The sequence below is a fragment of the Pelodiscus sinensis genome, chromosome 12 (assembly GCF_052426305.1).
Source record: "Pelodiscus sinensis isolate ZL-2025 chromosome 12, ASM5242630v1, whole genome shotgun sequence".
Lineage (NCBI taxonomy): Eukaryota > Metazoa > Chordata > Testudines > Trionychidae > Pelodiscus > Pelodiscus sinensis.
In genome coordinates this window covers 45,304,979-45,447,173 of record NC_143063.1, presented here as the reverse complement: position 1 = coordinate 45,447,173, position 142,195 = coordinate 45,304,979, and the positions used below count along the sequence as shown (strand labels likewise).

General features: G+C 48.9%; 3 protein-coding genes and 1 non-coding gene across 8 annotated transcripts in view; 2 read left to right on the top strand and 2 right to left on the bottom strand.

Moving 5' to 3' along the window:
• LOC106732983 (uncharacterized) overlaps positions 1-33,003 on the bottom strand; it is a 50,413-nt gene extending 17,410 nt beyond the window's left edge. The window contains exons 1-2 of the transcript XR_012906637.2: positions 32,758-33,003; positions 20,256-20,361 (exon numbers count right to left, since the gene is read on the bottom strand). This is a non-coding gene — a transcript (uncharacterized LOC106732983). The remainder of the gene's footprint in view (positions 1-20,255; positions 20,362-32,757) is intronic.
• Positions 33,004-46,241: 13,238 nt separating this feature from the next.
• On the bottom strand, positions 46,242-68,069 carry EMC8 (ER membrane protein complex subunit 8). Its single transcript, XM_075939952.2, has 5 exons — positions 67,691-68,069; positions 57,834-57,910; positions 49,096-49,165; positions 48,461-48,555; positions 46,242-47,672 (listed from the first exon to the last, which is right to left on the bottom strand). Exons 1-5 carry the CDS (start codon positions 67,895-67,897, stop codon positions 47,513-47,515), a joined length of 609 nt encoding a protein of 202 aa, XP_075796067.1. The 5' UTR covers positions 67,898-68,069; the 3' UTR covers positions 46,242-47,512.
• Positions 68,070-68,106: 37 nt separating this feature from the next.
• COX4I1 (cytochrome c oxidase subunit 4I1) lies at positions 68,107-74,963 on the top strand. Its single transcript, XM_075939954.2, has 5 exons — positions 68,107-68,246; positions 70,168-70,241; positions 71,496-71,660; positions 73,479-73,610; positions 74,687-74,963. The coding sequence occupies exons 2-5, from the start codon at positions 70,169-70,171 to the stop codon at positions 74,821-74,823; spliced, it is 507 nt and encodes a 168-aa protein (XP_075796069.1). The 5' UTR covers positions 68,107-68,246; position 70,168; the 3' UTR covers positions 74,824-74,963.
• Positions 74,964-78,359: 3,396 nt separating this feature from the next.
• On the top strand, positions 78,360-138,800 carry LOC102456181 (dual specificity protein phosphatase 22-A-like). 5 transcript variants are annotated; one of them, XM_006137364.5, is made up of 8 exons: positions 78,366-78,785; positions 78,932-78,998; positions 90,601-90,634; positions 99,292-99,374; positions 109,385-109,434; positions 126,953-127,027; positions 127,918-128,089; positions 138,566-138,800. In XM_006137364.5, exons 2-8 carry the CDS (start codon positions 78,978-78,980, stop codon positions 138,770-138,772), a joined length of 642 nt encoding a protein of 213 aa, XP_006137426.3. In that variant the 5' UTR covers positions 78,366-78,785; positions 78,932-78,977; the 3' UTR covers positions 138,773-138,800. The 5 variants fall into 5 exon arrangements, with proteins under 5 accessions (XP_025034400.3, XP_075796065.2, XP_006137426.3 ...); XM_025178615.3 differs by lacking the exon at positions 99,292-99,374 and having other exon boundaries at positions 78,360-78,785; XM_075939950.2 differs by lacking the exon at positions 126,953-127,027 and having other exon boundaries at positions 78,362-78,785.
• Positions 138,801-142,195: the final 3,395 nt, after the last annotated feature.

The following is a 142,195-nucleotide window of genomic DNA, read 5'->3' as shown; positions in this document are numbered from 1 at the left end:
TGGACTTCAATTGCAGCAAGAGATGTTTAGGTTGGACATTAAGAAAAAATTCCTAACTATCAGGGTGGTTAAACACTGGAATAAGTTGCCTAGGGAAGATGTGGAATGTCCATCACTGGAGATATTTAAGAGCAGGTTGGACAGACATCTATCAGGGCTGATCTAGACAGTCCTTGGTCCTGCCATGAGGGCAGGAGACTGGACTTGATGATCTGTCGAGGTCCCTTCCAGTCCTAGTGTTCTATGCTTCTCTGGTCTGGCAAATCCCCTTGTTCAGGACCAGTTAGGTCCCAAGGGTGCCAAACCAGCGAGTTTGTAAATTGCTTTTTGAGGTGGGGGACTGGGGAATCATCTGTAACTAAAGCTACTCCTTAGGCGGCGCATTGGGTACTCCCGATCCTGCACCCTATCTACAGCAAGATGAGACTTCGCCAGCCAATAGAATAGAGGGGTTAATTGCTTCTCCAGGATACAATACAGCATAGACGTGATGTGGACATAAAGAGTCAGGGGCTGGCAGCCCTAGACCCCTTGGGACAGGGGTGCATTGGCCTCTGAACTCCCAGCACTCTGCTTAGTCTGTTCTCTTCATGGTTTCCCAGCGAAAAAAACTGCCCAGCTCCCAGGCCCTGCCCCCCAGCCAGGTGGCCGTCTCTGCCTCCCATCCTTTGTCTCTCCCTCTGGGAAGAGCCTTGTTAACTGCTCAGGCTGGGACTAGGTGTCTGGGCTAATACACTTGTGGGCGAGTCAGTGGGAATCACACATCACAGTGCAGGGGAACCCTGGGTTACAGAGCAGACAGCCCCCCACTACGTCACCACTCCTTCCAGCACTTCTCCCTCCCTTCCAAACTTTAACTCATCCTTACCCAAAAGGCAGAGGGAATTTGGCCTTGCTCCATTTGCACCATTCTAAATTCCAGCCAAAGAGCAACTGGACCGAATTCTTATCCGAGCACACCTATGTCCCTCCTTCCACAGGCAGAGAGGACAGCAGCCTGTAAATCACACCGGCCTTGGTGGCTGTTTCCTTTGCAATACGTTGTTATGACAGGAGTCAGCAGAGGGAGCTGTTACAGCATCATCCCAATTGCTTTTCTCCTTGTGCAAGCAGGGCAGAGGTTTTGAAGACACCCAGGATTGTTTTAGAGGGGTGATGCTGCTTCGTTGGGGGAGGCTGTGTTGCCTGCCTTGGCTCAGTCCTTGGAGCAGCACAGTTTGCTGCAAAGAGGTCTATGGTGTTTGGACCCAGAGGTGTGACCAAAAGCACTGTTTGCAGGCTGTATGTGACCAGCACTGGTCCAGAGCCAGTATATGCAATGCAGACCATCCGGAGATGATAGGAAAGTTTTCCTGCCCGACCAAACTAGGCAGTCGCCTAGGGCACCAAGTTAAATGGGGCGCCAAATGGTAGCGCAATATCATTGAGGGGTTTGGAGGTGGGGGGTGCCGATTGCATGGTTTGCCTAGGGTGCCAGTTGCTGGCAGCTAGTCTAGGGCCACCCCTGGCCCCATGTCATGCGATTTCAACTCGAACAGGAAAGCCGCTTGCTGGATTTGCTACCAGTTGGCAGACACATTTTCCCACTACAAGCATTTGATAAGTAGATGGCTCTAGTTCCTAGTAGGGATGTAATAATGTAGCCAATTAACCGATAAGCAAAAGCTTATAGGTTAACGCTATAGACTACATGCATTCCCACCCCCCTCCCTTTGCCAATAAATGTTTTAGTGGGCTAGCCAGCAGCCCAGCTCGGTCCTGGCTCACGCTGGGTCCGGGACCTACCCCCACTGCAGGTCTGCATTTAAAATGTATTAGGAACCAGACAGGCAGGCAGCCTGGCTCAGTTCTGACTCATGCCGGGTCCAGCAGCTCAGGCCCCTGCTCCCAGACAGGGGCTGCTATCACCCCATGCTGCTGCCTCTGTATCAGAGGCAGCAGCACAGGGCGACAGGCAGCTGGTCTGCAAGGGGAGCTGGGTTTTAAACTGGCTCTACTTGCGGCCCAGCTCCCACCTGGCACTCCATGCTGCCTCTGATACAGAGGCAGCAGTGCAGAATGGCAGGGAGCTCCTCAGGAGTGGAGCTGGAGTGCACTGGCTGCCCTTCCTCCCCCCAGGACTATAGATTAGTCGACTAACCGAGAAGAATTCATGAGGTTAATCGACTATTCAATGAACCGAAACTTAACATCCCTAGTTCTTCGGGATGTTTTTAACAGAGGACACCTCTGACCAGAGGATCCCAAAGGGAATTGCTAGTCCAGGGATGAGCCTCGGAGGCAGAATGCCCTGGGAAAGAAAGCACAGGGTTTGGGGAGGGAACCCACCGCAAATGGCGCCAGGGGACATGGAGCAAAAAGGTGGAGGGACCGACCGGCAAGGATTGGGAAGTTATGGAGGCTTGGTAGGAGTTTGGAGAGGGTTCTCCCTTCCATACAACCAGCTCACCTGGGGTGTGTCTAGACTACATGCCTCCTTCGACGGAGGCATGTAGATTAGCCAGATCGGAAGAGGGAAATGAAGCCGCGATTAAAATAATCGCGGCTTCATTTAAATTTAAATGGCTGCCCCGATCTGCCGATCAGCTGTTTGTCGGCAGATCGGGGCAGTCTGGGCGCGATGCGCCGACAAAGAAGCCTTTCTTCATCGGCACAGGTAAACCTGGTTTCACGAGGCTTACCTGTGCCGATGAAGAAAGGCTTCTTTGTCGGCGCGTCGCGTCCAGACTGCCCCGATCTGCCGACAAACAGCTGATCGGCAGATCGGGGCAGCCATTTAAATTTAAATGAAGCCGCGATTATTTTAATCGCGGCTTCATTTCTCTCTTCCGATCTGGCTAATCTACATGCCTCCGTCGAAGGAGGCATGTAGTCTAGACACACCCCTGGGGAAAAATCTGCTCACCAGCTGCCCCCGTCCCTACCCCAGAGATAACCAGGCCAGACTTTAGCAGCATTCACGTCTGCTGGGGTTCTCGGTTCATGTCTTGCTCGAGACACAAATGCAGCTAAGCTGGATGATCTGTCTCACCCCTAGCGAGCACCTGCCCCCATCAGAGAGGTCCTCCAACCCCCGATGGTGCCACAGGAGGGGCAACATGAGCATCCTGCAGCTCACGATGGCAGGACCCAGGGAGGAGCGTGCATGGCTTCAGCGACCAGCCAGCAATGGGCTGCAGGAGCTAGAGAGGACCTGCGGGGAAGGGGCACTGTGTCTGCAGAGCAGCATGAGACCCCGTGCAGGCATCTGGGCCTGGATGTCTATGGAGGGCGGAGGGCCGGCAGCTCCTTGGGGTGCTAAGAATTGCCAGCAGTTGTGAGCAGACGAGCCCCAAGTGCACGCCCTGAAGCAGGAGGAGGCAGAAGGGAGGAGCACTGCGTGGCAGCAGACTCACTTCATCTCAGCCCCCCCGGAGAAGCACCCCTTCAAAGCCAACCCAGCTGCTTCGGAGGCTGGGAAGGGGGAATGAAGACAGGTCGGCCAGTGGGGGAGGGGAAGAGCGGATGAATTGGACCCAGGCCTGCCCTGTAAAAGCCTGCCCCAGAGCAACTAAACCACAAACTCATCACAGGTGTGCAGAGCCCTTGCGCAAACCCAAAGTGACTAAAGCTAGCAGAAGTGCCTGTCTTAGGGGCATGCACCAGGTAGCCAGGCGGAGTTAAGCAGGGCCAGTTTCTAACACAGGCAAGGCCATTGCAAACCCCTGCTCCTTATCTCTAGCCAGAGGGCAAAACTCCAGACAACACAGCGTGGGCCTACCCCTGCTCTTACTGGAATCCCACCTCTTCCAACAGTCTTTTGCTAACAAGCACCCTGAGGGAGCAACCCCTCCCTCTGTCCTCTTGCGTGGCTCTGTCACCCCCAGGGACGAGTCTGTGAGCAAAATCATAGGCTTTGGGCCTGGCTGCTGCCTCAGTTTCCCCTCACATCTTTCACCCCAGGCTCACAGTCCTTTATCAGAACTTCCCATCCAGCAGGTGCCTCTGCCTGAGAGCTTCCCAGCAAGCTCAGGCCGCAAATAGCAGCTGTCTCAGCTGATGTCCCAGGCCCCCATCTGCCCAGGAGTTAGGGAAAGACCCTCCTTGCCCCCCTGGCCACCTTTATAATTCCCCAACAGGTGGGGTCCAGTCACAGGCTCCTCCCTGTCACATGACCCCCAGCTGTCCTCCTTACCTGAGCACAGGTGAGTCCCAGCCCTCACCCTCTTAAAGGGCCAGCTCACTCAGGGGCAGTAACACCCGAGACGGGGAGGCCCCTGGCCCTGAGTTCAGATGGGCTTAATCTCTTCGTTTTAATCAAGGGAAAAGCATGGCTTTGCCGGCGGGGCGGGGAGGGAGCGAGAGCGAGACAAACTGATTTCAACCTTCCTGAAGCAGGAAGGCAGTCACTGATATTTTTAATCTCTTTTTAATTAAGGATAAAGCCCCGTCTTACGTAAGAGATGGGCTGTTTTTTTTTTTTTCTAAAGCTTGAAAGCTCATCTGAGGGAAAATGAGAGAAGCCATTCAAAGAGGAAGAGAGCGGGCTGGGCTTTATAGCCGCCATTTTGTCTGCTGCTGGGCGTCCAGGGAGGGAGCAGCATGTGGGAAAAGGGCCTCCCACTGCCGGTCCTTTGTGGCGGGCCCCACAGCGCGCACCCGCTATTCCAGGCTGAATTGCTCCCGCATGCCCCCTCCCCGTTCCTCTGGGTGGCCCTCCCTGCACCTACTCCCCTCGCAGGCACCGGTTGCTATGCCCACGGCTGTCCCGAGCTGGCCTCATGGGCTTGTGGACCGGCGTGAGCCTGGCACCCAAGAGAGCAGTGTTCAGTTCTCAGCCACACGACTGACTAACTAGTTCCCCAGCCGGCACTTCTCTGCCTTGGGGCGTGTGTGAGTGTGATACTCCAGCAGAGCAGCACCGGTCAGTCACTAGGTTCCTTTGCTTATATATTATCCACCCGCCCAGCCCCGAATCTGTGCCTGCTTGTGTCCTCAGCAGGGTCAGAGCAGGCCTGGGGGAAAATGGCACCCTGGGCCAACTTGTGTTTTGGTGCCCCGACCCTTGTGGGCATAGCACCCTCTATTTTCCCTGGGCTCCGCAACCCCAAGTGTCCCCATGCTGTACCCCCTTTACCATTAACCCTGCATTGTGCCCCCTTCATCCCAACCTTGGCACCTTCCTCCCACCAGTACCCTCAGTCCCAGCCCTGCTTTTCCAGCATGCTCTGTCCCCCTGTCCAGCAACACCCATGCCCAGTTGTCCCTCATCCTCTGGCTACAGCAACATGGGCATAGGTCCATGTTGCCCGGCCCTGCCAGGATCATCTCTTTTCCGAGTCTGGGAAGCAGCCAATGCAATGAGGATCCATAAATATTTACCCCAGCTAACGATAGCGAGAAGCACGCTCCTAAACCACTGTGCTATCTACAGACAGTGGGTGACATCCACAGCTAAGTCTACTGCTGTAAGCCAGAGAAAACCTCTGCAAAAGAGGTGGGGTGGGGCACATGCCCCAAAAGAGAGGGTTAAATAGACCAGAAAATAAATCTTCAGACAGGCGCACACAGAGGGGCTATTAAATCCACAGCAGTGAAAGCAGCTCTTTTGCCGTCATCAATATTTAAGACATTTTTGGAAAAATTTCCTCCAAGGACCAAGGAAAGCTCTTACATTAGTCGTGTCCAGAGTCAGGGACCTTTCCTGCTTAGTAGCTGAAACCCCTGCTGTTCTGCTTGGTATTTCAGATAATTGATGATCCGGTATTTACTGCCGCCCTTGACTAAGTACAGAGCAGTTATGGTTACAGGTCCGACGGATTTGGCACACATGACTTCTAGAGCATTTTTCTAAATCCCCACAGAAACCACTGCAAGAAGAGCAAAGCATTGTGCTATTTTTTGTCCAGTCTTTATGGGGGTTTTCAAGTGGTCACACGTGTTTGGCATGTGCTGACGCATGTCTTCATGTATGTACAGCACTGTCACAGCGGGCCCTGAGCCCTGCTTGTGTGGTCAATCTGTGGTTATGTGTGTGTCTGTCCGTGTTCATCCTCATTCATTTGTATCTGGTGTGCATGTTGGGGTCTTCGTTCATGTGTGTCTGCGCATGCGGTATTCCCCATGACTCTGGGGGGAGAGTGGGGGTTTCATTCTCATATTCAAGGGGATGGTGCCTTCTCAGAGGTATGGTCACTTGTTGGTTTACTCCCTGCTTCTGGTCACCAGATTGATGGGGATGGTTGAATTCCCACAAGGAGAGAGGCAATCCTTGATTTAGTCCTAGGTGGAGCGCAGGATCTGATCCAAGTGGTAAATATAACTAGTCCGTTTGGGAATAGTGACCATTATGTAATAAAATTTAATATCCCTGTGGTGGGAAAAACCACAGCAACCAACACTATGGCATTTAATTTCTGAAAGGGGAACTCTACAAAAATGAGGAGGTTAATTAAACAGAAATTAAAAGGTACAGTGCCAAAAGTAAAATCCCTGCAAGCTGCATGGAAACTTTTCAAAGACATCATAATAGAGACCCAACTTAAATGTATACTCCAAATTAAAAAACAAACACAGTAAGAGAATAAAAGAAGTGCCACCATGGCTTAACCACCCAGTAAAAGAAGCAGTGACAGATAAAAATACATAATTTAAGAAGTGGAAGTTAAATGCCAGTGAGGACAATAGCAAGGAACATAAACTCTGTCAAATTTATTGTAAAACTATAATAAAAGCCAAAAAGGAGTTTGAAGAACAGCTAGCCAAAAACTCAGAAAGTAATAGTAAAATGTTTTCTAAGTACATCAGAAGCAGGAAGCTTGCTAAACAACCAGTGGGGTCCCTGGACGATTGAGATGCCAAAGGACCACTCAAAGACATTCAGGTCATTGTGGAGAAACTAAGGCTACATCTACACTGCAGGCTTTTTGCACAAGAATTCTTGCACAAAAGGTCTTGCACAAGAGTGCATCCACACTGCCATGTGCTTTTGCGCAAGAGATGTGCTTTTGCAAGAGCGTCCATGGCAGTATGGACGCTCTCTTTTGCAAGAAAGCTCTGATGGTCATTTTAGGCATAGGGGTTTCTTCTGCAAGAAACCCCTGTTGCCTGTCCACACTGACTTCTTGCACAAGAAGGCTTATTCTTCATGGGAAGAGGAATAACTCTTGCGCAAGAAGCCCTCTGCTCCGATGCCTTACTGTAAATTTACTTCGCAAGAACACATGTGCAGTGTAGACATGGCCGTTCTTGCACAAAAAGCCTGCAGTGTAAACGTAGCCTCAATTAATTCTTTGCTTCGGACTTTGTGGCTGAGGATGGTAGGGAGATTCCCAAACCTGAGCCGTTCTTTTTAGGTGACAAATCTGAGGAATTGTCTCAGATTGAGGTGTCATTAGAGGTGGTTTTAGAACAAATTGATATATTTCACAGAATCAAGTCATTCAACCAAGAGTTCTGAAAGAACTCAATTGTGAAATTGCGGAACTATAAACTGTGGTTTGTAACCTATCTTTTAAACCAGCTTCTGTACTTAATAACTGGAAGATAGCTAATGTGACACCAATATTTAAAAAAGGACTCTATCCTGGCAATTACAGACTGATAAGTCAAATGTCAATACCGGGCAAATGAGTTGAAACTATAGTAAAGAATAACAATGTCAGGCACATAGATGAACATAATTTGTTGGGGGAAAGTCAACATGATTTCTGTAAAGGGAAATCATGCCTTAGTAATCTACTAGGGTGCGTCTAGACTGGGAGGATTTTTGCTTTTGCGCAAAAAATTTGCCAGCTGTCTACAGTGGCCGCTTGAATTTGCGCAAGAGCACTGACATTCTAATGTAAGAATTCAGTGCTTCTTGAGCAAATATGTTGATGCTCCCGCTCAGGGATAAGCCCTCTTGTGCAGGAATACTTGCGCAAGAGGGCCAGTGTAGACAGGCACCTTAATTTTTTGCGCAAGAAAACCCAATGGCTAAAATGGCCATCAGAGCTTTCCTGCGCAAAAGTGCGTCTATACTGGGCACAGATGCTTTTGCTCAAAAGCACTTTTTGTGCAAAAGCATCCGTGCCAATCTAGACGCGCTTTTGCAGAAATACTTTTAATGGAAAAACTTTTCCGTTAAAAGTATTTCTGCAAAATCATGCCAGTCTAGATGCAGCCCTGGAGTCTTTGTGGATAGTTCTCTGAAAACATCCACGCAGTGTGCAGCAGCAGTCAAAAAAAACCCAACAGGATGTTAGGTCTCATTAGAAAGGGGTAGAGAATAGACAGACAACATCTTATTGCCCCTATATAACACCATGGTACGCCCACATCTTGAATACTGCGTAGAGCTGTGGTTGCCTCATCTCACAGCTATATTGAGATAGGAAAAGGTTTAGAAAAGGGCAACACAAACAATGAGGGGTTTGGAACGGGTCTCATGTGAAGAGAGATGAAAAAGACTTGGACTTTCCAGCTTAGAAAAGAGGAGACTCTGGGAAGGTCTTCACTCAGGCCCCTCGCCCTGGGACACCTTCTTGGGTCATAAACCAAACGGAGACCCTTTCTGGTGCAGTCACCTGTGCCTTTTATTGTCAGTGCGTTACCCACCACCTTCTATTGACAGCATTTTGGTTTTCTAGCAGCAAACTCAGCCCACCTCTCCTTCTGCCTGGGAAATACACTCTCCCTCCACTCCTCTGGTTGTCTTATATAGCCCTCTGGCTAATGAGAACCACAGCTGCTTCCATTAGCCCTTTAGGCCCGGGCTTGCTCAGCTGGCTGTAATTGGCCTTTTTAGCCAGGTGGTAGTGGCAGAGCTCTGGCTTAGCCAGCAGTCTGTCACAAGACTAAGGGGGAATAGAATAGAGGTCTATAAAATCATGACTGGTGTGGAAAAAGTGAATAAGGAAAAGTTATTTCCTTATTCCCACAATATAAGAACGAGGGGTCACCAAATGAAATCAATAGGCAGCAGGTTTAAAACAAACCAAAGGAAGTTTTTCTTCACGCAGCGCAATCAACCTGTGGAACTCCTTGCCCAGGGGCAGATGACCGTTTTGCGGGGCCCCGGGCAGCATAATTCCGCGGGGCCCCCCCTTTGCCACGGCGCATGCGCGGAGCTTTCTGAAGCGTGGGGCCCGGGGTGGCCGCCCCGTTCGCCCTGCCCTATATCTGCCCCTGTCCTTGCCAGAGAATGTTGTGAAAACCAGGACTTTAACAGGGTTCAAGAAAGAGCTAAATAAATTCATGGAGGATAGGATCCATCAATGGCAATTAGCCAGGATGGATAGGAATGGTATCCCTAGCCTCTGTCAGAAGCTGGGAATGGGTGATACGAGTGGGATTGCTTGAAGATTCCCTGTTCTGTTTCTCTCCCTCTGGGGCATCTGGCATTGGCCACTGTGGGCAGACAGGATACAGGCAGTCCCCGGGTTACATGGATCCGACTTATATCAGATCCCTACTTACAAACGGGGTGAGGCAACACTGCACTAGCTGCTTCCCCCCACCAGACCAGGGAGACGCGAAGCTAGCGCCCCCCCCCAGCAGACCAGGGAGACGTGGAGCGGCTTTTCTCAGCAGACACCTCAGCTTGAGAATAAAGGACCGAGGGAAGTGAGGTGTGGGAGAATAAAACTGAGCTCTGGAGAAATGTTTGGCTAGAGTTTCCCCTACAATATGTACCAGTTCCGACTTACATACAAATTCAACTTAAGAACAAACCTACAGTCCCTATCTTGTACGTAACCCGGGGACTGCCTGTACTGGGCTAGATGGACCTTTGGTCTGGCCCAGTATGGTTGTTCTTATATTCTAAATCTCAGCCCAGAGATGGGTCTTTCAAGGCCAGACCTTGAGGCTGCGTCTAGATTGGCATGATTTTCCGGAAATGCTTTTAACGGAAAAGTTTTTGGCCCTTTTGTGCAAAAGCTTTGTGCAAAAGGGACTTTTGCCTGAATGGGAGGACTGTGTCTAGACTGGCAAGTTTTTCTGGAAAATCAGCCCCTTTTCCGGAAAAACTTGCCAGCTGTCTACACTGGCCGCTTGAATTTCCGGAAAAGCACGGATGATCTCATGTAAGATCGTCAGTGCTTTTCCGGAAATACTATGCTGCTCCTGTTTGGGCAAAAGTCTTTTTCCGACAGACTTTTGCGCAAAAGGACCAGTGTAGACAGCACAGTACTGTTTTCCGCCAAAAAGCCCCGATCGCGAAAATGGCGATCGGGGCTTTTTTGCGGAAAAGCGCGTCTAGATTGGCCACGGATGCTTTTCTGCAAAAAGTGCTTTTGTGGAAAAGCATCCTGCCAATCTAGACGCGCTTTTCCCAAAATGCTTTTAACAGAAAAGTTTTCCGTCTAAATTGGCATGGACGGAAAAGTTTTCCGTTACAAGCATTTCTGGAAAATCATGCCAGTGTGGACGTAGCCGAGCAGAATAGTATTTCCGCAAGAAGCACTGATTTCTTACAGTAGGAAGTCAGTGCTTTTGCGGAAATTCAAAGGGCCTGGGTAGAGAGGTGGCAAGTTTTTCTGGAAAAGTGGCTGATTTTCCAGAAAAACTGGCCAATCTAGACACAACCTGAGTGTTACTTGAGTATCCCTTTCGTCTCTAATGGCAGCACTGGAGTTAGCTAGGTTATGCCCGTGTCTACCTAGCACAGAGGTTTAAAAAAAAAAAATTCTGATGACTCAGTTGAAGAAAATTGACCCATGACCCAATGTAATTGGACTAGAGTGGGGGCTCCAGGGTGGGGCTGAGGATCAGAGCTTTGGGGTGTAGGAGGGGCTCAGGCTTTGGTTTGTCAGGGCTGGGGCAGAAGGGGCTTATTTCAAGCGGCTCCGGGTCAGCGGTGCAGCAGGGGGGCTAAGGCTGCTTCCTGCCTCTCCTGGCCATGCAGACCATGCCTCCCCCAGAAGCAGCCAGCAGCCAGTTCCCAGCCAATGGGAGTGCAGAGAGGGGCATTACATGGAGCTCTGCGTGCTCTCCTCCTCGCCCTCCTCTCCAATCTAGGAACTGGGCCTGCTGTGCAGTTGGTGGCGCCAGGACAGGGTGGGAGCTACCTTAGTGCCCTGACTGGTTACCTGATCCCCCTACAGCCACGCGTCCCAGTGCCCGACGGTCCACCCCCCAGCCCTGGGTCGCGACCCATCTGAAAACCCCCTGATCTAGCAACACAAGTCCTGACTCCTCGCAGACCCTGCCTTACTCGGTAGCCACTAAACAGCCTCTTGGGGGTTAAAAAGAAAAGAAAAGAGCTCAAACCCACGCCTCTCCACAGCACACCCCATGCACCTCACTCCCTGACCCACAACAAGCACCGCAGGGTGCACACGGCCAGCTCCTGCAGCCCCGTGGGAAGGGCTGCTAAGGTCTCTCCACCACACTGTGAAGTTTTCTGCTACCTGGGGTTCCTCTAGAAAGCGAGACCTTGGAGCTTAGTGGGTGGAGGCAACCGCAGATTGCACAATCACCCAGAGCAGAGAGCAAAACCTTTGCTGCTTCAGCAGCTTGCCTAGAGGTGTGGGAGGGAGCAGGCGGGGGGCTTGGTCTCCAGCCAGTGCCTGCAGACAGTTGGACTCGGAGAAGCTGGGAGAAAGGCCCCCAGGGGTAAGGCCGCACTCCTGGTCTTGCTGAAGGCAAGGGATGTTTTGTGACTGAGTCTGCCCCCCTTGGAACAGAGCATTTGTCCTAAGAGCTGGAGAAGAAGGGCGGGTGAAAGGTACAGGTGGAACCTCCATGGTCTGGGACTCTCTGGTCCAGCAACAGACCAGAGAGCCCCAGACAGCGGGGCAGTGGAGTCCGGCAGTCCGGGGGCTGACCATGGAGCCCTTGAGGTCCCGGGGCAATGAAGCCTCAGCAGTCCCAGGGCTGGCCATGGACCTGAGAGCCCAGAGTCCATCAGCAGAGGGGCTGACCTCCTCCGGTCCGGCAAACTCCCTCCTTCGGGACCGGTCAGGTCCCAAGGGTGCCGGACCAGGGAGGTCCAACCTGTATGAGTGGGGAAACGGCGAAGCTATTAAACTGGAACAGTGCCCCGGGAGGGGGTGGAAATCCCCCAGCAGAGACAATGCACTGCACAGGGCTGGGGAACCTTTTTTGGGTCGGGGGCCGCTGACCCACAGATGGGGGCTGCACACAAGTGAGAAGCAAAAAAGCCCTCGCTGGTGTGGCCCCCGAGTGAGGAGAAAGACGCTCCCCACCTTCCCCTCCCGCACCAGAGCCTAGAGGGGCCCAGCCTAGTAGATTTTGGTGTGCTCCAGTCCTGCGGTGGAGTAGCAGGGGGCTGGAGAACCAGCACAGGCTCCCCAATGCTGGGGGGGCTCTGAGCTCAGAGGCCGGATCCAGGCCAGCCAGCCCCCGGGCCTGAGGTCCCCCACCCCTGTACTAGAGGATGTTCGCTGCAGCCGGTCCTGAGCTGGAGGAGGTGGGCTTGATGTTCCAAGGGGCTTGAGTTTCTAGGGTTCCCTGGACGTGGGGGCAGCTTCTCCCGGGGTTTGCGCAAGGGAGGTGGGAATTCTGCCAGGAGCGGCCCCCGCTGGGAATGCAGGGAGTGAGCACGTGCCCTGGATCCATCGCTTGAGAGCGCCGAGCGCGTCGCAGCCGAGAGAGGGACGCCGTGGCATGGAAGATCCGACTCTTGGGCTCCAGGCCCAGCTCAGGGAGTGCTGGTCCCTTCGGCTCCGGGTCATTCTCCGGTGCTCTGCCCTGCCCCACTTTAAAGGGCTCAAAGCAAGGGGGTTTCCATTGTCTCTCGGCCTTCGCGAGCGCAGCGAGGTGGACGGCGAGTTGTTCTGGCTTCTGGCTACACGGGTTTCATCCCACAGCTTCTATGTCGGTCCCAATCCTGGGAGCTGCTGAGCACCCTCAAATCCCAGGGAAGCCCTAATACCTTTGGGCTCCCTCTAACCAGCTCCTTGGCACCGCGGGTTCATTGATGACGGATGGTCACTATTTCTAGGGCAATCACCTCCCTGCAGCCCATCTGCATAGAAGGACCGGGCTCCAATTCTAGTCCCACCTATGTAAACGCAGCATCACTCCCGCGGGTGGTGGTCAAGGAGACCAGAATCTGGTGCCCAACGCCAAACCCTGACCCCCCAGCCCAGGCCCCTCCCCGCTGCCCTGCCTTGGCAAAGCACCAGCTTCTAGCTCAGCTACTCGCACGTCACCAGCCACAGGAAGTTTCCCTTTCAGTGCCGGGAGCTGGTTTCACTTCAGCTTTTCTCCGTGCACAGTCACATGCCTGGCTGGGCTGAGCTGAAGGCAAGCCGCTCAAAGAGGGGCTTGCGCACCTACCCTCTCCCCTTCGGTAGTCACGTGCCCGGCTGTGAAAGCTGAGAGGATGTGACAGAGCAGCCAGGTGGGAGCCATCGCACGTAGGCCGGCCGCAGGGCCCACGGGCACGGATGCTGCGCAGGATCTAGCTGTTGGGAGGTGCGGCTGTACCAGGGTTCTCTCTGGGTTGTCGTGCTCCTTCTGGGCAGGCGATGCCCTGCCCCACAAGTGCCCCGCCTGAGCCCTGGGGTTGAGAGGATGTGTCCGAAGGGGTATCGGAATTGAGGCATGGCTGCTCTGTCTGCACGGGAGAAGCCCAGCTCTGTGCTGTGGTAGGGGCTTTGACACACATTTCCAATGACATGGAGCCGTGTTCCCTGTAAGCTGAGCATTTGGTTGGCCACTCAGGAAATGCTGCTCTGCTGATTAGCCGATTGCCCACAACCTGGCAGCTTGAGTGTCTATGGAGGGTGCACATCTGCACCTGCCTTGGTGCATGTGACAAAATTTATTCTACACACGGCTGGAAATAAGTAGAGCCTGTCTACACTAGGATATTATCACAGAATCACAACACTAGAACTGGAAGGGATCTCGAGAGGTCACCGAGTCCAGTCCCCTGCCTGTACGGCAGGACCTGAAACAACAAAATCAAATTAATGTGTCCACACTACAGGGGAGCCTTGAAATGAGTCCGAGGCGGGCTCTATTGTTGTGGACGCGCTACCTCAATGTAGAGCCCCAGGACGCACTGGGCAGTAATTACTTCGAATGTCTCTGGGGAGTCGTTATTTCAGAATAGCAGCAGTGGAGTATCCACACGGCTGCTATTTCAAAGTAACGGGCGCAGTAGCATGGACGCGCCACTTACTGTTACGAAATAACTCCCTTGTGCAGACCAGGGCTTAGAAGGGACATGGCACAGGGGGCTTGTTTTGAAAGGAGCCGTTATGACGCTCGTGCAGATTGGAGGCAAGAGGAATACGAAGATGCTATTCCTAAGATAACCCGGTAGAAAGAACAGGAACGGGGGGAGCCAGACAGCTTCTGCCCCACGCCGCATCCCTTCAGGGCAGGGTTGGGGTATGTTACATGGTAGTGGCTCTCCTCGGAGGCCAGATCTGATGCCTTCTGAAGTCAACAGCCGTCTTTCCACAGGTGCTCAGGAGCCTGGGAAGGAGAGGAGAGCATCTGCCTCCGGCGTTACCACGGCGACACCTTCCAGCCACACCAAAACCACAAGCCACCCAAGGGGAAAGCTAAAGCAGGATGCGACCCACACAGCCTCTGGGTGTGAGTCACTGGCCCATCCGGTGGCACTGAGACCAGCGTGAAGTACAGACTTAACGACCAGGCTTCCAGCTCGCGAGGTAGCGGCTCTTGTCCCTTCCCCGCCCCCCACGGGGCTAGCAGCTAGAGCCTTGCGCAGGGTAGGAGCCGGCTGCATGCCAGATTTCATGGGGAGGTCAGATTTCATGGTCTGTGATGTGTTCTTCATGGCTGTGAATTTGCTAGGATGGTCTTGCATCGGTCCCCACATCGACTCCTCTCTGGCCCCTCCCCAAGGGGTCTCCGTCTTTCCTATCCAGCCTCCTCTGACAGTAGCTTGGTCTGTCCCTGGCTCACTGTTGCGGCAAGCACCCTCTGTCTGCCTGATTCCGCCTCTCTTTCCTTTAGGGACCCTTCTTCTCTGCCCCCGTCTTTGTCTTGCCAAACTCGGGGGGCCCCAAGGCACAAGGTGGGATCTGAGCGGAGAGGAACAGCCCGGAGCAGAGGCTTGGCACGGAGGTGGGACTACAGCATGTGTAGACACACCCGAGCTGGCTTTGCTTAGTTTCATAGCCTGTAGTAATGAAGCGACCCCAGCCTGGACTTCAGAGGCTACAAACCCGGGGTCCCAGGTGGCTAGAACAGGCCAGGCTGAAACCTGTGTTGCTGCAGCTTCCCTGCTGTTATACCTGAGCTAGCTGGATTAAAGGGGGCGCGGGTGTCTTTGCAACATAGACGTCCCCTTAGCCAGGGACCAGCTGCAATGCCCAGCGCTGAATCTCAGCTCAGATTCCAACCCCCTGTGGGATTTCTGGGCTAGGAATTAGGACTGTATTTCAAACGTCCCTCCTGCTGGGCTTAACGCCAGAGCGGTGGGACCCAGACTTCCCCAAAGAATGGGGAAATGGGACTCCAGGTTGGTGAGTGTCTGGGGAAACGGCGAACCGCTGACCCACAGAAAAATCAGATGGGGGCTGCACACAAGTGAGAAGCAAAAAAGCCCTCGCTGGTGTGGCCCCCGAGTGAGGAGAAAGACGCTCCTCACATTCCCCTCCCACACCAGAGCCTAGAGGGGCCCAGCCTAGTAGATTTTGGTGTGCTCCAGTCCTGCGGTGGAGTAGCGGGGGGCTGGAGAACCAGCACAGGCTCCCCAATCCTGGGGGGGCTCTGAGCTCAGAGGCCGGATCTAGGCAAGCCAGCCCCCGGGACTGAGGTCTCCCACCCCTGTACTAGATGATGTTCACTGCAGCCGGTCCTGAGCTGGAGGAGGTGGGCTTGATGTTCCAAGGGGCTTGAGTTTCTAGGGTTCCCTGGATGTGAGGGCAGCTTCTCCCTGGGTTTGCGCAAGGGAGGTGGGAATTCTGCCAGGAGCGGCCCCCGCTGGGAATGCAGGGAGTGAGCGCGTGCCCTGGATCCATCGCTTGAGAGCGCCGAGCGCGTCGCAGCCGAGAGAGGGACGCCGTGGCAGGATGCTTAGTCTGTAGCTGTGCGATCAGGGCCCAGCTCTGTAAAAAGCCTCATGGAAAAACCACACGGAAACCCTGCAAATGCTGGGATCGTTCCAAGCTGGCTCCGACTCCACATCTGGGCTCTGTGACCTTGCGCCGTGGGCACGTTCAGCATTTGCTGGGTTCAGGACTGGCTGGCCCCGGGGCAAAAGGGCGAGAGGGGGTTACGCTGCACAGGTGCAGGATGCTGGCTCACGCAGGGCAGCCGGGAGATTCGCCAGCAGCCTTGCTAGCCTGACAGTGGCTCCGAAGACAGGAGAAATCATCCGTGCGTTCGGTGCGGCGTGGGACGGGTTTTCCCTGCTTTTTCCTGGGAGACTATGTGCAGTGGTCTAGCACACACCAGCTGTGCACGGAGCTCTCCTGGGCCCGCGATGCGGCAGCTTTCCAGGCCTCAGCTCCCAGGCTCTGCATTAGCTCTGACAGCATTCCCTGGCACTGGGCGAGTCCCCGGGCCAAGCTGCCGTAAAAGCTAATGGGCGATGCAATATTCAGCACGCACTCATGGAGACATGGGAGTGCATTAGAGTGCTCCCTGCTGCTTTGCAAACAAGCTTGCCCAGCAGAAAGGGGTTCAGGCCTTCCCCAGCACAGCCCCCGTGCAGCTGCTGGTTCAGAGACAGTGGGGAGAGAGTCTCTCCCCAAGTTCTGTTCCTGCATCTTGGTGACCAGCTCTTGGCCCAAGAAGGACTATATGGGTCTGTCTGAGCCTCGGAGCGCTGCTCCAACCGCTGGCCAGTAGGGGTCGCTGCTGAGCACCATCCACTGCCACGGAACATTCCCCCAGTGGTATGCTGCCCCCACCCGGAGCCATCAGCCACTCCGGGGGTCCCGAGAGACGCTTCCTCCGGTGGCCCGGGGCTCGGGTCATGGCTGCTGTGGCCGTCTCCGAGGTGCTGCCCGAACAAACCCTCACCCCATGTTCCACGTGGGTGCTGGGAGCTGGTGGGAAGTGCAGACACGGGGTGCACTGGGCGAGGGGCACAGCCACCCTGAGAGCCCCCGTTTGTACAGAGGGTGGGAAGCCCAGCCGGGGCAGGGGCTGCGCAGAGGGGTCCGAGAGGGATCGGCAGGGAGTCGTGCAGGTGGGCAGGTGCCCTAGCAGCGGGATCAGCCCGGCGGGGAACATTGTCCTGGGGAGGTGGTGGAAGCCCCGTTGATCAGTCACTCGGCAACATTAAAGCTTTCCCTGCAGGCACCAGTGTGGGGCTGGCTAGGGCTGACCTCCCTGGCCCTTTCCATCTGCCAGGGCTGCAGCGAGTCACCATCTTTCCTGGGAAGCCATGGGGAGGGGCCCTTTGCAGCCCTAGGCTGAGCTTATCGGGGGGAGGGAGGGGAGGGCCATTTGCAAAAGCAGCAGTGTGTGTGCATCAGCCCTGCCAAGCACCAACACACCCCACCACGGCTATGGGAGCGCCCTGTGCCCTCCCCAGGAAATCCACCCGCCTCTCAGCTAGGAAAGGGGGGCACCGAGCCAGTCTGCGCATCAGCGCCTGGCCTCTCCGCTTGGCTCCCAGCTCCCCAGGACATGCGACAAGCCCGGCGGCCTCTTGCCAGCTGTGGTTTTAGCGAGATGGGCACATAAATCCACTAGCTGCCTCCAGCTTCCTTCAGCCTCCTACGCCCCCGGGTTCCTGCAGTCATAAAACTCACCAGCCGGACAGCTTTATGAACACCAGGCATCTGCTGCCTGCAGTTAGGGCTGGGCCTCTGCCCCCCGTTACAGCTGGCCACCTCCAGCATCGCCAACACGGAGTGGCCAAAAATCACCAGGCTGCCCCAGAAATCCCGAGATTGGCTTAACGATCATGAGATTCTAAAGTGATGCAGCAGAAGGCTTGAAGGGGAGGGGGGAAGGGGGCTTTGAACATCCCTGGCTCACATTTTCAAGCCAGCAGGTTGAAAGTTGTTCATTATTTGTGTTGTAGTAACTCCAAGGAGCCCTCGGCGTGGCCCAGGGCCCCATTGTGCCAGGCACAGACACAGACAAAATGGCTCCCTGCTCCCAAACAGCTGGGACTTGCTGCTTTTTTATCATTTGAAAGCTCAGACCCTTCCCTAATCACGGGACTCCAGGAACTGAGACATGCACCAAAAGCTCCAAGTGGGACATCCCACGGCCCGGGTGATCTGAGCACAGAGCTGGGAAATTCTGGGTTCGAATCCCCCGGTGGCCGCTGACTCCCGCTATGACCCCCATAGAATCCTAGCGCTGGACGAGACCTCAGGAGGTCATTGAGTCCAGCCCACTGCCCAAGGCAGGACCAACCCCAACTAAATCAACCCAGCCAGGGCTCTGTCAAGCTGGGACTTAAACACCTCTAGGGGTGGAGATTCCATCCCCTCCCTAGGGAACCCATCCCAGTGCTTCCCCACCCTCCTAGGGAAAGAGTTTTTCCTAATATCCAACCTAGATCTCTCCCACTGTAACCTGAGACCATTGCTCCTTGTTCTGCCACCTGTCACGACTGTGAACAGCCTCTCTCCATTCTCTTTGGAACCCCCCTTCAGGAAGTTGAAGGCTGCTCTCAAATCCCCCCTCACTCTTCGCTTTTGCAGACTAAACAAACCCCAAATCCTCAGTCTCTCCTCCTAAGTCATGCGCTCCAGCCCGCTAATCTGTTTGGTTGCCCTACGCTGGACCCTCTCCAATGCATCCACATCCTTCCTGTAATTGGGGGACCCAGAACTGGACACAATACTCCAGATGTGGCCTCACCAGAGCGGAATAAAGGGGAATAATCACTGCTCTAGATCTGCTGGCGATGCTCTTCCTAATGCAACCTCATATGCCATTAGCCCTCTTGGCTACAAGGGCGCCCTGTTGACTCCTATCCAGCTTCTCATCCACTGTAATCCCCAGGTCCTTTTCTGCAGAACTGCTACTTAGCCAGTTGGTCCCCAGCCTGTAACAATGCTTGGGATTCTTCCGTCCCAAGTGCAGGACTCGACACTTGTCCTTGTTGAACCTCATCAGATTTCTTTTGGCCCAATCCTCTAATCTGTCCAGCTCACTCTGGACCCTACCTCTGCCCTCCAGCGTATCTACCTCTCCACCCTGTGAACTTGCTGCGAACGTGTAAACAGTGAACTTCTCGACCTCAGCTCCCCGCTTCCTCTCCGATGAGAGACATGCCATATGCCCTTTCTGCCTCCGGAAAGAGCGCTGAGTATGCTAATCGCCGCAGAAAGAGGCAGGGAGGTGGTTCCAAGGGCAGCTCTGGGTAAGCCCCGTTGCTGCTCGGTTTGCAGCCAGGAGGAGGCAAGCTTGGGGATGCTCTTTTGCTGGGAAGGAAACTGAGGCATGGGGCAATTCCCAATCAGAGACACACAGAGGTTTGTTTGCTTGGGATGACAGCAACTCTGTAGACCCTTTTCAGCAGCATGCTGTGAGGCAGCTGTCATCTGAGGGTCCCACCCCAGCATTCAGTCTCTCTGGGGGAAAAAGGGGCGAGTGGGATGTTTGCTCCTTCTTCATGAGACCTGCTATCTGTACAGAACTGCCCAGCCGGTTTGGGAAGCTGGCATGAGTGGATCATTATTCTCCCTGTCACAACAGCACCTGGAAGCTCCAGCAGAGACCTGCCATCTCATTGTGCTCGGTGCTGTACGAAAACTTAGTAAGAGCCAGGCCTGGCCGCAAAGGACTCCCCATCTAAACAGGCTAGTGTCGGGTTGTTACTCCCATTTTACAGAGGGGAAACCGAGGCAGCTGAGTGCCACCAGATCACGCCTCCTCTCCGACGGGAGCGATGGAAAAGATGGAGGATCGGAGCCGGCGTGATGGGTGTTCTGGGAAGAGGCAGAGTCGTGGGAACTCAGGAAGGGCAAATTGAAGGCTACCGATTGTCCACTGCTACCACCGTCCTCTGCGACTGCACTGGCTGTCCCCAGAGCGACCCCGCATGTGGACTCTTGTCCCCCATGTAAATTACACCCCATTACATATTTTGAGGTTGCTGGAGATTTTTCCAGCCCAGGGGGGAAAGACCCCAGGGAAACAGGGAAGTGCCATGCAGAGATGAAAGTAAGCAGATGGCAAGAGCTGGTGGAGATGCGGCCAGAGCCAGCAGGGAGCTATTTAAAAAGCCGGCAGGGACCGGGGTTGCGCCGGTGAGAAATTGTAAGTGACTTTCCCCGCTGGCTATATTACACACTCACTCTACCCGACACAGCAAGCGGAGAGGGCGCTGCCGGCTACGCAGACATGCACCGGCTGACGTTCAGGCTTACCTTTCAGGCAGGATATCTTAAGTCCCATGTTTTCATCCTTTTAGCATGAAGTGGCTCAGCGCTCAAACCCCCCGGCACGCCGGTCTGCTCCTCGGCTTTGCTCCGGCTGCAACGAGGCAGATATTTCAGAAAGCGCCCTGATGGGAAGCAGTGCGAGCAGGCGTCCCTTGTTTTTCTTTCAAAAGGTTCTGTAAGGTGGCTGGGCCTGGCGGGGTGTCTATAGACACCCGTTCATGTGCAGTATCGAACTGGAGAACAACAGGAAGCCGTGGTATTCACAACAGTAAAACCACCGACTGATGTCATGGCACCTGATGACTCAGTCTGGTTTGTTTAGGTTAAAGTAGAACTTTTTAAGCTGGGGGTGGGGAGGGAAACTTTCACACAGAGGGGGCTAGCGTCAGCGTGAATCTCTGTGCACAGTCGCTTTGGCATCCCTGGTGAATCATGGTTAGCAAAGACTCTGCCATGCCCCTCCGCCTGTTGTGGGATCGGAAAGAGCCCAGCCCTGTACGTATGGAGTCACCCTGGCTTCCAGAGCAACAGACGACGAGACGGTGATGGGAGGAATACGACTGTTGTTTAGGGAACACACTGGAAATAAAGATGGGCCCAAAGCTGCACAGTTTGGGGTTAGGGTTTTCGTTCAGGTCCCTCTCTAAGAGGAACACTTTCTCCCCATGGAGGCAATCTTAAGAACCCCATTTTGCCCTAGGTGAATGGCTCCCAATCTTTTTGAGCATATGGACACTTTTTCAATCTATTACAATTTTACAGACCCCCCTAACCCAGTGTTTCCCAATTTTATTTGGCCACGGAACCCTTTTCAGCTTAAAAGAATTTCAAGGAACCCTTAGGGTTGCCAGGGTAAAATTTGTCAAGCAAAAAAAAAAAAAAAGACCAACCAGAATTTGTCGCGCAAAATAAAAAAAATAAATAAATAAGGGAAACACTGCTCTAGGCCAACTAAATCCTTCTCGCCACTCTAATAGCTTTTGAACAGTTAGAGCGGGGTGTTGTATTCACGTCACATGCTCACGGGACTAAATAGTTAATATATATTTATAATTACACAATATTCGAAGATTTATTAATTAAATACATAAGTGTTTGTATACGCTCCACACTTAGGGCTGCCAGATGGTTGAACCAAAAATACCGAACACCCTCCCCCACAAAAAAATAACACCGGGGAAAAAATTCTGCTGAGGAGACCAAAGTTGTTGAGCAAAAAAAAGGACTCCGAGACTTATTAAGCAAAATAAATAAATAAACAAATAATAAAACAGCATTAAAACAGCATGGCCCCTTTCAGAGTGAGTGCAGAGTTAGAATAGGGATAGGAACAGGGGAGTGGTTGAGCACTAAGACCCAGGGAAGGCGTTGCTTCCCCTTGGTCTTTAGGCTTTTTGCCAGTGGCCATTTGGTTTTATTGATCAAGCCAGAACACAGCTTCCCTGCAGAACCAGGTAAGTAGCGGGGTTGGGGGTGTCAGGACCCAGGCGGGCCAGGGGCTGGGTTCAGTTGCTGAGTGTGTCGTAGAGTTGCCAGGTGTCCAGTATTTTCACCTCCTGGCCGGGGGGAAAATATCAGAAAATACTGGACATTTTAGGTGTTCGGTATTTTCTGAATTTTTTTTACCAGATAGGAGGCGAAAATACCAGACTGTCTGGGTCAATACTGGACACCTGGCTACCCTATGCACACTTACTTTAATTTCTATTTTAAACTCTCTGCGGACCCCCTGCAGTACCGTGGCGGACTACTGGGGCTCTGCGGACCACAGGTTGGGAACCACTGCCCTAGGTGATGGGTGCATACCTCCCTCTGACTGATCGCTACACAAGTGCCTTGTTTGGAGCTCCACTAGGTTGACTCTTGGGCCCAGAGAAATCAGAGAAGTGGAGGATTGGAAGGGACTTCGGAAGTCACCAAGTCCTGTTCTGAAGAGGGGCCAGTAAGCCTAGACCCTCTCTGACAAGTGTTTGTTCAACCTATTTCCAAAATCCTCCAATGATGGGGACTCCCCAACCTTCCCCCTCCCCCACAGCAGAAAGCCACAGGGAGCAGCCAGCTGCTTAAAGCAGAGTGGGGCTCCTTGGAAGCAGCTGGCTGCTCTGTGTCTGAGGGTCCCGGCAGGGTGGATCCTGTGGACTGGATCAGGCCGCCTGCAGGCTGGATCTAGTGGCTTGGTGGACCGGCTCTGGCCCGCGGGGCCGTATCTTGCCCACCCCTGCCCTAGAATGAAATGGAGCCCTGTTAATATCAATGAGGCTCTTATAGCACGTGCCTGGGTCCGCCCGCCCAGAGCACGGAGCAGGATTGGGGCTGTGGCTGAGTGCAAAGCAAAGGACTGAGGTGTGAGTGTGGGGGCCAGAGAGAAGCAGGGGCAGTGGGGCTACGAGCCAGGCATGATTTGTAAGGAGAGAGGTGAAGGAAGGGGCTTGAAGAGGGGTCACTCAGGGCCTATGAGGTAGGAGGCAGTGCAGAGCATAGGGAAGAGATATAGAGTGAGAGAGGTGAGAGATATAGTTGGAAGGTAGTTCCTGGGCCTGCTTCTGAGCTCAGCAGCACTAGGGTAACACCCACTCAAGTTTGCTAATTTCAGACGAGCTCCTCCTGATTTCAGGTTCAGACTCAGGCTGCTTTGGGCTGGGAGGGGCGGAGATACTTGCCAAACACCCGATGTTTTACTAGCAGCAAAGGGAACACGGGGCCCCCTGGCCATGCCCATTTCCTTGTGCAGACCGGTTCCTGTCCCAGCTGTACTGCTTGGAAATCCCCCTTGGCCACTACCTAGTCTAATACCCAGTTCATCTCCTAGCGTGCACCCAGTCTACACAGTGCATTGACTCAGCCATCCAGCCCCAACTTTCCATCTCCATTGGCTATGATCCTAGATCTCAAAGGAGCTGGATTCTGATCTCTAAGTCCGGGGTAGCTCTGCTGAAGTTGGTGTAAATCTGTATCTAGTTGAGAGAATGTGTCTGTCTGTTTGATCAAGAACTCCTCCTAAACAGTAAGAGCTAGGACCACCATATTTGGTAGGCAGCTTCCTATTCTCCTAACTTACGGCAAGGTCAAGGGTTGGGTTGTGCCAGGACAAGGGGATGTGCCTGGAATGGGATTGCGTCTCATAAAACCAGACAGAAAAGAGACAGACTCACCCGGCAGGTGAAAGGGACTGGCTAGGGGCTGATGCAATGAGTCCCCCACCCCTGTCCGGGACTGCCCCAACCCCGAGCCTCCCATCCCCCAGGTGCTTTTTAAGGAGGGAGGGGCTGAAGTCCCCCTACCTGATTCATACTGGCTGTTCCCCTGCATCAGGGAGCGAGGGGAAAGTGCACTGTTTGCTGCATTCCTCACTCTGGCTGAGGCACGGAGGGCAGAAGAACCTGGACCGGCCCCAGCTGGTTGGCATGCGCCCCTCCCCTGGCTGTGCCCGCTGGAGCTGCAGCAGTCATGGAGAGGTGCTTCTCACCTGGCCCCAAGCTGCTGCAGTGAGAGACGTCTGGGGAAGTCCTCTCTCCACAGGGCAAGCTGCCTACTGAACCCCTCGGCCACAACCCTATCCCGGAGCAATGATTTCAATGAAGAAAAACGATTTGTGTAATGGACCCAGTCAACGCCGGGTAACTCTTCTAGTCTACGATTTGGGAGAGTTTGTGCCTCTGTCCGTCCTTGAATCCGTTCATTCAGGAACTCCTCCTAAACAAATAAACTTAAAAAACAACAATGAAGAGTCTTGCAGCACTTCAGAGACTAACCAAAAATGTCGATGGTATCATGAGCTTTCATGGGCACAGACGACTTACTCAGTTGAAACAGTACGAGCTAGGACCACCAAATTTGGGATGCAGCTTCCTCTTATCATAACTTAAAGCAAGGTCGGGGTTTGGCTGTGCCAGGACAAGAGGATGTGCCTGGAATGGGATTGTTTCTCATCAAACGGAAAAGGAGGGATGTGATAGCAGGGACAGTTATATCCCAGATAGACCCCAGGGAGCAGCCACTGGCCAATAGCATGGCCCCTGCCATTCCAGCCTAATTACCCAGCATTGCCTGGGTTCATGTCTGGCCTGGGGCAGTGGAGGAGGAGGTCATGGGGGCTGTGTGGCCTGGTTGGCAGCTGCAGCCATGTGGCATGGTGCCTGGTGGTTGCAGGGGCTGCATGGTAGCTGGCAGCTGCTCTCTGGGGCAGGCCAGTGTGGCGGAGTCTGTGCTGCTGGCCAGTGGCTGCTCCCTGAGGCTGGGGGGGGGGGGGGGGGGGGGGGGTGTTGCTGCCCCCTTGTGGTCATTTGTGAGTATAACTGTCCCTGCTATCGCACCGCTCCCTTTCTGTTTGATGTGAAACAATCCCATTCCACCCATATTGCCCTGTAAGTTATGATAAGAGGCAGCTGCCCACCAAATGTGTGTGTGTGGGGGGGTCCTAGCTGTTTCAGAGGAGGAGTTCTTGAACAAACGGACACTGGGACAGACACACAGAGCCACACAAATGCTCTCAAATATATAGTAGCTATGGCCCAAGACTTGTCAATAGCCATGGTAAGTGTACATATGGCTGACGAGTGCTGCATTTAATCATTAACTTCTGCCTAGCACCGCAGGGCTGCCGTTCGGGCACAGCGACTAGTAAAACAGTAATTTCCCTTTCTCAGCAGCCAGATTTTCTGGCCTTAGAAGTGGCCACATGGAGGCTGTTCTGGGCAGACAGCACTTTAGAATCCCAGGCCAGAGCTCACCCCTGTGCATCAGCCGTCTCCCTTCTCCGCCCCCCGGTGCATAAAGCCAGAGGGAAATGCAGTTTGCACAACCCCTAAGCCACCGGAGTGCTATAGTGTAGACGGTGCCTATTATGGGTGGCTGGTAATGAAGGCAAAGGAAGGCACAGCCTACCTATACAGACATAGGTGGCCCCGCCCACGCTCCGCCCCAGGGCAGGTCCCCCCCTACCTGCATGCAGCAGGCTTCTCTTGGCCCGGCACTGGGGCTGGCAGCTGGAGGGGGAGGGGCAGTGTGGCCCATGCTTCATAACCCCCTAGCATCCACAGGTTTGGCTGCTTCGGCCACCACTCCGTGGCCCCATGGCTGCCCAGCCAACTAGCCAGTCACACAGCTGCCTGGTGGGGGTTGTGGTGTCCGGCAACCTAATGTTCCAGGGGGGGAGTGTGAGCCTTGCCCTGAGCCACAATGAGGGGCTCTGGGGGAGCGGGGCGGGAGCCAGTGGCTGCAATGGGGGCTGGGAGGGATCCCGTGAGCATGGAAGGGGTGGGCTGGGGGGCTTGCCTCCGCAAACCAGCCATTCACCCGCTGCTCACGCTTCCTGCCTCGACGGCTCCGTCCATCAATGTAGCTCATCCCCCTCTCCGAGAGTGGGGGGCAAGGTCGAAGGGAGAACCCTTCCATTCACCTCGCTGAGTCTTCAGGGCGGGTTCACACGACCTAACGACACTGCTCAGGGCAGAACAGCTACACAGCCCCGAGTGACGTGGCTAAGTGGGTCTAGTTTTTAGGCACAGGCCAGGTCTTAGCGAAGCGAGATGTAGAATCATAGAATCCTAGAGCTGGAAGAGACCTCAGGAGTCATCAAGTCCCACCCCTTGCCCAAAGCAGGACCAATCCCAACTCAATCAACCCGGTCAGGGCTTTGTCAAGCCGAGACTTAAACACCTCTAGGGATGGAGAGTCCACCCCCTCCCTAGGGAACCCATCCCACGTGGGTTGACCGTGGTGGCGGTTCTCTGCCTGGCGCACGGTAACTTTGGAATGCCGCATCCGAGCAATCCCAACATTCCAGGGAATGGGCTAGACCTCGGCAGGCAGAATTCTATGGACCTGGGGGGAACCGTCAACCCAAAAGGGGGGAGCTGAGGACGCACAAAGCCCTGAGGCATCTGATCCCTCCACCCATCAGCTGTAACTGTCTGTAGAGCAAAGATCTCTTTGATGGTAGCTATTAACCCCCTCCAGCATGGTAACACCCCCCTCGGGGCCCTGCCCAACCCCCCAATGGCATTTAAAATGGGAACCCCTGAAGGGCGTATCTCAGACAGAAAAGAAACAACTTGAATTACAAAATGTGCTGGGGGGGGGGCATTTTAGGGGAGGGGGAGTCAAGCTTGGCCAACAGAAGCAACGACATGTGTGACCCTCTGGATATGGACAAGTTAAAAGAGGAGCAGTTTCAAGGGGAATAGGAAACATTTGGAAGCCCTGCAGAGCCCTTAGCATTGGGGAAAAGGGGTACCCAGAATCCCAGGAAAGAGGAAGACAGTAGGGGGGTTGCAGGGAACCCCCAAAATACAAGGGCATGTGAGAGTGAGAGACACACAGTGTTGGGAGAGGGGGAGGAATAAAGAAGATAAGAAGCCCCTCTTGTGTGCAATGCAGGCCGCTTCAGAAGCAATGAATTATGTGACTCTTCAGTAACATCTTGACAAACTAGACACACTCAAGTCCATGGATCCGGATTTAATGCATCCGAGGGTACTGAGGGAGTTGGGAAATGTCACTGCAGATCCTTTGGCCATTATCTTTGAAAACTTGTGGAGATCAGGAGAGATCCTGGATGATTGGAAAAAGGCAAATGTAGTGCCCATCTTTGAAAAAGGGAAGAAGGACGATCCAGGGAATTACAGATCCGTCAACCTTACTTCAATCCCCGGAAAAATCATGGAAGGGCTCCTCAGGGAATTCATTTTGAAGCACTTGGAAGAAGGGAAAGTGATCAGGAATAGTCAACATGGATTCACCAAGGGCACGTCATGCCTGACCAATCTGATTAGCTTCTATGATGAGGTAACTGGCTCTGTGGATATGGGAAAGTTGGTGGATGTGATAGACCTTGACTTCAGCAAAGCTTTTGATATGGTCTCCCACAACATTCTTGCCAGCAAGTTATGGAACTATGGATTGGATAAATGGACTGTAAGATGGCTAGACAGCTGGCTAGACTGTCAGGCCAAACGGATAGTGATTAACGGCTCGATGTCAGGTTGGCGGTCGGTTTCTAACAGAGTGCCCCAAGATTGTTTCTAGGACTGATTTTGTTCAACATCTTTATTAATGACCTGGATGAGGGGATGGATTGCACCCTCAGCAAGTTTGCAGATGACACTAAGCTAGGGGGAGAGGTAGATATGTTGCAGGGCAGGGATAGGGTCCAGAGTGACCTAGACAAACTAGAGGGTTGGGCCAAAAGAAATCTGATGAGGTTCGACAAGGACAAGTGCAGAGTCCTGCCCTTGGGATGGAAGAGTCCCAAACATTGTTACAGGCTGGGGACTGACTGGCTAAGTAGCAGTTCTGCAGAAAAGGACCTGGGGATTACAGTGGATGAGAAGCTGGATAGGAGTCAACTGTGTGCCCTTGGAGCCAAGAAGCCTAATGGCATGTTAGGGTGCATTAAGAGGAGCATTGCCAGCAGATCCAGAGAAGTGATTATTCCCCTTTATTCAGCTCTGGTGAGGCCACATCTGGAGTATTGTGTCCAGTTCTGGGCCCCCCACTATAGAAAGGATGTGGACGCAATGGAGAGGGTCCAGCGGAGGGCGACCAAAATGATGAGGGGGCTGGAGCACAGGACCTGTGAGGAGAGGCTGAGGAATTTGGGCTTATTTAGTCTGCAGAAGAGAAGAGTGAGGGGGGATTTGAGAGCAGCCTTCAACTTCCTGAAGGGGAGTTCCAAAGAGGATGGAGAGAGGCTGTTCTCAGTAGTGACGGATGGCAGAACAAGGAGCAATGGTCTCAAGTTGCAGTGAGGGAGGTCTAGGTTGGATATTAGGAAAAACTCTTTCCCTAGAAGGGTGGTGAAGCGCTGGGACGGGTTCCCTAGGGAGATGGTGGACTCTCCATTCCTAGAGGTTTTTAAGTCCCAGCTTGACAGAGCCCTGGCTGAGTTGATTTAGTTGGGGTTGGTCCTGCCTTGGGCAGGGGGCTGGACTTGATGACCTCCTGAGGTCTCCTCCAGCCCTAGAATTCTATGATTCTATGATAAACAAAGCTGGATTTTTCATTGCCAGGAAATGGATGTTCTTGCTATGAAATGACATGGGCCCCTTGTAAACAGCATCTCTGGGTATTTATCGACATTAGGTGATGATGCATTAACTTACTACAACTCTTATGCTTTTCTGTAATGCCTGTCATCAAGAGAACTGTCAGAGCCCATAAACAGAAATTGCTCAGCACTGAAAGGCAGCTAGCTCTGGGGTGGAACGTAGCAGCTTTTTTCCAGGGTAGAGTAGCATTACACAACGAGTTAGAGAAGGTGGCAAGAAATGCGAGGCAGCGTCTTGCTTTCTGCCAATGCAAGGATGAAATACACTTCATGTTGCATTGGTGAGGCTGCATATTATTGAAATATTTATTTGCTGCTCTCTTTAAAGCTTGTGTCTGCACTAGGAAAGTTTTGCTGGAAGAGTTACGTCAACATACACTCAGGCCAGGCCTACTCTAGACCTGGAAACTCGGCTTAAGGGATGCAACTCCAGCAATGTAGACTATGTAGCTGGAGTCGGCTTACCTTAAGACGAGGTTGGCGCCATCCCCATTGTGGGAGAGGCTTCCCTTACTCCTTACAACTGTCAGGAATATAGACACTGAGTGGAGCTGCCTTCAGCATTCGATTGATGGGTCTGTAGTAGACCTGCTCAATCAAATGCCAGAACATGGATCTCCGTCGTGGTGAATGAAGACGTGCCCTCAGTGGAGATGCAGTTTGCTCCTTATACCCAGTGCCGACTTAACCATTAGGCACAGTAGGCACAGTGCCTAGGGCCCACGAAAATGTTTTAATTTCTTTTAAAATTAGAAGAAAAAAATGAATTTTTAGGGTAGAAGAAAATGTTTTAATTTTTTTCTCACATCAGAAAAAAATGAAACTTTTAGGGCTCACGAAAATCTATGCAATTTTGTCAAAAACATAAAATGTTGAAGTATTAAAAGTTATATCAAAAATAATTTTTAATATTTTTTTTTTATGGAGGATGGGGCTCACGAAGGCAAAAGTGTCTAGGGCCCACGAAATAATGCAGCCCTGTTATACCTGCTCCCCAAGGGACATAAACTGTGCTGGAGAAAGCCCCTATATGCTCCTATGCGTGTGTCCACACTAGAGTTTATACTGGCCCAGCTGCAAAAGCCTCACCAGCTGGCAATGGAGGTAACCTTGGCGGAGTTATTCCCATTTCCACCATCGTGTCCTAGCTCCCTCTGGTGGCAGGGAGAGGCTGTGCATTGCGTGTTCCTGCTCCCCTTTCAAAGCTAGACCTGCCACCATCCCAAGCCCCATGTGCTCCTCGTCTTGCCAGGGTTCCCGCCGTGGATAAGCCAGTGTGTGGCTTGCTACCTGGGAGAGAGCTGTCTGGCAGCAAGACCTATGCGAGACCGGAGGCTGGTACAGCGAGGCACGGCCACGTGGAAAGTACCGAGTCGGTTGTGAGTCGACCCTGCCCTCCCCCGGAGATGTCTAGTGGAACCTTTCAGCCCTCAGCACAGGAAACGTGCAGTTCCTTTGGGGTTGCCCTCAACTCTCTTGCACAAACACTCCAATCCACCTCTCGGGTCCCACCAGAGCTTACATCCAGCCGGGGCTGCGCTCCAGAAAATATTTTCCAACTCACAGGGCAGAAACCCCCAGGCCCCAGCACCCTCCCATGGGGCAGAAGCCTTGAAGCCTGGTGTCCCGCCATCCCTGTGGGGAAATAGCTCTCACCTCAGTGCCCCCCACCCCTCCTACACAGCAGAAGCCCTGCACCCCAGTGCATCCCCCCAACCATGGGGCAGAAGCCTTGAGCCTCGGTACCCTGCAGCTGAAGCCCAGAGCTCAAAATGGGGGCAGACGTGTGGGAAATACTTTGAGAAGTTCACCCCAAGGGGAGCAGCCATCCCCCTCCCCTCACACCTCTGGTCCCACCACCTGTGATCCCCACAACATCAGATCCTCCCGCCCAGCTCTGGAGGCCGGGCAGGGCTGTTACCCACATTGTACACATGGGGAATTGGGGTACAGAGAGTTGAAAGGACTTTGCCCCGGTCTCCACTCCACATGCACCACAACCCCTGGCCGCGAGCACCGTCGCTAGCGCGGCCGAACCTGCCGGGTCGCCAGCACGAGTCGGTGGGAGAACTCTCCACCACTGAGCTACTGGTTCTTGGGGAGCTGGTGTAACTCCACTGTGGGGACTAGCTCTCCTGCTGGGGTCGGTAGAGCCTTCACGACGCATGACAGCGGCGCCCCCTGCAGCGCTGTAAGTGCATACAAAGGAGCTGGGTCTGCTGCGTCCCACCCAAACCACTAGACCACACTGCCTCTCTTGAGGGGCTGTTTCAGACGTGGAGGAAGGGACTTCGAAGCATGGGCGGACCCTGGCCTAGGAGAGGGAGGGCTTTGCCTTCCCAAACCGCCCAGCATGGCCCTGCCTAAACTCTGCCCCCAGGCCGCCATCTGTAGGTGTTCTGGGGGCAGTGTTGCTCCAGGGCGGGGAGGCTGGAGACATGCACCCTCCTCCCTCCCTGGTGGTCGGGGCTGGGAGGTTGGGGCGTGCACGCTCTTCACCTCCGCTCTCTTCCCCTTCCCGAGGTGGGGGGCGGGGCCTCAGCAGAAGGGGCGGAGCTGTAGGTGGGGCAAGGGCCTGCCTCCCCCCACCCTAGCTGCAGATGTCCCCTGGTTCCAAGGGATGAGGACCAGACAGAGCCTGCCGGACAGCTACCCCCACCTCTCTGACCCCCCTGGGACTCCACCTCCGGCTCCTTTGCGGACTGCACTTAAGCCTCGCCTTGGGAGAGCCACATTAACTGAGGGGGGATGGTGAACACACCCGCCCTCCAGCTGACATCACTAATCCAAAACCCCCCTCCCTAGTGTAGACGCAGCTTTGCAGGCAGGGGCGTTCGCTTTGGTCTATGCGGGAAGGGAGGGTCCCTTCCCGGCAAAACACTGCACCTGTAGGTGCATGCCAGGGAGCTACGCTGGCACAGGCTCCGTAATGTAGACACAGCCTAGGTAGGTCCTTGGGCCATTTGTAATCAACGGAGCTACTCGCGAATGTAACACGGTTCCCTGTGAGTAAGTGCGTCCCAGCCTGCAGCTGCGAGTCTCCTGCGCACCCAACATGCTCCTTAAAACTAGCGCTGACATGGCTGGTGCCCCCGTGTCGGTCCCAGGAGCCAGAGAGACAAGGCAGGGCAGGGAACAGCTGGAAAAGAAGAGTTTTGCCTGGAAGCGCCTCTCTTTCAGCAGAGGAAGCTGAGCCAATAAAACCCACCTTACAATTTGGGGTTTGGAAACAGCTGCCGTACGACGAGAGATTAAAAGGTCTGGGACTTTTAAAGGCCTGGGGGGATAGGATAAAGGTCTATAAAACCATGACCGGTGTGGGGAAAAGTGAATAGGGAAAAGTTATTGACTTATTCCCATAACACAAGAACTAAGGGGTCACGAAATGAAATTAATAGGTAGCAGGTTTAAAACAAACAAAAGGAAGTTTTCCTTCAGGCAGTGCACTGTCAACCTGTGGAACTCCTTGCCAGAGGATGCTGTGAAGGCTGGGACTTTTAACAGGGTTCAAAAAGGAACTAAATACATTCATGGAGGTTAGGTCCATCAATGGCTATTAGCCAGGATGGGTAGGAATGGTGTCCCTAGCCTCTGTTTGTCAGAGGCTGGATACCAGTGACAGGAGAGGGATCACTTGATGATTCCCTGATCTGCTCATTCCTTCTCGGACTCTGTTGGAAGAGGACACTGGGCTAGAAGGATCTTTGGTCTGACCCAGTCTGGCCCTTCTTATGTTCTTAATTCAGGTGACTCTAACTGGAGGATTTTGCAGGAATTCAGGGCTCCTGGGGAAGAGGCGCTGCCAGGGTCCCATGCTGTTATCTGGGGCTGCCCCAGTCCTCCCGGGCCTAGATCGGAAGCTTTTGGAGGCAGTGGCCACCTGTTGGCCTGGGTTTGTACAGCCCCGTGCACCAGCCCTCCCAGAACAAGGTGCTGCGGGAGCCGGGCAGCACAGGCACTGAAGTGAAGGGTGGGTGGGGACCTCTCCCATGGGTGTTTATTTACAAGAGAGAGCAGGAAATTCCCTCCAGCGTTGGGAGCTCGGATTTTAACCCCCCGACAGCGTGGTCGGGGCTTCCTGGGCAGGGGCAGAGCCCCGGGGGGCTGGCGCCGCGGGGAGCGAGGCAGAGCCAATGGCAAGTTGCGGGGCCCGGGGAAGCCGAGCCGCAGGGCACCACCCTGCTGCGCCCCGCGCAGCGCTGAAAATCCCGCGCGGCAGCACAGGCCGGGCGACCCGCACGGGGCTGCGCTTTCCGACCGCGCCCAGCGGCTCCCACCCGAGGGGCCAAGCTGGGGACCGGCCCTGCCGGGGTTTCCAGGGGCCAGCGCGACCCCCCTGCCCTGCCCGGCGGCGGGGATTTGGGGCAAGAGAAAGTTCCCCCGGGGGCTGCGCAGGGCGGGGGAGGAGGTCGCGCAGGGGCCGGGGCAGGAGAAACTTACCAGCGCTCCGGTCTCGGTCCCTCCGCCCAGCTCCGCCTTCCCCCGCAGCCCCCAGCGAGCCGCAGGCAGCAGCTGGGCGAGGGCGATTTGCATAGCCCTGCCTGGTCCCACCTTCCCGAGTCAGCAGGGGCGGTGGGGACGGTCCCCCCCCGTCACAGCTGGGCTCTGCCGCCGCCTCCCTCCGCCCGGCCGAGCGGGGGGCTGCACGGACGCAGCGGGTGGCTTCCACTAATGGGAGGGAGGGAGGGAGACTGGACACACCCCCAGGCAAAGCGGGGGAAGCGCCTGGCAGACCAGGCGGGGGCAGGGGCAGGTTGCCAGCTGCGTCCAATCCCTCCCACGTAGTAAAGCTGGGACCCTCTCCCAGCCCGGAGGTTTGGGCAGGGGTGGCACCAACGTCCCCAGCGGAGACAACATCTCCCAACCCCACCCAAGCAGCAGGGCAGGCACAGCTGTCTGAAGCCAGCCTGGCTCAGCAGAAGGGGCAGGCCAAAGGTCCATGGAGCCCAGCATCCAGTCTCCTGCCAGTGGCCAACGCCAGGCGCCGCAGAAGGTGTGAACAGAGCAATCCCATCATGCAATTCATCCCCTGCTTCTGACCAACATTTAAATTGTCTCGGTCCCTCGGTGGCCAGGGCCAGCACACATGGGTTTCTATTTCTGGCAGGCAGGAGAAACAGCCAGATTGGCCCCCAAAGAGACCAACGCTTAGGTCTGTGTTTTGTCCTGTTGTAAAGGCTCCATCCATGAATTTGCTGGTGCCAAGCTAGAGCTATGACATTAGAGTCCCCATTAAAAGCTCCTCTCCCCCCCCCCCATCCCTCTGCAGCCTGGTAAATGCAATCTGGGATCTGCCTCAAACAGCTCTTTCCGTAGGCCCCCTTCTGCAACACACCTGTGCAAGCGCCATTGTGTGCCTGCGCAACTGAGGGTAGGATTTAGCCTTGGGACAGGAACGTAATTAATCACTTTGCTGATCCAAAGGGCCGGCACAGATTCCAGGTCACTGTGCCAGAGCTGTGGTGGATTGGGAGCCGTTAAACCCAGCAAATATTTAACCAATCCACAAATTAATTAGCCAGCCTTTTAGCAAAAGCTCCAGATCTGCAGAGAAAGAAGGGGCAAGGTTTGGAACGGTCGCTTTTCCAATCACCGGTCAAGTAGTGTTGGGGTGGTGGGTTGGGCGATAGACACATCACTGCAGCCCATTGGTGGGACGAGCACCCTTCTTTTAAGACAGCAGTCTGTCCCCCAGAAGCAAGCAGGGATGTCAAATCCTGGTTAATCAGGATTTTGCCCATGAAAGCTCATGATACTATATATGCGTTAGTCTCTAAGGTACCACTGGACTACCCGTTCTGGTTAAACAGTAGGTCAACCTAATGTTTCACCGGTTTACCACTAAGCGGACCGTTCCAGCCCAGCTGGAGCAGCCTCCAGTCCAGGGGGCTCCTGCTGCTAGCCCCATGCTGGGGCTGGCTGTCAGCTCCCAGGGCTGGAGAAGTCCCCTGCTCACCACAAGGGGTAGCTGCTCCAGCCCCCAACAGTTACCAGTTAACCCTTCAGATCCCTAGACGCAAGCACATGTCACTGCCCAAAACAAGGGGGCCGCTGAGACTTGGAACTTGAACTATGTCAGAGAGAGACTTGGCTAGGGATTATTTTGGTGGTGGTAGTAGTAGTGGTGATGGGGGGTGTGGCGAGGTGGGGGGGGGGTTATGATGTGAGCAAGAGGTAAAGAGAAGCAGAGACTAGTGAGAAGGCAGCAAGGAAGAGCCAGTCACAACTGGAACAAACACTGCAGGGCAAGGCCCTAAGAAAAGTCTAGAGCGAGAGCTTTTGGGCTGAGTGCTGCTGATAAAGGCTTGGAACTGGGGGAGGAGGGATTGTGAGCCCCAGCCAGAGAAACAACTACATGCCATGGAGTTAAGCATACGGCCTCACTTTGCTCAGCTAACACCCTCACTGTGAGGTGGTTAATGACCACATCTGAGCCAGGAGGTGGACAGTAGAATCAACCTGCCTTAGCTCATCAGTGTGAAGGAAGCTGCTGCTGCGTGAAATGCCTTATGCGAACGGGGTAAATAGGCAGAGTTGTTGACTCAAGTCCCACAACTTGAACTCGAGTCCGACTTAAATTGCCTAGGTGACTCAACTTGAGACTTGCTAATTTTGTTAAATCGACTTGGTGAAAAAATTGTCCGAAAATGCCGATATTGATGGCTTGTACAAAAGTGACTTGACATTTTTTAAATTAAGACTTGAGACTCGATTTGGGACTTGACTCGAAAGTGACTTTAGGGACTCGAGACTCGACTTGAGACTGGAACTGTAGTGACTTGAGACTCGTCTTGGACTTGACAATGACGACTTGAAGACAACACTGTAAATAGGTGATGCCTTTCCCAGAATTACTGGGAAATGGAGCTGGTCAAAAAATTTCTCAACTTTGGAACTTTATCAGTGAAAAACCAGGACAATTTTTCAGCTCAGCTCTGTTGGAAGGTCTAACGGCCCTGAGGTTCTTCTAGAAACTCAATCATTACAATGTGTCCCTTAATCCAGTGTTTCTCAATCTTTTTTTTATAAAGTACCCCTTTAAAAAAAAGTACTCCCCAGTACCTACATTTTTCAGACACACATTTTTTTCCTAATATTGCAACACATTTGTTTAAACAACTTAATTGTAGCCAGGTGGGTGATGAAATTTTTGGGTGTAAAAAGGACAAAAATAATAAAGCTCTGTAAAACTTAAAACAAAAATGCAGTTTTCTCCAACTTTCAGTTGTGTTGACATACCCTCCCCAAACGTCTCTTGAGTACCCCTAAAGGTACTCGTACCACTGGTTGAGAAACACTGCCCTAATCCAATTGCATTGTATCTAGTGTTCCTGGAGAACTGGCATGAAAGGGTATTTCCTTTGTGACAAATTATCACATGGCTGCACTCTGGGTACAAATCCTGTTTGAGCCACTAGAAATCAACCAGTAGCTGATTCTTTACTCTTTAAGGTAAATGGTATGTGAACAACTTGCCCTCTGCCACTGGAAAAAGGAATCCTTCAGGCCGCCTGGCTGGGAAAAGCAGTCTCTTTGCTATGCCACATTAGAGGCAGGGCTGGGTGTGAGCAGAAGAAAACACCCAGCGTGGTCAGGACAAAAACATTAATGGGTAAAAACTTCATTAGAGTAATTGCAGTCTGGTTTGGGGGCTGAGATGCCACCTAATTTGATCAATTATCTTATTTATGACAACAGGTGCAGCTTGTACAGTCCCGTCCATCTGAGGATCTCAAAGCACGTTTAACATGAATTCATTCACAGCCCTCTTTGCTATGCAGCTTTCATGGGGGAGACTCGTGTTTCTCAAATCAGGCGTTGCTCCACAAAAGGAAATTGCAAAAGAGTTATTTTAGGGGGGTTGCATACTGCCACCCTTGCTTCGGCACTGCCTTCAGAGCTGGGTGGCCAGATAGCAGCAGCTGTTGGTCAGACACTCAGCTCTAAAGGCAGCAGTGCCTTGCCAGCAGTAGTGCAGAAATAAGGCAACACCATACCAGGCCATCCTTACTTCTGTGCTGCTGCTGGTAGTAACTGCGCCTTTACAGCTGTCCCCACTCTCTGGACACCCAGCTCTGAAGGCAGAGCCACTGCCAGCAGCAGCAGCTTAGAGGTAAGCATAGCTGTACTGCAACTCCCTCCTATAATGTCCCAAAGACACCCTCTCCTTTTTGGGTCAGGACCCCTACAATCACACCACACTGAAATTGTTAAATAGATGAAATAACAAGACACATGATTTTTAAATTCTTATGGCTGTGAAATTGACCAAAATGGACCCTAAATTGGATCGTTTCCCCCCCCCCCCTCCCGATTTATCTAGAGCCATCCATCTTCCAGGCAGAGGCAGATCAGCAGCTAGACTCCTGGGAGGTCCTGTTTTGCCTGAGGTTGAGAGTAGCTTGATTCCCAACTCCTCTGGAGGTCCGTCTCCAGGGGAGAAGCCGCATGACTTCTGGAGGAGTGAGCAAACGTAGTTAGATTTTCCTCTGTGTGCCAGCTCAAATACACATTGTCCCTGGCAGCTCCCAGGCAAGCGCTGATAGTCCCATTCCAGAGGAGCGGGGAGGGTGCCAGCTGTGGATTGGTTTCCTGGGGGAGGCTAAGAAGGTCTGGCCCTGTTCCAAGGGGTAGTGCAAGCCCCTCACCTATTAATCACGAAGGAAAGACAGAGCTGAAATCCATAAGTACATTAGTATGAATTATGAATTCACATAAGTACAAAGTAACTGCACCTGCCAGTACTCCACACTGGGCTGCTGTAACCCAGGCAAACCATCACTTTCATTCAAGCATCCCGAGACATTTCAAACAGGAGTCTGGACAGAACTTTCCTCCTCACAGCTCTGAGGAACTAAGTCCTTCATCTTTCTGTTCTTTTCCCTGCTAAGCCACCATTTCAGTACCAGCCGCCACTCCCTGGTAGATTTCCTCCCTCCTAGGAATATCTTGCTCTCACTTCACTGCTATTAACCTGTGGTAATTACAGCTGCAGGCAGTAGTTAGCAAAGAGCGTGCTGGTTTAAGGGAGGGGTGTGTGTGTGTGGTTAATGAAAAGGGACGAGGTCATTCTTTTTGAGTGGCTGGTTCAAATGACCTGGTGCATTCATTACATCTCACAACCTTCCCGGGGCTAAATGTTAATTAAAATGGACAGTAGTGCCGGTGAGAGGTTGACAGCATGAAATCTTCTGTACGCCAGCACCTTGGAACCCACAGAAGTGGAAGTTTTCCCACTGTCCGGTCAACATGCTTCAAACCTGAGCAGAAAAAGATCACGAACAACGGTGGGTTGCAGGGGGAGGGGAAGCTCAGGACTGGATTAGAAACCAGATTGCTTGACTCCTAGTCATGACCCTTAACCACAAGATCCTGTTCACATGGTGGGGATCAGAACCAAAGAACCGGAAGGGACCTCGAGGGGTCATCGAGTCCAGTCCCCTGCCCTCATGGCAGGACCAAGCACCGTCTAGATCAGAGACGGGCAACCTAGCCTAACGAGCGGCCCTCCATCTCAGTGGGCTTGTGTGCCTAGAATTTGCAGGCTGTGCCGATTGAACTGTAGCTGCACTTTGATTGGCTGCAGAGGGAGCGCATGGCTCTCACACTCAAAGTCGTGTGCAATCAGCACGCACCCCACTCCACGTGCCTTTGCTTCAGATACGAGTCACTTTCGTAATACACCCCGCTTGCCGGCCGCGCTGTCCGGCGATCTGTGCATGCGCCAACAGAATCTGGCAACCCTGCGTGTAGACAACGTCTCATGGGCCACACACAGAACCTCGATGGCCTGCACGTTACTCTGGGAATGCAGGTTGCCCACAACTGTTCTAGACCTTCCCCAACAGGTGTCTGTCTAACCTGCTCTTAAGAACTCCAATGATGGGGATTCCACACCCTCCCTATCTTGGTCTGAGGGCAAATTAAACACTTTGGATCAGTGAGTTCAGAGGACAGCTTATTAGCTGGACTTTAGAAAATGCCACGTTTTTGTCATGGGATACTTGCTTCATCAGACCATTTGAGATGTTGCACTGTGAAAGCCTCAGGCATGCAATTAGGGTTGGCTGTGCGTACCTCCTCAGAGACTCCCAAACTCCAGTACAAAGGTTTGGGAAGCCCAGACAGGACTGTGTCTCATGAATTTTGTGGAATCGCTAGGGCACGGATGTAGACACTTAGTGAATCGCTGGGAATAGAAGCCAGTGTCTTGATGCAGGCATGTCCAAAGTCCGGCCCGCGGGCCAATTGCGGCCCGTGTTCCAGTTTAATACGGCCCCACAGGTAATTTGGCAATATCTATCTTTTATGGCCCCCAACGAATCCATATGTATTGAGATGAATACATTGTAAAATCTCAGTTAATGTCAGTTGGTCTAAATCAGTTATAAATATATTTGGACACAACATGTATACTTGGTGTTATGTTCCTGTTCATATTTTTTGAACTTAAAAGTTGACAGACAGCCTTTATTACCAATAATACGTAATGTACTTTACAATGTTCCTGACACATATTTCAGCTTCCTGGATTTTTTTTTCATCTGGCCTTCAGATATGAAAGGCAGAGTGATTTAACACCTGTTTAGATTTTTCATCCATGTGACGAAATGAAAAGTATGCCGTTTGCAATAAACTTTGCATAAAATAGTTAATTTGCGTTTAATTTTAACGGTTCAAAGAATGTCAGGCAAAATGGTCGGCCCTCACGCATGTTCACTTCATCAAATCTGGCCCTCTTTGAAAAAAGTTTGGACACCCCTGTGTTAGGGTCTCGCACCCTAGTGGGTTGGGGTATTTGCAATGGGAATGACACTGATTTCAAGGAGCTGTGACTATAATATATTTCTAGCCCACGTTTCAGCGTGTTTCAGATCTCCACAGTGTTGCCGAGATGACACAATCAGGGTTTCAGTGCACTGATTACACATTTCACATCCTGTCAGTTCCAAAAATCAAAAAGGCAGTCGCTGTGTTTCCAGAGGAATTTTAACACATACCTGTCTCCCTGGTAATCAAAGGGCTGAAGACTGATTTCAGTTGGAAAGGTCTTGTCTAGGCATGCTCTAGCTCAATTAGCCACCGCATGATTACAGCTTTCACCAACCTGTTTTACAGATGAAATGGCTTCCGCCTGCCACCTGAATCTTCTAATGGCTTTTTATTACTCCGCAATTGTCCTCCTCCAGCCTGTTACCTCGCCTCTATCCATAGCCTGACAAGGCTGGCGATATACCTAGTCCATCACTACATTTTCCAAAAGGTAAAGGCCACCATGGTCAATTGCTGCATAGCCACAGGAAAAGGTGGAACTATTTCATGTCATGCTGTCCTGATGTAGGAAACCTCAGCTGACAGCTGGTGTTCGGGCTCCATTGTTCACTATGGTTTGGCATCTGTACATTTTTTGCAGAGTCAAAAATGAAATCAAGGATAAAATGGCCAGGGCAGAATCTTTTCTGGTGAGAGCGCTCAACTCCGTTAAAATGCTGTCTGGAGGGGACAACCCTCTCAGTCAAGCCCCTAGTGGATACGTGTACATCGTGCAGCCACGATAAACGGCTGATTCAGGGAGGCTAGAAAGGCAAGGGATCTTGCAGCACAGAATTAAGATGCACAAGCAGAGCAGCAGGGGAAGGGGGGCTTCAAACTAGGTGTTATCAGAGGGTGGGCAGAGCTAGGAGAAGCAATGTGCACAGCTTCTTGTGTGCAATAGGTGGCCAGCACATTACGGTTCCCACCCTCAGCTGTCAGAGGCATGGGTCCATTAGGCTCCTCGCCAGAAGCTACATTAAAACGTACGCCAGCAGCACTGCTCACAAATGCAGGGCAAGCAGATTTTGTCTCCAGAACATTTTCCAAGTTCCAATGGGACTTAAGTTACCTTGCCCCCTATTAAAAGCTTCCTGCATTTAACATTTCACTTACTTTTTCTCCATTGATAGCCTGAGAATCTCAAACACTTTACAAACAGAGGCAGCAGCCGGTGCCTCTCTTTTCCCTTCCACTCTCTCTCTAGGTTAGTGGTTCTCAAACTTTTTGGCTCATGGCTTGCCTTGCTCAACCCAAACATTTCCATGGACCATCAACCAAGATGACAAAATGGGTGCAGGAGCAGGCTGGGAGTGGGGGGTCTGGCCAGGAGGGTGGGTGCAGGAGCAGGATGAGGGTGGAGAGTATGGAGGAAGGAAAGCTACAGGAGCAGGATGGGAGTGTCGGGTCTCAGTGGGAGAGGCACGTGTGGGGGATGAGGGTGTGGAGTCTGGGCATGAAAAGGGGAGGCGTTTACCTGGATTCGTGCCTCCTACCACTCCCAGATACCCCCCTAGCCCCGCTGTTCCCACTGGCCATGATTCTGGGCAATGAGATCAGTGGGAAAGCCTCCAGGCAAGCAGTCTCCCCCCGCCCCAGCTGGGAAAGGGGACCAGCAGTGTACAGAGTCACTTCCCTCCCCCACAAGCCGGATCTGGCCCCTTCCCCACAGCTTGATGCCAGTGCTGGTGCTCCAACCTTGCGGGAGGAGGGGGAGGAGATGGAGCTGGAGCATCAGTGCAGGCACCCTGCTGTGGGGGGGGGGGGGAGGGGAGAACCGGAGCCTGCGGGTCACCTGCAAGATGGACCACACTTTGAGAACCATTGCTGTGTCTTCTCCAGTTAGACAGACTGCAACCTGTCAGGGCCATGCACAGTCTCAGTATGGGTTTGTACAGCACCCAGTCTCAGTGGGACCTGCCTCTCCACATTACTCCCAGACCCCGCCCCCAAATATTTGCAAGTTAAGCCTCACCGCGCACTGTTGTCCTCACTGTATAGATGGGGGAAGAGAAGGAATTTGGCAGCCCGGTTTTCAGAAGAGCTGAGCAACCGCTGGAACCCGTGGAAGCTGTAGGGTATCAACACCTTTGAAAAGAGGCTCTAGCACCCAGATCCTCCAAAGCCTGAAGGCTTAAATCAAAGGTGTACAGGCCCCTAACTCCAATTGAGGATCTGAGCCCAAGAGATTGGTTCAAGATCGCACAAAGTTTGTGACGAAACGGGAAAAGAATCCAGTCTCTGGCATCCCACTCTGTTTATCTAGAGTCTTATCAGGCTTATGGACCCCTTAATAGCGGATAGCCAAGTCCTGTGTTTTAGCAGCATGTTTCTCTCTATATAAACATTTGCTGTACAAAGAGCATCCTGATTAAAGCTGGCAACAGGCAGCCTGCAAGCCTGGAATTACGAAGAAGAGACGTGGGTCAAAAATGCTCCAATTTGCTTAAGCTAAAAGAACACCGACAAAGCACTCAGCCTCTCACTTCAGCTGCACGGTCACAGGAAAGGAGAAAAGCTTCCTCGTTACTTACAGCACAGCAAACTGCATCATATAGAATTAAATATCCCCTGTAGCCAACCCTCCCTCTCCCAGTTCCTAGATATTAGCCATCCCTTTAACCATCACTTAGCCCAGCCATCCCAGTGTACACCAGTTCTTGCAGTCCCATGTTCTACTGATTATCAGCACCCTATAGGAGCGATAGGTATGTATATATCCCTACCGAGTGAAGCTTTCACTTCACACGCCGACAAAGCAAGTTGCAGCCCACAACAGCTTATGTGCTAATAAACGTGTTCAAGTCTTTAAAGGTGCCACCGGATTCCTTGTTTTTTGCTGAAACAGAGAAAGGGTGCGTCTAGACAGCACCCTAAACTTGAAATCGGATACGCAATTTGCACTATGCAAATTGAGTATCTTATTTCGACTGAATTTTGAAATAGGCTATTTCGGAATCTGGCGTGCCTACCCAGCACCAAATTTCAAAATAACATGCTATTTTGAGACATTCATAACCCACATGGAATGAGGCTTACCGGAATGCTGAAATAGCGCTCCCGTTATTTCAAAAATATATTTTCAAATAAACGGGTGGCTTGTGAAGATGGGGGTGGGGGGTAGCTATTTCAATAGCTGTGCAGTGTAGCTGTACCCTAACATGGCTACCCCCGTCATACCAGCCAAGAGTGTCTAGTCATTCTAGATGCCTCTGGTTTTTGGTGTCCAACTGAAAATACCTTTCGAGAGTTCAGATTTCCAGAGGGCAGGAACTTGAGTGTTTCTGAAGGAGAGGCCCCCTCTGAAGCGTGTTTTTTGGAAATCTTGGCCATGGTGCCTAGTGATTAGACGAACCAAGGGTGAGAAGAGCTAGAGATATGGGAGCTGCATGCTGTGTGTCCTTCAGCATGTCACCTAGCCTCCTTAGGTTGCAAGTTAATTTAGACAGCTGCTTGGGAAGAAAGCAGGATTTAATTCAAAACAACATGCTGCACTGTGCCAGCTTCCCCTCTTCACCCTAAAAGGAGCTATCATGGACACTGATTCCAGAGTCTGTCATGAAGCTGGAGCCTGCAACGGGGCAAAGAGCACATGAAAAAAAACCCACCACCAACCACTTTACACTCCAAGTCATTCAGAATGCCCTCACTTTTGGCACCGATTGCCTGTATTTATTCAAAAACATTTTTGAGCTGCTAGGTTTTTTTATTCATTTGTTATTTGTTAGAACCGTTCACCACAAATCTTTCAAACACAAATATAGATGAGAAATAGCCTCCTAGCCATACCAATAACTAGGAGGCCTCTCCGTCTGTTCAAGTGCTCATACAATAGCAATGGCGATAATAGAGAACCCAAATGCAGTCAGACATGACAGAAAGGCTAGTGTTTGGTATCTGATCAAAGCACCTTGGGCTGGCAAAGCCAGAGAAACTGTCCAAGCAGGAACATAAGACATTTGTCAGCAAGAGGAAGAGAGAGGAGACCACTGCATAGCCTTCCTTGATGGCCTGTTGGGGCTGATTAAAGAGGGATATGCTTGGAAAATAGTCTTCCCAGCCAGAACAATGGTGGTTATGACACTGAAGTAGAGGGGGGGAAAAATCAGAGTTCTCATAGGAATGCAGACTTTCGCCTCCCCCCAGCTTTCTTCCCTGAAAGTGAAAAAAAAGTTACCTTGCGTTTCTTTAATTCATCCAGCTGCTGCCCAAGCCAAGAAAAATACAGCTGCTCACACAGTGATCTAGACTGGCAGCAAGATCAACAGGCAGGCAGAGATCCATCCTCCCAGAGATTGCCCCCTGCTTCCTCTCTCTTCCTTTTCCAGTTTACCAACAAGAACAAGCTTGGTCTTTATAACACTGTTGTTTTTTGTCCAGCCTTCTATGCAAATGAGGGGGGTGGGGTAAGTCTCATTGGTTGCTGCTGAACCTGCTTTGTGTGTATTTGTTTAAAACCAGCCTCTGGCTTTATTGGTGGGCAAATGTCCATTGGACCTCATCAGAAACATACAAGCAAACAAGGGAAAGATGGGAGGGGAGGACACCATATGGTGCTTCTTTCCAATCCTTTCCAGCAGTCTCTTTAATGTTTAACACCACACTGCTGCTTCTCAGTCAGCAAAAGCAGTGATCGTTTCTATCAGAGTAGAGCCCCCAATGATACATATTTTGTTTTGAGTTAATTTTATTTTACAGCTAAAAAAATTTGTTCTTTACTAGGGCTGTAAATTAACACCCCTTAATGCCGGTGATAATTGTGCTCTGCGTTTAACACATTTTTTTAACGTGTTAAGTGCAGGCGTTTCTACAGCGCTGCTCCCTTTGAAATGTTGCCAGGGAGTTTCAAAGGGGCAGTGCAGTAGGAGCCTGGGATCAGCTGGAGTCCCCAGCTGACCCTGGGCTGTAGGCAGCACTGCCCCTTTGAAATGCAGCAGCCCTGGCATTTCAAAGGGGCAGCACCTGGGGTCAGCTGTGCAGCACTGCCCCTTTGAAGCACCACCCTGGCGTTTCAAAGGGGCAGCACATGCAATTAATTGCACAATCGTTTGACAGCCCTAATTTACGAAGCATTTAGCATTTTGGAAAGCCTTATCTGGATAAAAGCTGAGTATATGCCAAAACAAATTAGCATGTCAAAAGCTTGATTATGTGATCTCTAGTTGAGAAGAATGAGAAACAGTACCTATAGCGTAACAGAAATATCAGTTTGTATTTTGAGGCTATTTAATGACTGTTCATGCAACCACATCAAATCCCAGTGCCTTGTTAAGATAATGCTATTAAGCTAAGTGAAACTTTGTTATGTTCAGTTACAACCTCTAAACTGATCTCTGAACAAGTGAGTCCCCTGTTTAAGTCAGGTGTGAGACACAGTTATGAGGCCACTCTTAAAGTGAAGTCTAACAGGATCAGCACCACATGGGTAGATTGCTTGACTAGATAGGGTGACCCTACGTGTACTGGCAGGAGATCACACACACAAATTGAGGACAGACTGAGATGGACTAAAGAAGCAGCTAAAAGTATGTGGCTGGACCCAGAGAACTTTTTTGAGAATCAGGAGGGCAGGGTGAAAAGATTGCTCTTGGAGTGGTGAGCAAAAGAAGCTAGTTTCCTGTTATCTGATGCCACCAGCATTCAGACACAGCACTTTGTACATCAGAGATCTGCAATAAGCTGACCACAGGCCAAATGCGGTTCACCAGGGTTAGCCTCTGGCAGGCTGCCAGATACTTTATTTACCTGGGCCTTTGCAGATATGGCTGCTCACAGCTCCTAGTGGCCCCAGTTAACCGTTCCCTACCAATGGGAGCTGCGGGAAGCAGTGCAGGCCAGGCCATCGCGTCCCACAGGTCTCGTTGGCCAAGAATGACAAACAGTGGTCATAAAGAATAGTGATAGAAATGTAGCCATGTTAGTCTGGTGTAGCTGAAACAAAATACAGGACTATGTAGCACTTTAAAGACTAACAAGATAGTTTATTATAATATTTATAATAAACCATTTTGTTAGTCTTTAAAGTGCTACGTAGTCCTGTATAGTGTTCATAAAGAGCTGCAAGGGGCCGTACCTACAGACATGCAGATAAATAAAGCATATCGCAGCACGGCAGGGGCTCACCCAGGTGAACCACATCCGGCCCGTGGTCTGCTTATTGCCCACCTCTTTAGACACTCTTTGTAAATAAAGAAAACCACATCAAAGAAACACCCAACTATCATCAAGTTCTGCTCCCATGTGGATCGATTACAGGGCCACAAACTTTGACTTAACCATGCGGGTCAAAAAGGAGCAAACAACATCTTCTGTTCCGGAAAGAACAGGCTAAGCTTTGCCTTATGTTCTGCAAACATCTTGAAAAGTTCTGTTTATACAATATGCATGATTGGAAATGTTTCTTCTGTATGTGTACTGCTGGGAACTTCCCACTGGTGAGTACATTTAGATCTGTGGGAGTGCAGCACCTGAAATACGTTTCGCAGGTTGTCAACTGGATTACAGTCTCACCTGTTCAGCAATGACCCATTCAGCATTTTACTTCCCCAATTGTCTGCTTCATCCTTCTCTAAAGTACTTTATTACTCTGAAATAAAGGGAGCACTAATTTCTGTAAGCCTCATTCACAACTATTACTTTAGAGTGGGATTTTGGTCTTAATTCTGATCCCATTGAAAACAATGGTAAAACTCCCAGTGACTTACATAGGAGCACAGCTAGGTCAACTTAAGAGTGGTTTTGAAAAATCTCATCCCTTACTTTTTGGGCACGTTTCAAAACCAGATCAGGCTTCAATAAATAAAAAAAAAAAATACAGCATCTGAATCATTGTGAAAGGGTTTTTTTTTTTTTGGCAGGGAACCTAGGAAAAGACTTTGAACAAACTATGCTGCAACTTATGTGTGTACTAAATACCTATTATGAACAAAACACCAAATTCTCTTCATTTCTGATCTAATTAAGACTTGAATTCAGGTCTTTCAAGGTCAGACAAATTTATGCTCTAACCTTACTATGCAGCCAATGACAATCTACTTATCTTGTGTTCCCCTCTCCTCCCTACCTCCTCTCTCCTCACCCAACCCCACCAAAGATGCCACAAAATATCTGACTGACATTCCCCACATCATCAAGTTTATTTTCAAGTGGTGGGGGACAAGCTACAATAGCAGTTGGTCAGCTAAAGCATTGTCCTTCCATTTGCTGTTACTGTTAGAAAGTGTTGAATGATATAAAATTAATCCTTTCATTAGGTACACCAGGTTAAGTTGTTACAAGTTCTATAGTAACATAGTTAAAAGAAAAACAGAAAGTAAGGTATAATGCCTTTGGGATACCTGGTACAAAATAATACATATAAAAATGACAAAGGAAATTCTGCTATAAAGGGTCCCCATCAACTGGTGAACTTTTGTTAGAAACAGATACTAATTAGAAAGATAGATTTAAGACAAACTAGAGTGTTTCAAGGTTTCTTTGATCCATATGCTAAAGACTGATCAGTTGCTTTTAATTTACATTTCAGGACTATCTGAATGGACAGTGTGCGAATCAGCTCAGAATTATGAGCATCTGTTTAAATAATCAAGATGGCATTTTACTCTTTGTTTTTTCAACTCTTACAGAGCCTTGCCGTTGAGTCAAAACCATTAATGTGCTCTAAATCCTTTTCACAGACCATAGAGTTAAGATTTGTTTTAAACTGTGGCTAGAACTATTTCTTAGGCAACAACTGAGGTTGTAGTTCCAGCATGGTTGGGAATCTCTGCAGCATTTGGGAATATTGCTTTCGGGATTTATTATTCTGCAGCTATGATATGCTAAACTTCTGCAGAACAAATACAATATGTGCACAGTGTATAATCTTTAGTAGTTAGCATTATTCTACTGCATCAATATAATGCCAGTTAAGAACTAGGTCAAAACACCAGTAACCACTGGATTTTGTTTACACACACACGTCTTAATGAATTTAAAAACCATCTCATCTAAGGACAAGATTCATTTTTGAAAGATGTGTCATAAATCTTTAAAAATTATTCTCTCTAAAGATTATAAAAGGTTAGTCAAAACTTTTTAATATGAACAATTTGGACAAACAGAAGCAGTTCTGGTTTTAAAGGTTATAGCAATAATCACTACAATTGGGAAGGAATCCACAAGGATGGCTGTTAACTGACAGTTTGTATTTCTTCTAAGGATTCTCATTAAAAAGATTTGACTGCTTATGGGCATGTTACCTTTTCCAAGTGACATGCCACTTTTTTAATCTGTTGGCGTTCCTCAGGTGGTTCTGAATATATTTCTATTTATAATCAAAAATATTTTTTAAAGTATCTTCAGCATAGTGGAAATGCCCATAAATCAGTCAGTAGAAGCCTCCCTAACATAGGTGTAGGACAGCTTTGTTGATCTCTGGGTTTGTCCAGTCATTCCGGATGTCATCTAGGTGATTATCGAAATCCACAAGGGTTTCATAGGATTTGCTGTCCAAGAGAGATGCAGCGATCCTCTGGGCTTCAGACCAGTCTTCACAATAATCACTAGAACATTAAAATAACAAGGTATTATTAGTCCCACAAGGAAAATAATCTCCATCAGATCTTTCAGTTAGAAAATAAGCCATTGCACGATGCAACATGGCTATAGATGAGAAGGCAGAATACTGACAAGAGTTTTGTTTTTATACGCTAAATGTTATCTGTCAACATTATGAAAAACAAAGTGTTTCCAAAGCATGGTCAATTACTGCCAGTTTTCAAAGACATTCTATATATTATGTTGTTCAAGTGTAAGATGACAATTTTGCTCCATATATAACACAAAGAAACATCTTTTGATCACAACCTAGACTAGGGATGTAATAGTATAGTTGATTAACCAATTAATTGATAAGCAAAAGCTTATAGGTTAATGCTATTGATGACACGCATTTTCCTCTCCCTTCCCTGCCCACCACTAATTTTTTTAGCAGGCTGGCCAGTAGCCCAGCTCAGTCCTGGCTCACATTGGGTCTGGGACCTACCCCTGCTGCGGCTCTGCATTTAAAGTGTATTAGGAGCCAGACAGGCAGGCAGCCTGGCTCAGTTCCAGCTCGTGCTGGGTCTGGGAGCTCAGACCCTCCATGGACAGGGGCTGCTGCCATCCCATGCTGCTGTAGACCAGCTCCTGCATGGCACCTCGTGCTGCTGCCTCGAGACAGTGGCTGCTGGCCCCACCTTTGGGGACTATAGAATAGTCGACTAACCGATAAAAGAATTCATGAGGTTACTCAACTATTCATTTAACCGATAATTAACATCCCTAGCGTAGATACAAACATATTACTCACAAATGTGGGTCTTTGCATCTCCATTTGTTTTCATGATGCTCATACACGTGAATGGCAGGTTCTATGCACTCCATCGTAAATTTTGTGTTATCCACCTAACATGCAAAAGAACAAATCATATTCTTTCCTTCAAGATCTCAAATAAAGAGGTGGTATAAAAATGATAGTGTGGTTTTGCACATAACAGCATCTTCCATTCACCTCCATTAATCCACCCACTCTTTCATCTCATTGCTGCTTTTGAAGTGCCAATTTTTAAACGCTCTAAAGTGGTTTTATTTAAACCACTAGCATTCCACTGTAGCCCATTGCTGCTGTTGCCCCACTGAGAATGTAAGCCATTATATCATGAAAGGCTTTGGAAGAATACACCTCTTTTACTCCCCCCAGCCAGACCGCAGCAAATCTTCCCATGACCGAGGAGGGCCAGAAGTAGGCTCCCCTTAGAACACAGCAACACAGTTCTGTGGGCCAAAGAGATGGCTTGAATACTCTGCAAGGAGTCCCCACAAGGCACTCTGACGACTCAGCAAGTTAATCATCACATTACTCGTAACAGAGCCAAGAAGTTAGATTTAAATGCTCATTCCAATATTGTGATTAAAATCAGAAAAGAGAGAAATGAAATTATATACCATTATGAGTGCTGGGTCATTAAAGCCCTCTGCAATCCTGGAGGCTACCTTTTCAGCAACCTGGTTTGGACTACAGAAGAAGGTCAAGTTAGTTGTACTATAGATTTCAGCTGAAACCAGCAGGAAATAGGGATGAGAAGAGACATGACAAAAACAGGGTAGTAAACAAAATATTAAACTGATACTATACTTGATCTAAGTCAGAAGGCTAAGAAAACACAAAAGTATCTCTCTTTTAGACATGATCTATATCTTAACTGTGTTCCAGCATAGACATGACATACATTGATTTTCATAAGGCTTTTGCTAGTCACATATGACATTCTCAAGAGCAAATCAGGAAAATGCAATCTAAATGAAAGCATCATAAGGTAGGTGACATAACGGGTTGGAAGACTGTACACCAATAGCAATGGTTTGCTGTCAAACTGTGAAGGTTTCTCTAGTGGAGTCCCAAATGGGTTAGTTCTGGATCTGGTTCTATTTAGTGTCTTCATTAATGACTTGGATACTAGAGTACAGAGTATGCTTAGAATGTCTGCAGGTGACACCAAACTTGGAGGGAGTCAAAGCACTTTGGAGGACAGAATTAGAATTCAAGAGAACATTGATAATTTGGAGAAATGGTCTGCATTCAATCAGATTTAATTTAATAAAGATAAGTGAAGTAGTAGCACTCAGGAAGGAAAAATCAAATGCACAACTACAAAATGAAGAATAACTGTCTACACGGCAATACTGCTGAAAAGCATGTGGGTTTATTGTGGATCATAAATGAAATATTAGTTGACAATGGGATGTAGTTGTGAAAAAGAAGTGTCCTATGCTATGTAAGACAAGGGAAGTAACTGCCCAACACTGTTCAGCACTGGTGAGGTCTTAGCTGGAGTACAGTATCCAATTCTGGGTGCTACACTTTAGGAAAGAAGTGGACAATCTGGAGATTGTCCAGAGGAGATCAATAGACATGATAAAAAGTTTTAGAAAACCTGACCTATGAGGAAACATTTAAAAATCTGAGCAAGTTTAGATTGGGGTGGGGGAGGGGCGAAGGAGGAGGAGTCTGAGGTGGACTTGATGATAGGACAACCCTTCAGATACTTAAGGGATGTTATAAAGAAGACAGGGTACGTCTACACTGCATCCCTAGTTCAGACTAGGGATGCAAATGGAGACGACCGAAGTAGTTAATGAAGCGGGGATTTAAATATCCCGCGCTTCATTAACATGATCTCGCCGGCGCGCTAGTTCGACTCACAGCTGATTCGAACCAGGAAGTGCGCGCCAGGACGCGTTAGTTTAGACTAAAGCCCTTAGTCCGAACTAATGTTACTCCTCATTTTTTGAGGAGTAATGTTAGTTTGGACTAAGGGCTTTAGTCCGAACTAACGCGTCCCGGCGTGCACTTCCTGGTTCGAATCAGCTGTGATTCGAACTAACGCGCCGGCGAGATCATGTTAATGAAGCGCGGGATATTTAAATCCCTGCTTCATTAACTACTTCGGTCGTCTCCATTTGCATCCCTAGTCCGAACTAGGGATGCAGTGTAGACGTACCCACAGGGATCAATTGTTCTACATAACCACCTAAGGCACAACAAAAAATAATGGGCTTAATCTGTAGCAAGGGAGATTTAAATATTTCTAACGATGAGGGTAGGTAAACTCTGGAATAGGCTTCCAAAGGAATCCCAAGCACTGAAGGTTTTTTAACAACAGACTAGATAAATACGTAAACTATTCTTGACTGGTGTATTTGGGCCTCTCTCAGAACATTCAGCAAGACTTGACTTCCCGAGATCTTTTCCAGCCCTACATTTCCATTTTTCTGCAGTAAATGCCTACTCAAACTTCATGTGGGTCCACCAAACTTCATGTGGATCCACCAGTTTGCATCCTCCAAACCCTCCCACCAGCTCAGGAATATCATGGCTATCTTTTGCTCCTTTTCCAAACTCTTGGAGACGGAGATTTCTAAATTTGCTCCCCCATCTATATCTCAAACTGATTCAATACCCAGGCCCACTATTCAGTGGATATCTTGATTTTTTTTACAAGATGCTAACGGTGACAGTCACTATGTGGTGCAAGGGTATTATCTTGGCCAACAAATTCATAAATTTAAAGTGAATATGTGCCTAATATTCCTCCAAATTATACAAGTGCATATAAATCACATTTTCTTGGAAGATCTAAGCCAGTGGTGGGGAACCTCAGGCTTAGGGGCCATATGTGGCCCCCAGCTTACCTGGATCTGGCCCTTTAGGCTCAGCATTGGGGAGCCTGTGCTGGTGCTCTAACCCCACCCCGCCATCCACCCATTGGGCTGGAGCACACAAAATCTACTAGCCTGGGCCCCTCTAGGCTCTGGTATGTAATGGGAATGTGGGGAGTGTCTTTCTCCTCAGTCAGGGGCTCCTCACTTGTATGTGGCCCCTGACTGATTTTTTCTGTGGGTCAGCGACCCCCAACCCAAAATAGGTTCCCCACCCTGATCTAAGTTATGTGCTCCTCTTTGTTTTGTAGAAGTCTTTAATGGATTTACTTTGTTCTAAATAATAAGCCAGGAATAGTGATCCTTAAACTTCCATTATGTGGGAAACTTCTACTACAGATCCTTTTGTATATCACCTTACCCCAGTGGTCTCCAACCTTTTTACACCCAAGATCACTTTTTAAGTGACAGACCAAGCCAAGATCTACCGCCCTTCCCCTTCCTTGAAGCCTCGCCCTCTCTATTCTCCTCCTCTCCACCACTTGCTATCCCCAATCCTTATACTGCTGCTTTTTTTTCCAATTCTTCTGTAGGAAGAGGTTTTCCCAACATTTGGCCTGTGTAGACTGGACCAAATGTCAGAAAAACCCCTTCGTTGGGACGCCCCCTTATTCCTCATGGAAAAAGGAATATAGGGGTGACCTAAAGAGCATGTTTGCTCCTCCACTAAAAAAAGTGGAAGAACAAATGCATCCCTAGATGCGGAAGAGTGTTTCTGAGATATCTCCAGAATCCTGAAAAACTCCTGCAGTCTGGCTGTACCTTCGCTGGGTTGAGACAGGATATGTAGGCTCTGGGGTGGGAATGAGGGATTTGGGTGTTGGAAGGGGTGAGAGGTGCAAGCTCTGGGAGGAAATCTGGATGCAGGAGGAGGTGGAGAAGGAGATGTTGGCTCTGGGAGGGGGCTCCAGGCCAGGCAGTGTTGGGGCACTAAGCAAGCCACAGGCTTGTGGATGTGAGGGTGCAGGAATTTGGGTTGGGGTATGTGAGGGGCTCAGGGCAGCGGGTCCCAGTGTATGATAGGCTCAGATCTAGGGTCTGGAGGAAGGGGGAGTGCAGGAGTGGTTGTGGCCAGATGGGGGCGTGGCCCCAATTGGGGGTTTGTTGGCCAGGCTTCATTTTTAAATAAAATACTATGTCAAACACAAAAAGTTTCTGCATTGTCTTTATTTATGAGAAGGGCAGGGAACCTTTCTTAAGTCAGGGGTCACTGACCCACAGAAAAATAAGATGGGAGCAGGGGACATGGTACTGGGGAGGGTGCTAGTGAGTGCTGGGGCAGGAAACAGGGTGCCAGCAGGGGCAGGAGAGAGGAAACAGGGTGTCAGGAGGCCAGGTTTCCGCAGCAGGGGGCAGAGTGCCAGCGGGGGACAGGTTTCTGCAGAAGGGGACAGGGTGCCGGGGGGGCGACAGGTTTCTTCAGCAGGGGGCAGGGTGCTGGGGGGGGGGCGACAGGTTTCTGCAGAGGGGGGGCAGGGGAACAGGTTTCTGCAGTAAGGGGCAGGGTGCCAATGGGGACTGGTTTCTGCAGCAGGGGGCAGGGTGCCAGGGGGGCAGATTTCTGCAGAGGGGGGCAGGGGGACAGAGTTCTGTGGCTGGGGGCAGGGGAGAGGGAACGGGGGGGGGGGGGGAGAAGGAGGGCGGGGACAAGGTTCGGGGGCAGGGAGTCCCCTACACCAGCCTTGGAGGGAAGCGCCATCGTGTGCCTCTGCCGGGCCTGACTCCCTCCTTCCACTGAGCAGGGAAGCCTCCGTTGCGCACTCCCTCTGGGGCCAATCCCTCCCCGCGCCCCGCAGAGGAAGGAAGCCCCATCGCGTGCCTCCGCCGGGCCTCACTCCTCCCCCCTCCTGCGGAGCAGGGAAGCCCGTTGCGCTCTGCCTCCGGGCCTGACCCCCCCCCTCCCGCAGAGAAGGGAAGACCCAGCGCGCGCCTCTGGGGACTTACTTGGTAAGTTCCCAGAACGCCAGGGAGCTGGGGCAAGGAAGTAGCTAGTGCATTTCCGGAACCCCCGGAAGTGACGCGCAGCTGTAGGACTTCCGTCCACCCTGCGGGAAGCTGCCACTACCTTCATTGTTGCTCAAGGTAGGTAGTGGGGCTTCTTGGGTGTGAGGGGAAATGGGGAGCCCAGAACACCTTGCGATCGACTGGTCGAGGCCTCGTGATCGACCAGTAGATTGTGATCGACTGGTTGGTGACCACGGCTTTACCCTCATTCTCAACATTCCAAATGCACAATTTCTCTGCAGTATCTTGAGTGCCTGGCTACATGGAACAAGTAGCATTAAAATAGTGTTCAGATGAAAAACTCACTTTGATGGGATAACTGTGTCTATTTAGGCTGTGGAGGAATGTAACTGTTTTGTAGATCTGCTATTTCTTTCTTTCGCCCTACATTTAGAGATTTAACATTTAATAGTTTCAAATCTCCCCTCACTGCCTACAGCAGTGTTTCTCAACCAGTGGCAGGAGTACTCTTAGGGGTACTCGAGAGAAGTCTGGGGAGTACATCAACACAACTGAAATTTGAAGAAAACTGAATTTTTGTTTTAAGTTTTACAGCGCTTTATTATTTTTGTACTTTTTACACCCAAAAATGTCATCACTTGCCTGGCTATGACTAAGTTGTTTAAATAAATGTGTTGCAATGTTAAAAAAAATGTTGTGTGTCTAAAAATTGTAGGTACTGGGGGTACTTAAATTTTTTTGTTTTGAAAAAGGGGTACCTTATAAAAAAAGGTTCAGAAACACTGGCCTACAGCAATTGCTGCTTTATTCTCTTCAGGTCACTCTGCAATTCAGTTACAGTGTCCTGTGTTTGCTTCTCCTTTAGTTTTGGTAGAGAAAAATCTGATCACAGCTGAATTTACCCTAAATAAAGCTGTGCTGAGTGCAAACATGCGTGTGTACGCATTTCAATTAAGTGGTCAAAAATACCTCTGCAAGTTCTTAAAATGTTCCAGACTGTGGCTATTATCAGAAAAATACATCACAACTTATGGCATTTTTCAGCAGATTCAATCTTGACAATGTGAAGGTCAACAGCAACATCTCCAAAAACGTATAGCGCCTCTAGCAAGCCATATGCACGAGCACACATAGTATTAAAGTACTGTGAAAGTAAATCTTTCCCCTTCCTTCCCAAATTTGTTATAATTAGTAGATTTCAAAGAAAATCTTTGCATCTAAATCATCACTGATAAAATGGTAAATTCTCAACTCCTGTGATAGCTTCAGAGACATGAGAATTTTTATTTGGAGATATCCCTCAAGACCAGAAAAGATTGTGCCAACAAAATTGCCTGAATAAATTAAAATGTTTTACTTAGAACAATATGTTAATATTGATTTAAAATGAAAAAATTTATGTTCTCTAATTAGTGTTACTACTGGATATGCTTAATGATATAATATGGGAAGAAAAAAATATTCAGGATACATTTGTAAACTTAAAATACAGTCCCTTAGGATGACTTTTATTGGTTATTTAATTAGCTGAATTAATGAGCGGGAAAACAGAATTACAGGCAGTCCCCGAGTTACGCGGATCCGACTTATGTCGGATCCGCACTTACGAACCGGGCTTTTCTCGCCCCGGAGGATGCGGGCGGCGGGACCGCCCAGACGCGTCGAGGTCCTGCCACCCTCGTCCTCCAGGGCGAGAAAAGCTGCTCCGCGTCGGACCCGGGCGGCAGGACCGCGGCGCGTCTCGGTCCCACCACCCGCGTCTCCATGGTCTGCTGGGGGGGGGGGAGCTCCCCCCCAGCAAACCAGGCTTTTCTCGGGACTCCTGGGGCAGAGCAGCTGGGGCGCTGCCGGTTGGTCCCGCAGCGCCGCTCTTTGGCGCTACTGGACCAACCTGGCAGCACCCCAGCTGCTCTGCCCCAGGAGTCCCCAAGTCAGCCGCTGCTGAAACTGACCAGCGGCTGACTACAGGAAGCCCGAGGCAGAGTTGCTCTGCCCCGGGCTTCCTGGAATCAGCCGCTGATCAGTTTCAGCAGCAGCTGACTTGGGGACTCCTGGGGCAGAGCAGCTGGGGTGCTGCCGGGTTGGTCCCCGCAGCGCTGAGGTGCGGCGCTGCGGAGACCTACCCAGCAGCGCCCCAGCTGCTCTGTCCCAGGCGTCCAGATTCAGCTGCTGTTGAAACTGATCAGCAGCTGATTCCAGGAAGCCCGGGGCAGAAAAACTCTGCCTCGGGCTTCCTGTAGTCAGCTGCTGGTCAGTTTCAGCAGCGGCTGAATCTGGATGCCAGTTCCAACAAGTACAAATTCGACTTAAGTACAAACCTACAGTCCCTATCTTGTACGTAACCTGGGGACTGCCTGGATAAGGCGAGGAAGGTAAGCACCTCCAGGCCCTTGAAATGGTTGGAGAGAGGATGGGATGGAAGCCAGATCCAAGGAGGAGATTGGACATATGGATTCCTTGGGAGTCAGCAGCAAGTGCCTGCTTTTGGAAGCACCCTCTTTGGAGATGAATGGGGCAGCATTGAGACAACACCCAGAAGAAGGCGCCATAGATGACTAACTGCATATGCATATGATCAGGGCTCAATGATCCCGACAAAAATCACTCGCCAGCCCCGCATTGCGCAGGCGCGAGACCAGCACCGCACATGCGCCAACCGCCGGTGAACGGGCGACTGGATTTGTCAAGCCCTGCATAGGATGACTCTCACAGATTTTGCATATGCATAAGATAGTAGATTTGAATGAGAGGGGAGCTACTATAATCAAAATTACCTTGCAGGAGGACCCCGGGTTTTTGTCTTGTCACCATTGGAGCACTGATCCGCATCAGCAGAACCCCAGCTCCACCTCTCCCCATCTAACTCACCTGACCAGTGCAGTTAGGGGGAATAACTATTGGTAACAACCAAGACAGAGTGTGCTTGTGTGTGAGTGTAATATATCATATGCATATGATAAATGTTGATTGCTATATGCATTACCAATAAATGTAGCGTTTTGCCTTATCCCTCTGAAAAGAGTCTATGCAGTACAACATTTATAGTGGACTTTTCTTTTAAAAAAGGATTTTAACATAGGAGTTAAAATGCTATAGTTAATTTATAGTGAGTGCATTTTGGGTAAAATTTACAAAAACAAGCATGAGTGAATTAAAAGCCTAAATTCTATTTTCAAAAGTGCATTATTAAATCCCACTGACTTTCACTGGGATTCAGATTCCTAAATAACTGCTGATTTTGAAAATTTTACAACTTGTTAAGAAAGAGTTTTCTTGGGGCAAGTAATGAGTAAGAAATTATGTCTGTGCTCTACTTATACGGTATACCATTGCAAGACAATTCCATGACTAAGGCTACGTCTAGACTACCCGCAGCATCTGAAAGATATGCAAATTAGGCATGGATTTGTATATCTTCTTCCAATCCCTTTTTTGGAAGAGGTTTTTTCAAAAAAGTCTAGATGGGGGTTTATGAAAGAACCCTATAAACCTCATTTTTTGAGGAATAAGGGTTCTTTAAAAAAAGGGGGGGGGGGATTTTGCGCGAAAAACCCCACCTAGACTGTTGTTTTCCCCCCAAAAAAAACCTCTTCCAAAAAAGGGATCGGAAGAAGATATGCAAATCTGTGCCTAATTTGCATATCTTTCAGAAGCTGCAGGTAGTCTAGATGTGCTTTAAGGGTATGTCTACACTACAGTTTTAAAACTTGAGGAATGTCCACACTGTAATTGTGTTCTTCCGCAAGAAAAATCGAAAGAACAGAGGGGTTTTTCTGGCATTGGTAATCCTCATTTTATGAGGAAGAAGCCTTTTTGTGAAAGAGCACTTTTGCAAAAAGGCATGTGTGGACAGGAAAGAGGGAGTTCTTTTGGAAGAAGACGAAGAGTAAAAAGCACAGGTGCCCTGGTGGCCATTCCATCCACAGCAATCACAGCTTACATGCGAGAGAGCATCTATTCAGTCTGGACGCTCTTTCGAAAAAGCAGATCACTTTTTCAATGCACTTTTGCAGTGTGGATGCTCTTTTGGAAGAAGTTCATTTGGAAGATCTCTTCCGAAAAACGCTTCTTCCAAAAGAAGCCAGTAGTCTAAACACAGCCTAAGTAGCAAAGAGATTCATTTAAAAAGGAAATTAAATAATGTGATACGAATTAAATCACTTCAAAAATGAGTTCCCCAAAGATCTATAGATTCATGAACAGATTCAAGTAAATACATCTGTGAATTCTAGTGATTTCCCTACTATCTAGTTAAATTGGCTAGCAATCACTGGAACATCCAAATGTTATATTCTATAACATTTAAAATATAGGAATAATTCTGGAAAAACTGAGGTTTGAGACTACACAAAAGACATTTCACAGATATCCAACAGTGACCATATGACAGTTGTCAAAGTCAAACAACATTCACAGATTGTGTGTGAACTATTCCAACAAAAATAATTGTGAAGTGTAGCATGAGTGTGTAAACAGGAGGAGATATTACAGCTACACACCTGGCATCTTTCATGCGCTCGTTAGCCTGGTAATATCCAGCGATCACGTAACTATTCTCTTTGCACCAAGAATCAATCTGAAAGAGTAATTTAAAGGATTATAAACCCAGAAAAAAAAAAAAAATCACACGAAACTACCAACAGGGATACCTCTTTCCTGAGGTTAAAATGGCAATTAAAGCTAATTGCTAATAACATTGTCCAAATGCTAATATTCTTAGCTACAACACAGGAAGAAACAAGTATTAAGGAATAAATATATAAAGCACTAATGAAATTATATTGAAGAACAAGAAGATATTGGAACTGTGAGGTACAGCCTGAAATTCAAACAACAGGATGTGTGCTGATGAGTCTTCAGTAACCACCAGCTTAGAATTTTAGGTCTCTGGCTATTTTCTGCTAGCATGTAGTTGGCAATGGGAAGTAGGACAATGTACAGGATGTGAGACTATAACCCCATTTCACAAGATAATGGCACCAATTTTGCTCAAAATAGTAGAAATTCACATAGTGTTAAAATATATACTTTGACATTATCGTATAAGGTTTATTTTAAAAAGCAACTGCTGCCTTTATTTTTAGAATTGAAAGATATGACACGAAATTCCGACCACTGTCTCATTCTTCTAACTCATCCCTGTTCCTAGAGAGATCTGTATTATTACAAGATTATTTTCCTTAATAGTTCACTTGTGAGGGTAATTAAACATTAGAACAATTTACCAAAGGATGATAGGTGGATTTTCCATCACTTGAAGTCTTTAAATCAAGATTGAACACCTTTCTAAAATATGCTGTAGTTCAACCACAAAACAGGCTTGATGCAGGAATTACTCAGTTAAATTCTATGGCCTGTATTATATAGGAGGAAGTATGAGATCTGTGGTTCTCAATCAGGGGTATATGGGAGAGTACAGAAGTCTTGCAGGGGATATGTCAACTGCCCAGTCTTAGATCAGGCTACATAAAAAGCAATACTGAAGTCAGTACAAACTAAAATTTCATAGAATGACTAGTTTATACTGGTCTATATATTATACATTGAAATGTAAGTACAATATATATTCCAATTGATTTATTTTATAATTACATGGTAAAAATGAGAAAGTAGGTGATTTTTCAATAACAGCATTCTGCAACACTTCTATATTTTTAAGTCTGATTTTGTAAGCAAGTAGTGAGGTACACAAGACAAATTAGACTCCTGAAAGGGGGACAGTAGACTGGAAAAGTTAAGAGTCACTGGACTAGAAGATCATAACACTCCCTTGTTCCATGAATAAAACATCACATATGCAAATACAAAAAAAAAAAATTACGAAAGCAACATAGTTATCTGAGTGAAAAGGACAAATTCAGGCCTTGTGTAAAGCAGGAAAAAACAACTGGAAAAAGAAATATATCAAGTCAGAATTTGGTCCTTCATCTCTGCAGTTTTGAAAATACACATTTACCATTCCTTTTGCTCACAATTAAGTCTATTAGGCTAGGCTGCTAGGATAATCCAAAAATGTGGGAGGTGGAGAAAACAGCTAGTGCGGTTCTCCCAGTTACTATGCAGTTTAAAAACCTAAACAGATTGATTAAAATGGATTCCAAAATATATCTGATGATGAACTCTGACATACTGCAAATCAAAACAGTTTCATACTTAGAAGAATAATTACAGTATTAAACTAAGCAGCAAAAAGCCATGTGAATAATCCCTCATCCACAGGGGATGACACGGATTTATATGTTTTATTAAAATGTCATCTTCTGGCATTGAAACAGCAGTTGGCCCTTAACTGAAGCAATTATAAAGTCCATTTTAAGGGTTTATGATTTCAGTTTTAATTGCTAGTGGACTGAAACATTGGCACTGAAGCCAACAACCGTGATACAAATTTACTTTAAAATGGAAACTATCAATTTAAAAATTACAGTTGTCTGACATTTTTTCTGTCTACATTAGTGAAAACAATTTCAAAACAAGTTTATTATTTGACTGTTTCCTTTTTAAAGTAAACTTGCAGCCAGTGAACATTTTTTTCCTATAAAATAAAGATTAACTTTGAACTTAACAGCCATTTTGCTAGATTTACACTAGCACTGTTCATTAAATATCACTGTGGTGATAACACCAATGATAACCCCAGCATCTACCAACGTTTCTACCCCTTGTCTGATCAGAGCAGACCAACATGAGACAAGTGATAAAAATACCAATACCTAGCTCTTCTATAGTGCTTTTCACCTGTGGATGTCCAAGTGCTCTACAAAGGTAAAAATGCTAGTGACCAGTATACCCAGGGGCAGGGGTGGACGTAGGTCGGATCCAGTCCACTAGGTTAGTCCCTGGCAGGCACCCACCACTGTATATCTGTGTCTCCACAGGTATGGGTGACCACAGCTCCAGCTGGCCACGGGTTGCTGTTCCCAGCCAAAGGGAGGTGCAGGAAGTTGTGTCCCAGTCAGTACTGCTTCCATTGGTCTGAATGGCAATCTGCGGCCAACAGGAGCTGCGATTGCCAGTACCTGCAGAGGTAAATATAGTGGCAGCATCCTACCAGGGGCTTACCCTCCGAACCAGCACCATTTTACTGCCCACCCTCCCCAACGGGTAGATCCTCAGCTTGTCACAGCTCCACTAAAATCAGCTTACTCTTGCCAAGGGTCTCCCCCCAGAGCTTCTATCATTGCTACCAGCAGAGGAGCTGCACCCACAGTAATGTAATCATGGAGAATTTCAAGAGATCTGCAAGTACAGACAAGGCCTGAGTGTATAGGCAGTTTCTCTGATGCTCATGTACAACCAGTCAGTGGAGAGTAACTGCATTGCAGCCGGAAAAAGAGGTTGTTTTTTTTTTCAAAAGGAAAATGTGGTTGTAAAACTACAACTGGCTGGGAGAGCCAAAGGCTGTATCTGAAACTTTTTGTAACGTATTTAAAAAAAAACCCTTGATTTCAAATTCAAAACAAATGTGCAAGTTAAGAACAGTAAAACTTTATTCCTTCCAATCCTCTTGCTGAAAAAGCTTTGTAAACACTATGAATGTTTCCATTAGAGCTGTTGTGACCACAGGAGCTACTGGCTCAGTACACACTCCTTTCCCAATGTGTACTTTGAAACTGAGCTAGGACATCATTTCAAGTATCTTTTTATATCAACAGGATTTTTTTTTTTTTTGGTATTCCTTTAATACTCTTTTTCAGAACTTTTTTTTTTTTAATTAACAAGGCTGGCACTGCAAATGAAAATGTACCCTCTAAACTAAGAATTGTATTTGGAAAATATTAACTCAATTTGATGCTCATGCATAACTCAGAAAACAATGGGAGTTTTTGTTCTCTGAGGACCGAATACTAAAAATCCTCATTCGGACAAACCGTTCATTCACCTCAATGGTAATTATATATCCCCAGGAAGAGCTTATAGTACAGGTTGAACCTCTCTTGTCTCCGGCCTGACATGATTGTAGTTAGTCAGATGTTCACTTACCACAAAGTTTATTTACAGCCACCAGTCCTGGCTCTCAGTGTTCTGTGCTATTATTTAGCTCTAATTTACCCCTAAATGTCTTCTAAGAGCCCAGTAAGCAAAGGCAATGTTAGTAGGTAATAGTGATGTTAATGAATGGTTAATTAGCTAATTGAGTAGTCAATGGAATTTCCATCAACTACTTGATTAGTCAATAAGGGGAGGGGAGGGCACTCACTACTGCCGCTGTAGCTCTGTATTTTAAATGTAGTAAGAACTGCCATGGACTGCTGTGGTTTTGCCTCTTCTGCCCCGCCCACGCTGCCCCGCAGATATGGTAATGAGGGAACCGGCTTTTAAGCCACCTCCCCACAACACTGCCTCCTGCTTCACCTCCCCCATGCTGCCTCTGATAAAGAGGTAGCAGGGTGGGGGATGGGATTGGGGAAATAGCAGAAGCCAGCATAAAGCAGGAACCCCCTAGCACCGTCTCCATGATGAGGGGCAGGAGGGGGGGCGGTGCGGAGGGAAGGCAGAGCCGCAGCGATCCCGGAGCTGGCGTGAGCTGGGACTGCTTAGTCCCAGCTCTTGCTGCTTCTGGGAGCTAACCCTTGTGTAGCTCTGCACTTTAAATGTAGTATGTTTATTAGGTAGTTGACTACTCACAACCCTAGTTGGTAATGCTGCTAGACAATATTGACCTCCCACAGTTCCACAAATTCTCTGGTTTGGCACCACAGTACTATGGTTCTGAGGATACTGGACTGGAGAGGTTCAATCTGTAATAGGCCCTGAAAAAGATACATTCCTCATTAAATTAAACCAATGCTTCAAGACGCTTTGGATAGCGAATTGTTTCTGGAAAAGAACATCAACCTTTACTGCATGAACATCATTGATTTGTTCACTTAAGATGGCTCCTTAACTCAGGGCTTCCCTTGTATTCACTTTTACTACATTACATGCAAAAGAGCCTCCATTTAAAAAGCCACAGTAATACATTGTTAGCTCTGAGCAGTTACACAAATACTAAGTCTGTGCACAGACAGAGCAAAAGGCTTTGAGCTCAAGACCTGTAATTTGCAACCCATCTTCATGATCTTATATTAGAGCTTGCAAAAACTGATTCACTGAGGAAGTCAGAGATTTCACGTGTTTTGATTTTAAAAATTTATAACTAAAGTACAAATGAAAAGTAGCAAAAATTCAATAATTTCAGGATTTTAAGGATTCTTAAGTCACATGACATACTAATATTTCAATTTTTTGGCCGTGTAAAGATTAAAATCCAGATTTTGTAATGAGCTTCACACATGGACCTCTTAATGGTCAGGGTCCAATTCTGGATTGAAAAAAAAAATCTTCCATCAATTCTTATGCCTTTTCAAGTACTTGAATCCTGTAATTACACTGTGTCTCACTTTTCCCCAGGTCTCAAAATAAAAAACCTTTAAACAGTAAAATGTTTGGCACAGCAGTCCCTGTATGTAGAGCATGGTTACAAATTCAGGGTTTTAAGCCATAAAGCTCATAGGTGTTTTGTTTAGTTAAAAAACTTGGAAGCTACTTGCCCACATAGGAAACCCACTGAAGTCAGCTGTGTTCAGTGGGGCCACAGCAATCTCCCTGCATGCTATGCATTGTAGGATCAGGATATAAGAAAACAAGGGCCTCTCCTAACTGCTTAGAATCTTAACTCTAGAAAAACAATGCTTCAGATACATGCCAAATATTAAAACACACCACTGCACTTGGGAGGTCTTACACACTCTAAAGCAGTGGTCCTCAACAGGGATATGAAAGGCTAACTTAAGCATCACCCTTTGTATGTGCTGCTTACCAGTTCTGGTTAACCATTAACCGGTGAGGGCTGAAGCAGCCCCACCTGCTGCAGGTAGTAAGGATGTTAACTAGTGATTAATTTACTATTCAATTAATTTACTTACTCGACTAGTCGATAAGTACCTCCGTGTTCCGCCTTTGAAATGTACAAGAGCCCCCAAGAAGTCCTGCTGACTCCAAGCTCCATATGGGTGCTTGTGCATTTCAAAGTGGAAGCACCCGCATGGAGCCTGGGGTCAGTGCGGGACTCAGAGTCCCGTGCTGGCCTCAGGCTCTATGCTGTGTTTCCTCTTTGAAATGCACAAGAGCCCCTGATGGAGACTCCTGTACATTTCAAAACTGGCACTCAGCAGGGAGCCCAGGCTCCACCAGAGAGTCCCCAGCTGATCCCGGGCTCCACCCAGCACTGCAAAGCAGCAGTGCGCACTGATTGACTACCCTATCGACTATCCGATAAGCATTTGCTTATCAGATAGTTGACTAGTCATTTACATCCCTAGCAGGTAGGGGATTGCTCCAGCCCTGCAGGTGTCCTGCCATGGATGGGCTGCTATGGTCAGCAGTCCCCATCTGCGGCAAGCCCGGGCACCCTCCCTGCCCTCGGCAGGGGCTGCTCCAGCTAGGGAGATGCTCCAGCCCAGCCCCACAGTCTCCCAGAATGGCTGGAGCACCAGTGCTAGTTCCTCACTGGGGGGGGGGGGGGGGCGGGGCGCAGATCTGGCCTGGCTGGGGAAGAGAAAATGACTCTGCATGCTGCTGTACCCCTTCCTTCCTGGCTGGGGAAATGGCAGCACAGGGAACTAGCCTGGAGACTTTCCCCCACTGCTCCCATTGACTGGAATGGCAGCCAGTGGGATCAGTGGGAGGCATGGAGTCATGTGCGTCTGATGAGCTGCGCAAGGTAAACGCTCCCCCCATCTTTCTTACGCACCCTCCCTCATGCCCAGACCATGCAACTCCACCCTGTTCCTGCACCCTACCACCCACGCAGAGCCTGCACCCCCAGCAAGCCTAGCTATTCCTATGAACTGTGTCTCATCATTAGAAACAATTTCCCCACAGATCAGAGCACAGCAACTCAAAAGTGCCAGTGGACCCTGTCAGAACAACAGTTGCAAAACCTGCAGATATATTTCCCTTACTACAATGATCAACATCCACTCACAATACATATTTCAAGATCCATGGGTCCCACACATGCATATCACACCATATGATGTACCTCACACAGTAGGGCTACTCAACTTTGGAAGCCCTGGGGGCCATAATGATACTCACAAAAACATGCTGATGGCCGCAACTTAAGTGCGATTGCATATACATGCAAATAGCTTCTTTCACACTAATGGGCTTTAATACAAAGAATAAGGCAAGACTACACAACACGCAGGCCCCATTTAAGTAAGTTCTGCTGATATTAATAAAATGCAATTTCCCAATTTCCACCCACATGACAGCACTTTTAATGAGCAATGACAGTCCAGGAATTTAACTACTAAAATGCATATCAACATGCATAAGACATTAAATGGACTGCTTCTTTGTTTTGGTTCCCACCCACAGGCCACATTTTGAGCCCCACATAAGCCCAATCCACATGGGCCATGTGTTGAGTAACCCTGTCATGCAGTGTACCAAGTGCTTCAACAATTAAGCAAGAAATGAGTCAATCACTACACTCTCAAACTCACACAGAAAACCACACCACCTATGTGTGAACACATTTCACAAAACTATCACTCTATATCTGACCTCTCATTTCTCATCCTCAGAAGAAATCTACACAACATCTTCAAAAGATGAGCATGGGTCAAATTAATAACTCTTCTAGACACTAAGAAACATGGACTGAATAGAGAGATTGTTGTAATAAACCACAAATCCAATCTGTATAACCCATTCACTCCCTTCCCCATAATATTGGCCACTTCCCCTTGAATGGTCCCTTGCAATTTATAACAACTACTTATTTTCTATTTCTTTCTTTCTTTCAGCTGTGACACTTTCAGGTATGTTTACAAAATAAAGAAAAGCCCACAGCTTGCCTGTGACAGCTGTCTCAAGCTGTGAGGCTGATTCATAGCTGTGTGGACTTTTAGGCTTAGGCTGGAGTGCTGCATGTTTTGTTTTTGTTATATAGACATACCCTACACTGAAAGCTTGTTTCACACTAAAAAACCCGGTCCTTGTCTCCCTGTCTACACTACATGGCTCCGTCAACGGAACCATGTAGATTTGTTTATTGGGCAAAAGGAAATGAAGCGGCGATTTAAATAATCGCCGCTTCATTTAAATTTAAATGGCTGCTGCACTGAGCCGACAAACAGTTGATCAGCTGTTTGTTGGCTCAGTGCGGTAGTCTAGACGCTCCGCGGTCGACATCAAAGCCCTTTGCCGACTGCCCCGGTAAACCTCATCCCACGAGGAATAACGGGGTGGTTGACAAAGGGCTTTGATGTCAACCGCGGAGCGTCCAGACCAGCGCGCTGAGCCGACAAACAGCTGATCAGCTATTTGTCGGCTCAGCGTGGCAGTCATTTAAATTTAAATGAAGTGGCGATTATTTAAATCACCGCTTCATTTCCCTTTGCCTACAACCCTAATCTACATGGCTCCGTCGATGGAGCCATGTAGTCTAGACACAGCCCCTAAGAATTACCTACCTTGATTTAAAATGCCATTTGTAGCATATAGTGTACACAAATTTTAACACCTATTTACAACATGACTAGGTAAACCAATTTAAGAGGTAAACTTAAAAAACAACAAATAGTCTGGTAGCACTTTAAAGACTAACAAAACATGTAGATGGTATCATGAGCTTTCGTGGGCACAGCCCACTTCTTCAGATGTGTAAGAGATGTTTCACTGGAAACTAAGTGGTGGTAACATCATTTTTAAAAGCCTAGTCCCCCCACCCCTTAGTCTAGGGGGCAGACCTTATAATAATAATAATATATGGAGATCTTCCTACCTCACAGAGCTGGATGGGACCTTGAGAAGTAATTGAGTCCAGTCTGCTGCCCTCATGGAAGAACCAAGTACCATGCCTAAGATTTGCCCCAGATCCCCAAATGGCCCCCTCAAGGATTGAACTTAGAACCTGGATTTAGCAGGCCAATACTCGAACCACTGAACTATCCCTCCTCCCCATTAGCTACATAGAAAAATTAAATCAGTAAAAGCTAAGGTGTGACTTTAAAGCAATCTAGACATATCTGGATAACCCTCTGCCTGCCTTTTCAGTTTCCTAGCTCTTTGGAAGGCATAAACTAGAATAAGTGTGTCCATTTGGGGAATTATGCTGTTATAATTATATTGCTATCACTGTGAACTTCCTCTTAAAGACAGTCTACACTAGCAAAATAGAAGCTGTACTTCTCAGCTGGGGCTGTTTTCACCAGCCAAAAACTGTAGTGCAGACAGCACAGAGCTACCAGTTCTGACGCAGTAGCCACTATAGTGGTTACTGCTACAGTGAAACAGTCACAGACAACTGGCCAAATAGCCACATTGTTCAAGCCAACTAGTCACACTCAACCAGCCAAATAGCCACATGTGGCTAACATGTTGGACACCACAGGCGTAGAGCATCTGTCTGTAGGAAACCTTACTACAGCTCCAAACCACAAGCCCTTCGGCGAGGCAGAGTCTGCGTCTCTCTCTTGCCCTCACAGTTCTCTTGGGCTATGTCTACACTGGCTGACTCTTGTGCAAGAAGACGTCCACACTACCATGTGCTTTTGCGCAAGAGCATCCACGGCAGTGTGGACGCTCTCTTGCGCAAGAAAGCTTTGAAGGACCTTGTAGCCATAGGGCTTTCTTGCGCAAGAAACCCCTGCTGTGCGTCCACAGTGCCCTCTTGCGCAAAACGGCGTACACGTGTTAGAAAAGAGCATAGCGCTTGCGCAAGAAGCCCTGTCTTCTGACACCGAACTGTCAATCTTCTTGCGCAAGAGCAGGCGGGCAGTGTGGAGGCTCTGCGGAAGAACGGCTGTTCTTGCGCAAGAACCCGCCAGCGTAGACACAGCCCTGGAGTGCTAGACAAGTGAAGTAACTGAGGCACCCGCTTCAGTGATTTCCCCTCTCCTGCCCCCCCCCACCCCATACGTGCGGGAAAGCGGAAAGGAAAAAAGAACGGGCAGCTCTACCTGGCCGCACGACAGTTTTTGGCTGGTGAAAACTGCCCCAGCTGAAAAGCACCGCGTCTGTTCAGCTAGCGCAGACCGTCTACACGAGGAAGTCCAGGGTGATATAATTACGTCGCTAACAGCAGAATTCCCCAAGCGGCCTCTGAGGAGCTGTTTGTTTTGGGGCCGTGCAGTAAAGCGGTTTCTGTCTTGGTAGGCTTGTGCGGACACCCAGGCGAGTCTTTTCCCTTTCCCGGGGGGGGGGGGGGGGAGGAGGGGTTTGTCTCTCCACACCTGGGCTCTACGCCCGGAACTGCCCCTTTTCTGACACGCGGGGGAGGGGCAGAAATCACGGACGCGGGTGCCTCAGTTTCCCCCCCCCCCCGTGCCCAGCGCCCCCGGGGAGCCGACAGGCCCCTTACCAGCGTCAGCGCCACCTCCAGCATGGGCGCCAGGGCCAGGGTGCCGTGGAAGAGGGGGATGCAGTCCACGAAGAGGGCGTGGGGCTGCGGCTCCCTGCGGGGCGCGGGCGGCGGCTTCTCGGCCACCAGCAGCCCGTTGACGGCGCAGTGCGGGTACTTGGCTCCGTGCAGCACCATCTTGCAGTAGGCCTGGGTGGTCAGCTTCATCCTGGGGCGCCCCGCTCCGCCCGCCTCCCCTCACGGGGTGGGGTGGGGGAGGGGACGCGGCGGTTTCTCCGCGCAGCCCCCCCTCAGACGCCGGCGCGCGCCCCACGCGACACCCGCTCGCGGCCGCCAAGCGCTTCCGAGCTGCCGCCAAGCGCCGCCGTCGCAAAGCGCCTCGGAGCCAGCGACGCCGCCGACATCCCACAGTGCCCCGCGGCGCTCGCTCTATTTCCTTCCCGCTCCTCCTCCGTCCCGGCGGGCTGTGCGCCAGAGCGTTTCCGCCTCCGCTCTTCTTCTCCTCCCGGCCGGGCCGCAGCGCAGAGGACGGTCGCTAGGTCGTTGGCAGCGGCGGGTAAGAGAGGCCCGGCTCGCCTCCGTGGGATGGGGGGGGGGTCGCTCCGCGAGGGGAGCTGTGGGGGGAGGGGGCGCTGTCCGGCTGGTGGGATGCTGGGGCCGTTATAGGCCCATGTATGCGGGGAGGGGGCTTTTCCCATCACCGCTGCCCCTCCCCCCTTCCCTGGTGTCCGTTGCCATGGCTACACCGCACGTGCCTTGCCCCGCTTTACGGCCCTCCGCGGGCGTCACTTTCCGGACTGGAGCCAGGTGACTCGCGGGGCCCGCCCTGGGGCCCGCCCTATTCGGCGTAGCCCTAAAGCAGGGGGTCAGCTGACCCGGCCAGGGGGTCAGCAGGGAGCCGGCCCAGCTTGCAGACGATGCCAAACTGCTCCAGCCAGCTCAGTCCAGCGCGGGCTGTGGCAGGGTCTCCCCAAACTGGATGACTCGGCCACAACATGGCAGGTGGATTTTCATGTGGGTCGATGTGAAGTCAGGCCCATTTGGGAAAACGGGTGGGGACGAATTTAGCTGTGACCGCTCCAGAGAGAGATCTTGGAGGCCTTCTCTGAAGACATCTGCTCCCTGTTCAGCAGCATTCAAAAAGCAAACAATGTTAGGACTCAGTAAGGAAGCGATAGCGATGATCCTTATTGCCTCTATATAAACCCATGCTACGCCCACATCTTGAATACTCTGTGTTGATGTGATACCTCTTTTGATACAAGGCAATCTTGGCATTGGGAAAAGTTTAGAAAAGGGGCAACAAAAATTAATAGGGCTATGGAACGGCTGCCGTATGAGGAGAGATTACTAAGATTGGGACTTTTCATCTTGGAAAAGACAGTAGGGGGATATGATGGAGGTCTATAAAATCATGACTAGAGAAGGCGAGTAACACAAGAACTAAGGGTTTCCAAATGAAATTATAGGTAGCAGGTTTAAAACAAACAAAAGGAAGTATTTCTTCATGCAACACAGAGTCATCCTGTGGAACTCCTCGCCAGAGGATGCTGTGAAGACCAGGATTTTAACAGGGTTCAAAAAAGAACTAGATAAATTAATAGAGAATAGGTCCATAAATGGCTATTAGCTAGGATAGCAGGAGTGGTGTCCCTAGCCTTTGTTTGTCAAGGAATGGGTGACAGGAGATGGACTGCTTGATGACTGCCTGTTCTGTTCATTCCCTCTGGGACATTTGGCATTGGCCACTGTTGGCAGACAGGATACTGTGCTAGATGGACATCTTACACAGTATGACTGGTCTTATATTGTTCTTCTTGATTTGTCAAGATGTCTTCATGATGATCTCAAAATGTTGGAAGAAAACATATATTTACTTACAGAATTGAAACCCCCACCCCCCCAACAGCAGCATTTCAGTACTCTGAAAAACTTCTGTAAACAAGGCTGCAACTAATTGATCTAATTTTGTTACTTAAGATGAGGAATGAAAAGTAGAGGGAAAATAAACCTATTTTTAAAAATTATTTTGGCTTTAGTAACTTAGTGGCCTTAGCAACATGGGACAATATCAAAATATATATATATATATATATATATATATATATATTCATCTTCAAAATGACCATTGCATTCAATCAATGCCTGTACTCCTTGTAAGGACTCCCTGCACAAAGGGCTAAGGTGTATTTCACAACTCTTGAAATAATATTCAAATCATTAAGTGCATCCAATAGTGCATCTGAAATCTGTTTCCATATGATCCCCCTTCTGCCCGTGAACCTGGATTTGTTGAAAGGGCATGAAGAGGGAATTTAGGCAATGATGTGACTTCACAGGAGAAGAAGCTAAGAGGGGAAAAAAACACATCAGTTTTCAAGTGCATTATAGTCTAGTAGATGGAGAATAGCATTCTTCCTATTGTATCTATAAATTTGAAATGTTAACTGGTAATTTTCTGTCTTTTCTCCCCCTAGAATGTTGGCTTCTAGGGCATTTAACCTAATTGGCAAGCGTGCCATTTCCACCTCCATCTGCATGAGAGGACATGGTAGGTAACTTGTTTAATTTTAGGTATGACAGCGGAGGTAATGTAACATTTTATATGCTCTTCTTAAATCTCCCAGCTTTAAACTTTATAAAAATCAGGTTTTATAAAACCTAATTTAATCACTAGTATAAATAGCAAAGACTGGGAATTCCTTGTGTTTGGAAATACTTCACAAGAGACGACAACATTGCAAGTAAAGAATCTTTAATCCTTCCTCATATTTTTATGGGTTGAGAAATATGAAATGTCTCTAAAAACCTCTTAACCCTGTCTTTGCTATCTCAGTAATTTCTGAGAGCCAAATGTGGTTTGCTGGTAGCACACTGTTGTTCAGGATTATTATTATCATCATTATTTTTGGCAGTTTGGTATGCTAAGGATATTTGACCCAGCACAAGCTGGGTATTTTGAACTTAGGTGTGTTTGCACAGGATGGGATATTATGCACATATTGAACAGCGACTGTGAAAACAAGGCAGAAAAAACAGAGTCAAAGAGCAGTGCCAAAATCTCATATTTTGGGCTTATCTACACTTAGAAGAGTAAAGCAGTAGAGCTGTACCCGAATTCTTCTGTCAACCTACTGCTGTCTAAATAGAGACTTATGTCAGCTTAACAAAGCTATCAGGGATGTAGCATTTCATAACCCTGACTGATATAAAATGACATAATTTGCCAATGTAGATGGAGGCTTTACGTCTAGTGGCAAGAAAGTATAGTTGGTAGTCTGGACCATCACCACTAGATGGCATCACAGAACTACAATAGCCCTAAGGGTTTTGGATTAATAGAACCTAGACATGGTAATTGGATGAAATTGTTTAGGAAAATACAACTTGAGGGCTTTCTAAATAGTTAAAGGAATGTTGTCAACTTAAAATAGAGTACATTTTGGGAGGGGAAAAAATAGTTGAAATTACTTTCAGTTATTACAAGTTCCTCTGAGACCTTTTGCTAATTTTTATAGTCTGAAAATGTTTCCTCATGGGTATCTTTAAAAAAAAAAAGTCTGTCCTTTGATGCTGCAATACGCATAACATGAATAAATGGGATAAAGAATAACTTTAAATATTATAATAATTTTAGGTGTTTCTTATAACACTAGTTTAAAAAAAAATCAGACAGAAGCATTCCTCTTCCCTCCCTCCTTTAAAACTTCTTGGCATTTTTTTGCAACCTTAAGTTGAAAGAGATATTCCTGGTATTTTTGGCTTCTGTACATAAGTACATTTGATTCTCTTTTACATCAAACAGGTATTGCGAAAGTGGAAGACTTCAGTCTTCCGAATTACGTAGATCGTCGTACCATTCCCCTGCCTGAAGTGGAATATGTAAAGAATCTCTCTGCTGAGCAGAAAGCCCTGAAAGAAAAGGAAAAGGCGTCATGGAGTGCCCTCTCCATTGATGAGAAGGTTGGATGTAGGTATTCGGGCATCATAAGTGACTCATAACAATACTTGGGAGGTGCACCACCTTCCTGTGCTCCCACCCAAATTTGTATTGCTAAATAGGTTGCCCCCACATAACCTCTTCCCTGACAGCCACTGGCATGGAAAAATAAGACAATCCTGCTACCAAGGAGGATGTAATCTGGTCTGCTGTGTGTTCAGTGCATGCAGTATTGATCGACATCTCACAAGAAACATATGAACAGAGAAGGAAACCTCCAACTCTCTCTAGTTGTAAGCTCTTATCCTGCAAATGGATCTGTGTGGGTGGAAACACTTTGATCAGTTTGGAGCCCCCTGAAGTTATTGGAACTCCACTGTATGCAAAAGCCCCCTGTGTGTATTAGGGATGTTAAATTGCGGGTAATCAGCTAATCGAGTAACTATTTGAGCTGTAATGAGCAAACGTAGGCTGCGTGGTATACTCAAGGACATCAAGCTTTGCACAGTGACCTGCTGCTCACTCTGCCTTTCTGAGAAACCCCTTGCTCTTTTTAGAGCTTTAGAAGCTCCTGCTTCCCCTTCTACTTTACCCATTTTTGCAGCTACCATCTCTCTATATAAAATCCTTTAGGTGGAGGTGTGCTGCTAAGCAGTCAAAGGCACCGCTTGAGTTACTGGCTGAAGGAGAGAGAAGCTGGTAAAATCCAGGTTTCACAATCGGTGGAGAACGTTAACATTTTCCCCTGCTTATGGAATAAGACAAGCTCAGTTAAATGATATTTGTTTTTCTGTGTTGGGGAAATCCTGGACATAGTGACTTGTTTTTGCTTGTTGCTAACAGGTGATATTAATTAGAAAAGGTACTACACAACAGAAATACATGCATACTTTTAGTTGGTGATTAATAAAATATTAAATCTTAATATGATTGATTCAAGCACATATTTAGATGTAGAGACATTTAGAGTTGCAGGTGTAAGTGTATCTTCATACCAGTGTGTTGTGTCTAGTGAGGGCTCCCAACAGCTTGGGAGCCATATACAGTATGTGCTGTCATATCCTTTTTGTCAATATAATGAGTCTTATGTTACTTCAGCATTATCTGGTGTAATGTATTTCTTTTTGAAGCTTCTCTACATATGCAATAAACACTTCAAATTATATTTTTATAATGCCTTAAACACACTTTAGCAGAGTAGAAATAGCCTTTTAAAAAACTTCAAACTTTCGCCCCCAGATTAGCACCAAGGCTGTTGATATTAAGAGAACCATGCAGGATGTCAGGAGATTTGGGTTTTAATATGGCTTCTATCAGCTGCTGAGCTACTTTGGGCCAGATCAGATAATAGCTCTAGTGCCTTGGTTTTCCCATTTACAAAATGAGTCTAAAAATAGTGTCTTAACTCAGAGGTGCGAAGCTTAATGTTTATAGCGCACCTTGAGAACTGTGTATGCAAGATGGTGTAAACTTAAAAGTTGTTATAACATCTTTACAATTTAGAATTGGCTCTACAAATTAATGTCATTTCTCTCTATTCCCCGCCCCCTCCAGCATACACGCACAAGGATTTCAGCCACTTCTGTGTCAAGCTGAGTGGTCCATACGAACAGGGGGAATTAAAATAGATATAGCAAAGATGGGTTTCGCTGTCTCTAAAATTGTTGGGAAAATAGGTAATTTAAAAAAAATTCAAAAACGTAATGGACAACAAATGTCCTGTCATTTCTCAAGATGTATGCTCAGTCTCAGGAGCCATGTGCTAGTTGTTAAAACTCAACCGAGCAGTCTTTTTTGTGTAGCTCACAGATAATGCAGTCTTAAAGATTGATGCTTTCTCCTTTTCAGTGTATCACATCAAATTCAATGAGACCTTTGCTGAAATGAATAGGGGATCACGTGAGTGGAAGACTGTTGTTGGTGGTATTCTCTTCTTCATTGGCTTCACTGGCCTTATTGTCATTTGGCAGAGAATGTATGGTAAGTAAACCATATGTAAGGGTGATCTTAATTTCAGTTTACAAAAAAAAATCCTAACATTTTGCTTAGAACCCCAAATCTTGCATGCTAGTGTGTTACTGTGTGAAGATTGAGGAAATGCTGAATCCTTAGGTCATGCCAGTTTCTGCAAGGTTCTTTCCTATCAGTTTTAATCAGATAAATAATTTGACATCTAGGAATCTTAATCAGATTTGTATGTAGAAACCATATTCCTGTACCAATGATCACATAGCTTTCCCTTCTTCCTCCAAAACACAGTCCCAACACTGGAATCATCTCCCCCTTTCTGAGAATCTGGCTTTATTTACAGTGAAACTATGAACCATAACAGACTCCAGCCTAAGCTTTCTCATCATATTTGGCTGTTCTTAGGGTTCCTCTCACCTTCAGGACTGTCTGGCTCGGGCCCTTTCTCTGAAAGATAGCCACTCTGACCTCTATCATAGAGTGCAGTTAAATGAGCCACCTGCAACAGAGAGTTGGCAGGACTCCTAGGGTCTACACTGCAGGGCTTAACTCGAAATAAGCTATGTAAATTGAGCTACATCAATTGCGTATCTTATTTCAAAACAGGGAGTGTCTACACAGCACTTATTTCAAAAAAGAGTATTCTTCCTCCGACTTCTCTTATTCCTAGTACAATGAAGGTTACAGGAGTCAGAGTAAGAAGTCTTCCAGCTTGACAGTATTTTGACACTATTTCGAAATAACTCTGCTGTGTAGACACGGACTTAAGTTATTTCAGAATAGTGCTAGTTATTTTGAAATAGTGTTGCAGTGTACATGTACTCCTATTGTCTCCCTGCTGCACTGGTATCTGCTAATGAGTTACAGAAGAAGGCTGCCCCTCCTTACAGCATCCTCACCAATCAGTAACAGGATATTTAGAATCTATACACTGAAAACTAAATAGCTGCCATGGGATCTATTCCCTGGGCAGGTATCTTTAATGTGCATTTTCAGCTTTGAGTTAAGTGGATTTTTCATGAGATCATGTAAATGGTGTTGAACATCCTTATATCATACTTAAATCCCAACTGAATTTTGAATTGCAGTTTATGGTCCTATTCCTCACACCTTCTCTGAGGAATGGATTGCTATGCAGACCAAGAGAATGCTGGACATGAGAATTAACCCAATCGAGGGTTTCTCAGCCAAATGGGACTACGACAAGAACGAATGGAAGAAGTAAAATCACTCCTGGGATCACTGGACCACTGTCCTCTTGAATTTTAAATGATTCCATTACCTACATGTGACCTCATTGCTTATGTACTGGAACAAACTCTCCATTTAAATATAAATGCTAATAAATGTCTGGTTTACTTGAAAGATTCTTGTATTGATTTTAAATGTTTTCAGTTGTGTAGGCCCTAATGAACATAGATTTTTGCCCCTTAGCAAACTAAGTACTACTGTATTGTCTTGTTTTGATAGCACAGCGGGTTCAGTAAAAGGGAATGTAATGCCCATGTTTCCACTTACTTTCAGTTGAGATGGTCTGCCTTTATAAGAACAACACTCAATTTAAAAATGGAATGGAGCTTTTTTTCAAATGCATGGTCCCTCACACTTATAATATTGAAGTAGTGAAGTTTCATGGTGTTCTTTACCAATGCTTTTATCTGAGCCATTGGTCCTGGAAATCCCTCTAAGTGGTGATTTATCTTTTATTAGCTCTTCACATTTTCTTTAGACTGTTACATTTCTTCTTAAGTGCAGAAGTAGCAGAATCTAAAGTGTTTGTACAGCCAGAAGTCAGTATGTCTACATAAAAATCTGAACCGCATTCAGTACAAGCAGATCACAGCTTCCAGGAAAGCTACCATGGACTATCTTCATCCCTGAGATAGATAGCATTTCAGTATGCAAAACACAGTAGCTTGACAGATTTGAATCCAACTCACCCCCCCTTTTGGGGGGGGGGGGAGGAAGGGGTAAGGAAAGTTGGCTGAGAACTCTCTCTAGCTTCTGACCTCCATTTCCAGTCTGACCCATGTCTGTTTCATGCCCAGATGTAATTTTTGGAGAGTAGGAAAGGTTTTATAATGGATAGGATGCTTCTCACTTTGTGTGGCCTCCAACTGATTTTTCTGCAGATCAGCAGCCCAAAAAAAGGTTTCCTGCCTCTGGTTTATAAGAAGCAGGGCTTAGGAGAGGTCACTAGGGCTAAGTCTACACTGCATAGTTATTCCAAAATAGCTTATTCTGAAATAGCACGTCTACACTGCAGGGAAGCCTCAACATTAATTCAAGGCAGGCTTCCCTAATGTAGATGTGCTATCTTGATTTAGAGCCCCAGGAGGAATAATTTAGAATGGCCTTTGTGAGGGGCTATTTCGAAATAGCAGAAGTGGAGTGTCTACACACGCTTTATTTTGGAATAGGCATTGTTGTTCGTACAGTGAGGTTTATGGAAGTTGGAATAAGCTGTCTTATTTCAAAATTATTTTGGAATAACAGCTGTTATTCAAAAATAACTTTGCTGTGTAGATGCACCCTATCATATTTCTGTTTGGGCCTGGACTATTTTCTTTAAATGCAAATTTAACAAAACAGAGAAATATACACACTTTAATATTTACAACTGGGCTCCCTTTAGTACCGGATGAGAGGCTATGTAGACTTCCTCATCTCTGGCAGAACATTAGGAGCATTGAAGTGTTCAGAAATGAGCAATACCTTAGCCAATAGGAATGGTCTATTTACCTGAAATCCTCTTGTATTTACATAAAGTGGATCTGAATGCATTCTACCATCACACCTTTTCTCATGCAGCGCTTGCATAATGGGTGAAGTAATAGAAGATAAGACTATGCTTCTAGCTGAGCAGGGAGGAAATGTGTAGATTCCGTGGGGACTGGTACCAAACAATCCTAAGGTAGTTAATCAGCATCCCTTAACACATCACGTGTGATCAGCACTAATGGCATTGTGAGGTGGGCCGCCTTTGGGGTTACGTTCTATATTTTGGACTGTAGTGGAGAGAGCTAATGGGCCTAGGTCACAGTATTCCTGTAGACCAGTCACTAGGTCCAATGTTTAAAAGTGGCCTCTCAGCTTGTGAAGTTATTTTTGGGTACCATGTTTAAGAGATTTTTTTTCCCCTTCCCCCTCCACCTCTACCTTTCCCGTTGAACAGGAGCAACAACTCTGAAACCAGTTTGTGTAAGTCTAAAGCTGGACGCCCAGTGACCCAAAATCAGAGGGCTTGGTGTTTACTTCCTCTATTGCATCCCTTTTCCCCCTCTTGGTCTCCTCTTTCCTAAGCTGAAAAGTCCCAGTCTTAAAACATCTCCCCTCCACTGTGCAAAGGAGAAAAAAAGAAGGCAAATTCCTGATTGAATTTCTCTGTAAAATCAGAAGCAACTTCACCTGTGATATATACATGCTTATGAGCTTACAGAGAGCTTTTCAGGTCTGGGAAATACAAGGTGGAACAGATTAGCTAGCAGCAAACATTTCAAGGGACCATTCAAGGTGCGGTGAGCAGTTAACACTCTCCAATCATGGGGAGGGGCTATTAGTTATAATAACTTAGGGAGAGGGTTAATTCTCTAGTTATAACCTAAATTGTTGTAATACAGCATCAATCTTTAGTCCATGATTTTAGTGTCTAGCAAACAGGTGCAACTAGCGAGGGGTGATATGGGGGCCCACTGGCCAAGTGACACGCCCCCAGCTGAAGCAAGGGCCAGGACACTTGCTCACCATGCTGGCCCTGCCTCACCCTTCCCTGCCCCTGGCCCTTGCTCCACCCCTACCTCACCGTGTCCCCCAATCTCCTGAGCACTGTGGCTTGGGGGACTAGTAGGTGTGGGGTCTGTTGCTGGCACTGGGAGTGGGGAGGGGTCCAATCTTCCTGCACTTAGCAGCAGGGGCAGTGGAACCGAACGGCCTCAGCTCACTCTTCTCTCCGACCACATTGCTCTGTTTCCTGCTGGTGAGCGTGGCGTGGTTCCACCCTTCCCCTGAGCAACATGAGCAGAGCAAGTGGGGGCTGTATTGCCCTGCTGCCAGTGAGTGTGGGACCTCTGCTGCAGCACCAGGGCTCCTACTGCAGTGCCAGGCCCCTCCTTGCTAACCCCTGGGCCACTCAGAGACTCTAGCCCCATTGGCTGCTGTCTGGCCCTTTGCCCCTCCTGCACATAGCTTTTTTGAGTACGTATGCACCTCCGTGCCCCTCTGGGTTACCCCTGCTAGAAAAGTTGCAAATTTAAGCTCACAGGCTCATCTTTTGAAGCAGAAAGGTTTCCTTTAAGGATGGGGACAGAGGTCAGGTATGGTGATGGCTTTTTGGAAAGCATTCGCCCGCAGAGGATGTGGTGGTTTTGTCTTTGACTGTTTTCCTGCGGAGGCTGATGCGAGAGCACCCGCCACTGTGTGTGAGAGGCATGTGTAGGAGCCCGGGATCTTGAAAGTTGTATTGATTGTTGTAACAGTGAGGATAGGTTTGACCATAGCAGACGTGAGAACAGAATCTGGCCTGACAAAGACAGAGAAATGACTTGGTTTTGTAGGGCTGATATTCCAGACAGGACCTTACAGAATATGGCCCACCAGGTGAACTCAGCTGTGCCAGGAAACACTGGGGAGAGCAGGGAACAAATGCCTGGAGCAGACGGTGGAGGGAAATGAATGGGGGAAGGGAGGGTCGCTTACACTCTGTCAGGTGGAAGGGACAGAATGCAGCAGCTGTGGGGACAATAGCCAAGTGCCTGCGGGTAAAGTCCTGCTGAATGCACTGGAAAACCGCATGCACGTAGGGATTGCTTGCTGTGGCTTTGCCCTGCACTAGTGTCTCACTTAAATATTTAAATCATCTTCCTATGCTATAGTTCTGCACCACCCCAGAGCTTGGGAGCACTTTTGCAGCAGCTGCTGCAGTGAGATTCAGCACCGACCTGGCAAAGGACAGGGAAAGGGCATAGGGGGAGTTGCAGGGAGAGGAGTGAATGACTAACTCCAAAAGCTTCCTCTCAGCCGGTGTGTATGCACAGTCCCCAAAGGGGCAGGGGATCCGGAAGAGAAACCTGAGTCGCACATCCTGGGCACCTTCCTTCATCCAACTCCGCCCTGTACCGGTTGCAATACTCAGTGCTCCCTCCTTCCACTGAGAAGCGGAGACCTAGGCAGAACTGCTGCAGCTGGCAGGTGAGCTGAATTTGCTAGAGCTCTGCAAACTCCTGCCCTTATGCATGCCTCCCGCTCTCTCTGCAGGCAGCTGCATGCAGCTTTGGGTTGCTCGTTTAGAGGAGGCTGGTCTCTTGGTCCTGATTTTTTTTTTTTTTTTTTGGCAGAGTCCTTGTTACTAAGAGGGAGCCTTTGCCTTGAGAAAGAGCTGTCATGGGGACTGGAATGAGCAAGGTACACGCACCTCAACACTGCAGCTAGTACATTTGAGTCAATAATGCTGATAAATTGGAGAACCTTTTACTCTGATCTAGCTCAGGAATCCTGCGCTGACCAGTAGGAAAGAGGAGATGCCTGCATGTGATCTAATATATCTTTCCCTTCTGTGATTCTTACAGCTTAGAAGCTTGTTGTAGTTTTCCCTGGGAAAAGGACAGAGATTTTAAAGACGATCATTGTTAAAACAAACAACAATCCCTGGCAAGTCTCAGAGGGGTAGCCATGTTAGTCTGTATCTGAAAAAACAACTAGGAGTCCTGTGGCACCGTAGAGAGATTGATTTCGGCATAAGCTTTCGTGGGTTAAACCCACTTCATCAGATGAATTGGAGTGGAAGTTACAGAGGAAGGGGTATATATACTGTGTTAATGAAGCTAATCAAGACAAGGTGGAGGTGGCTCATTCACAGCATTAGGTGTGGAGATGCGAAAATCCAGAGAGGGGAAATTGCCTTTGTAATGCTCTAACCAGTAAAGATCCTTATTCAATCCTAAATTGATTGTATTTAATTTGATCTTAACTGGTTAACGCACCTCAGAGGCAATTTTCCCCTTTCTGGATATTCACATTTCCACACCAGGGCTACGTCTAGACTGGCATGATTTTCCGGAAATGCTTTTAACGGAAAAGTTTTCTGTTAAAAGCATTTTTGGAAAAGAGCATCTAGATTGGCATGGAAGCTTTTCCGCAAAAGCACTATTGCACAAAAGGGCCAGTGTAGACAGCTGAGATTTGCTTTGCGCAAAAAAGCCCCGATCGCCATTTTCGCGATTGGGGCTTTTTTGTGCAAAACAAATCTCAGCTGTCTACACTGGTCCTTTTGCGCAAAAGGGACTTTTGTCCGAACGGGAGCAGCATAGTATTTCTGCAAAAAGCACTGATTTCTTACTGTAGGAAGTCAGTGCTTTTGTGGAAATTCAAGCGGCCAGTGTAGACAGCTGGCAAGTTTTTCTGGAAAAGTGGCTGATTTTCCGGAAAAACTGGCCAGTCTAGATACAGCCCAAATGCTGTGAATGAGTCACTTCCACACTGACTTATTAAGCTTCATTAACACAATAATAACCCTTGGGTTACTTAAACTTAGATAGTAAGCCCCTGGAGGTAAGGACTATCTTTGCACTCTATATTTGGACAGTACCTTGCAGAATGGAGTCCTGATCAATTGCTGGAGTGTCTAAGTGTTCCCAACAAATACTTTCTTGGATGGGAAACAATTAGGGAAATTACCCTGGGTCTGGAAATTAATTTTTTGTTCCTGGGGTAATAAGAACATCACACCATTAGCATCGCTAGGCCAGCAGTCACCAAGCCAGTCATCCTATCACATCCTAATTCACTACAGTGTACAGGTGGGAGGGAGGGTGTATTTTCCCTACTTTTTACCAATTAAAATTTTTTTTGGTTATGTTGCTATCCCTTGGACATGATTCACTGGGAGAGAAAGAAGATTTTGATAGGGTGTTTGTTACTCAGCTGTCATTCTCATGCAGGCAGTGAAAGGATGGATTACAGTCCATGTCCCTAAATAACCAGGAGAGGCATGACTTATCTAGTTTAAAATTAGATCCTGGCACTAAAACAGAGACACCGGACCAGCACAGACTCTTGCCATGGTATCCTCATGCTGCTGCTTCGTGGTGGAATAAATATCACAAACAAGATGGCTGACTTCCCTGCAGGAAAGACTAGGAAGTTTTATGAGAACTTCTCCATAGACAGCCTGGATCTCGGAATTGTCCCTCTGGCACACTACGGGTACGTCTACACAGCAGCATTATTTTGGAATAACCAACGTTATTCTGAAATAACATAGTGTGCGTCTACACTACAAGCCTTTATTTCGAAAGGCCGGAGGACTTCTTACTCTGACTCATGGTAATCCTCATTTCACGAGGAGTAAGGGAAGTCGGCAGAAGAGTGTTCTTCCTTCGGCTTCTTGCTGTGTAGACAGTGCTAAAAGCCGAATTAAGCTATTTCAACTTAATATATTCAATTGACATAGCTGAAGTTGCTTAGAGTAATTTGACTTTAGCCCTGTTGTGTAGATGTACCCTATGGCCCTGGTTGTGCAATAAGAGATTTATAGGGGGGCCCCTTTCAACATTCCTTTTTCAACTCAGTTCCTTTTTCCTTTTTTTCTTTCTTTTTTTTCTCCCCCCCTCTCCTATTTATTTCGAGTTTTCATATCCCGTACTCATACTCTGGTCATCTGTAGAAGTGGGCTGTGCCCACGAAAGCTCATGATGCCATCTACATCAGTGGTCCCCAACCTTTTGGGGCTGCCAGGTGCCCGGGGGCAGGGCAGCGTATGCGCCATGCACCCGGGGGCAGGGCTGCCCATGCGCCACGTGCCTGGAGCTGGCACTGTGCATGTGCCGCGAGCCCGGGACAGGGGCCGCCCATGCACCACACACCCGGGGCCGGCACCGTGCATGTGCTGCGCTCCCGGGGGCAGGGCCGCCCATGCGCCACGTGCCTGGAGCCGGCACTGTGCATGTGCCATGCGCCCGGGGCAGGACCGGCCTAGATCATTCGGCGGGCGCACATAAATGCCCTGGCGGGCACCATGGCACCCACAGGCATCGTGTTAGGGACCACTGATCTACATGTTTTGTTAATCTATAAAGTGCTACCAGACCATTTGTTGTGAGATCGCAGCCTCTCTACAGGACAGAAAACAAGTTACTGAGTTGGCTGTGTGGAATGGTTATTTACTAAAGCTTTCCTTTTAGCATCCACACATGAGAGATCAGGAGTTTTTAGTGGTCATTTGTAGAAGCTGAGAGAGTAGATTTAAATAATTTAAGCAGCTTTATGGCATGTAAATATTTATAGGCTGGGGAGACAGTATAGAGGGTTTGACTACATTTTTCTGATTAAAAACAATGAGGAGTCCTGTGGCGCCTTAGAAGCTAATAATTATATTGGGGCATGAGCTTTCATGGGTAAAACCCACTTCATCAGATGAGTTGGTGTGGAATCCAGGGTATATCCCCTACTCATTGAGCCTCTAGCTATCATCCTTGGAAAATCATGGGAGACAGGAGAGATTCCAGAAGACTGGAAAAGGGCAAATATAGTGCCCATTTATAAAAAGGGAAATAAGAACAACCTAGGAAACTACAGACCAGTTAATTTAACTTCTGTGCCAGGGAAGATAATGGAGCAAGTAATTAAGGAAATCATCTGTAAACACTTGGAAGGTGGCAAGGTGCTAGGGAACAGCCAGCATGGATTTGTAAAGAACAAATCATGTCAAACCAATCTGATTGCTTTCTTTGATAGGATAACGCGTCTTGTGGATAAGGGAGAAGTGGTGGATGTGGTATACCTAGACTTTAGTAAGGCGTTTGATACAGTCTCGCATGATATTCTTATCTATAAACTAGGCAAATACAACTTAGATGGGGCTACTATAAGGTGGGTGCATAGGATAACCGTACTCAGAGAGTAGTTATTAATGGTTCACAATCCTGCTGGAAAGGTATAACAAGTGGGGTTCCGCAGGGGTCTGTTTTGGGACCGGCTCGGTTCAATATCTTCATTAATGATTTAGATATTGGTATAGAAAGTACGCTTATTAAGTGTGCAGATGATACGAAGCTGGGAGGGATTGCGACTAATCTGGAGGATAGGGTCATAATTCAAAATGATCTGGACAAATTGGAGAAATGGTCTGAGGTAAACAGAATGAAGTTTAATAAAGACAAATGCAAAGTGCTCCACTTAGGAAGGAACAATCCGTTTCATACATACAGAATGGGAAGCGACTGTCTAGGAAGGAGTATGGCAGAAAGGGATCTAGGGGTTATAGTGGACCACAAGCTGAATGAGTCAGCAGAGTGATGCTGTTGCAAAGAAAGCAAACATGATTCTGGGATGCATTAACAGGTGTGTTGTGAGCAAGACACAAGAAGTCATTTTTCCGCTCTACTCTGCGCTTGTTAGGCTTCATTTGGAGTATTGTGTCCAGTTCTGGGCACCGCATTTCAAGAAAGATATGGAGAAATTGGAGAGGGTCCAGAGAAGGGCAACAAGAATGATTAACGGTCTAGAGAACATGAGCTATGAAGGAAAGTTGAAAGAATTGGGTTTGTTTAGTTTAGAAAAGAGAAGATTGAGGGGGGACATGATAGCCGTTTTCAGGTATCTAAAAGGGTGTCATAAGGAGGAGGGAGAAAACTTGTTCATCTTGGCCTCTGAGGATAGAAGAAGAAGCAGTGGGCTTAAAATGCAGCAAGGGAGGTTTAGGTTGGATATTAGGGAAAAATTCCTAACTGTCAGGGTGGTCAAACATTGGAATAAATTGCCCAGGGAGGTTGTGGAATCCCCATCACTGGAGATATTTACGAGTAGGTTAGATAAATGTCTATCAGGGATGGTCTAGACAGTATTTGGTCCTGCTATGGGGGCAGGGGACTGGACTCGATGACCTCTCGAGGTCCTTTCCAGTCCTAGTATTCTATATTCTATGATTTTATACATAATAGCAAAATTGTAGGACCAATGTTAATGAAGCTAATTAAGTCAGGCTAGATGTGTCTCTTTCACAGCATTTGATGTGCAAATGCAAATATCAAAGGTGGAGGAAATTGTCTTTGTAGCACATTATCTAGTTAATATTTTAATCAAGCCCAAGTTGATAGAGGACTTTTCTGCTAAGTTAACATTTGCATCACCCAAACTGCAAACTTCTGATTTAGCAGAAAACAAATTGAATGACCACAGCAGGTTTGTACATAGGTAGACTCCATTTCCACTAGAAGTGCTGGTATGACACTTTTATGCCAGCATAGAATGTCTTGTCATTGGGATGCCAGGAACCCCCCTGGACTAAAGCTGTTTTGAATCTGTCCCTGCTAAGGAATGTGATGACTACAACTGTGTTTCCTACCATGACCACTTGGGACTTCACTACAACTCAGATTCTCCTGCTCCAAAAGCAGAAGTAGCAGGCTCCTGCCATCTTAGTTAAAGGAGAATCCGCTTAGCTATTAGCAGTATGGGGCCTATGACACACAAGTTGCATTGTTCTGATTCCATTCAGTAGATGGCAGGGTACACATTCAGTGGTAGATAGTTCATTACAATACTTCCCACTAGAACTGGCAGAAAAAAAACAGGAAAAAAGTAAAAAAAAAAAAAAATTAAAAAATATTTTTTCAGCTAGCTCTTCATAATACTTATCTTCGAGGACTGGGAAAATACTAGCTTTTTATTTCCATAACTACAACCCTTCCTCCAGCCCCTCCTCCTCATACATGCTCATGGCTGTTTGCCCCTGTTTTCAGTGTGCATCAACACTGGGTCTAGTTTTCATGGAGTTTTAAAGGAGGAGTGACTAGAATCAAAGCAATAGCTTACAGAACAGTCTGGATGTCTGAGGAGAGAACCCAAACGTTCAGAAATCATGAGTCCAGCCCCCTTATTGTGACAATTGACTTAAAACCAATCTTTCTTCTATTTTTTCCCATCAATATACAGAATAAATTTTATTGCATGCCCCAAAGCATATGTGGATATGCACCCACCAGTAGAAACACATGCTGCCATCTGTGGGTGCTCTGATAATTAGTGGAATGGCATCTGAATCTCTCCTGGGTGGCTGCCCAAGCGCTCAATTTACAGGAAACACTGTTTAAGCCAGGAGGCTTATTTTAAAAAAATAATACACGAGAGCCCCTTTTCTTTTGCCTTCTGGCTTTTGAACCTTTAAGGTGCACTGCACTAGGTCCCTGCTTTTCTTTGCAGGCCCCAAAGGCATGTGTCCCTGTGGGTTAAGAGGAGAGCGCTCCCTCCTTATGGGGATCAGGATGCGCCTTTTTAAAAGGGAAGGCTGAGCTTCTTCTGCAATGGCAGGAGTCCAGCAACTGGGTCTTTATGAAAAGCCTTGGCATTTAAAAATTATATATGGGATATATACACCTATCTCAGAGCGCTGGAAGGGACCTTAAGAGGTCATCTAGTCCAGTCCCTGCCCTTATGGCAGGACCACGTACCATCCCTGATCGATTTGCCTCAGTTCCCTAAATGGCTCCCTGTGATGATGTGTTGGGGTTCCCCCGATGCTGCACCCCCATAACCACAAGAACAGACTTCACCAGCCAGTAGAATAGAGGGGGTTTATTGCTTCTTCAGGATACAGCACAGCCTAGACGTGATGTGTCTATAGGAGTCTGGGCCAGGATGCCTCAGACCCAGGGGCGGCCCGTGAGTATAGGCTGACTTGGCCATCGCCTCGGACGCCTCCTTCAACAGGGTGCACCATGATGACGTCATGCCATTGACGGCCATTCAGGCGGGGGTGCTGATCTTGCGTTCCACCTGGGGCGCCAGCTGCTGCAGCCTGCCTCAAGCTGCCCCTGTTTACATCCCTTGTGAATGGGGTCCCTAGGCTCCTGGATTCCAGCCCCTCCTTAGTCTGTCCCCTTCCTGGTTCCAGCCCAAGACTCTCCCCTCCCCGCATGCTCACGTCCTTTTCCATCCCTTCCCTTAATGGTAGAACCGGTTCGGTCACTGTCATGGGGGCCCTCAAGGTGCCCCCCGCTGGGCAGTGCTTACAAACAGAGGCCAGGAGGGGTCCTCCACAGCCCAAGCACAGCAACCAGCAAGGTCCTGCCACTACATCACACCCCCTCAAGCATTGCGCTCACAACCCTGGGCTTAACAGGCCAACGCTCAAACCACTAAGCTGTCCCTCCCTCCTCTCAGAGTTGGTAACACTGTGAGTCCCCGGCTCAAGACTGCTGCTTCCTTTGAGAGCCTGGATCGTGCTAGGCTTCAAAGCAGCCCCTCGCAAGGAGCTCAGGGAACGGTTTACCCAGGAGAGCAGGATCCTGAAGAGCCTTTTGGCTGTAAGGAGCCTGGCAGCAGACCGAGTGACCCACACGGCCTAAGGGAACTCATGGACCCAGTAAAGTGTATTATGACTTGAATTAAAAAGGAGCTTCCTGACCCCCGTAAGGAGGATCTCCTCTCCGCTTTGGGGCCAGGAGCAGAGCCGCAAAGACAGACCCGATTTGCTCAGAAGCACTGGCTGAAATACCCCCATTGGAAAGTATTACAATTTCCATCTCTTCCCAGCCCTGGCTGCATCCCCGGAGTCAGCACTGAAACCTGTGTGCAAGACCTCGTCGCCATAGAAACACAACACAAAGGCCCCGCGTCGCTTGGCACAGCCGTGGCGCCTCATCGTTTAAAGTCAAGCTGCGTCTGTTGAGAGGTCGCGGCGGGTGCTGCTTGTGTTTTGGTTGCCAGGCAACGTGGCGTGTGCTTGGGGCTTGGCGGCGGGTCCGGTGAGCTGGGTTGGCATTTGGGCCACATTCCCCAGCAGTGTCACTGGCTGGTCGCATGAGCTTTGGTGCCTCTTCTGGGGGTATCACAGTGAACATAAGAACAGCCATGCTGGGTCAGACCAACCTTCCTTCTAGCCCAGTATCCTGTCTTCCAACAGTAGCCAATGCCAGATGCCCCAGAGGGAGTGAACGCAACAGGTAATCATCACATGATCCCTCTCCTGTCACCCATTTCCAGCCTTTGACAAGCAGAGGGTAGGGACACACTAATAAGTATTGATGGACCTAGCCTCCATGAATCTATCTGGTTCTTTTCGGAACTCTGTTGAAGTCCTAGTCTTCACAACATCCTCTGGCGAGGAGTTCCACAGGTTGACTGTGTGTTGTGTGAAGAAAAACTTCCTTTGGTTTGTTTTAAATCTGCTGCCTATTAATTTCATTTGGCGACCTCTTATGTTATGGGAACAAGTAAATAACTTTTCCTTATTCACTTTCTCCATACTTGTCATGATTTTATGGACCTCTATCATATCTCCCCTTAGTCTCCTCTTTTCTAAGCTGAAAAGTCCCAGTCTTTTTAATCTCTCTTCATATGGCACCTGTTCCAAACCCCTAAACATGTTTGTTTCTCATTTCTGAACCTTTTCCAATACCAATATATCTTTTTTGAGATGAGGCAACCACATCTGTACGAAGTATTCAAGATGTGGGCGTACCATAGATTTATACTGAGGGATTAAGACAGTCTTTGTCTTTTTCTCTATTCTCTATCCCCTTTTTAATGATTCATAGCATACTGTGGCATGGTTCATGTACTGGATGTTAAGGGAGTGGACAGCCTAGGACATTGGTAACGGGACACAGGAACCTTTTCCTTCTGATGCAGCTTCTAGGGTGGTTGATGATTGAAAGACATGACTGTGGACCACCTGGGAAGCAGGGGATGAGCTGAGATTTTCGTCCACACCCTGCTGCTCAGGTGTTCTCATAACACCACCTGCTTAGCTGTTCCCTCCTCATTGGCAGCCTCCACAAAGAGTCCAAGGGCTGATTGGGTCGTGGAGACTGAACCCTCGGCTCATCGTTTGAATCTGACCCCCACCCCACCTGCACTGATTTGGTAGCGTGAGGTGAGCTGGTTCTGTGACAGCTCATAAGGTACCTGCTCTGGGATAAACAGACTGTTTGGCTCTAGGGCTGTTGATGAGCCCTGGGACCCATTCTGGTGATTGAAACACCCGTATTGCAAAGAAAGCAAACAACATTCTGGGATGTATTAGTAGGAGTGCTGTGAGCAAGACACGAGACACGATTTTTCTGCTCTACTCTGTGCTGATTAGGCTTCATCTGGAGCACTGTGTCCGGTTCTGGGAGCCACATTTGACACAAGAGGTGGGCAAATGGGAGAAAGCCCAGAGAAGAGCAACACAAATGTTTAAAAATCTAGAAAACATGACTTGTGAGGGATGATTGAAGAAGCTGGGTTTGTTTAGTCTGGAGAAGAGAAGGTAGAGGGGTCATGATACCAGTGTTCAAGTACATAAAAGATTGTTACAAGGAAGAAGGGATAAAAATTGTTCTCCTTAACCTCTGAGGATAAGACAAGAAGCAACGGGATTATTGGCCACTAGACAAAAATTCCCAACTGACAGGGTGGTTAAACACTGGAATATATTGCTCCAGGAGGTTGCGAAATCTCCATCATTGGAGATTTTTTAAGAGCAGATTAGACCAGTGGTTGTCAACCTTACCATACGACTGCACCCTTTTTAGGAGTCCGAGTTGTCTTGAATACCTGAAGTTTCACCTCACTTAAAAACTATTTGCTTTCACAGGAGTGTCACAGACCGATATTACTGAACAATTGCCTGCTTCTTAATTTTTACTATACAATTATAACATAAATCAATTGTGTGACGGTTCGGTCACAGAGATCCCCTTGAGGCTGTCACTTAATGTGCTGAAAATACCGCCGAGCCTACCTACCTGCCCTCTGGGGTGCCCCATTACCCTGTCCTGCTAAGTCAGCCCCTCTGGTCTCCTCGAGCCATGGCACAGAATTGGGGGTCCCAAATCACAGCAGAGCAACACAGACGCGGAGATCCACTCAGCCCTGGGAAGGCTCAGTCAAAGGAATTTGAGACAGTATCCAGGTGCATGGTCCCAATGGAACCAATAAGGTTACCAGGTGTCTGGTATTGACCAGATAGTCCAGTATTATCACCTCCTGTCCAGTAAAAAAAAATCAGAAAATACTATACACCTAAAATGTCCGTTATTTTCGGATTTTTTTTTCCCCTCCCAGGAGGCAAAAATACCAGACACCTGTCAACCCTACCACACTCAGCAACCGGGCCCAGCCCCTGGGCCCCTCCCGGACCCCCCTCTCAGCCCCCCAAGTCCCCCCTCCTCCCCACTTACCTGGTTCCACAGGGGAGCTTTCTTCCAGCACAGAGTAAGAAAACAAGATGGCCACCAGCAAAAAACCCCTCAAAAACCCAAAGGCCTTAAAGGGGCCATGCTGTTTTTTGTATTTTTTTTTTTTTTTTTTTGCTCAATAACTTTGGTCTCCCCCCCTTTTTTTCTCAACAGTTTTTTTTTTGGGGGGGGGGGGCAATGTTCGGTATTTTTGATTAAACCATCTGGCAACCCTAGGAACCATAACCCCAGATAAATCCATCTTACTCTGCATAAATTTTATACAGAGCAAGCTCATAAGGTTTTCATCCCCTTTATCAATGAAAGGGAGAGATGCACAGCTGTTATCCCTGATTTACACTGGGTTTATTGATAAACAAAAGTGATCATATTAAATATAAAAAAGTAGGATTTAAATGGTTGCAAGTGATAGCAGACGGATCAAAGTAAGTTATTAAGCAAAATAAAACAAAACACACCAGCTAAGCCTAATACATTAAGAGAACATGGTACCAATCATAATTTCTCACCTTAGTTCTTATTTCAGGTAAAGTCCTTCTCGGTCCAGAGACATTTTTTCTGATCTTAGTCCAGCAGTTCTCCTCCATCCCTGTTGTTTCAGTTCTTTTGTTTCCAGGTGTTTTCATGGATCTTCTCAGGGTGGGGAGACAGTCTCTAAAGCCAGATGAAGACAACCATCGTATACTTCCCTCATCTTATATAGAATTTCCCTAGGGCGGGAAGCCTTTGTTCAGTTCCTCCCACTCTTGGGTTATGTCTACACTACAAGGTTTTTGTGCAAAAATGGCTGTTTTTGTGCAAAAACCGGTGGAGCATTCACATCTCAAGTGTGTTTTTGCACACAAAAAATAAAATAAAAAAATACAGTAAATCGACAGGACAGAGGGCTTCCAGTAGAGTAATTCCTGTCCCCACGAGGAATAACTCCCTTTTGCACTAAAGCTCTTGCGCAAAAAGGGATGTGTGGATGCTCCGCAGGGGTTTCTAGCACAAAACACAGGTGCTCTGATGGCATTCTGTTAATGGCAATCAGAGCTTTCTTGCGCAAGAGCATCCATGCAGTGTGGACGCTCTCTTGCGCAAAAGCACATTGCTTTTGTGATGCGTTTTTGAGGTGTGGATGCACTTTTGCGCAAGAAGTCTCTTCCACAAAAAGCTTCTTGCGCAAAAACCCTGCAGTATAGACAAAGCCATGTGGAAAAGTACCAACTTCAAGATGGATTCTGGCATCAGGTGACATGGACACATGTCTTTGTAGCAGGTCTGCATGGAAGCAGTTCTCTCCCACCCAGTTATCTCTTGCTAAAGGGCTATTAGCTCTGTGTCTGGCTTTATTATCAGATACAGAATGATACATGTATCCAAAGAGAAAATACACATGCAGCAGATTATAACTTTTACAGTGATATGTTACATGAAGTATTTTGCACAAAGCATATTTGAGCCACGTCATATTCACATTCATAGGGTTATGAATATGGTCTCAGTCACAAGCCAGAACCTTTAGAAAAAGGCACCTCCTGCCCTCAGAATGACCTGATGTGACTCATTGTGCAGTGCTGCAACTGGGGTGCAGTGCTGCAGCCACATACCTTCCCCTAAGTGGGAGTTTTCCTCCCACAGCTAGGAAAGGCAGTAAGGGTCAGAAATGATCCACCCCTCTTTTTAGTGTCCAGACTCGGGGTTGCTGCTATAGCAAGCGATCACAAGGTTTAACGTCATTGTCATTTATTCTTGCATAGCCCTGCAATTCATCTGCTCCGGCAGCAGGGTTCTGACACTGAGACCCCTCTGAAATCCCCCCTTTCTTTGTCTTTTTGCAGGTTGTTGATGGCCTCTACCTGGGAAACATCCGGGGTAAGTGTCTTTCGCTCCTTCCCCCATTGATTACTCACCATGCGCTATTGACCTGTCAGTGCACTAGGTGTTGAACAGAAAGACACAGTCCCTGCCCACCAAGTAAAGAATCCAATGATCTGATCCTGTTGGATCCTGAGTGTCTCCTGCAAGGTGCTGATCACCTTCAACTCCCACTGATTTCATTGTGAGTCTCTCAGTGCCCACCCAGGACTGGGCCTGTCTAAGCCAGAAGCTGTATAAATGGGGTACGCACTATGAAAAAGCGGCTTTCTCCTTCCCATGGAAGCTCTAGAGCAGTGGTTCCCAAACTTTTCACCATCAGGCCCCCTTTTTGATTTTTGAGAACCCCCCCCTGCATAGCAGCAAAACTTGTTGAGCAAAAAAAAAATGAACAGATCGGGGCCAAAAAAAAAAAAAAAATAGCAAAACGTAGGGGGGGATTAACGGGGAGGGGGGGAAGGAGGGCTGGGTTGCCTCGCACACTCCCTGGAATTTCTTCACGCCCCCAAGTTTGGGAATCCATGCTCTATAGAATGGCTCTCAAACACACACATGCGCTCAAACATGCCTGGGTCAGTGGGGGACCTGCAGACAGTTCCTTGGCAGGGGCCCTGGAGCTCTTCCTCATTGCTGGGCCACAGAGAACGGTGTCCAGTAGGACCCACATCTGCACACGTGGCTAGACACTGCTAGGTCCCTCAGCCCAGTGGCCTTGTGCAAAAAGGGAGCTACATGCAGTTCTGGCGCCAAGGAGAGAGACCTATTCACTGCACCAGAGCCATTGGCTGGCTCTGGGGAAGTTCAATAAGTGCATTGCAGCCCACGCTGATGAATTTACCCACCAAAGTGAGTTGATCCAGCTCACGGAGGCCCTGCTGCTCCCCCCTCACCCAGGCCAATCAGGGCAGGGAGGGAGTGCGCAAAGTCTCTTCCTGCCCTGCACGGGGCTTGTAACTTCAAGTCAACCGCCAGCTGCTGCTCAGCTGGTGGTTGACTCTAAGCATGGTGCTCCCTTGCAGGGTGGGGGCAGGGAGCGAGAGACTTCCCGTGCTCCCCCTCCCCAGGCCCTGATTGACCTGGGGGCAGCAGTGGGGAGCACGCAAAGTCTACTCCCATTGCCAGGGGCATGAGCACCTAGAGGGACCCACCGCCTGTTCTGAACAGCTGGTGGTTCTCTGGGGGGGGAGGGGGGAGAAGGGGAGAGAGTTTGTGTGCTTCCCCCAACCCCCAGGCCAATTATGGTCTGCAGGTGGGGAGGCAGGAAGTGTCCTGGCCTCGCCCCTTCTGGGGTGTTCCAGGGCCACTTCAAAAATTTCTGAAGTGGCCCCTGGTAAAAAATTATTGCCCACTCCTGGACGAGACCTTCTTAGCAGTACTTTCCAGTGCACTGGGAGCCAGCCCAAGGCTCCGGCCATGAAAGCTGCTGCCCTTTTACAGCTCGTATGGTAGCTGCTCTCTGGGGAGCGATTAGGTGAGGCGAGAAGAGCCCCTGATGGTTGGCCCATCAGAACAGCCACGTTGCTTGTTGAAAGAAGGGCCCAGAAGTGTCTTTATGTGCCTCTGGTATTGCGGATGGCATCCTCATTCCCCTTTTGATGGGCCAGGAGTTCTCCCACCAGCACTAGGAGGAGGAGGAGAAGAGGCAGGAGGAAAGAAAAGGAGCTATGTAGTGGAGGCTCTTTGGGCAATGCGAAGTCTGCCTTCAATCTGCGTGTTTGGCATGGAGCTGGCAGCAACCAGTGTGGAATGCACCAGGTTGGCTCCCTGAGCTGAGGAGAGTTAGCACGGTGGAGTATGAGCCTCGGATCGCAGATCTGACCTAAATAAACCCACCCTCCAGGTTACCAGTTCCTTGTGTCAGCACGGCACAGACTGGTGGGATTCTAGCAGAGAGGCAGTTAGCTTGATGGTCTCATTTGCATATCACTACCCAGCATGCAGCTGTTCTCTGGGAAGAGGCTGAAAGACACCCCAGTGCTTAGCCTGGTGACTGACCTGAACAGATTTTAATGTGTTCCTCAGGACGGGTCCGGCGAATAGGGGATATTGAATTATTAGCTGAACCTTTCAAAATGGCCCCACCAGCACGGCGATGAAACATTGCCAGGATACCTGGAGAATTGAGGCATGTGTTGTCTGTGAGGGTCCTACCCATGGTACTGCCATGGTGCCCAACAGTGTGGTGTCTGGGCACCTCTAGTCACAACCATCAATGTGTTTATCCTGTGAGGGAGGACGGTGTTATTAACCCCATTGTACAGCTGGAGAACTGAGGCCCACAGGGATCACATGACTTGCCCATGGTCACACTGGAAGTCAGTGGTCAAGCAGGGCACTGAAGTGGGGTCTCCAAAATGCCGCACTAGCACTCTAACCACTGGACCATCCTTCATCTCTGCGTGGTTTCTTTTGTCCATTGGGCGTGTTGATTTTAGGTTTCTCCATCTCACCCATCACCGTAGTATTTAAGAGCTGAGCAGGGACTTTAGGCATTGTCTACAGTGCATGTGAGACAAGAGAGTCCATAACAGGCTGGTGCATTTTTAAAGGCTGGCCCTACAAATTTCTGTCAGGCTGCACGCTGCTACTCATCCCTCCATCTAGCCCCACCGGTCCCAGCTCTATGAAAGCAGCTGGGTCAAGGTACTGGAAAGGCAGAAGTCACTTCATAGGTTTATAATGGTCAGGTCAAGAATCCCAAATGTGTCTCTCTCCATGACCCTTGTATGGTATCTGTGGAATACGTGTTTTACTAAACCTCACACGCCCTTAACTTCTTCAACTGTAAATGCCTGAGAGCAGGGACTGTGGCTTCCCATGTGTTTTCACAGCCCCCAGTACAGAATAACAACACCCAGAGGATGCAGTTTTCCTATTGTATTTATAGGGGCCCTAAAGAAATGGCCTCTATATGCTCAGACACAGCTATAAGGAACCAGAAGTATCCAGTCACTGCAGTATATAGGCACCGAGGTCTTTATATTTAGCATAACGTGGAGCTTGCTTTGAGTCCTAGGGCTTAGCAACTTAGGCTGGGGGGTTTGTATTGATTTTTAAGGGCTATTTTCCTGGCAATCTCACATTTCTTTAAGCCTGAAGTCTGGGTGTTGCTCTGGACTTGCCCTGCACGTCACAGCAGACAGCCTGCATTCCCTGGAGAGGGTGACCTTTTTTCTCCAGGGAGCGTGAAGGGCTCTGTTCAGTGATTCACTCTCCCCACCCACCGCCCCGCTAGATCTCTCAGCAAGTTAGTGATCGTATTGCCTAGACTGGCATGGCTTCCATGGCTGGGGTATTCGGCAGGGGCAGCTAGAGAGGAAAAATGGGCCAGTGGTTTGGGTAATTTGAGTTTAATTCCCTTCTCCAGCAATGTTTCTCTGTGTGACTGCCTCTCCATTCTCTGTCTCAGTGATGGGATAAGAGCACGGTCCTATCTCACGGGAGTGTGGCGAGGGTAAGTACTGAAGGAATAGAGGCTGCTTAGGGCCCGTCGCAGGACCACTGATGGGGGACTCTAGATGACTGGTGTGTTCTCAGACTTCTACTCCGGCCCAGATGGGAAAAGTGCCTTGCTACTCAAGGATCTGATTTCCCTGACGGAGGGATTCTTGGCTCCTGTGTGTAGAAGAGGCGCGCTCTTTCTAAAGGTCAGCAAAGGGCTAGGTGGAAGCTCTGTCAAGGAGCGTTCTTTCCAGTTCATTTATTTCTCCTCCCAGTGCTGGTTTTGAAAGGTGTCAAATGCTCCTTAAGCGACTGGGCATTGGTGAGGTTTCCATGGCGCGGTGCAGCGACAGAGCAAAGCCAGGAATGAAGAGAGAAAGGCTGTACGTTTGCGTGGCAGTCAGGGCCGGCCCGTGGGTATAGGTGGACTCGGCCACCGCCTAGGGCGCCGCCGCCCGGGGTGCCCGATGATGACGTCACGGGGATGCCCCCCATGACGTCAGTCGGCCCTGCAGATGGGGGCACCGATCGTGCGTTCCGCCTGGGGCGCCAGCTGCCGCAGCCGGCCTCAAGTCGCTCCTGGTGGGAGTAGAACCTCTCCATGGATCGACCGCAGAAGCCAGGAAGGCCACAGTGAGAAGGTGACGCCGCAAGCAGAGGTGTGATAGTAGCATGGGCAGGCATGTCTGTGCTAGATCGCCACTCGCTCAAGTAGCAATGAAGCCTGCCAGTCCAGGACTGAATGCATAGGTTAATCCTGCCAGTCCTGTGGCACCTTAGGGTGCATCTACACAGCACCCTTACCTTGAAATTAGCTACACAATTTGCTCTATGCAAATTGTGTAGCTTATTTCGAAATAAGGTGCTAGTCCAAAACATCCCTTAACCCTCGTGCAATGAAGTTTACAGGGACATCGGAATAGCGAGCCTGTTATATTTTGATATTATGGGCTTGCTCTTAAGACGTGGAATAGTTATTTTGGGATACCGGAGGTATCTCGAAATAGCTCCGCAGTGTAGCTTTAGAGACTAACAGAAATATATAGGATCCTGAGCTTTTATGGGGAAAACCCACTTCATCAGATGAACTGGAGTGGAAATACCAGAATCCAAGATATATATAGCAGTAAAAGAAGTACCTATCAATTGTAGGACCTGTGTTAATGAAGCTAATTACGGGTGTGTCTAGACTATAGGTTTTTTTTAAAAAAACTTGCCCTGCGTCTAGACTGCTGCCACATTCTTTCGAAAATAAATCGAATGAACGCAGCAGTTTTTTCAACCACAGGAAACCTCATTTTACAAGGAATAACGCCTTTTTCGAAAGTGCTCTTTTGAAAAAAGGCGCTGTGTAATGCAAACTGTGCTTTTTCGAAAGAGCGCATCCAGATTGCGGCTTGCTTTTTCAAAAGTACTGGTTGTAGTCTAGACGCTCTTTTTCGAAAGAGACTTTTTCGAAAATATCTTTCGAAAAAGCCTCTTTCAAAAGAGGATTGCAGTCTAGACATAGCCTAAGTGGGCTGGATGTGTCCCATTCATAGTTTTTGATGTGAAAATGCGGATGGTAAAGACAGGAGAAATTGGCTTTGTGCGTTAACCAGTTTATGTCTTTATTCAAGATGAATTTGTAGATAAATTCCAGTTATCAGTCTCTCTGTAATTGGTTGGTAAAATTTCTTTGTAGAGGAATGGCTACTTTTAAATCCATGCCTGAGTGACCAGGAAGGTTAAAATGTTCCTCTACCATGGGTGTTACCATTTCTGATGTCTGATTTATATCCTTTGTCGCAGAGACTGTCTGGGTTTGGCCAATGTACAGGGCAGAGGGGCATTGCTGGCATTTGATGGCTTAGATCACATTGGAGGATGTGCACGTGTATGAGCCCCTGATGTGGTGGCTTATGTGGTTAGGTCCTGTGATGGTGTCACTTTTATAGATGTGTGGACAGGGTTGGCAACGGGGTTTGTTGCAGAGGTAGGTTCCTGGATGAGAGTATCTGAGGTATGATGTGTGGCTGCTGGAAAGGATTTGCTTCATGTTGGGGGGGCTGTCTGTAGGGGAGAACTGATCTGTCTCCCAAGGCCTGTCAGAGTGAGGAATTGTTTTCCAGGTCAGGTTGTAGATTGTCAACGATATGTCTGCAGTGTTGATACCCACTGTGTGTAATGTGTAGGAGGGGACAGCCAGCAAAGTGTGTATTTTTCCAGAGAGAAAGGCAGCATTACAAAGCTGTGAGCCATAGTCATCAGTGGTTCTGCTGGGCCCAGATTTTCAGAACAGGAGGAAACACGTTATCGCTAGAGTAGTAGCGAGGGCCAGAAGGACACTGGTGTGCAGCAAAGAGACAGCCGCAAAGTCCTGGGTGGTGTCAGACGATGGTCAGGGCAGTGAGTGGTGTGTGTGTGTGCTATACACCCGAGACTTCAACTGCTGAGACCGGGGTCCCTTGCAGCGGGCAACCTGGAGGAGGTTGACGAGCGCCCCAATAAGTTTGCAGGGAGAGCTTATTACACTTCAGATTTTAGCTGCTAGAATCTGTGATTCCTTCGCAGCGGGCAGCCAGGGGGAGGCTGAGAAGTGCCCCAATGGATCTGCCACCTGGGAGTGACACAAATCCAAACGCCCAAGCTCTCCCTATATCTGTCCCTTAAGACCGGCTGAAGTTCTTTTAAATTGTGCCTGGTTCTGTTACAGCAACTGAAGGAGTCAGGTTAAAGCTTAAACAGTTACAGGTTTATTGAGGAAGCTTATAAATCATATGGTTGCAATGGCTATTGTTCTATTTCTTAACTGCTAGCAAAATATAGATCTTAAAAATGGTTACAAAGAAGATAAAGATAGGAAAACAGAAATAATAGTACCAAGTAACAGCTTAACCTTTAAAGAGCTCTAAGTCTGTGTACACTTAAGACAGAGGACCACATCCAGGTACAATTTTTACCCCCTTCTGTGCCTCTCGACTCCAGCGTGTCAGGCCAGGGCCGGTCCCTCAATTCCTAGGAAAGACGAAAATACGAGGTGGGCGTCCCCATAGAACCTCGGAAGGTCAAACACCTAACCCGACCAGCAGGTAGAGGATAGAATGACACTCAAAAGTGAGTGTGCTGCTGTACCCATCTTTATACCCATGGGGTCACGTATTTCTCTTTCTTATCTGTGATGCCAAATAGTGCTGGTCTGCCTTTTGTGAGACCAGTTCTTACAAGGGAGTTGTGAACTTAATTTACACTTGTAAGAGAGATAACTAAATTGGAAGTACTGGGCATTCTTTTCTCAGTGGGAAATTCCTCTCCCAGGGACTGTGTGTTCGTATCAACATGGGTGCCAGCCGGGTACTTCTCGCAGCCTCGAGGCCAGCTTTTTGCCTTAATCGTTCTCTCCTCATATCTATGTTTTCAGCTTCTCAGGATCAGATGAGCCAGCATAGACTATGCTGATTTTATTGCGTCTTCTCTGTCCTGTATGCTTCAGAGAGGCAAATAAGATGGATGAGATGGGGGGGCTGTCTGGCTACAGGTGGGTGTGGGCTTATTCTAATTCTCAGTACTTTTCATTCTCAAATCCCTTTGATATTAACTCATTACTCCTCACCCTGCTTGGGAGAGGTAGGTGGAGAGCCAAGTCTGAGTATTCCATTGAGCAGTGGGGGAAACTGAGGCACAGAGCAGCTGGGTGGCTTGCCCAGGGTCGCAGAGGGAGTTGCTGTCAAGTGCTGGGATTAGAACTCGGACATTCTGGCTGTAAACTGGAGACCCACCTTTGCTTTGTTAGTTATAGCAGCACCATTTACAGTCCTAGGTGGACCGATAGAATACATCTACACTGCCTCCCAGCCTTGGTTTGCTTATTTGTAGGGTGGGGGGAATTGAGACCCCCAAGCTGCAGCATCTACACAGCTGTTTAGAGCACTAGTGCAAACCTGATCCAGGTTGCAGTGTAGACATACCCGTCTTTGGAGCTGTTTTCCTAGACTTGCTTGGAATTCTTGTGTGCGTGCTGCTCATGGTTTATTCCTTTCCCAGAGTGAGAGATGCCTGAAGGAGACAGGCACAGGGAACCAAAGAGGAGATTGGCAGGGGGAGGGATTGGAAAGTTTGTGTTACTGCAGAACAATCCTGCAACAGGTGAGCGGCTAAGCAGGATCTGGGACACACTATGTAGTCACTAGAGGGAGCAGTTTATGTCTCTCCTAAGCATTGCTACCAGATGCTGAATTAGCCACTGCTGCCTTTAAACAGGAGAACTTGCTGTCATTCCTATGGGCTGGGCACATCTCTGTGCCTGTTTGCAGGAGGCCATGGGGTCCCAGCTCTGGAGGGGAATTTAAATGGTAAGAACACTCCAGACTTGTCAGTTTTCCAGCTGGTCACAAAATGGCTCTGCTCCACCAATGCGGCTGGTGGAGTTCTCATCTTAATGCTGAGAGTCCGGGCATCTTCCAGACTGAAAATAAACCAAAGAAGTATGGAGGAGGAGAATATCTACATCCACAGTCTCCAAAAAGCTGGGAAAGGGAGACTGGAGTAGAGTTCAGAACGTCTCAAACTCCGTTTCCGTTTACATATGAGAGTGCACAATGCCCACAATCTTTTCCACTGTCAAAAGATTGTGTGACTGGATTGAATGATTCCATTTCTGAATGGTGTACCTTTCCCGCCCCCCCAGGAACCCATGCTGGCACTAGTAGAGGTATGTCTCTCACAGGGCTGATGATATTTTCCCATCAAAGCTTTTTTTGGAACATTGTTTTTTTGATTAAAGTAAAATGTTCCTGCACAGTGTCTGTTCTCCTCAGAAATGTTTTAGCTTAAAAAAAAAAATCAAACCCTGAAAACTGAATTTGCTTTGGCTGAAAACTGAGCTGTTTTGAGGGTATGGCCATTTTTGTCCAAATATTTTCTGACAAAGTCAAAATTTTCCACTGAAAATTTCCGGGAAAACCAAACCAAACGAAATTGCATTTTTGTTGGAACTTTTTCTGAGGGAGGGGGCGAAGGGGAAGAATCCAGAGTTTGACCAGCTTTAATTTCTAATAAGATCAGAGCTACTAGAAATGGGAAAGACCTGCTGGACCATTATACCAAACTGACACTCACGTGATCTTAGCCAAAAGACCGCTATGTGTTTTAGCTGCTGAAAACTAATATTACTACTTTACGGGCCAATTTTTAAAGGCAGGGTTGGGTGCTTATAAGTTTAATTCTGCCTACAGATTCCGAGGATGGAGAAAGTTTGACAAAGAACGGGATCACCCACATCCTGTCTGTGCACAACAACGCCAGGGCCGTGCTGGAGGTGAGTGGGAGTGCGTTCGCAGCTGCAGCCTGGGGAGATGGGAAGGAGGGAAATATGAGAGGTGAGCATTGCTGCTATGAAGTGGGGACAATAATGCTTCCAGGAGCAGGGGCTGTCCAGCTCAGTTTGCTAATGTCCCGGAAGTGCTTAGAGATCTCTGGAGAAAAGACTTTGCTGCTATAATTAGAGCCCTGCGTGGATACACAATTTCTATCCGCATCCTCATCTGACTCTGCAAAAGAGAGCCACGGATATTGATATTGACAGCTGCGGAACCCCATGCATAAGAACGGCCATACTGGGTCAGACCAACCGTCCATCCAGACCAGTGTCCTATCTGCCGACAGTGACCAATGCCAGATGCCCCAGAGGGAGGGAACACAACAGGTAATCCTCATGTGATCCCTCCCTTGTCACTCATTTCCAGACAAACAGAGGCCAGGGACACCATTCCTACCCATCCTGGCTAATAGCCATTGATGGACCTAACTTCCATGACTCTATCTAGCTCTTTTTTGACCCCTGTTACCGTCCTAACCTTCACCATGTCCTCTGGCAAGGAGTTCCACAGGTTGACTGTGTGTGGATATCAAGCAGATATCTACAAATTTGTAGGGTTCAAGATCAAAATTTGTATCCTCATCCATATCTGCAAAAATGAGCTGCAGATACCTGCATCTACCTCCACGGATGTGGATAACTGTGGCTATAAAGCAGGTATCTGTAGCTTTGCAGGGTTCTAGCGAGCTTGATGCCAGGGAGGAGAATGGGTGCCTGCTAGACAGAATCTGGGCCACGAGAGGGCATCCCAGCTCTGTGCAGTGGTGCAGGCTTCTTGCTGGCTGGAGAAGAGCTGTGCATGCGGGAGGGGGCGTTGCAGCTGTTTGTGCGTGAATCAAGTGTTCCTCGTTTGGGAGCCCCGTGTGTGTGCAGATAGCCTGGTACGCACGCAAGTTTGCATCCAGGCCTTTGGCAGCTCCAGACTTGTACTTCTGCCAAGCACGCTACATGGGCAAATTGGGGTGGCCCAGGGCCACTTTGAGGCGGGGGGAGGGGAGGGCAGGGGAGACGGCACTTTTGTGCTGGTGGCAGCTGGGTAATGGGCTCAGGAGTTGGGTTTGGGATGAGTGGGGTGGGTGCTGGGTGCCTGGCTGCTGTCCGATAGACGGCGAACCTAGACATGCTGCCGAGGCGCAGGCAAAGGGAGCGAGTTTAGGAAACAGCCCTTTGGGGCTCCTTGAAATGAGACCCTGTGTCCGGCCCAGGACAGCCTAGACACCTTGTCGTCAGGTACATGCCCGGCATGGATTTTGCAGATGAGTCCGTGACCCAAGGAATGGTGCGTGGCCTGCTCGGCTCATGTGTCTGCCACGAATGGGTAGGGGCCGCTCTCCCCATCCCCAGCAAACACGGAGGGCTAGGCTGGACAGTCCTTCCGGTCATGAGCAGTGCGCTTGCTGCCACCAGCAGGGAGCTCACAAGCGTGCACCGAAGAGCGTGTGTAAGGGAACAACTGAACCCGTATCTAACCCCCCCCGTGGCGGGCCCTGTAACAACAACTCCGCTTCCGAATACCTCCCCACTTCTTTGCTTCCCTCCCCTTTAAGCCTCTGCCTCAGGGAGGTCACAAACACAGGACCACTGGAGTCAATGGGAGTTGTGGCATTTGCATGGTGGGGAACAGGTCCTTTGTGTGACTGGTGGCTGGCCCACAGGCAAGCGGAGTTTTCCTCTAGCTCAGGTGTTGGCGGACGTTGGTTCTGGAGCTACCCGGGGCCACCCATCTACCCAAGGATATGAGCAGTAGCGGGGGAGGGAAGAAGCAGGCAAATGCCACTAAACTGCACCTTGTCCCAGTGGGAAGATGACACAGCCACGCTCTTGTGTGACGGGATGTGTGAGGGCTCTGGTGCTGGTGTCTGCTGCAGCCTGTGGATTCAGACCAGCACCTCCGCCGGAGGCTTCCCTTTTGTCAAGGCAGGGAAGGGGACTTTCGGGCTGGTCAGGAAGTTGGTTTTCTCACACTCAGTACAATGTCTCTGCCGAGGGCCAGAGCACCTCTAGTGCTCATGCAGAAGGAATCGTGGTGGGGAGGGGCAGCTGCAGCAGCTCTGTTTTTGGCTTAAGCAGGGGTGGGGAACCTTTTGTGGGTCGGGGGCCGCTGACCATGGAAAAATCAATGGGGGCCACACACAAGTGAGAAGCAAACAGACAAACAAACAAACATAAATCAACACCCCTCCCGTCCCCAAGTGAGAAGCAGACAGACACTCCTCACGTTCCCCTCACACACCAGAGCCTGCGGGCTCCTGGACTAGTAGATTTTGTGGCCCCCTAGGCTCTGCTTGGGGCCAGAAAGGAGAGTTAAGTGTGTGGGATGAGGCTGCTGGAACACAGGCTTGGAGGGGTGGGGTCTGGATGGACGGGAGGGTGCAGAAGCAGGCTGGGGTTGGGAAGGCCGGGCAGGGTACAGGAGCAGAGGGGTGTGTGGAATCTGGGCAGGAGAGGACCCAGTGCTGAGGGGGGCAGCCCCAGTGCTGAGGGGGGGCAGCCCCAAGCCTCAGGGACTGGATCCAGGCAAGCCAACGCCAGATCTGGCCCTCGGGCCTTAAGTTCCCCACCCCTGGTTTAACGGATGACCTGAGAGGGTGAGGTAGCAATAGGACTCAATTTTCAGACATTTTCTTGTTTAGCGCAGGGGGAACGGTGGGACCCCGTTGCAGTGCACTGGAATTCTTGGCGCTGGGGGCCTGTAGCTTCCCAAAGAGCCAGAACTGAAAGCCCCAGCTCCACGCCAGTTTGGGGATGGTCCGGAGCAGATCTGAGCAGTGCCACTGGGGCTAGTTCTAAGGGAGATAGACGTGAAGAGCACCAGGCAGTTCTCCATCCTCTGCCGCTCTGGGTGGGAGCCAGGGGAGGGTAGAATTGCAGAGTGAAAAATAGCAGGTTAATAGGAAAAAATAATGGGAAGCAACCCAGATCCCCCTTAGCTAGCCCCACATCCTCAGGCCCATCTGCAGCACCAGCTCTTGTGTAAGTGCGCTGCTGCCCTCTAGTGGATAGGAAAGCGAATATGTGTGAACTTAGTACAGGTTGAACCTCTCTAGTCCGGCACTCTCTGGTCTGGCAACCTCCATTGTCCGGCATGACTTTAGTTAGCTGGATATACACTGAACGTGGGTGTGGCCAAGTTTCCTGCTGTCCCATAAAGTTTGTTTGCAGTCACCAGTCCTGGCTCTCAGTGTTCTGTGCTGTTATTTAGCTCTAATATTCCCCTAAATGTCTTCTAAGAGCCCAGTAAGCAGTGGAAGTGTTGGTCATGCTGCTAGACAATATTGACCTCCCATGGTTTGGTAAATTGTCTGGTTTGGCACCAGTCAGATCCCAAGGATGTCGGACTAGATTCTACCTGTACCCATGCCTGAGTCAGCTGGTTCTGCTGCTTGAAGCGGTATTTAACTGACTAGACAAATCCATACATCTCTTGTGCCTCTCGGTCTCTGCAGCTTCTAAGCCCTCCATACTTGTGTTCCCCACTCTCCTGTCTGATAGTCTCTCCCTTCCAGCGACTGTTATTATTACCAGTTGTCTCCCTTGAGCGAGATTAGGGCCCCATTGTACTACGTGCTGTACATACACTTAGCCAGAGACACCCACTGCCGAGAAGAGCTTGCAGGACAAAACAGACAAGATAGGTGGGAGGGGAAACTGAGGCACAGAGCCAGGCAGTGACTTGTACAAGGGTACCCAACAGTTCTGTGATAGTGCTAAGAAGAGACTCCAGGTTTCTGGAAGCCCAGTTTCACGTGCTACCATGCTTCCTCCCTGCTGGGCCACTCTCCTGTTTATCTTCCACTCCTCTTGGGGAGGGAGTAGGCTCCGTCCATATTACAGTGTGGGTAGGACTTTCCCCTAGCTCCATAGGCTGCAACAGTAACCTGAGGAGCTCAGCAGCTATTCTGGAGGCCGGCATTGCCATTCAAACATCTCCTGTAGTTGGGGAAACTTCCGGCCAGGGTGAAAGGTCAGAGGGCATTCCCCCGGGAGCTGTTGCATGTTCACAGTGGCAGAGACCTGGTGTCTTTGGCGTGGAAGGTTCTTGGGTTGACCTCTGCCGATGGCTGTGTGGCCATGCAGGGAAGCAGAGGATCCTGGGTTTGTTCCGGCAGCAGTGGGCCTGCACTGCTGGGCTTTCCTTCTGCCCAGGAGAGTTACAAAGAAATAGCAGCCGGAGGCTTTTCCTCTAAGGGCCATTGAGTAATTTGTAAAATCAGAGAAACGGCTGCAGGAGCAGCAGCTGCCTGGGAGCCGTCCTTGCCAGAGCCCGGCCACGCCAGACGGGTGGCGAACCACAGCGCGCTCTTACGACACGTTCGAGCACGTGGGACTGGAGGAAAAGGGGAACCGGAAAGGCATGGTGGATTGAGCAATGTGTCAATCACAGAGCCAGGCAGGGAACCACAAACCCCAGCGCTGTTCCCATGCAGGCAGCAGCGCTGTCCTCTTCCCTCCTCCGTCGGGGGAGCCTGTCTCCAGCCGGGCAGAGGAAACGGCTCGCAGAGCAGCAGTTAATTCCGGAGGAGAGGCGGGGGAGAGGGGAGCTGCTGGCAAGATGCACAGAGGAGCTAGTCACAGGGCTGGAGGCGGCAGGCAGGGCCGCACATCTCACTTTGGGGGCAGGTGACTGCTTAGTTTGTGGCTAGACCGGGTGCTCTGGCACGAGGCCAGCAGGTGTCAGATAGGCCAGCTGCAGCTGCATGGCCCTGTCTCTTCTGACCACAAGCTGCAGCCCCGAGTCGTATTCCAGGGCTGCGCTCAGGTTGCCTCGGCTAATGCACCTCACGCCAAGCAATGCTCGAGAGTCCCCTTCTGACACACCTCACGCCTGACTTGCAGCCCCCCTGCTTGCCCAGGCCTGCAACCCGCTGTGCCAACCCCCTGTGCCAACTCCTCTCCCCCCCCCGCTACCCAATTTCCCTCGTCCCTTTGGCAGCAGCTGCCAGTCCGTGTCAGAGCGGGCAGTGGTTTGGTGATGTGTACGGATGAGGAAACCACCAACCCCCTTTTCCCCAAACTAATTTGGAGTCTCTCCATTGTGCGAGAGGCGAATTCTCACGCTAGGCAGAGGGTTTATAGAAGGGCAGTGTTCCCGGGAGATTCACCGCTGTGCATCACACCCAGCCTCTTCCAGCTCCGCTGTGCGCTCTTCCTAAATGGGATTTGCCTGCGCCCGTGTGTGTTGTGGGCGGTGTGTGTGTTGGATGTGGGTGTGCACACGTGTGCAGGAACTCTGCGTTTGAAAGGAAACAGCCAGCTCTGGGAAGTCACAGTGGTGATGGCACCCAGACACCAAGGTGATGGGCACAATACAAGTGTCTGAAGAGGAGAGACTGACCAGTATAGGGGGACAGAGAGGAGATGGCAAAGAGATCCCGGAGCAGTGTCGCCCACCTCTTACTGCCTGAGGGGCAGAGCTGGCCCTGGGGCTGGGCAAACTGGACCCATGCCCAGGGTGCTGTAGCCAGAGTGGGAGGGGCAAGTGGCATGGGTACTGCTGTGCAAAGGGGGTGGAGGGTACTGGGCAGGGGGGCAGTGTGGCTGGGCATGCTGGGTGTGCAGGGCTGGGGGTACAGGTGGGAGGAAAGTGCAGGGGCTGGGAAGAAGGGGGCATAATGAAGGGGTTAGTGGTAAAGGGGGCACAGGATGGGGGTGCAGGAGTTGGGGAGCCCAGGGCTGCCAGGGGAAATGGGGGGTGCTACGCCCACAGGCATCAGGGCCCCCCCAACACAAATTTTCCCAGGGTGCCATTGTCCCTAAGGTCAGCCCTGCTGAGAGGTGGATTCAGACCATGGCTTTCCCCATAACAAGGCCCCGCTAAGCTCTTGGCAGAGGCTCAGGCAGAGAGAGAGATTCCCCCAGGGATGGACTGTCCGACTGTTCTGTGGCCTCAGTCTACCAATGGCTCCCAGGCCAGTCCCCTCCATAGCACGGCTGATCAGCACAGCCTGGACTGGGGTACTGCAGGCTCCCCATAGTCATCTCTAGGGGTACAAAGGTGGGTAGTTGAGCCTGTAGCATGCCCCCCAGCTCGGTTTGGTCCAGGTTTATCTGCCCCCCACGCCTTAGCCAATAAACTGAGCATTTTCCTCTCACTCCCTGATACATGGGAACAGCCAACAATATTCCCATACAAATGGGGGGGAGAGTGTGTGGGGGAGAAACTTCAGGCAAAAGCTTCGTCAGGAATTTCCACTACATGCATCTGACGAAGTGGGTCTTTGCCCACGAAAGCTTATGCTCCTACACTTCAGTTAATCTATAAGGTGCCACAGGACTCCTCGTCGCTTTCTCAAATATATAGTAGATTAAGATGTGTTAGGGCAAGAGGAGGGAGTGCCATAGGTGTGTGTGTGTGTATATTCTGGGTGTGTTGGCTAATGGGTGTGTGAGTGTATAAATAAGGAAAGCAGGCTCACTGGTGCATGTTGATATTAATAAAAGGCAGGTTTATGGGAGAGTGTACATAAATAATACTAGAAGATTTACCTGGTTTTGCTCAGGTCTGTAACTCAATATATATATATATATATATATATATATATATATATATATATATATATATATATATATTTGGTAAATAAAATGAAAATGTCCAGGCTTCACTAAAGTCATTGGTCTAGGTTGGGGCTGGAGATGAGGGGTTCAGTATGCAGGCTGCTCTGGGGAGGGAGGACTGTCCCAGCCCTCTCTACCTGCAGCAGCTTGGGGCCAGGTGAGAAGCACCTCTTCATGGTTGTTGCAGCTCCAGTGGGCACAGGCAGGGAAGGGGCGCATGCCCCCCAGTGGGGACAGGTTCAGGTTCATCTGCCCCCGTGCCTCAGCCAGAGTGAAGAATGCAGCAAGCTGCACTTTCCCCTCACTCCCTGACGAAAGGAGACAGCCAGCAATGTTCTAGTAGGAATTGGGGGAATAAGCCCTGGGGGTGGGAGGCTCTGAATCTGGGGCAGGTCCAGGATGCGGGGTGGTGGTGGGGCAGCCTGCGCTTTTCACCTGCCTGGTGATTCTGTCTCTTTTCTGTTTGGTTTTCTAAGAAGCAATCTCATTCCAGGCACATCCCATGGTCCTGGCATAACCAAACCCCGGCCTTGTTTTAAGTTATGATAAGAGGAAGCTGCATATCAAATGTGGTAGTTCTAGCCTCCTATTTAGGAGGAAGTTCTTGAACAAACAGACAGATATGGACAGACAGACACACACAGAGATACACAGACACACAAACTCTCTCATATGTATAGAGATAAAGGGAACTAACTTAATCCCTATAACCAGTGCTTTTTTGGTGACAGTACGTGCCAGCATGGCATTCTGGCACCTATTTTCCCATCATACTTTAATTGAATGGGATTGTGCTCTGGCGTACCGGCACTTATTTTCTGGGGTGGCTTGGCTCCTGACGGAAGCTCGCCCAGGACATGCGATGCAGCTCTTAAAGGGGCCATGACTGCATTTTGGCCCCCAGCGTGTTTTTTTTTCTCAACAACTTTTCCTTTTTTTTTTTTTTGCTCAACAACTTTGAGCCTGGAGTGCCGGCACCTTTTTTCTTACAAAAAAAAGCACTGCCTATAACCATAGGTTTTCTATATAACTAGAAAAAGGAAAAGGAGCGATAGGAGTGATTGCATGGGTAGATGTTTAAACACCATCTTCCTAATCCAGGTGAGGCCCATACCTACCACAACTAGCTCCATGGGAGGTGAACTCGTTACCACATGTTCACCCCCATCTTCAACATACACTGGTTCCACGCTGAAAAATAGATGGGAACTGTCTGTGTTCTAACCAGGTTCCCGAATGGTGCCAAATTCTTGGCTGTCGCGTGGTCTCAGCACTTGGTGAAAGTCCCAGCCACGTCCCAAGATGGACCCATGTTGCAATTAGTTCAGGAATACTTGGGTTGTAACTACATCCCCTAAATATGGGCTTGGAAGATTCTCAGATCCTTTTCCATAGCTTCACCACGGGAATCCCAAGTGTCCCAGCACTCAAGTATTGGCTGCACCATGTCAAGTTCACTTTATTTTGGGTGTTCTCCATGGAACACTTGACTTCATTAGGAAAAACAAGCCCTTCCTGACTGGGATCAGAACAGGGCTCGCCAGAACGATGATCTGCTAAGCAGGAACAGTGGAAAAAATCCTGGGGACAGTATGATGTTCATGGCAAGACTCCCAGTAGAGTCCATGGAGCCAGGATTCCACCATGTGTTTTAAACATAGATGCTCTTCACTGGGTTTAGGTGTGATGACACTGTGAGCCCCTCATCACAAGGACTGTCCTTAAATATGTGGAAAGTGCCTGGCAGAGGGGGTACTGCCCTAAATAAAGAATAACTCCTTTTACTGATCTGGACAGGGGCTGGTGTTGTCTGAAAAGCGGGCTATAAATCAGCCAGGGTCCACAACTTATGTAATCCAGGAAAATCAATGACATGTTCCTATCCCTTCTTTGGGGAATTTTTACCCATATTCCATCCTGGATTTTGCGGAGGCCTTTGACTTCAACAGGGCCAAGGATTTCATCCCAAGCTGGTAGGGCTGCCAGGTGTCTGGTATTGGCCCAGACAGTCTGCTATTTGCAGCTCTATCTGGAAAAAACCCAGAAATTACTGGACATGTAAAATGTCCAGTATTTTCTGTTTTTCTCAGACGGAAGGCCGCTTGGAACATTCTTCCCCTGCCACGTCTGGTAAGGGCGGGGGGATCGTGGGGATTTAAAGGCACCATAACTCTTTTTTTTGTGAGGTTGTTTTTTTTTTCCTCAACAACTTTGGTCCCCGTGGTGGTGGTAGTTTGTTTGTTTGTTTTTTTGCTCAATCAATTTTTTCCTGCTATGTCTGGTATTTTTATCTGGCAACCCTACAAGCTGGCTGTCATACAGCCAATGTCAAAAGCAGGACAGGCATACCAAAGAGGTGCTGTGTTTTGTAGTAGATTTCATCACCCCGATAACAATTTGTGACCTCCTGGATCCCTGGAACAGTCTGACCATGGAGTGACAGACAGTCCCTGGGGCTCTCCAGTCTATCTTGCCACCCATGCAAGCTGCACATCATGCTAAGTAGTGGCCTGGACTAAAACACAACAAAATAGTTAGTTTGCTCCTCGTCCTGAGAGACCAGTCATATTCCAATTGGTATCTTAGCTCTCACAGCACTGCAAACTAATTAAGGAGTTAGTAACTAGGAGAAAGAAATGAGAGTTGTATTTGCGGGCTAAAGGAGGCAACGTCTATGCGCAAATGAGTATCAGTCTATGGTTCCAAAAGATGAAGGAGGGGTAGTAAACCATCAGCCTTGAATGCCTATTCAGGGCCAACCCAGTTTGACCCTGGGGATCTCTGCCTTTTGTTTCTTAGTTCCAGCGCCCTTGTAAGAGTCCAAACAGCAAAGAGATGAACAATGTTCACGTCACTTATCTTTATTTCCTTCTTCCAGCATTAATACCTATAGAACGAGACCTACTGCCTGTGATTTCTCATGGGTGGATGGGGTAATCAGCAAAGCCTTTGTCCTTGGATGGCCCACCGCCTAATTTTAATAATCCTTCCTGAGGGGCGGGGGGGGGGGGGGGAAGTCACATGTTCAAAGCAGGTGTTTTGACAGTGCTATAAAACAAACATGTTTTACCTGCCAGCATGGAATTCAGCCACTCCAAGTGAGATGAACACAGGCAGCAATTTACGAGCATTTTATAGAAACTAAACTCATCCTTATAGGTTTATCTTGAACAATATTAACATAGAAGTGAGCTGGTCTGGTTTTCAGCTATAAATGTGTCAAAGCTCAGATGACGCCCACAGACCTGACAAAAGTTGACATCTAATTCACCAGTGTCATGCTGGTGAGGGTGCCAAAAAAGTCTGGGGCCAAGGGTAAGAGGATTGTAGAGGGTGGAGATTTCTGGTTACAAACGTATTGAAGGTATTGTAATGTCTCTTTCCTTCTGTTTCAGGACATGACATATCTCTGTATATCAGCGTCCGATTCATCGACTCAAAACCTGTAAGTTTGGTCCCAGTTTTTAACCTTACATAGGCAGCAAATTTTCAATGATCGAAAGTTCAAATTCTAATGATCACCCCTTCATTATTGGGATAATCTTTACATCACTGCTGAGCGTAAAGACAGACTGGGTGTTAACAGCATGTCTAGATTTACGCGCGCGCGCGCACGCACACACACACACACTGTCTCTCTCTCATACATAGAGGTTTGTGTGTGTGTGTGCAGAGCCAGTCAAAAATGGTGAACTTGTTTGTCTCACGATTTCTAACTTGATTTTGTGTCAAAGGATTTGAAATGGATCCATTTTTCATTTACTCAGTTTTTTAAATTGCCATTTCTCCCCCATTTTTCCTTCCAAACTTTCCTTGGAAATGTTTGACATGATTGTTAAAACTTTGCATATACAAGAGTTGATAAGCATTTTGATAAAGTTTTCAACACCAACTTTAAAGGAAACATTCGAAAAAGACACATTTTTCATGACTCTCCCCCACCCCTGCAAAAGCTGACCAAATAGACCATTTTTGCCCCAAATATTGTTTCAGAATAAAAGCCATTTTTAAAAATAAAATACCCCCTTGGATATGGAAGAGACAGGGCAAGTGAAACAATCTATTTTATTGGATGCTGTGTACAACCTTTGGATGTGTGTTGACCAGGTCTATTTGTATAGATGGATACACATCAATAGCTACAACTGGAGGCAAAAGCGATGAGGAGTCCTGTGGCACCTTATAGACTAACTGAAGTGTAGGAGCATAAGCTTTCATGGGCAAAAACCCACTGGAGGCAGTGTGCTGCAGTGAGTAAGAGCCCTGAACTGGCTTCTGTGCCTGGCTCTGCCATGTGACTTTGGGCAAGACATTGCCCAGCTCCGTGCCTCAGTTTCCCCACCTGTAACATGGGGATGATGATGATACTGACCTCCTTTGCAAAGTGCTTAGAGATCTGAAGAAACAGACTAGCTAAGAGCTAGGCATTATCCTGGAGAGTATGGCTGCATCTAGACTGGCATGATTTTGCGCAAATACTTTTAACGGAAAAGTTTTTCCATTAAAAGTATTTGCGCAAGAGAGCGTCTATACTGGCATGTGCCTTTGTGCAAAAGATTTGCTTTTGCGCAAAAGCATCCATGCCCAGTATAGACGCTCTCTTGCGCAAGAAAGCTCCGATGACCATTTTAGCCATCGGGCTTTCTTGCGCAAGAAATTAACGTGGCTGTCTACACTGTCCCTCTTGTGCAAGAATACTTGCGCAAGAGGGCTTATCCCTGAGCGGGCGCGTTGGAGCATTTGTGCAAGAACCACTGATTTTGTACAGTACAAAGTCAGTGTTCTTGTGCAAATATTCGCGGCCAGTGTAGACAGACGGCAAGATTTTGCGCAAAAGCTTCTGCTTTTGCACAAAATCTTGCCGGTCTAGATGCACCCTATGTGTATGAATATCTGCATGTGCATCGGGGGGCTTTTTCAGGAACCCCGTCATTCCTGCGCACGGTGCCGTACTCTGCAAGACTAAGTTTTATTGAGGTGCTACTGCTTTCACATGCATGCATGATTGCCCTCTGGCTGGCAGATTTAGGAAATTCCGTGCCCCCCCCCCCCCCGCCCATGCTCTGAAATCCACGCAGCTGCTTTCACACTGCAAAACCCTCTTCCCAGGTAAGATTCAGCCAGGGGCAGAGCTTATTACAGCTCCCCCGTTGTGTGTTGGGGGATTCTGTGGATTTTCTCTTTCCCTGGCCCCTGGGGCAGCTGAAGAATGGGCTGAGTAGACAAGACTTTTCCTACTGCCAACCTTCACTCTGCTTGAAGCGAGATAGTGCCAGTGCCCTCCACATCCACTGGATCCAGGGGAAATTCAGGACCATCCAAGATGGTGACCCCTCACTTGTAGATGTCCTGGGGCACAAAGCCCAGCTCTAGACAGAGGGTTGCATGTTTGGAGTTGGAGGTTGTGACTTCTCTTCCCAAGGCCTCTTGCATACATTGGCCAACCCTTGGGGTGGTACCATCCCTGAAAAGGCCATGGCATTGCCTCCTCCCTCCCCCCGGACGTAATCCAATGGCAGAATCTCAAAGTGGCCTTGTCACAACACTTCAGTTGCAGCTCTCCTGTGCTGGGGCACAGACCTTTCTTGGGTGCTCCAAAGCTGCACGTGCACAAATAGTATGGGCTTGCCCCATAATGCCGGTCCGACAGGATCTCGCCACCCCATTTCCACAAAGAACCTGTTACGTTCCCATGCAAATCTGGGTCTCGGATTGCCCAGAATTGTAGGAGTGCAAGGTCAGCAGTTGCTTTGGAAACATCTCTGGGTATTTGGAGAGGTGCTAATGTTCCACTGGAAAGTGCATCTTTTGGAGAAAGAGACATGCCCCAGCCTACTAGTTCTGTTGGCTCATCTTCCCACTGCATGGAAAGAGACGTTTTACAAGAAAACCATTCCTCTGCAAGATCAGGATTCTCTCTCTGTCTCTGGGTTTTTTTTTATGGCATTTGTGACAAGTCTATGCAAAACTGGGCACAGGAAGGAAGAATTGTTCAAGGAACTATTTTTTGCACATTGCTTTATACCATAGATTTCACAATGCGGGTGAACTTACAAAGGATTTCTAAGAGGGGAGGTTTGTAACTGGAGACCTTGGCAACGCATAATGACCTGCATATAGAGGGATTTGTACCGATTACACTAGGAGATGGCTGGGAATTGAGTATGTTCCTTGGAGTTGATGCCTGTAAACCTAAGAGAGAGGATTCTGGTGGCTGACATGGATTTGGGAAGTCAGCTGGTGTAGAGTCAGCAAAAGTGGGTTCCCACGGTGGGGAAGCCAGCACTACATTAAAAACCTGATGCAAACAACTATAGAAAAAGGCATGGCCAGCAGTGCATTTCCGAGGCTGGCTTTTTGTGGGACATGAAGTCAAAGGCTTCACGCAACCCCAGAGAGCAATAAAGCTATCATAATTGAGACCCTGGGTTTTTGGGTTTTATTTTGTTTAACATTTCCTAGCAATGTATCAGTGTTTATTACAAAAATAAAAAACTGGATGAAAATTGGTGCAAAAAATTAACTTCTGAATAAATAACCATAAGAATTTAAGAACGGCCATACTAGGTCAGACCAAAGGTCCATTTAGCCTAGTGTCCTGTCTGCCGACAGCGGCTAATACCAGATGCCCCAGAGGGAATGAATAGAACAGGGAATCATCAAGTGATTTTACCCCTGTTGCCTATTCCCAGCTTCTGACAAACAGAGGCTAGGGACACCATTCCTATCCATTCTGGCTAAAAAAAAGTGATAGACTGATCCTCCATGAATTTATCTAGTTCTTTTTTGAACCCTGTTAAAGTCCTAGGTCTTCACAACATCCTCTGGCAAGGAGTTCCACAGATTGACTGTGCATTGAGTGAAGAAATACTTTGTTTTAAATCTGCTGCCTATTAATTTCATTTGATGGCCCACAGTTTTTATGTTATGAGAACAAGTAACTTTTCCTTATTCACTTTCTCCACACTAGTCGTGACCTCTATCATATCCCCACCTTAGTCTGCTTTTTTCTAAGATGAAAAGTCCCAGTCTTTTTAATCTCTCTTCATATGGCAGCCATTCCAAACCTCTAATAATTTTTGTTGCCCTTTTCTGAACTATTTCTAGTGCTAAAATATCTTTTTTGAGATGAGGCAACCACATCTGTACTCAGTATTCAAGATGTGGGGATACCATGGATTTATACAGAGGCAATACGATATTCTCGGTCTTATTCTCTATCCCATTTTTAAATGATTCTTTACAGGGGTAAAATGTTTGCTTTTGTGACTGCTGCTGCACACTAAGAGGATGTTTTCAGAGAACTATCCACAATCAATCCAAGATCCCTCTCTTGAGAGGTAATAGCTAATTTACCTAATCATTTTGTATATATAATTAATATTAGGGAACAGGAGGCAGAAAAAAATGGAACAAATAGAGGAAAGTAAGAGTATTGGAAGTAAAAGCAGGTTAATGCTGTGGTTTATGTTATGAGCTGTACATTAATAGTACATACATACATGCACATAGGCGTGCGGATCTTCCACAGTATAGCTTTACTTTAACAGACAGCCTTGCATTTACACTTGGACTAACTTATAAACATAAACGCAGCTACCTAATGCAGTGTCTTGGCTTTTCTTAACATAATAAATATTTTCATGTTCTTGGGTGGTCTAAAGTTTGGGTGAAAAATTGGTAAGCAAATAGCAGCTTTTGCAAATCCCAGGAGCGAGTCAGTAAAAATCAGTCCGAACTGAAAATGAAGGGCCTTCCCCATAACACAAGATCAAAATTGACAATGGAATGGAAAGCATGACGGCTTTCCTACGGCTCTATAAGTTGGGAGTTGTTGACTCATGGAAGATGTTACCCAATCAGAGAGCTGGATTTGGGCTAGTTTCATGACCTAGCCACAGGGCTTTGTAATGGTATAAGACATTTCAAGCTTCATTCACAGCCTTTGCTTTTCACTTCCTTAGCCTGCCGCAGGGGTGGGACAGCTGTGGGAGCTGTAGGCAGCCCCAGGGAGAGAGGTGGAAGGCGTGGCAGCATCATGTGACTAAACACTCATCACAGCTGATTCATTGTGTCAGCTCCAAATGGAAACTTTCTGAGTTGTCCTTGGACGGAAGGATGGTGGCAGGTGGCATGTGGGGACGGAGGGCGTTTGCGGCAGAGAAGATAGGGGGCTATCCCATGGGGGTGTCAGGTATGCAAAGGGGCCTGGGAGGGAAATGAAAAGGAATATCTAAGAGATGAAGATAATTGACAAAGCCACCCATTATTTCTATCGGAGAGAGCAGCAGAGTGGGGGAATCCATATCAAGGCAAGAGAAGCTAGCAGAGAATTGATTGAGGATGTCAAGGTAATGAAGGACAAAGTCCCTTTCCCATAATGTGAAAGCAAAGGGTCCGTGGATGGGCTTGTTCTTCAAGTGACATAACCAATATGGAGGCTGTCCACCACCGCCGCCACCACCCATCTTTCGCGGCCACAACAGAGTTAAAAAGCGTCCACTCTCCTTTGCGATGGAGTTGACTCTCTTTCCTCCTCTTCTTGGCTTGCCTGACCTATTGCCTGACAGAATGCGTGCTCCAGTCAGGTCTCTCTGCAATCAGTGTGTCTACTGAAAGAGACGATTGATTTCCTAGAAGTGAATGGGCTTTTTAACAATTCTTACTTCTCCTAACCTCATCGTCCCCAGTTTTAATGATCCAGCTAATTTGTAATGTTCTTCTGCAACACCCAAACTCTAGCCCTATAAGTCATCTCACAGGCTACGTCTACACTACAGGGTTTTTGTGCAAAAACCCATGGAGCGCCCACACTGAAAGCGTGTTTTGCACAAGTAAATTTACAGTAAATCAAAAGAACAGAAGTCATCTGATTTTGCAGAAAAACTTGCCAGCTGTCTACACTGGCTGCTTGAATTTCTGGAAAAGCACTGACGATCTCATGTAAAATCCTCAGTGCTTTTCCGGAAATACTATGCTGCTCCCATTCGGGCAAAAGTCTTTTTCCGAAAGATTTTTGCGCAAAAGGGCCAGTGTAGAGAGCACAGTACTGTTTTCCGCAAAAAAGCCCTGATCATGAAAATGGCGATCTGGGCTTTTTTGCGGAAAACCGTGTCTAGATTGGCCACGGATGCTTTTCCTCAAAAAGTGCTTTTCCGTTAAAAGCATTTTCAGAAAATCATGCCAGTGTAGACGTAGCCAAGGGTTTTGTGGTGTAGGTATTCCTCTTTCTATGAGGAATAACTCCTTTTTGTGCAAGAGTTCTTGCACAGGAAGGTGTGTGTGGACGGGCAACAGGGTTTTTTTGTGGAAAAAGAGCCAATCAAAAAAAGCACAGGTGCTCTGGTGGCTATTCTGCGAATAACAATCAAAGCTTTCTTTTGAGAGAGTGTCCATGCAGTCTGGACGCGCTCTTGTGCTAGAAGTTTTTGTGGAAGATCTCTTCCAAAAAAAGCTTCCTGCACAAGAAACCTGCAGTGTAGCCGTAGCCTCAGTGACTTCCTTCAGTGTTCAGCTCCCACATCCCTGGTGAAGGAATGATCACACACAACCAGGTGTGGCTGTGTACTATCAATTTTTTACAACCCCGATTTTTTTGGAAGTTGGGTGCACTTATTGTAAATGGTGTCCTTCTCTTGATTTTGCCATTGCCTTTTCTGTCTCATGTGGCATGGGATTATAAGACAGTAGGATGGGAGTCCTGCCTATATAAAAACTGACTGAGAAGTTTTGCATGTTCAAAAGTTTCAGAGGGGTAGCCGAGTTAGTCTGCAACTGGAAAAACTTAAAAAACAACTAATAGTCTTGCAGCACCTTAAAGACTAACAAAACATGTTGATGGTATCATGAGCTTTCCTGGGCATGTGCACCTACATGTTTTGTTAGTCTTTAAGGTGCTGCAAAACTATTCATTGCTTTTCGAGAACATTTGGGTTTGGCTCACTGTGATTCATCCGCCTAAGGAATCATTGTTCCCGGAAATTAAATAGCGTAGCAGCATTTTAACATATATACCTTCTAGAAGATTTTCCCGGCATTGCTCAGGTCCTTAACTCAGTTAATGTTTGTTTCTGCAAAATGAAATGAAAATGTCCAAGCTTCATTTGAATCACTGCTCTGGGGTGGGGATGGGGAGGAGAGGTTCAGTATAGAGGCTTCTCGGTGGAGAGAGGACAACCCCAGCCCTCTCTCACCACAGCAGCGTGGGGCCAGGTGAGAAACACCTCTCCATGGCTGCGGCAGCTTCAGCAGGCAGCGGGGGGTGGGGGAGGCCAGGCAGGAGCCAGTACTGGGGGTAGCCATCTTAAATGCCGGTTCCCCCCAGCACCAGCTCCCCGGTGCTGCCTGTCCCCTCCCCCGCAGCAGGCTCTCCACAGACACAGGCTGTTCCGTGGAATGTGGGGCAGCCTCTGTTCGCGGGGAGCTTGGGCCTGCTGCGGGCAGAGGTTGCTTCGTGGCCCTCCCCCCCACGCAGCGCTGCTGTCTCTAACAGGTGGCACTAGGGAGTGGGTTCCTGGGGGAGGGGGGTTCCTCTGTAGGAGGCAGCAAGGAGGGTGCAGGCAGGTCCGTGGAGCCAGTACCCACAGGGAGCCTGCTTGAATTCCGGCTCCCCTCATGTATCAGCTCCCACTTGCCGCCCTCACCCTCCATGCTGCTGCTTCTCTGTCAGAGGCAGCAGCGCTGGAGTGGGGAGGGCAGGTGGATCCGGTTCTTGGGGGGGAGCCAGCTTTTAAGTTAGCTCCTCATGGGCACTGGCTCCCACTTTGCCCCCTCTTGCCGCCTCTGATACAGATTAACCAATAAGGATAATCTACATAATCACCATGTCATCTACATGATGACATCTCCACTTTCGCCTTGCTCCCTGACAAAGGGGGACAGTAAGCAATGTTCCTATATGAACGGGGGAAGGGGAGGCAGGGGAGAGGGAGTTTCAGCCCCCTCCACCCTCTTTAGAGGGTGCCCAGAGGGTGGGAGGCTCAGGGCTGTGGCAGTCCTGGACAAAGCAGGGGTGTGCCCTGGTGATTCTGTCTTTTTTCGCTATGGTTCTATGAGAAGCAATCTCATTCCAGGCACATCCAATTTTCCTGGTACACCCTAAACCTCTACTTTGCTTTAAATTAAGCTATGAGGAAATTGAATACCACATTTGGTGGTCTTGCCTCTTATCATGTAGGAGTTCTTGAGTAGACAGACAGACGGACAAACTCTCTCAAGTGTTTACTAGGGATGTAACCTGTGATCTAAGGACCAGTGTTCCCTGTAAGCTGTGCACTTGGACAGCTTCCCGGGAAAGATTCCGGTGCCGCTCAGCTGATTGGAAGAGCATCCACAGCCTCTCACAGCAGGCAGCATGTGTCTCTGTTGGTGGTGCACATCCACACATACCTTTATGCACAGAACAAAATTTATTTTGCACACGAATGGAGAAAAATTAGAGGGAACATTGCTAGGGACTGGATTCAGGAGACGTGTTCCTTTTCCTAGGCCCTCCCACTGGGTCTCAAGGAAAACTCCCTAAAACCTTCTGTGTTCTGGTTCACCCAGACTCTGAATGGGAATAGGAGACTCAGGGCATGTCCACACTAACTGGGAAATTGGTGCTGTGGTGATCAGTCCCTTAGGAATTGATTTAGCAGGTCTTTACTAGATGACTCTCTCATCCATTTTGGTACTCCACCTGAATGAGAAGCATGAGAGTTTCTCTCATTGACCCCCCACAGTGGAGACCCCCACGGCAATTTGACCTAAGGTACGCGGTATTCACATAGCTGGAGCTGTGTATCTTAGGTTGATATTTCCCCATAGCATAGACCTGCCCATGGCTACAAGGTGTGACAAGGAACAAAGGTAATGCTAGCATACAAAGGGTTAAATTCCTAAGCAGGCTTTGGGTTCATAGGACATTATTAAACACCAAGTAGCTGCCATTAGCTGTTTTTCCCCATTCGCTACACTTCCATCGGTGCTATAATAAAATGCAAAGTCTTATCAACTAATAAGATGATAATCCTCGCACTGCAGATTATATAACGATTGTCAGTGGGTCAACTGAATTACAGAGAATTGGGCTTTTTTCTCCTCTTTCCCTGAAGCATAAAGAATTGGCCAATTTGAGTTGATGTGATTACGGAGCAGATGAGAACAGAGTTAAATTCTTTTATGAAAGGTAATATTAAAAAATGTACATGGTACACAGCTTAAAGAAAATGAGATTCTGTACATCTGGAAGTAATGCCTGGATTATATACAGGTGAAAGCATCATACGATGCATATAGTGTACAATCAGCAATGATTCTAATTTTGGTGCATATGTTTAACAATACAACTTAGATATTTGAATAGACTATTCAAGTAGTCATCACCTAGGGAAAGTTCTATGGAGAGTTGGTTGTGGGAAGCCAATGTATCCATGAGTGGAGTTTGTCCCGCAGTAAGTCAGAATCATACATGATTCGTGCACCCAAATTTTAATTGCTAAATGTGGTGCTACCTCGTGCTGTCATCCTTCTGAGAGGCCCTCCCTGCACCTCCTACCTCACAGGCACCAGTCACTTATGGTCAGAATTTAGAGTAGGTTTGTCCACTGGAAAACACCACCTATGTTCCCAAAAGTAGAGTCCTTGAGTAAGGAGGGGACTAGAAATCTGCATGGGGATAAGCTTTTGAGCCAAGCCCAGGGGAATTCAAGCTCACTTTTAGCCAGCCTGCCTCTCAGGCCAGAGAAAGAAGGCAAATGTGCTAAAGACCTAGCTACCTTTGCTATATATGCACAACAAGCCTGAGACTAGTTGCCAAAACTGCTTAGAAATCACAGAAATCTGGCTTGTGTGAGCTGAATGTTGGCTACTTTTAGCTTGCGGCTTGTTGCTTGTTTAGGCTTCTTGCTACAGTAATTCCTCATTTCACACTATAGAGATGTTTCAGAAAATGATCGTGTTAAGTGAAAACGTGTTCTGCGGGGTCAATTTTCCCATTGAAAATAATGGAAAAGGTGGAGGTTGCGTTTCAAGCGGTGGTGTCTGTTGGGACCGGGACATAAGGTTGGGGGAGAAAGGGGACTGGGTTACAGCAGGGAGGGGAGGTGTTTGGCTCTGGGGAAGTGAAGGGGAGGAGAGGAGAGGGGAGGGGGATTGGGTTGGGAGTATGCCCTTGTGACAGGTCTGCCGGGACCTGCACTGCGTGTGGCGAGGGAAGTTTCCAGGGAATGGCACGGTGAGCGGCAAACCCTCCACCGCCTTGCAGGGAGGCAGGGGAAGCCCCGTGCAGCCACCGGCACGGGCCAGCTGGGGAAACCCAGCTGCCGGCCTGCAAGCGGGGATGGAGGAGAGGGGGTAAAGCATCTGGTGAGAGGGAGTCAGTGGGGAACAGCGCAGCAAGCGGCGAATCCTCCGCCGTTTTGCAGGGAGGTGGGGGAAGCCCCGTGCAGCTGCTGGCAAAAGGGCCAGCTGGGGAAATCGTGTTATTCCAGGGACGGTTGTGTAATTCAAAAAACGTTCCCTAAAAAAAAATCGTGCTATCGCCAAAACGTGTTAAGCGGGCACGTGTTAAATGAGGAATTACTGTACTTTTGTTTGATCAGCTCCTGGCAAGCAGGGGCAAGCGGGAACGGGAGGGCAAACTGAGTCAGAGGGGGCATGCAGGAGAAAGTTCAGGGGTGCACTACAGTCCCAGGACCCACACTGCACGCCAGAGGGACATTGTCACATCAGAGTTTTGCAATTCTGTCAGGGACTGGCTTGTTTTGAAATGGGATTAGCTTGGGTTTTAGCTTATTGTGAAAGCCAGGTGCTTATTTACAGCATGTGAAAGTTGGCAATCTCCAGATTAGGGCCTTGAGCTGTTCCCACCCACCCTCCTCTCCCTACACTGCCCTCCTGTTCCATAGGACTTCCCGTCAAGGGAGCGCTCAGTCTTTATCTTCAAAGTGCTGCATGGCCTCAGCCCAGACCCTCTAATGCTCCAGGACAAAGACCATGGGCTGACAAGGTCAACGGTGATGTCGGACACAGAGGAGCTCTCAGCAGTAAGGGCAGTGTCTGATGGGTGGGAGACAGAGCTGACTCTGGGAGTGGTCCAAGGCTGGAATGAGCGTCCCCCAGGAAGGAAGGTCCATCCCAAAACTCACCACTCTCCACTTCACATGCAGCCTTCCCTAACACATAGCAGCAGATGTATTTATATTACCCCCCCCTCGCCAATGAAACAAGAGACTCCACAGAGCAAACAGCATGTGACAGATGTGTAGACACATTGTGGTGGGGTGGGCAATAACACGGCGGCAGTTGGCCAGGGTTAGCCGCTGCTATCTTTACCTGCAAAGCCGCAGGTAATGGTGATCACAGATCCCAATGGGGATGGATCGCTGTTCCCGGCCAATGGGAGCAGCAGGAAGTTGCGTGGACTGGGACACCACTTCCTGCAGCTCCCATGGGCTGGAAACAGCGATCCGCAGCCAATGGGAGCTTCAATCACCAGTACCTGCAGCCGTGCAGGTAAATATAGTGGTGGGGCCCACCAGGAGCTAATCCTGGTGGACCAGATCTGGCCCGTGGTCCGGTATCTGCCCAGCCCTGCACTATGGGGAGACACTCAGGTACTGTGGTAATATGAGTGTGCTGGTCCGTATATATGTGTGTGCGTATGTGTGTGTGTGCGTGCGTGTGTGCACAAATGCACCCCCTCCCCCATGATCCCTCAAGGCTCCAACTCCAGCCGGGCTGGGGAAGACTGGGGCAGCACGTTGCTCCAGCCCTCTTCCTTGTGTGCTGTCCAGCCAGGCGAAGGCTGGGACCGATTCGCCCCCCTTCCCCAGGAGCAAGGCCCAGCCCCACCCCTGGCCTCGCTCCAGGGAGAGTGGGGAGAGAGGGAGAAAGCAATCAGCCTCACCCTTCCCCGGGGCCAGCGGAGGGTGTTTTATTGCTGTGTACGTTCCCCAAATGACAGCGACTGGATTCACAGCCAGCCCCTGGGAGCACATGGACAGGAGCTCAGACCTCGTCCCTGCTCAGGTGCACCATGTGCCTTCCCGCTCTGCACTCCCCCAGTTGCTGACCCCAGAGAGTCAGGATGGGGGAAGCCCCCCCTAACCTCCAGGCTCAGGTAGCTCTGTTCTCCCGCCTCCCTGTCATTCACTCATTGACACCGCTTGTCAGGGGATTAACAGCACTGCATTGTTCTGGGTGATGAGCTACTTTGCATATTTAAAGAGACAGGACCAGACCCAGGTTGCCGGGAATGGGGTGGGGGTCACAGCCTTGGATTTACCCTTGCAGCAAAAGCAAAGTCACAATACGATGCAATTTGTCCACTGCCTGCTCTGCTGGCCCTGTCTATATTGGGGGCTCGCAGCTGCCCAGGCCTGGCCATGGGGAGCCCCCAGCAGGGCGGGTGGAGCTTTGGGTAGGACTTCCTCCCCATATGGGTGGACAAACACTGGCAGTCCCATGCTAGTGTGCCCAAAACAGCAGGATGGCACATGTGGGCATTCCCTGTCTGTGCTGGAGGGAGGGGGGTATTCCCTGCCTTGTCAAAAGGTCACCCCCTTACCTGTGGGGATTTCAGGGACCTGCCCTTTTCCCCAGCAAAGTGCAATCATGTCCACCTAAGGATTGCAAAGTAAAGGACAAGGAGGAGAGCTGTCACTACCCCTGCTGTAAAGAGGGGGAAACTGAGGCACACAGCGGCTAACAGCCTTGCTCCCAATGCGAGTGCTGCAGCCTGCCAACTGGGCCCACAGAGAGCCACTGAAGACCATGGCAACAAGACAGCGCCTGAGTTAGGAGCAGGCCCAGGAACCCCAACTCCTACTCCGCTACTCTAACCACTAGACACACGCTGCCGGACAGAGGGGATAAGGGCCAGGGTCCTGCTCACTCCCCAGCAAGGGAAATGCAACCAAAGGCCAGGGCTTTGCTTTGCCAACACAGGGGTCATTAGCCAGCACTGCCCCGCACGGCACAGCCTGGCCGCCTGCTGCTAGTTCCAGCCCCCTGGTTCTATGTCCTGTTCTCAGAAGCTGGACAACAGCAGCTCTGTGCCTGAAGCGTCCGTCCCTCCCTTGGGGCAGGGGGGCTGTCTCCAGCGGGGACATTAATGCTCCATTTGCACCTGGGCCTCCTGGGACTGCAGCTCTCCATGGGTAATGCGGAAACAGGACGGAACCATGTCCTTCACTCCCCACCTTTAGGGACACCTTTGGCCAGAGCAGGGTGGAGGTTGTGCTAGGACGGCCAGGCCTTATTCCTAGCCCTGCCAGTCTCTTTCCAGCTCTGCCACTGACTTTCCTGGTGGCCTTGGGCACACCCCACAGCCCGAGTGGCTCAGCTGTCCCAGCTCCAAGATGGGGACCATGGTCCTACCCTGCGCCCCCAGGCCTGAGCTAGCTCAGTGCTGCCTTAGAAACTGGCCTGAACTAAAAGCCAAGCTTGTAACAACCCCCAGCCTGGCAGATGCTTATTTCTGGCCACTATGTGGGCTGCTTTCTCGTCAAGGCCCCACGCCAAGACTGATGAGTGGCCAGAGATCCCGAGTGCCCCCACCAAAGAAATGAGAGGTGGAAGCCGGTTTAACCTCACATGCTTCCAGGAGGGGGGCTTTGGTTGTGGATCGTGTGGCATTCAAACGAGCGACTCCCACTTGTGTAACGAATGCCCCGGGTCTCTGCCCAGCTGCCTGGGAAGCCAACAATGACACAAATATGTGGCTTCAGCCCCCTCCTGCCTTGCAGGGAGCGTGAGCCGGCGGCAGCACTACTTGGGCACAACCCGGCTCCACAATTCGCCTCTTTGGGTCACACTAGTGTTTGTGCGATTGGGGTTCGGGGACCCCCCCCCAGGCCTGTACACGGTGAGTGTGTGCGAAGGGCGCAAACACACCCCTCATGGTTCCCTAAGTAAGCATGATCCAGCTGGCCAGGGCTGATGGCCCCCCTGCCCAGGAATGAGGCCGGGGGCAGGGCCCTCAGCCAGCTGGAGCATGGGGGCGGAAGACTTGGGTAATGTGCCACTCCTGCCTTGCCCCGGCTGGGAGAGCATGCTCACTTGCAGGACCATGGAGGGAGGTGTTCGCAGCCTTGCAGCCCACATTTACAGAAAAATCACCCCTCCCCCGAAATTCCTGCATACGGGCCGGTTTTCCTGGTATAAACCCCTGTACAGGGCAGCAGTCTGCCTCTCCATGTCGGCCCACGAAAGCCTTGGCTGCCTTTTAAATACTGTTGTTGGCTGGTTTCTTAGAAGGGGTCCGAACTGCTGTTCCAGGAGATGGGCGGCCTCCCCTCTTAGCAGAGACAGAAAAGAGTTCTCTGAGCCCCTAGCCGTGGTTAGAACCCAGCTGTCTGGCCACCCACTCTGGTGCTCACCCATCGCAAGCTCCCCAGAACCCGTGCAGAATGAGCTGGACGGTCTCCCGAGAAAAGCCACAGGGTTACTGAGGAATGGCTCCGCTGCGGTTTTGTACAATCCATCTAATCTTGTCCTGACTTCTGTGAAATCAGGAAGGCCGTGGGAGAACATCCACGCCCTGCTCATGAGAAGACGGAGGAAGTCAGGGTGGTGTCTGAGAACACATGTGGGGGAGGAGGCAGGGAGAGAAGGAAGGAGAGATGAGGGTAACCGTGTTCCCATGCTAACAATAGCCCTTATCTCTGCTCCAGGGAGAGGGGCTGAATTTATTTAATAAATCACCCATTCACTGGGAGAATGACAAAGGATGCATTCTGCTGCCGCACACTCAAAGGGTTAATGTCTCCTTAGCCGGGACTGGTGTCATACCAGACTGGCTGGTTGCCAGATCTCGGCTTGCTTTGTTTTTCTTAGATCTTTTGTTAATGGTTCACATAAGGCCAGGGGCTCTGCAGAACCTGGAAGGGCTGAGATGGTAGGGCAGGGAGAACAGATCGGCTTCTGCTCTCTGGCACATGCTGGCAGAAACAGCAAGGAACTCCACTGATATCCGTAGAGTTACTCCAGGCATAATGGAAGGCAGAATCTGGCCCAGTCTATTTATGTAGAGGGCCAGAATCTTCTGGGATCTCTCCTGCATCTTCCCCTGGCTCATCTTTGTGGCTCCCAAGAAAGCCACCTGGATGCCTTTCCAGAATCCTTCCGTGTCACCCAGAGGTGGCTCCCGCCTGCAGAGTTGCACCTACCAACACAAGATCTGAATGTATCCCAAAGAATTGGGCAGGGAAAGCGAGAGGTAGGGAAATGAACAGCTAACTGGACCCTGAATGGAGAACAGAGTCTCATGAGAGCAATGATGAGAGGCAGCTGCACATCTGCTATCTCTGGCCTGGCCTTCCTGGCAGCTTCTCTGCTGACTTACCATCACCCCTCAATTATCTTGCCCTTTTGGATGGAAAATTCCGGCTTTCCCCCTTTTTTTTAGTGTGGAAAAATGTCCTCAGAATTCAGCCTCACTTCTTTGGCTGAGCCGCAGAATTTGGGCCAGTGAGTTACAAGGGAATATAAGAACATAAAAACGGCCGTACTGGGTCAGACCAAAAGTCCATCTAGCCCAGTATCCTGTCTGCCGACAGTGGCCAGCACCAGATGCCCCAGAGAGGGTGGACCGAAGACAATGATCAAGTGATTTGTCTCCTGCCATCCCTCTCCAGCCTCTGACAAACAGAGGCCAGGGACACCATTTCTATCCCCTGGCTAATAGCCTTTTATGGACCTAACCTCCATGAAATTATCTAGCTTCTCTTTAAACTCTGTTATAGTCCTAGCCTTCACAGCCTCCTCTGGCAACATTTCCGGCAAACACTGCTTTAGAAGAACAAACACAAAGACTGGTGCTCTGCTGATATCCTGGAAATGCTTTTTGTCTTGGATGAGATTGAACAGAGCAGCGTTTGTATTGGCCCCTGCATATGATGATGCCGGGCCTGGGGGGATGTTTGTGATCTGAAGCAACGTTACACCTCACCTTTAAATCTTGTAACTTGTCACTGGCTTGCATGGAGCTGTTGTTATCCTTTGTGTGGTGGTAATGCCTATCGACGCCAACTGAGATCCAGGCCACATTGTGCTGAATTCTGGAAGGAACGGTTCCTGCCCCAGGGGGCTCACAATTGAAATAGACAAGAGGTGGGAGCCAGGAACTGTGATTATCTCCATTGTACAATCAGAGAAATGTCACACAGGAAGGGACCCTGAGACGTTGTCACATCCAGTCCCCTGCACTACACCATCCCTGACAGAGGGTTTGTCCAGCCTATTCTCAAAAGCCTCTTATATTGGGGCTTCCACTGTCTCCCTTGGAAAACGCTTCCAGAGCCTAACGACTCTGATCGTTAGAAAACTGTGTCTAATAGCTTACCTCAATTTTGCTTGCTGTAGGTTAATTCCATTACAAGTTGAACCTCTCTCGTCCGGCACTCTTTAGTCTGGCAACATCCGTGGTCCAGCATGCTTTTTGTTAGCCGGATGCTCACTTAGCACAGACGTGGCTAAGTTTCCTGCGGTCCCAAAAAGTTTGTTTACAGCCACCAGTCCTGGCTAGTGTTTTGTGCTGTGATTTAGCTCTAATTTACCCCTAAAATGTCATCTAAGCACCCAGTAAGCCGTGGAAGTGTTGGCAATGCTGCTAGACAAGATCAACCTCCTGTGGTTCGGTAAATTCTCTGGTTTGGTACCAGTCAGGTCCAGAGGGTGCTGGCCTAGAGAGGTTCAATCTATACTTCTTTGCCTATCTTCAGTGAACAGGAAGGCTACGTCTAGACTGGCCCCTATTACGAAATAGCCATGCTAATTTCCAACTTTGGAATAGGGAAATCCGCAGGGGATTTCAAGTAGGAATAAGAGATCCTCCGGAAAAGGGCTTTATTCCGGAGGATCGCGTCAGTCTAGACGCTTTTTTCCGCCTTTTCCCCAAGCCGGAAAAAAAGCGGCGGACATGCTTATTTAAATCCTGCGGGGGATATTTAAATCCCCCACGGATTTCCCTATTCCAAAGTTGGAAATTAGCATGGCTATTTCGTAATAGGGGCTAGTCTAGACGTAGCCGAAGAGCTACTGATCCCTGTCCTCTTTATAACCTATTTATTTAGGGGTCTGCACATCCCAAACGCATAACTCCAGTCATCTGTAGAAGTGGGCTGTGCCCACGAAAGCTCATGATACCATCGACATGTTTTGTTAGTCTATAAAGTGCTACCAGACCATTAGTTGTTTTTTAAGTTTATCCTGTTACAGACTAATTCGGCTACCCCGTGAAGCTCTTTATAACAGTCCTTAACAGCTTTGAAGACTTTTTCTCAGATCCTGTCTCAGTCTTCTTTTCTCAAGGCTAAACATGCCCAGTTTTTTTACTATTCCTCGGAATAAGAAAACCTTGCTCTTATGTAGAACCTGTCAGCACATCTCAAAGCGCTTCACAGAGGAGATCTGGGTCGTTATCTCTCTTTTACAGATGAGGAAACGGGGCACAGAGCGATGATGTGATGTGCCCAAGGTCACTCAGGAAGTCAGGGGCAGAGTTAGGGAATGAGCCCCAAGCTAATGCCTCATCACCAAACTCATGCTTCCTTAGAGTGTGGACCAGTGTAATGAGTAGGGGATTGGCAGCTAGAAAGTCCTGGGTTCTACACCTGAAGTGGGGGGGGGGGGGATGCAAATCAATGGAGAAGGGGGTTAATTTGACACTTCTCTCTCCCAGGGTGGTGGGGAGTTTCCAGTTAAGGGCTGTGCTCTGCTTTGCGGGCCTCTCCGGATGCAATCTTTGTATGACTGCTGGCAGCAGTGCTCACTTGGACCCGGTGCTAGTTCCTGCTTAAAAACAATCTGTAAAACCAGCCTCTTCCTGCAGCAGCATGTGATGCAGCAGCTCTCTTTGTGACCTCTCTCTGTAGGCAGGAGCTCAGCCTCTTGTCCAGAGAGTCAGGAGGGTGCACTGGAACCCGTCTCAGTAACATGGGCAGCCTCTGCTTAATCTCGCTGTTTGCTTTCTCTCTTAGGATCCAGCATTTTAAGGAGAGCATCAGGTTCATTCATGAATGCCGGCTGCACGGGGGAGGCTGCCTCATTCATTGGTCAGTGTGGATGTCAATTGCCACAGGGGTTTATATTCCCTGTGGTTTTCATTGTTACCAGTAGCTCTGTTAATACTGCTATAGCATCCAAAGGCCCTGGTGACAGCAGCGTCCCATTATGAGGCTGCTGCACAGACACAGCGAGTGACATGTCCTACCTTGATGAGGACATGGGTCCCTTAGTGCCGGGTGCTGCATACACCTCCTGGGAATGACATGAGACCAGCAGCACAGGCACAGAGGGAGTGACAGACCCGGTCCCAACGGAGACCAGGTTCCCACTGTGCCGGGAGCTGCACGCAGCCAGCGAGACAGGCCCTGCCTTGAAGCGCTTGTGGTCTAAAGAGGCAAGAGAGATTAGTGGTGGGGGAAAGAGAGGCCTAGAAATGGGAGGCATCTTGCCCAAGGGCCCCCAGCAGATCAGCAGTAGAGCTGGGAACAGAATCGATCTCTCTTGTGCGGCAGTGGAAGTAACTTAAAATTTCTTACCGGCGCCATCCTATTGCAACCTGGGTCCCTGCCGGCTCTTTAAATAGCTCCCTGCTGGCTTTGTCGGCAGCTCAGCCAGCTCCTGCTGGAGCTGTGCACCCACTTCCTTTCTCCTCTGCTTGAGCCTCAGTGCAGTTTCCTATCTACCGGATTCACAATGTTAGGAAAAGGCTTCTTGAAAGAGGCCCCTCTGAACCAAGGGATTGGCTTTCCACACCTGCTTGTGTCCTGTACTGGGTGTTGGTGCAGGGCTAACCGATGCACTCCCGGCAGGAGGTACTTCTAGCCAGGCGGCTGAATTGGGGGTGCCTCTCTAGCGTGCATGCATGGGGCTTTCCCACCTCCTGTGTGCACCCTGTCACTGTGCGCTCTTCTTGTTTTCAACCCTCCTGTTACGACAGCCTGGCTGGTGTTTCCCGCAGCACCACGGTCCTGGTGGCTTACCTAATGACGGTGACCGACCTCAGCTGGGAGGAGTGTCTGGCTGCCACCAAGGTCGTCCGTTCCTATGTCAGTCCCAACTTTGGCTTCCAGCAGCAGCTGCAGGAATACGAGAGGACTCTGCTCAAGGAGGTACATGCTTCCCTCTCCTTGCTCATGGGTTTGTGTTTCCCCAGGAGACAAAACAATCTTAGGCCATGACACTCAGTTGTTCCCATTTTACGGGTGTGATGCAGTGTTGGGGCAGGATGTGATGACCGCACATGCATGATGTGCATGCATAGGAAGTTGCAACATCATTGTGCCTCCGTATCCAAAATAAATCAAGAATCGTGGAGGCCAAATCTTCTGAGGGTTCCCTGTTAGCAAAATTCACAGGTGCATCTGTTTGGCATGCATAAAATACATAACTGATCATGCAGACACCAAGTGCTGGTACAAGTTGGGGGCGGGGGTAGGGATGGGCCTGCTACTTGTTACTTGGGGGTTTTGTTGTTTTTATGCATGCAAAAAAAAAGTGCCTACACATTTTGTGGGTGCATTTGTGGGTGATAAATTTGGTACCATCATAATCCGAAGAGCTCTGTGAGATCGGCTGGTGAAAAAGAGACCCTGCTGGGTATTCCAGGATGGTTAGTGCGTGTCCCTGTGGAGAGCCACAAATTGCAGGTGGGGGCTACAGCATCAGAACCCCCGAACTAGGCGAGCGGAGAGGGGGGAGATAAATCCAAGTCAGGATTGTGATGCTTTGGGAGTTTGAACAGCGCATGATCTAAGCAGGGCTTCATTTAACAGCAAGTCTCCCATGTTCAGCAGCACCGAACAGACACTGACACATATGAATTAAGAAATTCATCTTGTAGCAGGAGCGTTTTACCCCCATAGGAGACAGGGCAGGACAGGGCAGGTAATCAACATTACCCCTCCTTGGGCACCTGGTAGGGCTGGCAGGCCAGCCAGTGCACGGCACACCTCTTGGGATGTTTAATAAATGTCACTTCCAAGCATTCTCCCCCAGAGCCATGCTGCCTGCCTCTCGCCCAGACAAGCAAAACGCCTCCGGTTAGTATTACCAAGAGCCTTGCGCACCGGCCTTTAGTTTTATGACAGGTTGTAGCCAATCTGTTCCATTCCCGGCCCCAGGATCTCTGATTAAGGGGACTTTTTTTCTCTCATCCAAAGGGGATAGCTTGTGACACAGCTCAGAAAGTCGACAGCTTCCCACTGAGGCTGGGCTTGTGTGGACTGGTGCCCTTGTTACTTCCTTTCTGGGCCCATTGTTTTTATGGCTGTGGTCAGGCCCTTCTGAGCAAACTCGGCCTGGGGTGGGCTGGGGTGTCACATGGTAAAGCAGCCGCCTGACAGTCACCAGCCTGTAGGCACTTCTCCAGAAACAAGTCAAATGAATTACAAAATAGGCTGCACCCTGGAGATTCCCTCTGGGGCTTCCCCCCCATGAACGGAGCTTGCCTGGCCATGGGACACTCTGTGCAGTTGGATGGAGGCCTCGCAGAGGATGCTGCTGCGAGACAGGTGCCGCTGAACCAAATCCCCGGTGTTCATATATCATGGGTCAGCGCCACCCCCAAACTCAGGAGAGAAAAATCGTAATTCGTGTTGCATTTGTCTGTGGCTTCTCGAGTCCTTCAGCCACACGTGGGGAGGCGCTAGAACCGACGTGAAGGGGTTTCCATTCTACATGGGCTTACAGTTTGGTTCAGTGGCTCTCAGCACCCCCATTATACACATTGCTCCGGCCTTCTCCACCCCAGCTCAGGTCACATTTTTCAAGCTATTCTCCACAGACAGAAAAGCTAGACACAAGAACGGCCAAACTGGGTCAAACCAAAGGTCCATCTAGCCCAGTATCCTGTCTACCAACAGTGGCCAATGCCCAGTGCCCCAGAGGGAGTGAACAGAACCCTGTTAAAGTCCTCACCTTCACAACCTCCTTTGGCAAGGAGTTCCACAGGTTGCATGCTGCACGAAGAAAAACTTCCTTTGGTTTGTGTTTAATCTGCTACCTGCTCTGAATTTTAAAAGAGACTGCTGAGAGGCTCACTCCCTCACGTGATGCCAGCAGTTGGGCCTTCTCTGCCGGAGCCCGTGCTATTATGGCAGCTAGCTAGGTACATGAGTGTGCTATCCATGCTGCAGTCACACCTGGGTTTTGCGGTGTAGACATACCCTGTGTCCAATGTCCCACCCACTGCACCACACCAGCTGTCATCCTAGAGGCCCCTTTGCCTTTGACACCTGCTGCCTTACTCTCTAACTGCAGTAACATGAGTGGCCTGTCCCCGGGCAGGTGCTGGTGTCGATCTGTGCACCAGGGTGCACAGGGAGACTTTGTAAACCGATGGATTTCCCCTCGTGATACAGCTGAGCTCCCACTGGCCCAGGGAGCCTCAGACCCCTGGCAGATGCACCCCTCCCACTGTCCAGGGGGCATACCCAGTTCAGATAAATTTGGAGATAAATTTGGTCCTGAAGTGGGGGCCAGCTGTGAGGTGTGAGGGGCAGTCTGGCTCATGCTGGAGGAATTGCCCCTTATAACCAAGCACGTGGCAGCAGATACAACTGTCAATCAGGCTGGCTCTTGCTTTTCCCTGTTGGGATGTCAGAGGCAGTTCACGGTCTGGGTGTCATAGGGGCAGTGAGTGGAAACGTGGGCTGATGCAGGATGCGGAGGATTGCTCCCACCAGGAGCAATGACTGGAAACATACTCCTGGGAGATGAGCCACAGTGACCGACTACGACAGGCCTGGGCAAAATCCGGCCAAATCCAGCCCACGGAGGCAGCAGAGCGCCCCAGTCCCCTGCCCTAGGGGGACACAACCGCCTGCCTCATCCCAGCTGCCTCCCAGACTCCTGCACCCCAGTCCCTTACCCCAAGCTCCCTTCTGCACCCCACCCCTATTCCAGACCCCGCACCTCCTCCATTCATATCATGGAAGAGTGCGGCCCTCGACCGCTTTCCAAAATCTTGGAGTGGCCCCCAACAAAAATCATTGCCCACCCCTGGACCAGGAACATGCTGCTGTCACATGCACAAGATCAGGTGGCAAAACCAGATGCAGCAGCACCGACCTGCTCTGTAGACTCAGGCCCTGGCCCGGGCAGTACTGATCACCTCCATCTCCGTCCAGTCCTAGCTAACGGGACCTAGAGGTGCTCAGCCTCTCACAAGATTTGGGCCTCAAAGGGTTAACCTGGACATTGTTTCAGAGCTCAGTTTAAGGCAGGGCTGGCCTCTGGCAAGTGGATTTCTTTCCAGGAGCTTCCTCTTGGCAGGAAGCAGCTGTGCTGTCTGTGAATGCAGGTCTCCTTGCAATGCATTGTCCTAGCCATCCGCCGGTGATGCAGCGACCTGTTGGGTTAGTGACCGGTGTAGATGGCTGCTGCCAGATGAGCCATGTGCGGCGTGTACTCCCGGTGAGCTAGCTGCATACGAGACTCTGTCCAAGAGCTAGTTTCGCCAGGACCCATGGAAAAGCTTGTGTCTAGGGCATCGGGCCCGACTGTGGTCTGACAGTGGACTAGATCAGGAGTAACTGGGTTGCAGGCAGCGGGCAGTCACTCTGTTCCACCAGTGCAAAGAGGAAAATGCCACCCGTATGATTCTAGGGTTGGGAATAGGCAGGTAGGATATCCTGCTCGGCCACATTTCGGGACGTCCGTTCTTATCAGTTGTTTTCTAGCAAGGAAATGCAGCCTTGCTTTCTGGCCTGCGACCAATAGAGTGACACCTCCACCCTTTGCAGAACGGGGACTGTTTTCCTGCGTCAAGGCAATGGGTGCACACGCTACGCCGCGGGTTCTGCAGCCTGCAGAGCGATCAGAGCCAGGATTGCAGAAATCCCCACTAGAAAGCCCCTGGATTTCAGTGGAAGCCACCCCCCGCTCAAGAGCTTGTGCTGTCAGGGATGGCTCAGCATGTGGACACCCTTCGTTGCTCCTGAGAGCAGAGGGGAAGCCTAGCAAGGGATCCCCTCGGTCACTGCTAGACAAAAGCATCATTGGAGCCGCTCTCAAAGGTGTCTTTATTGTCCCCCACTGGAGCCCAAGACCCAGCCATGCCAAGTTCTGAGCCTGCGTTTTCACAGCAGCCACTCGAATGCCTGGATACATTAAAATGTAGGATGATTATTTGTACCGGAGTCACCTAGAGGCCAGGGCCCTGTGCAAAGAGGCAGCTAGCTCCTCCCCCAAACAGATTACAATCAGGATAGCTTGAGGAGTTTAGGAGGGTATATGGTACTATATAGAGAACTAGCTATATGGGGTCTGAGCAATGCTCCATCTAGTCTGTTAGCCTGTCTCTGACAGCGGCCAGCAGCTGCTTGTGACGAAGGTGCAAGAAACCCCCTTAGTGGTCTTTAGTGGTCATAACATTTGCTGACCTTGCAGAACCGTAATCTGCTCTCTGCCTTCTATCTGTACCCTCCGAGATGGACTCTTAGGCTATGTCTAAACTACATGGCTCTGTCGACGGAGCCATGTAAAATAGTTTATTCAGCATAGTCAAAGAAGCGGGGATTTAAATAATCCCCGCTTCATTAAAATAAAAATGGCCACCACGCTGTGCCGACGATCAGCTGATCCAGCACAGCATGGCAGTCTAGACGCGGTGTGATCGACAAGGGAAGCCTTTCACGAGGCATATCGGAGCGGTCGACAAAGGCTTCCCTTGTCGACCGCGCCGCATCTAGACTGCTGCGCTGTGCCGCATCAGCTGATCGTCAGCACAGCGTGGCGGCCATTTTTATTTTAACGAAGCGGGGATTATTTAAATTCCCACATCTTTGACTATGACGAATAAACTATTTTACATGGCTCCGTCGACAGCGTCATGTAGTCTAGACCTAGCCTTAGGTGCGTCTACACTGCACCGTTTTTCCAGAATAAAACAATACTAGCGTCCACACTGCAATTGCATTATTTCAACAGAATGTTGAAATAACAGAGGGCTTTATCCAATGGCGGTAAACTTCATTTCACGAAGAATAAGCCTTTTTCGGAAAAAGGTGTATGGGGACGCTCTATTTCAAAATAAGCTTTTCTAGGAGATCTCTTCCAGAAAATCTTATTCCAAAAGAAGCCTGCAGTGTAGAGCCTTAGGGTTCATCTACACTGCATCGTATCTTATTTTGATGTTATTTCAAAATAGTTTATTTCGTCATTGGGTTCAAAATAACTTGCTCTTCCGAAACATCCCTTTACTTCTCATGGAATGAGGTTTACAGGGACGTTGGAATAGGGAGCCCGAAATAATGGGGTGGCTGTGAAGACATGGGATAGCTATTTCGGGATACTCCGGTATCCTGAAATGGCATTGCAGTGTAGACGTAGCCTTAGAATCTATGGCTCTTCTCGGCCACTTCCTGTTGCAACACAATGGGAGGGATGGCATGGGGCTGTCACCGAGATTCATAGGAACAATGTTCCCTTTTCAGACAAGCCCATAATATCAGCCCGGCTGACCATAGGCATTAGCAGGCACTGGCGCCACTGAGGAGAAATCAGACTGAACAAAAATGGCTCAAAACCAAATAGCATGACAGGCAAGAAACAACTTGTACAGGAGACCTATGCCGGTTGTTCCTGGAGTCACCCTCAAATCAGAATGCCAGCTGTTTGCTCGTGGTTATTTGGCTGCCCTATGAACCAGGGTAACTTCTCAGCAACAAGAAGCAAACAATCCCATTGTAATGTCACGACACAAAGTGGAAGCAGGTATGCATGTGACATTTTTCAATGGTGATGTCACCATTATGTTTACCAAGCCACATGCCACACGTTGCACAGAGACTGGGAGGTGTGTATCTTGCCATTCTTTGCCTGTACAGTGCTAGGGGTGGGAAACAGATCTGCTGTTAATGGAACCACTGCTGGCTGCTTAAGAAACTTCTCTTCTGTAGCGCCCAGAGCTTATAACAGTCTCCTTGGGTATGTCTATACTACAGCGTTATTTCGAATTATCTTAATTTGAAATAGTTAATTTGAATTAAGCTAATTCGAATTAATGCATCTACACACAAAATCTATTTCAAAATAGCATTTTGCTATTTCGAAATAGCGCATCCATACTGAGTGGACCCTGAACCAAAGTTAAGGCTGGCCAGAACCAGTGCTGGCAGGGCATCAGGTTAGGACTTAGTGTGTGGGGCTGCTGCCTGAGGCTAACTGAGCTCCATGCTTACAGGGACCCTACCCCCACCCTGGACAGGGTTCCCCGCTTGCTTGTCTACCTCGATGAGGGACAGCAAAGCAGTCCTGTCTTCTGACGAAGGCATGCATCTGTCGAAGTGGGTCTTTGCCCACGAAAGCTTATGCTCTTACACTTCAGTTAGTCTATAAGGTGCCACAGGACTCCTCGCCGCTTTTGCAGATTCAGACTAACACGGCTACCCCTCTGATACTTGAGTCCTGTCTTGGAGTGCCCTGAGTGCCTGCACTCGGGACACCACAGCACTCAGCCACATGGAGCCAGAATTGCCCTAGGACAAGCTGGTGCGTCTTGTGGGGTCGGTGCCATCAGCCCGGCTGCACTTGCTGCAGGCTGCCATCTGGGAGGCCCATCGGGGGGCTCTCAGGATTCAGGAGGCCCTGCGGGAGAGCGTCCACCACAAGGAGTCTTCAGAGCCACTGCGGTCCTCCCCACCGAGGGCTCGTGCCCCATTCCTCCCTCACCTCCTTCCACTTACCCCTCCCTAGCCTCCCTTCCTGATGTCAAATAAAAGACACGTATGTTCAAAAATAGAAACTGGATTTATTGAACAAAACTGGGGGGGGGGGACGAACCTATGGGGAGACTGGGAAAAGGAGGTGGGAGAGGGGAAGAGAGAGGGTGGGAGAGGGGAGGGGGAAACCTGGGAGGAGGGAGCTGGAAGGGGGAAGCAAGGGGAAGAAGGGGGAGGAGAAGCTCAGGGCCCAGGGTTGGGGGGTCTCGCCGGACCAACGTGATTTTCATGCAGACCTGCTCCTGGGTTCGCATGTGGCCTTTGGTGGCCAAGCTGGCAACTATCCTACCATAGATGGCCATGTTTCTCCATCTAGTGCGGAGATCATGGATGCTGGGGGCATCTCCCCCAACTTGAATAATGTCCATGATCTCCACCCTGGACCAGGAAGGCTCCCGCCTTCTCCAGCCCCTGTCAGGCTCCTGGGAGCTAGCAGACTGCTCCTGGGGAGTGGTGGAGGGCTGGCTGCCAGTGGCTTGCTGGCTCATGTTTTGGTACCACTGGGTCAGGGGCACCGGTGGCCAGAGCTGGCTCTGGGCTGGCAGGCTTGGAGCTGGCCCAGGCACTGTGGCCAAGGTCTCCCCTTTAAAGGGAGGAGGGGTTGCCTTGTATATTAAAAATGTACACACTTGGACTGAAGTGGAGATGAACGTAGGAGATAGTTGTGTAGAGAGTCTCTGGGTTAAGCTAAAAGGGGTAAAAAACGAGGGTGATGTCATGCTAGGCGTCTACTACAGGTCACCTAGCCAGGTGGAAGAGGTGGATGAGGCCTTTTTTAAACAATTAACAAAACTATCCAAAGCCCAAGATTTGGTGGTGATGGGGGACTTCAACTATCCAGACATATGTTGGGAAACTAACACAGCGGGGCACAGGCTATCCAATAAGTTTCTGGACTGCATTGGAGACAACTTTCTGTTTCAGAAGGTTGAAAAAGCTACCAGAGGAGAAGCTGTTCTGGATTTGGTTTTAACAAATAGGGAGGCACTAGTTGAGAACTTGAAAGTGGAAGACAGTATAGGGGACAGTGATCACGAAATAATAGAGTTCATGATCTTAAGGAAAGGTAGAAGGGAGACCAGCACAATTGAGGTAATGGATTTCAGGAAGGCTGATTTTGATAAGCTTAGAGAACTTGTAGGTAAGGTCCCATGGGAAGCAAGACTGAAGGGAAAAACAACTGAGGAGAGTTGGAAGTATTTCAAAGGGACGTTGTTAAGGGCCCAAAAGCAAACAATTCCGCTGTGTAGGAAAGACAGAAAATATGGCAAAAGACCAGCTTGGCTTAACAAGGAGATCTTGCATGATCTCAAAATAAAAAAGGAGTCATATAAAAAATGGAAACTAGGACAAATAACAAAGGATGAATATAGGCAAGCAACACGGGAATGCAGGGGCAAGATTAGAAAGGCAAAGGCACAAAATGAGATCAAACTAGCTACAGGCATAAAGGGAAACAAGAAGACCTTTTATAAATACATTAAAAGCAAGAGGAAGACCAAGGACAGGGTAGGCCCACTGCTTAGTGAGGAGGGAGAAGCAGGAACAGGAAACTTGGAAAGGGCAGAGATGCTCAATGACTTCTTTGTTTCGGTCTTCACCGAGAAGTCTGGAGGTGTGCCTAACGTAGTGAATACAAGCAGAGAGAGGGTAAGTTTAGAAGATAGGATACACAAAGAACAAGTTAAAAATCACTTAGGAAAGTTAGATGTCAGCAAGTCACCAGGTCCTGATGAAATGCATCCCAGGATACTCAAGGAGCTGATAGAGGAGGTATCTGAGCCTTTAGCTATGATCTTTGAAAAATCATGGCAGACAGGGGAGATTCCAGAAGACTGGAAAAGGGCAAATATTGTGCCCATCTATAAAAAGGGGAATAAGAACAACCCAGGAAACTACAGACCAGTCAGTTTAACGTCTGTCCCGGGGAAGATAATGGAGCAGGTAATTAAGGAAATCATATGTAAACACTTGGAAGGTAATAAAGTGATAGGGAATAGCCAGCATGGGTTTGTGAAGAACAAGTCATGCCAAACTAATCTGATAGCTTTCTTTGATAGGATAACGAGCCTTGTGGATAAGGGAAAAGCGGTGGATGTCATATACCTAGACTTTAGTAAGGCATTTGATACGGTCTCGCATGATATTCTTATTGATAAACTAGGCAAATATAACTTAGATAGGGCTTAAAGGTGGGTGCATAATTGGCTGGATAACCGTAGTCAGAGAGTTGTTGTTAACGGTTCTAAATCCTGCTGGAAAGGGATAACAAGTGGAGTTCCGCAAGGGTCTGTTTTGGGACCCGTACTGTTCAATATCTTCATAATGATGTAGATATTGGGATAGAGAGTACGCTTATTAAGTTTGCAGATGATACCAAACTGGGTGGGGTTGCAACTGCTTTGGAGGATAGGGACATAATTCAAAATGACCTTAGCAAGTTAGAGAAATGGTCAGAGGTAAACAGGATGAGGTTTAATAAAGAGAAATGCAAAGTGCTCCACTTAGGAAGGAACAATCAGTTCCATACATACAAGATGGGAAGCGACTGTCTAAGAAGGAGCATGGCAGAAAGGGATCTAGGGGTCATAGTGGACCACAAGTTGAATATGAGTCAACAGTGTGATGCTGTTGCAAAAAAAGCAAATATGATTCTAGGTTGTATCAACAGGTGTGTTGTAAGCAAAACTCGTGAAGTCATTCTGCCACTCTACTCTGCACTAGTTAGGCCTCAGCTGGAGTACTGTGTCCAGTTCTGGGCGCCACATTTCAAGAAAGATGTGGAGAAATTGGAAAGGGTACAGAGAAGAGCGACAAGAATGATTAAAGGTTTAGAGAACATGACCTATGAAGCCAGGCTTCATGAACTGGGCTTGTTTAGTTTGGAAAAAAGAAGATTAAGGGGGGACATGATAGCGGTTTTCAAATATCTAAAAGGGTGTCACAAGGAGGAAGGAGAAAATTTGTTCCTCTTGGTTTCTGAGGACAGGACAAGGAGTAATGGGCTTAAAGTGCAGCAGGGGAGGTTTAGATTGGACATTAGGAAAAAATTCCTAACTGTCAGGGTGGTCAAATATTGGAATAAATTGCCAAGGGAGGTGGTGGAATCTCCCTCTCTGGAGATATTTAAGAACAGATTAGATAGACATCTGTCAGGGATGGTGTAGACGGAGCTTGGTCCTGCCTTGAGGGCGGGGGGCTGGACTCGATGACCTCTCAAGGTCCCTTCCAGTCCTAGTATTCTATGATTCTATATGGGAACGCAGCAACTTCAGACCCAAATTAAGTGCAAAGTTCAGCAAACCAGGCCCTTTGAGTGCTGTATGGTGATGGACATCCAGCAGCATAGTGTGGAATCCGGCTACAATCTTTTATCACAGAAATTAATGGAAAGCAAAGATTCACGATAATTGCAATTGCAGCATGCATTGGAACAAGACAGGATTTCATCTGACATCCCAAGAATTCTGATTGTCTGTTGTATCTGGATTAGGGATGTTAACTGGTTAAATGGTAAGCACGAGGCCCTTGCCAGTAAACTCCAGGAGTGGCCAGCCATACTGGGCTGGAGCAGCCCTGACTGCAGAGGGGCTGGGTGGTGAGACACTCCCCCCCCCCCCGCCACTGGGTGGCGAACCCCCAGCCGTGGCGGGACCTCACAGCCTTGGTAGGACCCCACAATCTCAGCTGCGAGATGGGGCTGCAGATCTCAAGTTCAAACAATGAACAGGTCAAGCGCTAGCCGTTTAAACATCCCTAATCTGGATCTTTATCTGCAGAGTCTGGTGTAGGGCTACCGACAAGTAGAGGCATTTTGTACCTTCTCTGTTGCCTTCACAACTCATTTTGGTTTTGTTTTGGCAGTACCGATCCTGGGTTCGGCAAGAGTATGGCAAGAATCCATTCAATGACCAAGAGGAACTACGGCGCTTACTCACTGAACAGGAAGAGAAACAGAGAGAGCAGCAGCTTGGGAGCAGGGAGAATCACTGGCTTAACTCCCCGCCCCCAACTTACCCCCTCCCCTACCACGCCTATGGCACCAGCCACAACAGATGGTCGAAGAGATGAAAAAGGACAGCGAATCCCACAGAGATGTTAGTGCCGTTGGATGGAAGACTCTGCATTCATCTTTCAGTGGGAATAGTTTCGATATTTATAGCCACAGTGGAGAGCAAGTGGAACGCCAACTTCAAAACCATACGATGCCAAGCAATGCTCACTAGTGGTTAGAGCTGAGGACTGCAGTCAGGACTTCTGGGTTCCAATCCCAACTTTGCTACTGACTCAAAATGTGGATCCAGGGAAATCTCGTGATCTCTCCAAACCTCAGTGCAATCCGCTAACCCTCTCCAGTGTGGCGTGTGGCTTCACTAATTAAGGTTTGTAAAGGTGCTTTGAGATCTTCTGGATAAAGATCCTATGGAAGCAGAGCCGGCGCTAGGCACAAGCAGACTAACAATTGCTTAGGGCTCCAAGCAGCTCAGGGGACCCCATATTAATTACTAGCCTGTGTTGTGCATGTGGGCCTCCCCCTTCAAGTAGTGCTGCTTAGAGCCCCAATGGGCTTAGCACCAGCACTGCATGCAAGCGAATTTATTAATATTATACAGCTCGGTTGAACCTTTCAGCCCTATTGCACACATGAAGGGGGAGCTCTCTGCTTTGCAGATCAACTGCGTTATGATCTAAGCTTGTTTTGTTGCGGGGCTGCACCGGAAGGAAGGGCAGTCATGTCGCCAGTTACAGACAAAGAGACAAATTCACTGCTGGGGTAACTAAACATCGATCCACTGAAGTCAAGAGTTGCAGCTATTTGCTTGGCCCATTTGCTCTGACGGTGTTTAGAAAACAACCAATCTCCGTGTTTCAGTAAGAGGGTGTGTGATCGCTTTCGACACTCCTTCCTAAGACGTCTTTCTGCTGCTGGGACTTTATCTCCTTGGCCTCTGGTTTTTCCGTGATTACAGCTGTGATAAATCCCATGAGCTCTTCCATTGTGGGACACGGAGGGAAAATACTGGGCCAGGATCTCTCAAAACAGACACAGCCGCTGCCCAAAGCTCCTCTCCATTGTACTCCATACCCGGCACAACGGATACACAGACTTCCCTTGCTGTTCTAGTCGTCAGCCATTCAGATTAGGGATGTGAATGGTCAACTAGTTAACCAGCAGGCTGGAGCAGCCTCCCCCTGTTTAAGTGGTAACAAGTTAAACATAACATTTAACCGGTTAACGATTAAATGGAATTTTACATCCCTAATTTAGATTGATCTTATGCTACAGATGTGCCTGTCAGAGCCTGATGGGGCCTCTGCCCATCTCAGAAAGGAGTTTGGATTGCAGAGAGCTGGGGGAAGAATGCTGGAGGATATTCACATTCATAGTGCTCTATATCCCATATCCTGTCATCACAGGCAACTCGTGGTAGCACCCAGGAGGTGCGCTGTCCACCAAAATTTCAGCTGCTCAACGGGGTGCCTTCCTTATGTTCCTCTAGGTAGCACACCTTGCATCCGCTCCCCTGATAGCCCCAGTCGCCTATGCCTGCAATCACAGAACAATCGCAATCACATTGCTAAAACAACGAGGAGTCCAGTGGCACCATAAAGACTAACAGATTCACTGATGAGCTTTCCTGGGTAAAGCCCACTTTGTCGGATGCCTGGAGTGGAAATTCCAGAGACAGGGATATATGTGGGTGTGCGCGTGTGTGTGTGTGTACTAGTAGATCAAAAGAAGGGAGCTATCATTCAAGTGTAGCACCAGTGTTAATGAGGTCCAGTTAGTTTGACTTGATAAGTAACTCCCTTATTTTGATATATTGGTACTTATATATATATATATCTCCCTGCTTCTGTAACTTCCACTCCAATGTATCTGATGAAGTGGGCTTTACCCACTAAAGCTTATGCCCAAATCAGTCTGTTAGTCTGTTAGGTTTCATAGGACTCCTCATTGATTTGGAAGATACAGACTAACTTGGCTACCCCTCTGAGACTAATCACATTGCGTGCTTCAGCAGTCAGACCTATGCCTCTCATACACCTGCCACCGAGTCACAGGATCTGGAGATAGAAAAGGCCCATTAGTCCATCTTTCCCATTTCCCCAGCCTTTGTGAATGCACATTCCCTGATGCTAGGGGCAAGCCTGTTTTCAATAACTCAAGCAGTGGGCTTCCACCAATTGCTTGGGGCTGGATCGCACAATCCCTTGGCTTTGCCTGTGTGCGTAAATGCTCACCAGCATGTATAAGGGTTGCATAACCTATTGCCATGGCAGGAGACTTCTAATGGACATTGCTTCTAATGGACATTTCCTCTTCTCCAGACTACATTTTTGTGTGACCTGTTTCCTCCTATTCTTCCCCATTTGAGCGGACCACTCCAAAGAAGTTCTTTGTCTCCTGAGTGACTCCACCCTTCAAAACCATGAACTCTGAAGATTCATGGTCTTGTTGAACCCCTCATCTGTGCCTGATATAGGATGAGAGCAACATCCTTTGTGAGCTGTGCAACACCCTTTTGGCTGTGTCTACATTGCACGCTCTTGTGCAAGAACAGCCGTTCTTACACAAAAACTTGCCGGCCGTCTACACTGCACGCATGTTCTTGCGCAAGTACATTTATAGTATAGCATTGGAAAACAGGGCTTCTTCTGGAAGTTGCTCTTCTCCCCATGAGGAATAAGCCCTCTTGCACAAGAACTCTTCCACAAGAGGGCAGTGTAGACAGGCAACATGAATTTCTTGCGCAAGAAGCCCCCTATGGTTCAAATGGCCATCAGAGGTTTCTTGGGAAGAGAGCATCCACACTGCCATGGATGCTCTTGCGCAAAAGCACATCTCTTGCGCAAAAGTATATGGCAGTGTGGACACACTCTTGTGGAAGATTTTTTGCACAAGAACTCTTCCGCAAAACAGTTCTTGTGCAAGAAGCCTGCAGTGTAGACGTAGCCTTTGTGAACTGTGCAACACCCTTTGTGAGCTGTGCTTTCTTTCATAATTCATTCTGAGGTTTTATTTGCAGAGGTGATTTCAAATCCAATCTACAGTGAAGGCTCCGCAGCACATTCTCAGTTAGGGTGACTTGCCGTAGCTCCATTAGCTTCTCACCCCATTCCCCTCAGGAGATTTGCATTGCTGTTGTTAAATGTTTTGACCTCAATTGTACAACGATCACAATGTGACAAGTAACAGCTTGAGGGGTGGCCGTCTTTAAGCCTGCGGAGCATCGGAAGAGGCCAAGGTGTTATCTTTTGCCCATCTTGTCTGACATTTCAATAAGATTGGTTCCAAAGCAGGAATGGAGGTTGATCCCCAGAAGGATAAAATGATGTTTCTGGAGGCAGAGTCAGGGAAGCTTGCAGGCTGGGTGGCTTTTGGTGTGTGGATAAACAGTGTGGAGATGACAAACTGAACTCACCAATTTATTCTTTTACACACATTTAGGCCAGGTTCTCATATACGTACACCAAGATAATGCTGGCAGT

Bases quoted from the DNA above. Each gene is read 5' to 3' on its own strand.
- EMC8 (XM_075939952.2), bottom strand. From the start codon at position 67,897: ATGAAGCTGACCACCCAGGCCTACTGCAAGATGGTGCTGCACGGAGCC. The intron at 57,911-67,690 runs GTAAGGGGCCTG...TTACTCTTTCAG, and splicing joins TGGAGGTGGCGCTGACGCTG to ATTGATTCTTGGTGCAAAGA. The intron at 48,556-49,095 runs GTATATAATTTC...TTTGCATGTTAG, and splicing joins ATGACCCAGCACTCATAATG to GTGGATAACACAAAATTTAC.
- COX4I1 (XM_075939954.2), top strand. From the start codon at position 70,169: ATGTTGGCTTCTAGGGCATTTAACCTAATTGGCAAGCGTGCCATTTCC. The intron at 70,242-71,495 runs GTAGGTAACTTG...TACATCAAACAG, and splicing joins CATCTGCATGAGAGGACATG to GTATTGCGAAAGTGGAAGAC. The intron at 73,611-74,686 runs GTAAGTAAACCA...TTTGAATTGCAG, and splicing joins CATTTGGCAGAGAATGTATG to TTTATGGTCCTATTCCTCAC.
- LOC102456181 (XM_075939948.2), top strand. From the start codon at position 86,394: ATGAGCTTTGGTGCCTCTTCTGGGGGTATCACAGTGAACATAAGAACA. The intron at 109,435-126,952 runs GTAAGTTTGGTC...TTTCTCTCTTAG, and splicing joins GATTCATCGACTCAAAACCT to GATCCAGCATTTTAAGGAGA. The intron at 128,090-138,565 runs GTACATGCTTCC...TTGTTTTGGCAG, and splicing joins AGAGGACTCTGCTCAAGGAG to TACCGATCCTGGGTTCGGCA.